The following is a 144,179-nucleotide window of genomic DNA, read 5'->3' as shown; positions in this document are numbered from 1 at the left end:
GGGCAGCTCACGTCCAGCTGTCTGTATGCCAAGAGCAGGGTGGACAGCTGGGACAGCAGTTCTGTCAGCCCCCCGAGCTCCCACGTCATGGCCCATATCCTGCAATGGGTTACACAGGGCAGCCCCTGGCTCGGCTTCTCCTGCCAGTAGGGCAGGGTAGCAAGCCAAAAGTTACAGTTTGCCATGGAAATCAGTAGTAAAGGGAGGGCAGGATCATCACCAGAAGCTTCTCCGCACATCAGTGTCTACTACAGACAGAAATAAAACCTGATCCAAATTAACCTCCAGCAACATTGTCTTGAGCAGCACTGGCCACACTCTGAACCGAAGGATGAAACTCAGGCACATGTCATGCGTATGTCAGAATAAACCTTTGATCAAGGGTCAAAAGGATAAGGAAACTTGTTATGAAAAGAGAAGCATTTCTAATATTATTTTTCTAATATTATTTTCTACATGGCTTACATTAACATAGCTTTACAATGACGTGTAACAATGGGACAATGGGTAATGGCTTTAAACTGAAAGATAGGAGACTTAGATTAGTTATAAGGAAGAATTTCTTCACCATGAGAGTGGTAGGGCACTGGAACAAGCTGCCCAGAGAAGCTGTAGGTGCCCCATCCCTGGAAATGTTCAAGGCCAGGTTGGATGGAGCTTTGAGCAACCTGGTTGAGTGGAAGATGCCCCTGCCCATGGCATGGGGGTGGGAAATGAATGATCCTTAAGATCCCTTCCAACTCTAACCATTTTATAATTCTGTGTTCAAGAAGAGAATTGCTGATCTGCTTTACCATCATCATATTTTAAAGAGGAGACTTTTTTGGAAGAGCTCTGAAGGTGAGATTTCACCTGCATAGCCAAAGACAAGAGACCTGCAGCTTTCACACTGAAGGCACATATGGTCCAAAAAGACCTTGTCCTGGCTTTCAACACATGGTAAACCTCAGCTCTTTAGGAAAGAAAAACTGTCAATGGAGGTAAACACAGTCTTACTGGCATTGAGTTTCCAGTCATTAGATTCACAAATATGTCTCTTTTTCTCATTTTTTTCTGGCCGACTCCCCAAACCCTAACATTGAATTTGGAGGAAAGAGAACTGTGCATTGCTCTTTCACCCCTCACCCCAGCACTGACAATGCCACGCTGCCCATAATGTTGCAGTACTGCATGTGCCCACCTAGCAGGGCTGCTTCTACTATATTATGTATTGAACCATGTGTTTAACATTTATAGGTCGTTTTGTCCTCATCTGCATTAAAATTTTGTTGCTCATCATAAATGCAAAATGAGTTTCACTTCTTATCCCTATGCCTTTGGTTTACTGCATTTACATAAAGCTGTCGAACATTTATGAGGATTTTTATAACTTTGTTTAATGAATTTCTTCAACCACAAAGGAGATGACATTTCCACAGTAATACTGTTCTTTCCCAAACCCTATTTTCTGCCATCTTTGGCCTCACTGAAGTGGCACATTTTTGATTAAACTTAGCAGTACATAAAGTCATGAAGGTGACAGTAGTGTGCCATTATAGCTGTTGTAGCAATGCAGGTAGTGACTTCACCCTTGGGTCATCTGAAGCAATTATTAAGTAAAGTGACAAGAGATAGTGAATGATTTAGAAAACTTAGAATTGCCTTGCCATAAGTACCTCTTCTATGCAGATGATACAGAAAGCTGACCTTCATAGATAACCTCATGTGGAAAAAGAGAGAGCTATTGAACACTGCAACTGACAAACAACAATATTTTTTTGGTTGGTTGGTTTTACTTGTTGTTGTTGTTGTTACTCCCATCAATATGTTTTTATTTTGATTTTCATCTGCTTTTGTGATTAAACTTGCCTACTAACCCTGAGGGCTCTGCTGATCTTCCTGCATGTCACAACCTGTCATCAGAGTCACAGTTGCTCTCGTCCAGTGAGGAAAATCTGGATGCGGAAGCAACAAATAACCTTAAGAATTGGGAAGCAGCCTGCTAATGACATAAAGGCTGCCCATTGCCTTCCCTGTACAGCATTTAAAACTTATTGCATGGTTCAAAACCTTCTAAAGAGACATGACTCTCATCCCTGAACGAGTGAGCTGTGATTCTGGATATTTTTCAAAGGTCCAAAACCCTTCCGCAAGTGAGGGAGAAATAATTTTAAATTCACTTCCCAAACTCCCTGAACAAGCCTGGAGCAATATAGAGCTACTGATATCTCTTAATACTGTCTGAACTGGGCACATAAATTACATTAATGGAGAACAGGCCAAATTTTCTAGCAATGTATCTGAAGGCAGACATTTCACCTTGGCTTAAAAGGACATTAATTTTTATCATATTGGGAAAATAACATTTTACAGCCACTTTATACAAGTGGCACAATCATTAAAAAAAACATAGCATGTAAAATCTACATGACGTAAGCCTGTAGTTTTGGTTATAATGAACTTTTAAAAATTGTTATGTAACTTCGGATTTTTAGGGATTGGTCTTAACATTTACAAGGGTTGATTACAGAGATTTTTTATACTGGTATTCCTGAATCATTTATTGTTTCTTATATTTCAGCATTGCAGAGGAACTCCATTTTTGGACGTTACTTACATGCTAAGAAGTCCCAAGTACTCCACTGTGACAAGTACAAAATGCAGCTGAGGCTGTAAACTCCACAGGGTAGGAATTGTGCATGCTGTACAATAAGTAAATGAGTTTAGACAGGATCTTATAATTTATCATTTTAGGTAGGGCTGATGGCAGGTTTCTGTATCCTATTATACAGATTTAAATTGAAAGCAAACCACAAACTAAACAAACAAAAACCAAGCAAACCACAACAAACAAACAAAAAAAAACCACAAAACAAAAAAAAAACCACAAACAAGCAAAAAAAATCAAACAAAAACAAAACAAAACAAATTCCTTACCAGTCTCTAAGAGTAAGGGCAGAAATATTTTAATCTGAAAGAGAAGGGAGTGGTACTACCTCCAGCTGAAATTCAGTGGAAAATTGCAGCCACATGGTTCAGCCATTTCCAAAGAGCAACATTAGGATTGGCACGTTCTTCTCTTGCCTGCTTGTATTAGCGTTCCCATAAGTTGTTTGTTTGAACAGCTGCAGCATCTCCCTGCTCTGCCACAGGGACCTGAAATGCGACCGGCCATAGAGGGGGGAGGAGATAGCCTTGTTTTGGGGGGCTAAAGCTGTGAAAACACACTCAAGTTTGGCCACATTATGAAACTCACAGGTGACTTAAGTGTATATGAATGGGGGAATAGGAAAAATATGCTACACTGATGTTCAGCACCATTACACCCATGCCAGCTCAATCACCCACTTTCCCCTCCACCCACTCTGAATTAAATGGGGCAATTGCCTGTACTACAGCTCTGGGCCACTGTTGACCTTGTTGTGGACAGGCTAGAGTAGCGTCACGTAGGGATGCACTCAGATTTGGGAGAGGAGAGGCTGCTGAGGGAAACAGCCATTTGAGTGTAAGGCATCTGGAGAAAGGGAAAAAAAATCTGCTTATTGGCTCACATGTGCTTGGCTAGAGAGAAGAAAGGCAAGGGAAGAAGGCACCTTGCCAGGTGATGCAGTGTTGGCAGCAGTAAAACATCCATGGTTACCTGTCATGACTGGAAGCACAATGAAACAATATGTGTCCTGTGAAGATGTGCACCCAGCCAAGGAGGTGCATCCAGCCACAGAAACCTGCTCCAGCGCTCCCGTGCAGGCGGGGCATGTTGAGTTATGCAAGAAGAGTCAAATACAATCTTTCCTGTGTCTGTTCCCTGAGGGGGAGTGCGATGGGAGCCTCATGGACAGCTGATTTCACCTCCTGTGCTATGGAGATGTCACCTCATGTGTAAGTCAACAGCCTGACTGCAACTTTGCCTCTTTCCCCTGTCACTTTGGGGTGCAGGAAGCCACATGTTGCTGGCACAGGGAGCCGTGGTTTTGTGACTGTGGTGAGTCATGGATCTGCACTGCCACTATGCACAATCAAAGAATTGGGTTTCCTGTTCATGGCTTTTAACAGAGACCAGACACAGCAGTCACAGCTCAGGAATGGCTGTCCTCCAAAGGTCCAGTGACATACCTGCTGTGACTAACATAAGTGCTGGCTCTTCCTGGAAGAATAAAGGGGAGACTGGAAAGACCTGTGTGTCTCTTCTGCCCTCTTCCAATCTGAGAAGTGTCAAAGTGCCAGGGGTCACTTTAGATGGATTCATGTACAGTAGTAGGCTGTGGTAGTGTGGATATGTAGAGGTGGGCTTCTCCAGGGGTGCTGCCAGGACATGGGGGCAAATGTGGTACCTGATGGTGATAATGTGGAGAAAACCTGGGCTGTTCCAAGGAGCAGCCAAAGCAGCAGACACACAACTGTGCTTAGCATATGAGTAAGCCAGAAGATTTAACTTAAACTAGCTTTTTTTTTCAACTGTAGTTTTACACCCAGCAAAAATTTCACTTCAAAACATTGAAAAACATTCAAAACCTGTGAAGATGGGATTCTTAACATAGTTGTCACTACAAATGTAAAATAAATCTTTCAGCTCTGTACTTTAAAAGTGGTGATTTCCTATCTCTCCTGTGAGCCATATTCTTAGTTGTTTCTACCCTTTGCTGAAGTTCTTGCCCTCGGTGCCTCACAGCGTGACTATGCTGCTCTTCAGACTGTTTTATCCCATGCATGCACAGCTATATGTGTGCACATCTATAAATGCTATTTATACATCTATATATAGCACACAGCTATACGTGTGCATATTTATAGATAGAGGAGGCAAGGACAGAGACTTTTGCCTTCTACAGAGCTAGCAAAGTTTATGGTGATTCTTGTGCTGCCTATCCGTTTGGACATCTTATATGTCCTAGATGTCAGCTGGTTTGCCGTCTTAACTGCCCCCTTCAGCTGGCTCAAGTAACAGATGTGTTGCTAGTGCTTGTAGTTTTTAATCAGAAGCCTCACATTTTTTATTACTTTCCTGAAACCTCAGCGCCAGAGACTAAGGATTACAGGAGAAAGTCCACTTTCTCCATTTTGGTTTTTCCTTTCCTTCTTTCTTATCTTCTAAAGTAAGCTTCAAGCCTTTTGGACAATACAAAAGACCTCAGATACCAGAAAGCAATTAAACTTCTTACTGTCTCTGTAAGATCTCATGGGTTTGAATCACCCAATTCATCATTTTTCAATGCTTCAGATAAACAAAAATAGAAGTGTCTGATTTTATTGGCAGTTCTGTGTTTAGAGAACCTTGTTTACTATCTACTAATTACTTGGTAATTTCTTCTGCATTCTTCATCAGTGATAATAAAGGCCCGTTATGCTACAGGTTTGGCTAGGTTTGTTAAACTCATTGCTTTGGAGCATTATTTTTACCAGTAACGACATGTCTGGCTTCGTATACTTTTTAATTCGAGCTTTTAATTTGGTGTATCATTATTGGTGTGGTCAGAAATTAGTAGTTTTTAAATGTGCTAATTAATCTAAGAGTCTGTCTGTCACTGTTTACTTCACCTCAGATCTTTTGCCTTACATATTTCCTGCCTTTACCAACTTTCTGTGCATATTTTAAGTGGAAATACATAGCCTCTTCCATGTGCATCAGGCTTTTTTTTTCTTTTTAAAGTGTGTTCCTTCTTTCAAAGACCAGTCACGTATTCCAATCAATAAAGTGTAATCTATCTCCTATTGCTGAGATCAGTCCAGCTAATTTATTGCTTCTTGTTTACAGTCTGAAAGAGAACAAGATGGTTTCCCATCAGTTTTCCCAGCAATCTTGAAAATATACTGGTTTTGTGCTTAGATTTCTGGTTAAATAATATTCAGTCATCTCTAAAGCAATTTCAAATGGAGAATGTTCCTGAGGACAGTTAAGAGTCAGCAATGCCTTTTCATTGTATGGGATGACATAAATGACAGATGATGAGTGAAGACACCATTAAGCTTTAAAATTTCTTTAGATGAATTTGCCTGACACCTGTTTAAATCGAAAACCAGCATTTGCAGAATGAATACCAATCGTTCTTCTCACAAGGCTTCATATGGATTTTATAGGCAGAAGAGTACTTTAATTGCACAATTAAAAAATTCCAGAAGAAAAAACGACTTAGCATTACGTATAAACTTTGAGCAGCCATTGCATGAAGCCAGCTTTAAATGCTTTGCAAATATGCAATCAGAGGAACCAAGGCAGAGTAAAAGCAGCTATGGGGAATTACAGTGCACCCTGGGCACGACCTGTGGGTCTTAGCGCATGACACGGGAAACCAGGAGATATTTCAGGTCAAAGACACGCTGACCTCAGCCATTCACAAACAAGCTGGCTCCCCTCTCGGATTAAGATGTCTTTAATGACAGCACCCTAATTACCTCTAGCTCATTAGTGTGCAGCAGAAGTGCAGGGTCAGTTAGTGGAAAGATGTCCTTTCCCAGCTCCAGCTGTGCCAGTGGAAGAGGTTACCTTTCTCAGCCTGGCCCAGGTGGTCACTGCTGTCCTCTTGCCCAAGGTCACCATTCCCTTGGTGTTACCAGTGCAACGGCTCTTAACCCAATTCAGTCAAAACAAGTTGAGTTCAAGAAACCAGCAGTTTAAACTACACATTTGAAGAATATTTGAAATTAGCAAGAGAAGCAAGAATATTTAATTTCAAATATACTTTGCAGCTGTAAATCTGCCCAGGAGTTTTGGCACTCCAGGCTTCATACAAAGCCAGAAAGAGCCACACAACCAAATCAAGCCCCTACCCAAAGGTCAAGGTCATCTGACAGATTACTATCACAACTGTATTTGATCTGATGTCTCCAATACTTATGCTAATTTTAGACACCTCTCACTTTTCTCAGATGGGCACATACTTTTAGAGAACTCCCTGATTCAACATTCCATCTCACTTAAGTTTCAATGTCTTCAATGGCAATACAGTCACAGGCATGTAGATGTGAGCATGATTTGGCCTCCACAATCCTTATTGGAAAGAACAAGTGAGAAAAGAAGAAAACAAGCAAAACCAGAGGCTGCATTTGCAGAGCAGACTTCAAAAGAAACTTGACTCTTCCCGCTGCATCATGAGTTAGCAGAACACTAGAGATACCAAATCCACATGCATTGCCCCTTTTGATCAATGCAATTAATTAAAACTTTTTCTAAAGATGTACATCTGGGTAAGTGCATACTGGTTGCCTGTGCAGTGCACAGAACAACACAACAACACAAGTCTCACATGTCTGCCATGCACGGAACTCCTGCCCTAGGTAGAAGTTTCTTGCCCAAAGAACAGTGGTTTTGAAGACATGAAATAAAACCTCAAATCCAGTGGTACTGGTTACACCTGTGACCACTGCCATCCTTGGGAGTCATGTTGGATCTAGGTCTTCATGCTTACTTAAAATATACAACTGGGTCTCTTTTGTAACAAAAGATACTTAAAGTGGGTCCACTTGTTTAAAGTATTTTCTATTAGATAGCCTTTTCTCTACTCATTTACCCATACGTGGCTTTGTTCAAACTGCTTTTAAATGGAAAGGGGTCTCATGTGAAAAGACCTCCTTTAAGAAGTTTCTGATCTCCATCGCTCCAGTGCAGCCAGCTAATTTCTCCCTGCTGGACTTTCCCACTGCAAATGTGTTCCAGATCTGTTTCTCAAGAGCCAAGATTCAACAAAAATGAGTTGCCACTTACATGAATGTTTTATATGTGTAGCAAGAAGAGTAATGGAATGAGGGTAACAGTTTATTTGTAAAGTAAAATCAAGCAGTCTAAATAAATGAAGCAACCGATAATTGTTTAGACATTTGAAAGTTTTGTAACCATTTCATCAAACTGATGGGATCTAATGCATCCTTCCAACTTTTTACAACATAAAAATTTATGTGACTAGGCCTTTGAGCACATCTCTCTTCAGCATTTTTTTCCAGGCTAGTTACGGCACTGAGACATCTAGTTCTCAATTAGCTAGCAGGTCCATGACCTCTGTGAACATCAGTTTTTAAATTCCTAGCTAGGGAATCCAGAATATCTCACAGCTATGCCAACTTACGTGCTTGTAAAACTTCTGCTGCATAGAACTGTAATAATTTATTGTTCTTCACTGGAGAGTCTAACCTAGAAGAAACCCATAAGGATCAGAAGACATTGTCAAATATTTTTTTGGTATTTGTAAGGAGATGAATCTCAACATTGTTAGCTACTATACTTAGAAATAAGAGAGTTTAGATCTGAAGCAAACCAAAGCTAAGGGTTGGAGACCCACTGCCTTCAACTGCTTTTGCATTAAAGTGCCTGGTGATCCCAAATGCTACATCTGTCACCATCATTCAGGGGAAGACCAGATCAAATGAAGTCATGCCATCTACAGAAATGCAAAGCCCACAAAAAATCAGACATTCCCCTTCCATCTCCACTTTTCTCTGATGACAACTTTTGGGGCGATTTCTTAAGACCTCTGACTGCAATGTTGGCAAAAGATTGACTACATTGGTGGTGCTGAACAGCCATCAGATAACAGCAATTAATTCTCTTTAGCAAATAAAATTAGTCCTGAATAGAGCTGTTTGGTTTATCCAGCAAAGCTGGAAGAAGAGAAAAATGCATCCTCTAATCATCTGGCTGGGGTTGCTAGCACAAGCTCAGGTGCTCAAGGCCAGTAATGTGAATTTCTATGAAAATAAAGCCAATCCTCATAAAAGGATCTGTATGTTCTTCTGCCTCTGCCTTGGTTAGGTTCATGTCCTGTGTCCTTACTGTTCACTCCAGATATGTGCACAGTTCAGAAGTGAAGCAAGTGTTGCCTGGATATGTCCCAATACGTGATAGTGCTGGATGGTTACTTGTTTTCTGTATGTTTGGTTTTCAGGGAAAGGAGCTAGATGAGCAAGACCTCACTATCCTCATCACATTCAACCTGTAGTTCAACTTTTGTGCTCTTGGAATCACCTGAGGCCTGCTCTGGTTTGTTTTATTCTTTCCTGTTCTATTTTCTGCTTGACATTTTAGAGAACAGTGGAAAAGATCAAAAATTCATTATAAAGACCATAGTTACTGTTAAAATGTGAGGTCACTGAAAGATAAAAAGATGTTTTATTTTCACATTTTTAAGATAGTACAAGCAATAAGTTGGATTGGGGGAAAAAAGTCATGAAACAAATCTAAAAGGGTACCTTTTGCCTCACCTGTTTTAAGCTAGTGAACTCAGAGCAATATTTTTCCAGAAAAACCAGTCTGCCAATAGTGATCAGTTAACATCTCAGAAGGTTCCTCTTTTGGTCACATGACAAAACAAAGGACATCATTATGATAAAGCTTCCCTGTAAGTGAAGAATGTATAAAAACACACTGACTGTATACTGCTGTAGAGTAACAAAGGCAGGCACAGAGGTGACACATGCGTTACTACCAAAGGCAGAAGACAGGGCGGAAAAGGTGTCAGGGCGTGTTTGTTGTGCTCCTCTGGAGGGGTAAAATGAAGATAATACAGGATAAAAGAGGATTCTCAGACTATAAGAGTCATATTCCTGTTAAGCAATGCTATTGAATGTTTAATTATTGAAATATGCGAGGAACAAAGCACAGTACCAAAATGGCCATTGCCAGCCTGCTCTACCAGTAAACTCATAAATCCAAAAACAAGCAAGGAGGCTGTTGCGAGAAGCTGAGGTCAATATGAGAGCTCCATCATTTGTTTAAAGAGGCATCTACAAAGTAGTACAAGGAAGTTACTAGCACGATCTATTCACTAATAAAAGATAGCAGTATTGAAAGGAAGCGAGGATTACACAGAGGATCAGGGAGTTTTATTGTTTCCCAATATGGGCTATACCTTGATGTGGTGGTAGCAGCTCAACTGCCCATCCTTGCACTAAATAAGGGCTATACCGGCCTCTCTGCTGCCCAGTCAGAAAACCATACTCTAAATGCACGCTTAAATAGAAATTTCCAGCCACTTTATGGCCAGGGTCAGCAAATTCCTTGCAGTTATACAGTATGTGCAAAGCCTCCAAAGCAAAAATTTTGCAGCAACATTTCTGTAGCTATTAGCTCTGTAGTACACACAGCACAAAACACAGGAGATTAGACTTTTAACATATGATTTCTGATAGCTGACAAATAATAATCTTTAGCTTTCAAAGCTTTGATGGGAAGTCATTTAAGAATTATAAGCTAGGCTGCAAAAGAAAAATGTATTTTGAAATGCCATCTTTATTAGTTAAGCTCTCATTATTACTATTCAATTATAGTACAAATGTGCAGCTTTCATAATGCAAAATATCGTTTCAACGTCTTTCAACAGGATTAGATGTAATGTGACTTCATTCAGGCCCAGTTCTTCAAGATAGCAAAATGCCTCAGAATCCCCCTAAAACCTACTGACAAGGCCAAGTGGAGGAGATGAGACATCTGAGAGTGCAACACCAAGGATCAGACAGGCCTTCCTTCTGATTAATAATGGCAATAATTAATACGAGTAATAATATCATCTCTGCTGGGTTGTTGCTTGGAGAAAAACACGTTGACACACAGACTCACCCTTTTACAGGAATAAGAAAGAACAACAGTTAGAAAAGAGTAATTCCTGATCAAAAATGCTGAGGAGGAGAAGAGGTGGGATGAGAGATGAGAAGGAACCCTCTGTTTCAGTAATACTGCCTTGTTGATCTTCCCTCCCTCAGCCATGTGGTTTCTATTTTCTTGTATTAATCCGTGCTTCCCCTCCCAACTTTTTTTCATGTGGTTGCCAGTCTGAGGTCAACGAGTACTAAGAATGGACTGAAAAGAATTTCCAGGATGTTTTTTAAGACTATTAATAACTTAAGCAGCTATTCAAGCAAACAGTGCTCAGTCTTCATTGTACTCTAGGGCATAAGCTCATCACTTGAACAGGCTGACTCAGAGTTCCCTTACGTTACAGATTGTACAGACAGTAAAGAATGGTATGGGGCTTTGGAAAGAAGACTCCACTTCCAGTTGGACACTGAAAAAGAAGGAGTGAGTAGTGCATCCATCAATGGGAATGCTCTTCAAAGGCAATAAAATTCCAGAGGCAGGACTCACAGGAGATTTTTAAGAGCTGTCACTTTCAGCAATGCACTTCCTAATTTCCCACATGCATCCCGCTCCACAACAGGCATCCTCAAAGCCCTAAGCCACGAGATATTCCTCAACAATGTGCAGCAAAACTGAAGTGGAATCTGCAGAAGACAGGCAATCCAGGCAGGCTGCTGAAGGCTATGGGGAGAGGTGGAACTTCTGGAGATACATGAGTAAGCTCCATTGGTGCTGTGTGGCACAAGCCTCCAGTAGCATCCCTCACCACAGTGATGCAGGAGGACTCAGCTGGGACTTGGAGGAGAAAGGCAAAGTCAAGCCCACAATACAGTGAATCATTCAAAGAAAATCAGATCTGATCAGTAAAATTCAGGAAAACACACCTCAAAATTACTCCAAAGCCTTATGTAGGTCAGACTGCCAAATGGATGATGACCTGTGCTTCAAACAGGGCAGGACACCTCAGCTTCACTTGTCCCGGTACACTGCTTTAACCGATATAATGGGCAAAGTGGTAAGACACAGCCAATCTCATTCTTAGCTGTCTTCTGTGTGAGGCCTGACCTGGAAAATATGCTCTGAGAATGCCTTAAAAAAAGAAAAAAAAAAAAGAAAAAAAATCAAGCATGGGACATGAGAGAGGCCATGGAGGAGATGATCTGAGAACCCCCTGGAGGCCCGGGTGTGAGGCAGCCTGAAGATGCCAGGTGTGGCTGCTCACACACGAACAGATGTCTCTGCTCATGTGTAATCCCCTCTGCTTCCAGAAGGATAAAGCATCTGACCTTGAAATGCCTAAATCCGGGGCCCAAACTACTTTATAGCCGGTTTTTATAAATCAGAAGATGACTTTTATAAAAGAAGATGAAACTTGCACAGGAGGAAAAGAAGCACTATGCCGAATTTCAGAGTGATGTACAAGGGCATAAATCACATGTCAGAAGGGGAATATCAGGGAGTTATAAGATCCATTAAAACCCAGAATATGTGCTCAATAAAATGTGCTATCTTGGACTCCTTCTACAGACTGCAGCTTTTGGGCAGCCAGGGCTTTCCAGCAACCTAAGAAATTATGTAACTTATTTAATATATATTTTTTTCCTCCAAAGATTTTGTCTTGTGTTTTCTTTATTAATGTTGTTTTTCAGAGACAAAGTGCAAAAAAGCAAAGGCACAGTTAGAAGATATATTAATTTTCTTTCTTGTCCCCCGCTCAAATGAGACATGTTAGCAGAATAAGATTACAGACATTTATGGATTTATTTCTGAGATTAAAAGTTAGGTCTGATTTTTCTATAAGCACTTTTAGAAGTTTTCAACACTCATTCACAAAGGTAACCAGAGACAAAGAGTGACTCAAACCTTCAGCTGATGTGGCTAAAGCTGAAGGGTGGTGAAATGTGGGTCCCACGGAGAGAAGAACAATGCTCCAATGTGTCTAAAGATACAGCTGAATTGTTACTCCTCTATAGGAACTGCAGCCCTTTCTCTTTTCCTGTTTTCCTGCCAGCTGTGGCTCTGAAGGAGCATCTCAAACCTGTATACATTACACTAACAACAGAGGAATTTGTCTGGTTGTCCAGTGCAGAAGATGGCCATACCATGACATACTGCAGTGCCATGGAGAGGCTGCTTGCTCTTTATGTACTGAGCACCACAGCTACATTTACTGCCCATTTCCTCAGCAACACACATTTGCTGGCTACTGTTAATCTCAAGAGTAATTTCTGAGCTAAGTGCTAAGTACATAAAATAAAGAAACCTGTCTCTGTCTCCTTACCCACCCCTCTGCAGTGCCAGCACTGCCTGTGCCCATGGTCACCCCAGGGCAGAGCAGCCCTGGCAGAGGCACGGACCTCACACATCCCAGCAGAATGGGAAGAGCTGTAGTGCTGAGCTGGGTTGTGGGGTTTAGTTGCTGGGCTTGCCTCCAGGCTTATTTGTTACCTTGGGTAACTTATTTAACCTATGTCCCAGGGGCGCAATCTAAAGACAAAGTGGTGGTAATCCTTCGCAGCAATGGTGTTTCTCCTGTCTTTTCTAAATGTCCCTCAGGCCAGGGACTTTTTCCCACTAAAGCTTGTTCCAGCCATGGTACAAATGGGGAGCTGAACAGCTGTGTGGCTCTTCCCCGCCATGCTGGGCAGCACACCCCCATGCAGAGAGTGCCCTGTCCCCTCTCCTGATTAATTCTCCCTTATTTCTGTCTGAATTTGTGCAATGACTACTCCAATGGGTTTGCATTTCAGCTGATCTGACGCTCCCAACCTTATTTGCTTGTGTCACTGGAAATCTGATGGCATTTTTCTAGTGCATGGAGACATTTTCATTAACTGTGGTTAAATTCCAGCTAACGCTGTTACACGATCCCTACCTTGACTGGCAATTGCAGGGAAGTTAATATTGCATTTTCACTTCCTGCCTTTAAAATGGAGACAACTGTATTGTTTCAAATTGCTCTGTGCATAGCACATTCCCTTCATAGTTTCGCAAAACCCAGGAAAGCTTATGAGATATGCTGAATGTCAACAGAAGTATATTCCCCATGGGGTATCCCTAGAACAGCGTCTCCATTGAAATATTTGTGGTGAAGCTCTGGGCTCTGGTGTGTACGTGTTCAGAGGAAGGCTGGCAAGAGGCATCAATTTTGAAATTAGGAAAGGGACAAAGCAGCACTGGTGCTGTTGAGAGTAAATCTGGGATAGGTAGAGACGTAGAAATTTTGTATCCTCTGAGCTAAAACAGTAAGAGAAGGCTTGAGGGACACTGAACACAAACTTTGCTCACCTCTAAACAGCTGGTATGCTGTTCTGATAGCTGTAGAGACATAACAACCTCTGTACCTACCCGTGGGCACAAAGTGGCTATACCTCTACACCTAGCCCTCAGCAACATCACACCCCCACTTGGAGGCACTTACTGCCCAGCTCCTCTCTCCATGCTGGATCTCTCCAAAAGCTCAGCCCGCACAGCCTCTGCCTGGAGCATACTCTAGAGGCAGAGTAGTTATGAAGGTCATTCTTTGGGAGTCTTGGTGAGCTGAAAGACCTAAGTGCGAAGTCCTCCTCCAGTGGCCCTTTATACAGCCTGTTCCTCCCCACAAGAGCCCAGATGGCATGCCATATACAGGAAATATGGGTTGCAACCCCCATCCTCTCTCCAGTAAATCCACTCCTGGTTATCACAAATGAATTTTGTGGAGGTCATAAATAACAGAACAAAGTTTGGTGAAGAGCATCACATTTTCAAATCAAAAGCATGCACTTATTACCTGAGTAGATTACATTAAGACTTGAGTGGACATGGATATGCTGTTCAGAGTGCCTTTTCCTCTTGAGTTTTCCAAACAGTTTCCAGGGCAGAAGTTGGATTCATGCAGTAGATGGTGGGTTTCCTGAAAGCATGTTATAATCTTTCCCATATAGATGATGGAGTCGAAATGCCTAACATCAGAGCCAGAGTAGTGCTTCATTTCTGTCATCCATGATGGCTAATCACTTCTGAAGCTTGTGGACTTAGATAGGTACCATACACTGAGCTGCTCTGATTTACATCTGCAGTTAATTATATTTTAGGCAGGTGATTGCTCATTCTGTTTCATTAACTTCTCGTTCCCTGATTCTGGAAGACCACAGTGGATTTTTATGCTAATTGAACTCTGTTTCCTCAGATTCTCACACAAACATTTAGCACAAAGCACAGACTGCTCTTTCCCCAGCCATCTGGCAGAGAAGCCGAAACCAACAATTTTCCAAGTCAAAAATCAGAGATCTGAAAATAATGGTAATGTATTCTAACCCCTTTATATATATTGAACAAGTGAACAGGAAAGTCAAAATGTGAAGGACAGGCTGTAGGAAGAGTATACTATTCATCTTGCCTTTCAGCATCCTCAAACTATCAGACTAAGGCTCCGAGATTAGGAACTCAAATCCACCCTCCCCTAGAAAGGCAATACTGCCTGCAGCCCAGCATCTGCTACACCAAAGATCAGGAGAGGGAACGTTTCTTCTAGTGGATTTATGCTGACAAGAAGAACTAAAAGTGTGTACTTAAATATACACATGCATACATGCACTTCTATGCGTGGGTTGTGAATCATTGTTTGCTCTAACGACATTACATCCTATTTGCTTTGGTTATAAAGCCTTTCTAGTTAAAATTGTTTCTAAGTCCCATAGTCCACACCTTTATCAATCAGGGCTGGAGAGCCTGTCTTGCTAATGTAACAGACTGCAGTTTCCTGGAAGACAGAGGGCTTAGATAAAACTGGCAAGAAGGAGAATGATAAGACAAATTACTAACTTGTGAAATGATTGCTTCTTCTGTGTGACACAGCTAACAGAGGAAACAGAGAACCTGATTTCGGCTTCCTGGAGCTCCCAGCCACCCCAATGCACAGCAGCAACGGAAGGAAGAAGCCACTGCTGTGTTTAACTGCACAAATGTCAACTGTGTGTCCATCAGGAATTCTGCTTTTGCAGGACTTTTCCAAGGAGGAATAGCCATGTAAAACTGTTAGTGAGACATTCACAGTAGTATTGAATGATGAGGCCTAAGAAACTGCCCAGGAGCAAGATAATCAATATTGGGCTGAATCTTCTTCATCCCAGACCAGTCTCTAAATGAAAGACCATTTCACACAGAGGATCACTCAAGTGGAAGAATCTGATCATCTCCCCAGCAAAGAGTTGGGTTTTTTGGTTGATTTTGTTTGTTCGTTGGTTGGTTGCTTGCTTTTGTTTGTTTGTTTGCTTGCTTTTTAAAATTTAAACAAATACCTTTTTCTTAAAAAAAAAAAATGGTTTTCCTAGATCAGCTTTTCTAAAACATCTACTGCAAGACCATTGCTTGATACTATCATCCACAATATGTGACACTTCTTCCCATGGGTCCCACTTGTCAGCAAAATTATGCAGAGTAGCAAGTACTTTACAGAAGGAAGAAAATACCTATATACTTATCCCACAGTTGCTGTATGTGGCCATTCAAAAGGCTCATGAAGAAATAGTTGCAGACACTAGCTTCTGCATTTCCAACTTCTATTCCATTCTCTGTGAGCATGTCAAACCAGCACCACAGCATGCTGGCAGGAGTACTCGATCTCCCAAGTAAATCTGAAGGGTTAAATTCCCACTAAAGATGGTGGGTGTCTCAGTGTGCTGGGGACCTACTGGTACCTCTCTGTTATCATTGTACCCCTTACTCAGTAACAATAAGACAACTATTAAAAGGAAACAACACTGTCTTTGTCAGCATGACTTTGCTGTAAGAATGGTTTTCATAGCTTAAAAAACGCTGGACAAAATTGATCTCAGAGGAGGATATCATCCCTGTCCAGCCAGGGAGGATAGATTACCATCAGCTTTCAAAAGCAGCAGTGTATCTTTTCCAGCCCTGTGAGCCAAGCAGATGGATGCCTGGATGGACGGTGTGGGGGTAGCCATAGTAACCACCATCCTGGGGAGCTCCGGCTTAACATCTCTCTTTCTATCACAGCTGGGGAGAAAAACCAACAGCTCGCTGCCGGGGTGCAGATATCCGGTCAGACCTTCTCCTCTCTGCTCCAGCTGGTGTTTCGATTCCTCTGCAGCCATTTTCTCACCTTGCTTGCCTACGCTTTGCAGATCATGAGTAAAATTCAGTCCCAGGGCACCAACCCTGGCACGAGTGGCTTCCCAGCTGCTGCAGCCCATGTCAGGGGTGGATGTGTGCCGGCAGCGTTCTCCCCCCGCCGAGAGCAGGAAGCCCCTCAGCCTCCCTCAAGACAGACAAATGCCCCCAGTTCTCTTGAACTCATGTAGAATGTGGCACAGCATATGAAAAGAGATCAGGGTTGACCCAGTTCCCAGCCTGCATGCAACCCATCAGCCAGCATTCATTGAGAAGCAGAGAGCTACAAGCAGCTTCATGCTGTGCCCATCCCCATGGGAGCTGGCTGGAGGGTGTTCTCATTCAGGTATCACCCTGGATTTTCAGATGGGGTTAACAGCCCATGGTGCTGCACCCTGAAAAGCAGCTGCTAGGCTTGGATGCTGGAGAAGGCTGCATTGCCAATGACTGATGATGTTAGCCACCCGCATCCTTCACTTAAGGTTTTATCATAATTTCCATCAAGGGAAAAAGTCTCTTCTCAAAGCAAAATTTAGTGGTGGCTCAGGCAACTGATCTAACTACCCTGGATGCACTCATAAAGGTATTTTAAATTTTAAAACATGCCTGTTGAAAAGCAAATATAATCACTTATATTAATCTGGGTGATCAAAGCCTGCACCCATTTCAGAACCACAGAACAGCTGAGACTGAGACTGGCCTCTGGAGACCATCTAGCCCTATCCCCTCATCACTGTCCTTTTATGTAGCCTGTACTTCATCAATTTGTCTGTTATGGGAGAGAGTGTTGAAAGCCCTGCTAAAGTAAAAATAAGCAACATATTCCTCTCTGCTCATCCACAAAACCAGTCAATTCACTGTAGAAGGCTACTAGGATGGTGAGGCATGATATTCCCTTTGTAAATCCATACTCACTACTCCCAGCCACCTTCTTGTCCTCCATACATTTGGAAATGATTCCCAGAAAGCTTTGCTCCATCACTTTGCAAGGGATCAGACAATGGCCTATAGTTCCCTGCACCTTCCTTCTTGCCATTCTTGAAGAAGGCAGGATATTTACTTTCTTCCAGTGCTCAGTAACCTTCCCCAATTGCTGTGACCCCTCAATGATGATTGGGAGTAACCTTGCAGTGACATTGGCAGCTCCTCTCAGCATTTACAGCTGCATCTGTCAGGTCCCGTAGACTTCTGTGTGTCTAGTTCATTTAAATGTTCCCTAACCCAACCCTCCTCTATCAATGGTAAGTCTTTCTTGCTATAGACTTACCCTTTGGTTTCGGTGACATGGAATTCCTGAAGGCAAATCTTATCTGTGAAGACAAAGTGAGTGAATGCATGAAAGCCAGCAGGTGTCTGCAGCCTTGTACTGTGACCTTGCTTGGATTGACATGTTTGCTTTGTTTCAAGAAACTCTGAAAACTAGACCTAACTCATAGTCATATTAAGCAATTGCCAGGGACTGCTGGTGACCTGATCTACCTTCAGAAGCTTAATTGGCACAGCAGTCACCTGGAGTCAGCCAGTATTGCTCTCTGCAGCTCCACCCTTCAAACAGTTCTTGGACTTCATCCAAAACAAAATTAAAACACTTCCAATTCAGTTTTGCAAACTGCAAGAACTTGTTAATCTTAAAGCTCGATAACAATAAGTAGATTAGATTAAACAGCCTGTTTTGAACAGTCTAATCCAAGTGTTCTCAGCACATAACTTCAAATACCATTGACTTTATTAGCATACACTACAAGAGCAGCCATAAATTACTGAATTTATTACAGTTGTCACCTCCTTCCTTCTCACCCTTGTGAAGATCTGGAATTGGCTCAAATGTGCCAGGTTTACAAGTGGGAAGTGAGCAGGTAAAGAGAGTTGGAAACCATTCACCACCACCACCCCATCCAAGGGGACACAGGGCTGCTCACCCATCATTGCCGCAGTCACATACATCCCTCCTGCTGCCAGCAAGTGCACCCCAGTGCATGCTGTACCTCACAGACTCACAATTAGATAAACAGCTAAATGTTTAGATATACTGGTATATTTACTTTGCAAGGCACACATCTGAAATCAAGTCCCCTCACGTTAGTGGAATGGCTTTCTTTGCCTTACTCTTTGTTTCTCCACTCCTGCCTTCACCTGACTCTTGCAAAATCACATTTCTGAAGCACAGAGGTATTAAACAAGGAGCACTGCAAAAAGAAAAGCTTACAAAGAAATGAATAATTCTGTATTCATAGCCAGGCTTCAATAATGTCTGTAGAACCACATACTGAGAAAGGAGGAGAAAACCAAATATTGAGCAGCTGCTCATTAGAAAAACACCAGCCATCCTGAGCCCTGAAAGACACAGGAGTCCTGTGGAGGGGAAACACTGTGTGACCATGTAATTAAAGGCTCTATCAGAGTGTCCCAGGGATCTGCAGTAAGGTTGCCCAGGCTTTGCAAACCTGGCACTCTTAAAATGGAACTGCCTGTCATTTTCTGGGGTCAAAAAACAGGAATCCAGCCCCTCCCCAGGCCACAGATTGTGCTGTGCATGGTTCCAGGGAGACCTTCCAAGGGGGAGTTGAGAGCTCACATGAAGGGACCTCTGTCACTTGAGCTGACAGCATTGCTGGCAGCACCGTGTTCGACATCTTCTTGCTCATACACAGAGCCAGGGCAAGACACTTTGTGCTGGCATATATCTGGGTTTCGCTGGTATTTGCCAGCAGTAAAAGGACCCTGAAGTGCCAGACACCAGTGTGGCTCCCTGAGTATGATGGTGATGCCGGCAAAGGGTCTCTGTGTGCCTCACTTTCACAAGTATACAATTCTGCCAGGATGTGTTAACACAGGCAAAATACTATGTTCCTCTCTGCCTCCATTCTTGAAAACAGTGGAACTACTTTGGCAGCAATTTAAAAATGAAAAATCAGCTTCAGACAGACACTCAACATGAAAAATTTCATGTCTGATGGGTATATCTGGCACAGCCATCAGCATTTTACAGCCAGAGGTTTGTAACAGCAGCATTGAGCAAATACATTACCACCCCTGCCCTAAGATACTGATGTTCAGATTGAGAAGTCATGATTTTACTGTTGTTTTTGTGGAATACAGTGCTTAGAGGGCATGACTGATTTCCAGATGTGCTGGAGAAGGAAGAGCAATTGCTGTTGGATTGTAATCACTCCTAAAGATTTCTGCAGAGAAACACCAGAAAAGAAGCCTTTTTGTAATCTGCTGAGGTATAAAAATACCACAAACATGGACGAGCAGAACTAACTTTCTGAGCCCGTAGTTACCCTGCAACAATTTTGACTCAGGTTAATGGAAAATTAACTTTAAAAGTTACTGAAGTGAAAATGCAAAAGGATCCACTGGAAAATTGCTAGGGATTTTAAAACCCAGGACACTTCTGCTGATATTTTCTGTGTTTACTTTTACTTGATGAAGCTCTCTGCCGCACTTTTCAATCTGTACGAACCATTGACACCTTTGTCACACCTAATCTTGTCTTCTGTGGCTTCAGTGGTAGCTTTTAGCCTATGGCCCGAGTTGGGGAAGGCGCAAAGTCACCTTTCTGCAGGGGTGAGCAGAAGGAAAGCCATTCTTTGCAAATTCTCCCTCTCCAACACGTGAGATTTATTTCCTGCTTCCCCAGGGCTGCCTGAGGAGGCACCTCAATGGGCCCCAGTGGCTCCAGGGGACTCATTTCTTTCTGTAGTGCTGCTCTCATCTTGCCTACAGAAATTTCCAGTCTGCTCCTGCCTGTCTCAGCTTGGTTATCCCCTTTGAGCCAAAGCCTTGTCTTCTCCAACTCTCCTCTGATCTGTTCTTGCAGCTCTGGTGCCTTTTGTTGAAGGCAACAAATTTAATGCAGAAATTTCTGGGTTTTTTTTTCTTCCTTTTACCTTCTCCCTTCTCTTTTGTTTCCTTCATCTCCATGAGTTATGAACCTCCAGAGATGTTCTGCACCTATGGATTTCCTATGTGACTAGCTTTAACATAAGGGAGTAAATATTGCAGGCCTATTAGTATGAATAAGTAGAAGTGTATATATATCTCTAAACAGTTCTATGATTCTATGATCTCTCTGTGCACTAATATAATCATATGTATGTATAGAGAAAGTCATATAAGTACACGTAATTACAAGTATGTAAATATAATAGAGCAGCATGAATCTAGTGGAAAATTTCTTTTTAAAAAAATATTAAGCTTGTTGATTTCACTAATGCATCAAGCATCCAGAAAAACAGCCCAAATGCTCATTTTAATACCAAAGTAAAAAAACACAGACTTCCTGTTTTGTTCAAATAACTGTGTGAAACAGAGGTTCCCAGAGATAAGGTTATTTGCTTTTGGAAACAAAAGCCCATGTTTGCCTCGAATGCAAGTGCCTCCTGGGCAGCTGATGCCGCAGGCCCGGCGGAAGCAGATGGCAGCCAGCACTTCCTGGCACTGCCTTGATCTGTGCCGACTGGTCCCACCAAAATCGCTCTGCACCCAAGGCCTTCATGTCCATGTGGACTGAGGATATTCTCAGATCCCATGAGAGACTGGGGCACATTCACAACTCTACCTGCACCTCCTGAGAGCCAGACATCTGTCTTCACCTGGGTGCAGGGGGATGCATTTGCAGACTGAAGTGGCAGGGGGGTGCGTTGCCAGGGTGAGAGCCTTGCGGAGAGATGAGTTGTTTTATAGGCACCTTGCAAATACTGGGTGCTGCCGCACATTTATCTTCTGCATCAATGCACAGTTTATCTTAGCCGTGCAACACACAGGTGAGATCCAGCTCCAGGAGGGCTAGCTAACTAGCTAGAGAGATGGGACATCTCTTCTAAGAGGACAGGCTGAGAGAGTTGGGGTTGTTTAGCCTGGAGAAGAGAAGGCTCTGGAGACACCTTATTGCTGCCTTTCAGTACTTAAAAGGGGCCTATAAGAAAGATGGGGACAGACTTTTTTGCAGGGCCTGTTGTGATAGGATAAAGGGTAACAGTTTTAACTGTGGAGTGGAGTGGAAACTCAGGCTAAATGTGAGGAAGAATTTTTTTACAGTGAGAGTGATAAAACGCTGGCCCAGGTTGCCCAGAGATGCCCCATCCCTGGAGACATTCAAAGGTGGGCTGGACCTGAGCAGCCTGATCTAGTTGAAGATGTCCCTGCTTATTGAAGGGGGTTGGACTAAATGACCTTTGGAGGTCCCTTCCAACCCAAACTCTTCTATGATGCTATAACTAATGCAACACAAGCCGTGTCAAAGAGGCAGTGTCTATCACGTTAACAGGCTTTAGTGGGACAGGTTGCCTGGTACTTTGCATGAGGTCAGCTCTAGAAGTCACCAGGCTGCTGTATTTACACCAGGTGAGAGTTAGATGCAATAATTAGCATTAAGCCTCCAACATGAAATTATCTGAGTCCAGGTCTTGAATAATTTACTTCTCAGTATATATAGCTGTGGGAAATAAACATGCTTCAGAGTTATTTTCTGAAGTCCTCAAGAAAGAGAATATCCATATTATGATATAAAAAACCACCACCACCACAAAAAAAAAAAACATTGTTACCAAACTCTAAACTTTTGGGACCCAAAATCCAATTCCTTTTAAAAGTGCAAGAGAACTCGAGCTTTCCACTGCCTCACAGGCATTTATGCCTGGATTTTTCTTTCCCTTAAAAGAGATGCATACAGAATATACAAAGGAAAGGAATATATACAGATATCAAATATAGTCTACTCTCAGAATTGCAGGTGGTGCTAGCCTCATTTTGTTGTTATTGCTGCTCTGTTCCACCAAGGCAGCTGGATGCAGAGTTATTTTGTGTATTAATTACCTTTTAAATAAAAAGAGCACTCATGTTTGACTGGAACATCTTGCTCCAATGTTGTGTTTGGGCCCCTTCAAGTTATAACATGGCTTCCAGGGAGTTGTATCTACTCATATCAGGGTTCTGTTTTGTCCTTTAGAGAACAAGCATGTGCAGTTATGAACTGTGAGTATTAAGAGGACAGAGATATTGCCAGACTCTGCCCTGGGAAGGGGCTAGGAAGAAAAATCTGACCAACCAGCAGTTGCTGATATGCTTTCTCCTCAACCCCTATGTGTATACTGACTCCTTGTGAGCACAGGTAAGATACTATTTAAGAGACTATTACCATCTCACCTCCACCACACCACACCTGCACACCCCTCATGCACTGGATAAAATGGCAAGTCCAGAATGGGGATGACTCTGTGGTAGCCCATGTTACTATCTTCTTGTCTTCGTGGGTGAAAGAGAGGTTTTCTGTGAATTGCAGCTGTATTTCACCATTCATAACTTAAATAACCTCCCTCAATTTTCCCTTTCCCACCTTTGAAAAAAACAAAACAAAACAAAACCAAAAAACAACCACATCCCAAGTTTTAACCCAGCTGCAAACATGAATGCAGCCTTTTTGTATCACCTGTTTCTCAGGTGAGAAAACAAATTCAGGTTATCTGCCTGATCCCAGCCTCGCTGAAGTTGATTGCAGTGCTTGTTAGCCCAAAACCTGGTCCTGTTGTACTCCCCAGCATAATTCCCACTGACTTCAAACAGGTCCCATGTCTGGCACAGTGACTCCCAAGGGCTTGGCAGCAGGCTTTAAATCACTGTACAAAGTCACTCGAGAAGCTGTCGGCAGTCAGAAATGAGTCATTAGTATGCTGCCAACACAGTATTCAGTGACAAAACCCAGCTGCCACTGTAGTCAAGAATGCAGTTTCTTTAGCACTACTGTAAGTCTTATTAGCATAGAAATCAAGTGTATGTATGTAATTGAATTTCTTTGTCGTATCCTAGTATGAGATTTTCCATCAATCCTGATTGTTACTAAATTTGAACTAACAGCCCATATTTGCACTTAAGCAACATCTGAAAGAGGACTACACAAAGAAAGACTTTCCTAAGTCAACACATCCTAGAAAACAGCAGCTGTGCAAAGGCAGAGGCAAGCAATATTTCATTTTCCTCCTCATAGCATTCCTATCTTTTGGCAGCTCTGCTTTAAAACTGGCTTCTGCTGGCAGCCTCACGTTCTCTCTCAAAGAAAAGAACTGCCATACAGCCCATGTGAGAGCGGGGGCTGTCCCCAGCAGGAGAGTCTGTCTGTCAGGTTGTTACAGTGCTGGTTATTGTTGATTAGGAAGTGAGATTATACTGTAGGTACAGCTCATTTTAGGCCACTGGTTAAACCGGAAAAGAAAGAATAAAGCCAAAAGGGGAATACCAGAAGTATTTAGGAGTATAATTTCAGGATTAACTTCACTGACATAGGAATGACTGTTCAGAAGAAAAATTAATCTGAGAAACAGAGATATAGGGGATGTCTTTGTGGATTTGGGATGTGCTGGGGGTGGCTAAGGACTGACCAACTTAGCCTGGGCTGAGAAGGCAGACATCATCACAATGTCTGCCTTTTCAGTGGTGATTTCTCAAGGGAATATATTAATCCAGATGAACCACATAGCCGTATTTTCCTGTATTTTCCAAGCATAACTGTGGTTAAAACCACAGACACCTGACAAGCTGGAAAAAGGTGGTGAGCGAGGAAATTACATATCCCCTCTCTGTACAGATGGTCATTGCAGACCTTGATTGGGATATGTTGCCAACAACTGTGCTGTGAAATATCCCTCCAGCTTTGCTACTAAAACAATGCTTCACCAAAGTCACTGTCTAAACAATCTACAAAATTATAAGCCCTTACCCACAAAGTCAAGGAACCAAGTCTTGTAAGCCCCAGGCAGCCCTTCACCAGAGAGGGGCAGGAGCCAGTGTACAAGACAGATCCAAGGATCCACAGTTCAGCATCACTCTGCAAATTTCACAGTTCCATCTATCGCAAGATCCTGACATGAACCCAATGGCCACAGAATTTCAGGAAGAATTACTTACTCCTACAGCACTCAGGACTTTAGCAAAGCAGGATTTTGCTCCTGTTTTGTTTGTTTGTTTGTTTGTTTGTTTAAGCAATAGCTGCAACTAAATAGAGGCAATGAGGGCAGAATAACTGCTTGTGCTGGATGCTTTGTAACTGGCAGACCATAGTCAGATTTTTCCCAGAACCTTGCAATGCCATGAAATACTATTATTATGAATCAGATATCATCACCCACTGCTGGGAATGGGCAGACACAGAGTTCACTTCAGCATCCAAAAGTTCCCACTGAATTTTTTCTTCTTCATGCAATGTCCCCAAGATTGGGACTCTTCTGAATCGTTAGGAAAGACAGACTCGTCTTCTTCCTTCCCTGCCACAATGCCACAGTACAGCAGAAATCAAGAAACATCTAGGAGCTGCTACTTCCCAACATGAACCATGGCCCCCAGCCTCGGCTTCCACTGGGCAACCCTGGGACAAGGGCAGGCTGGACTTTCCCTTTGGGAGCCAAAGGGAAGGGAGGGAGTGGTTAGGCCACGTGTGGGTAGCATCAGGTTTTCACTGGAGTTTCCATCCATATTGCTGACTAATTGCATGCCCTTGGTCAATCGTGTAACTGTGTCTCCCTTTGGACTGCTATAAAAATGACCTTTGTTTCTGACTTGATTTGTTTCACTTTTCATTTCTCCTGGGCTTTTCTTTTGCTACTTTGATTTCAGCTATTGTAAGCTCAGTGCCTTTTCAATTTTATGCAAAATCTCATGTGTATAAGGTAATAATTTAGGAAAACAAGGATTTCAGAGAAAAGAAACCCTGATCTGATGGTTACTGCAGGGGACTATCAGCCAGGGCTGGGAGACCTCCCATGTTACCCTGTGGCTTCCTTTGCCATCCTTGGCGCCACAGCACCAAGCGTCTCCCAGGCCACCCTCTGCAAAGCAGGGTGAGTCAAGCAATGCTCTTTGGAGGCACAAACTATTATAACTTCAGTTCACATTTGTAGAGTGTTTTACAACTACTCTGCAGGAAGACCTTACCAGGCAGAAAAGTAATCCCAGCTCTATCCCCGAATTGGTGGCATTGGCAGTGGTTGATGTAAACTGGGGTACCTCTGATATCAGCATTGCATTTGTCAGATCCTGTTGCAGATACTAATTGTCCCCAAGGACATATGAGTGCTTTTGCTCCAGCAAAAGACTTAGTATTAGCTGATATCACTGCCAGTCTCTCTCTCTTGGGGATTTTTTCTCTTTTGGCTAGTTTGTTAACTTAGTAAATATTTAGAAATTCATGTTCCTATAAAACTGCAACACTGGATACCATTCCCATTTGTTCAAAATTGTTTACAGACATAGACGCAATTATATTAAAATTCCTAGTTAATACTCACTTGGTTAAAGGCAAGAGGTCCTAAGTAAAAAAGAGGTGGGCAGAAGTGGGAATTTGTTAACAGCAAAGTTCAACAGAGCCTTGAAGCCCTCATAACAAGCTCTAACAGAAAACCTATTTCTAAACAGAAAACAGAACTATTTCAAAAATAAGGCAGTGAAAAAATGAATGACCAAGACGGAATATCCATTACAAACCTTCAAAAGACAACAGATAGATGTAACAAGGCTGCCTCTAGCACATGGCAGAGAAAGCCACATCATGCATGAAAAATATCTGTAGGGGCACATCTCCCAGGGACGAGAGGCCTTGTGCCCAGGGCGGTACTTCTGCTTAGCCCAGGTCCCTGGGCTGCCTGTCTGCCACTGCTCCACCCAGCATACCCTTGTGTCCTTTGGTCTTTTTCCCACCTGCAAGAGGCCAATGTCCCTGCCCGAAGTGTTGATACCCCAGGGAGTCAGCAAACCATGAGAGCAGTCACCCAGTGGCGCAGAGGTCTGTAAATCAGAGCAAATATGGTTGTCAACACCAGACATCCCAGTTGCAAAGTTCACCCTTTTTCTTAGGAGGATACTCTCAATTCCCACAACTTTTTAGCAGACCTGAAGATTAAAGAGTGGTCAGAATACAACCCAAAATGTCAGCAAGGAACTGAGGTGCCCTTGAGGAAAAAAAAGGCACCTTTTAACACCAGGCCCACTGAGCTTAGCTCTGGACTACCTAGCCCAGGGACTTGCCAGTGGCCACAGTTGCATGGCTTTTCTCTCCCCCCTCTGAGGAAGGCTTCCCACTGCCTGGTGCTGTGGCCATGCTGTGAGCAGCACATATGGTGGATGGTTAAAAACTGGCTCAGCTGTGTCCATAGGGGTCACAGCCACCTCTAGCTGCAGGGTTGAATGACCCTGGAGCCACTACACTCTCACCAACAGCAGCTTGTACCACCTTTCTTTCTTTATTAAAGAAATACATTGCCATTTAGCCAGCCAGGGGTAGGGGATGATGCAGAAACAGCCCTGCTTGGCAGGATCCAGTTAGGAAGCTTTGTCCAGTGCAGGCATAATGTAGTGGGACAGTGTGAATCTGTGCTGCCTTAGACAGCAGACAGGTTTGCACGCTTCAGTATGGAGAGGCAGCTTCAATTGTTCAGCCAGCCTGCGGGCAGGCAATTTCACCCTCAAATATCCAGGCTGAGGTCTGTAACCGTACACCCTGAAATTACTTTAATTATGGGACAATCACTTTCCAGTGTATTGAATAACAGACTATTTTACCCAGGACTAACCCCAGGGACTCAGATCCACTTTAAAAGGAAAGCTAATCAGTATGGTTTACAAAGCGCACACATGGCTTCTTTGAGCCAGCTTATCAAGATGGTTCTTTATGGGAACATAATTTGCTTCTTCACAAGGCGGGTCAAAGCATGAGGCTCTCAGTGGAGAGACTTCCTCCTGAGTGACAGGCTGGGGAGGCTGCCTTCCTTTTGACTTTGATAAGGATGCAAAGCAGAGAGAGAGGAATTCACATTACAGTGTATTAAGTCCCCTTTTCACCTGCCACTGCAACCAGACAGTGCAGAACAAAGAGCTGGTTTCAAAGGGCTAGAGGCACAGTGCTCCTTCACAGTGTTACGCTGCACCCCAACACAAGTGCTCCCACAGAACCCCCAGTACAAATCCACTGCAGGTCTCTGAAGGAATGAGATAATTACTCTCTCTTCTGTCAAGAGATGTCAGACAATCTGTGGGATTTGACACGCTGCGGATGCACTTGCGAATGCTGAAGTTATTCCTGAGCGCTGCTGAGGAATCTGCTCTTCTTCCATGGTGCAAAAACCTACCAAAAGGAAAGGAGCCTTCCTCATATGCTTCTGCCCCTTAACATTTCATATTTGGTTTCAAATCTTGCTTTCCTACCGTCTTGAAAAATGTAGCTTAGCAGGATTCAAACTCTTCCACCCAAGTAGACTTTGCAGGGGGCTGGAGGGGAGAGAGAGAGGGCACACCAGTATGCACTGCATGTCTTTAGCTTCTCTAACATGTGAAAATAAAGCATGACAGAACCTTGGCATACAACACCAGACTCCTGACCCCACACTCTATATCTGAAAGAAGCACCATGTATCCTGTAATCAACAGTGTAATTTATGTGAGCCCCAGTGTACCCTCTCAATGTACATTACCATGTGTGCATCAAAATAATGTGGAAAGTTGACATACATTAGGACAGCGTCTGTACCTGAATCTGCTGATTCAACTCTCAAAGCTGCATTAAGCAGCTGTATTCTTTGAGCCTTGCAGATGTCTATTTTAATCATCTGTCTTAAAATATCAGCTGCTTTTATGCCCTATTCTGAAGCTTACCACTCCTCACAGAGGATGAGTTGTTTTCTATAAGCACTGCCATCCAAACAAAACTGGAAACAGGCAGGAAAGAGAGAAAATAAGAACAAGTTACTTTCATTCTTATTTATTGTCACCCATTTTGCACAGCTTGTGGCTGGAACACCTTGGAAGGGTGTAGCTGCAGCACCTGAGCCTGCCGTTCAGATGACACCAGCAGGACACTTTTATTAGAGATCTGAAACTTGGCCAGCTAAAGCATCAACCCAATCAAAACCAGAGATCTGAGTTGGCAGAGATGTCCCTTCTCCAAGCCTTCCTCCTTCTCTTCTGACTTGCTGGCTAAAAGAAGCTGTTCCTTTCTGTGGTAAAACATCCTGCCACAAAACAAGATTGAGGGCCCTTCCTGAGCCACACTCACAGCATCAGCTCACTGATTTCTCCACTGCCAAAAACTAACAAAATCTGTTTGTTGGTTTGTTTTGGGTTTTGTTTTCAGTAATATCATTCCTCTCTTGAAGGCTATCCTCCCCCTCCCTGCTGTGCCACCTCACACTCTCACGGTGTGCTGTGCTCATGCAGTCTAAGTATTTTAGCTACGACCAAGGTACCTGCAATTGGTACAGACACAGAACTTAAGATCACCTGTAATCTTGTTAATGATGATAATTATGGTCGTTAGGGATGTATTATACATCCTGTATTATTCATTGTTAACAGAAGCTTCTATGGCTGCTTGTATCCAAAACAGCCAAGGCTGGGTCCCTTCATGGCTCCCAAAGGAGATGAGTGTGAAGCGTGCGATTTCATGGTCTTGCCCTGCACTCTCATCCAGGGAGCTTTGCTCATCCATGGCCCATGTCTGTTACTCATCATTACGAAGCCAAGGCTTTTAGCAGGTCTCCTTCTTGTGGGTATGATAAAAAGGCAACACCCAGCAGAGAAAATCGAAGAAAAATATTTTAAACTCTTGTTCTTGGACCTCTCCCACAGCCTAGCTAAACTAATTAAGCTAAAATATTTAAGCACCTCACACACACAATGCAGAGCTTTCTGCTTTCGACAAATGGGAGAACATGGGAGTGGTAAGACTTGTGTTTTGCACACCAGATAACTGCTCGCAGTCCCTGGTTTGAAGGAACCTGACACATCTGGCTCAGGCACGCAGCAGCACGCTCGCTTTCCCTCCAGTGACTCATTTAACAACTCCTCGAGGAAAAATTAACTCTGCTGGAACAGCACAAACAGCCTCCCAGGCACTGTTATTATCAACTATATGGAGTGGAGCTGCTGAGTGTGAAGAGGTGAAAATGAGACCTGGGACGGTATGCCAGAGCTCAGCAGCTGGAGGTGGGAGAGGTGGGAATGGTCTGTGGACTGGTGGGCTGTTCTAACAGCCTCTGCCATGAGCTGGTTTCACGCTTGCCCTGGCCAGAGGTGATGCTTATCTTTCATATTGCAAGAGTGGGCGAGGTGGCTTCAAGCCTGGTGCCAGGGTTTGCCCAAGGGAGGCTTGCTCCCCAGGGCAGCGACCGCAGGTTGAGGTCAGGTGAATAATCTGCTTGATTTATGGCAATCCTCCTTACTACGTTTCTGCCCTTCAGGCTGGGGTTTAGGCTCTTCCTCTGGTCAGCCAGGCCTTCCAGATGGCAAGCTATCCCTTTGCAAGATGCTTGTGTTTAGATGGAGGGGAGGAGGCTTGCCCTCAGGAGGCAGCAGCCTCTCCTTACAGCAAAACAGCTCGAATGAGTTATGGTTTCTCATGCAGTGGCATGCAAAATTGTCAGGCTTTTGGCATGTGTCTGTCCGTATATCTCAGAGAGACAATGTACAAGCAGATTCTGGGTGATTTTATGCTAATAAAGCTCTACTTTTGCTGCTATTAGTTTAGAAATCTTTATTTTAGCTTTTGTTTTCAATTATCGAAGCCTGCTTTGTCAGTGAAAACCCATGTCCTCTTAACTGTGGCATGGAAAACACTGCTGGTGATTATTCTGCAGTTACAACACACCACATTAGGTGGTCCTATCTCAATGCAAGAGACAGCTGAAACTGAAACTGATATAGCCTAACCATGAGGTCTCACTGCCTGCCTGGGAAATAAAGGACACTGAAATATAACTGCGTGGGAAGGACTTCCAAGAAGAATTTGTCCCAAACCATTTTTGGAAACAGATGATAACATTATTTACCCAAATACAGGAAGCTTGAGATTGCAATGAGTGACGAAAGGCAAAAACTGAGGGTGAGATGGGAGAAATATGTCCTTCTCTCTCCCCCTTCTCAAATAATAGAAAGAAAAACCCCACCAGCAAACCCTTAGTTATGAGGCTGTGCACTCACAAGCTGATACATCCCTCTGTTTTTGCATCTGCATCTCACACCCACACGCTCCTGCCCAGCCCTCTTTGGATCTTAATGCTGGGGGCTCTTTCCAAAGCAAGGCATAGTATCCTGCAGAGAAGAGTCCAGCTGCTGGGATCCTTCCCAGAATTTAAACACTGCAGCATTCAAGCCTTTCTGGCCTTTCAGTAGTTAATCAGGGGATACCCAGAAACCTGAGAGCAGCACAACCCTCTCCAGTGAGAAGGGATGGGAAGTGATTGGGTGTGCTTCAAAGCCTTGCTATTTATTTATTTATTTGTGTTCATGTTTATGTAAATTTTGCATAAATCTGGATTGAACTTTGGGAGCGCGAGCTCTCGAATACAGAATCCAGCTGTTTGAAATCCTGAGGAATGTACATTCCCACCAGTAGCGTAAATCAAAACTTAAAAAGGCAAACTGCCCAGCTAGCCAAAGGAGGGACTGAGGGGGAATTAGCTCTTGGAGAATGGCATCCCATCTTCTTGTGTATTTTTTTTTTTGTAATGTTGCTGCCTGCACTGTAGTAGAAAATAATAAAATAAAGTTAAATAAAATAAAATAAAATAAAATAAAATAAAATAAAATAAAATAAAATAAAATAAAATAAGTATATAAAAAATTTTTAAAAGGACAGTGTTTATTTTGGAATCCACAGCAAAGCATCCCTCAGCATGTGCTTACAGCAGTTCCCAGCCATGGCCTCTGCTGCGCTCAAACCAAACAAAAGCAGCACAGACCCAAGGTGTTTTATTATCGTGACAGCCCGACTGGTCTGGATACAGCAGTGTTTTCTTTATCTTGGCAGTGCCAATCAGCCCAGCCACTGTGAATCTGCTGGATGACTAAGAGGTCGCTTCTCATCACTGGCCATGGCTCATACTGAGCCCAAGGACAGTTTGGCTCTTCTGAGGCCTGGGAAAGCCACAGACTACAGTCACTCTGGTCTTGGCTTCATGGTGTGCTGCCAGCTTTCCCAGTCAAGTTGTGGGATGCCAAGCACCAAGTCAATACAAACTCACCATTTTGATTTGTCTGTCCTCGAAATGATTCAGCTTATTAACTTTGTTTAAGGAGCTTTACATTAGCTCAGGTATCAGCTGTAGTCCCCTCCACCAACATCAAGCTACATCCTCAGCATGGTCCATATCATGTGCTGTGTAAAATCCAACAGCAATGTCAGCGTACACACATGCAAAAATCAGAGCTGAACATGCTTGTATGATGGGGCACTTCACTGCTGAGCAGCTGCAGTACTGGTGAATTCTGAGGCTCAAGATGCCACCATTGGCTCTAGGGTAAGGCCCTTAGCTGCAGACATGTATATAAGATCTCTGCAGAAGACGTTAAAGTGCCAGCTGTAGAGATCAGCCCTCCCTTCCCAGCTATTGCTTTATAAAATAGTGAGAAGTTAAGCTTCCAAGCCTTTATTTCAGCCATAAATAAACTATCAGCTTTTCAACAGTGTTCTTTTAGTGAAATCTGTGAACAGTATAGCTATTATTTTAAGAAAGATTATAATAAAGATTTTGACAATCATCTGCTTTGACACCTAAACGTGGAATTTTTATTATAATGCAAAAATCTCAGCTCAAGTGGGAAAAAAAGTTAAAGCACCCTTAGGGCAAGCATATACCTAGCCTTACACTCTAAATTAACCATGCAGTAAGTGCAAATACATGGATTAGCAGGTCCCCATTTTCTACATATAGGCATTTCTATTCATCCAGAAAAATGCATTGGCAGAAAGGAATAAGAAAGGGTGAAGTTGACAATTCAAAGGTTAGTTACTATCATTGAGAAAAAAATCCCACTTCAGGCACATCATCTTTAAAGCTAATTAGAAGTGGCCTTCTAAGAGGTGGAAGCAGTGGACAGCCATAAATAGAACCTCTTCAGTCTATGATATAAGAAGTGTGATGTGATACGAAGTCTGTGATAAAATTTCAGTGTAAAAGCACAAGAAAGGGCAAATCAGTTCAATGAACTCTGAGAGCCTCTACACCCAACAGATTTTCTCACTGATGCCTAAGGTATTTTGTCCCCTGGCCTGGGGCTGTGACCAGCTTGCCTGATTTACACCAGGACTCCAGTCAGTAGTAGCAGGTGAGTCCTGGTCCCTGCAACACCAGGACCCTGACTTTACCTCTACAGAAAAGTCCCTGAAGCAGGTACAAAACCTCTGCAGCTTGAGGGGTGATGCCATCCACCTGCCTAACTCAGTGTTCCTGTTCCTGTTCCTGTTCCTAACTCAGTGTTCCTCAGTTCTCCTCCTGTTTTCCAGGCAAGAGCTGAGGGGGAATGATGCTCCCTCAAAGTTCCCAGGTGGCTCTTTGTCCTTTCAGCATTCAACACCAGTTTTCCTAGTCCTCAGCTTGATCTTTGCTAGTCCTCATTAGGTGAATAGCTGCAACTGAGCAGAGGTATGCATAGCACTTGTTGGTGGATACACTGTGGGAACAAAGTGAAGACTTCAGATGTAAATACAGTTGCCTTCTGGTGTCCCTGATGCATTTCCATGTCAGACATCACAAATTAGTGTTTAGGCGACAGCTTTTTTACAGTAACAATGCCTGCGTTGCAATGATACCCCTCCAGAGCCCACTGGTGACTGAGTGCTGGTAATTAAAATTATTCAGACCATCCTTAAGCAGACCTCGAATGCATTTATTTTACTGTGTCTTTTCCCAGTGAAACTCCCTTGATGACACTTTCCTTAAATGCTTCTGTGACACCTGCCACTGCAGAGAATCACTAATGAGTGAATTAAAGCCATGATTGACTTTGAGCTAAATAGAAAAGAAAATGCTTGAACTAAAACCTATCTCCTGTTTTGATCCAAATTAAAATCATTGGCTTTTTCAGGAAAGCAAAGCTCCAAACACTGTATGACCCTAAATTCATGCAGATGTTATTTAATCACAGCTATCTGCTGTTAGTTTTTCCTCAGCTAACAACAGTGCAGTTAGCTGAAGTCATGTGAAAGGGGCTGATGTTAGAGAATGTCATTAATGTTACGTTTCCAAAGAAAAGTGAAATTTCTTTTATATTCATTCATGGCTGCAGCTGATAATTGCTTCCTGTCTTACACCTACACAAAATCCATGAATGCAATTACAGCAGTGCAGTGCAGAGTTCAATCAGAAGGGAGTATTGATTCGTGTATAAATCAAAAGACATCTTCCTCTGGTTGTATTTACATGAAAAAATAAAATAGGACTTTTCTGAAAAATCTGCTTAACCAAGAAAGAATAGTGTATTGCAGAAACCTCACTCATAGATTATATGGCCGTAAGGGAATAATATGATTATCTAAATGTGTCTACAAATGCAAGCCACAGGATTTCCTAAATTAATTAAGCTTTGATCTATAATGTATTTTTTTTTTGAAGAAAAGAAGAAGAAAAAAAAAAGAAATAGAAAATCCACTTATTTTGGTATGTTTTAAGTACATCATTTCATTGACATGCACATAAATTATCACCATGTTCTCCTGTGCAGCAGAGCCTATTGCCTGGAAGAGAAGCAGATGCTCCTGTTCTTGGGGTGCACAGCCAGGTGACTATCACTCACCAGGAAAGATGGGACACCAATTAGCACTGGGGTTGTTAACAGGGGTGGGGAGGAGCAGCTGAATCTCTTTTTTGTTCCCTTATCTGCTTCCTCTGGTAAATCTTCTTCAAGCTGAGAGAGGCATCACAAACTTTGCAGTAAAGACAACATCTGAATGAGAGGATGATTCCTTTCTTGTTAGGTAGTGTACTTTGGGGAATCCTGTCTGTAAGACTATGAAATCAAAGGTCAGAAACCAGAGGAAAATCTGAATTGGGCATTGTGCAGCCAGATCCAGAGCCCAGAAAGGCATACCCCTTTTATAGGCTGGGATCCAGCTGGGGAGGATCCCTGTTCAATACATGATACCTCCAGAAAAACAGCAGACTGGCTTTTTACACCTGAAGCTAGCTGGCGAGGACACAAAGCCATTTTCACCTAGATCTGCCCTGTCTAGAGCTCCCTCCTACACATCAGTCTTTAGTAAAGGTTGATCTGTTCTGTGCTCCGTTCATAAGTGAATTACATCCTCCACTGCAAATGCTAACTTTGCCCCAGAGAAAAAGGTAGCATGCTCCTTCTTCCCCATCACCCAGGCTTCATAAAGATAATTTGGTCACCCGTATAATTCTCTGCAGCTTTTCTGAAAGGAGCCTTTAGGACAGAAAGCCTGAACAGAGACATTTCTGTAGCTTCCTCATTATTTGAGCTTCCAGCACAGGACTCAGGAGGGACTGAGAACCGCAAGAACCCTCTCAGTGCAATGCCTCTGTACAGGCATTGCACTTGGGTAGTAATGGAGAACTAGAAAGGAGCAGAGGCACATACTCTTAAGAAAGCATTTACACGGGTCAGGTTTTGCAAGGGAAAAGGAAAAGGGTGTGTAAGGAAAATATCGTTTGAACCCAGTACAGCTGCCACTTCTTTAGGAGGTGCAATGATATCCATAAAACCCTTTCTTTTCACTCTCTCTAGCTACACCAGCATGAAATGAGACCACATTGGTACCTCTGCTACACATCCATCACTGAGTACTCAGCTCAGATTAACTGTTTTGGAAACACTTGCAGTGTCCTGACTTTGCCTGGGGCTACTAGCAATTAAAGCTCATTTTTGTCAGCCAAGAAGGAATCGATCAAAACTGATGACTGCATTAATATTATTCATCACCTCTCAAAGATTTATTTCTAGTGAGCCACCTAAATAGTTGATATTAGAATTGATTTGGTGAAGCATTCTCGGATGTTGTAATAAATGTATACTAACAGTCTGTTTACAAGGTCCCAGTGTAGAAGGATTAAAACCTGATCAGTTATGACATGCCTTCATTTTTGAATGGGATCCTGTTTAAGAAACACAATCTATGCGGAGTGCAATTATATGTATTAAGTTACGCTACAATCTGTTCTGGCACTGACTGACTAGTGTTTGTTGATTAAAAACACGGCTAGGAAATCGCTAGCTAATTAATCAAACTGTCTCATTTCCAACATCCTTAATTTGATCAATTGTGCCTCAGACATATTTTCATAGAAACAGTCAACTGAACAGAAAAAAGTTACTGCAATCGAAAGAAAAGAGCAGTGCTTTAAGAAATCACAGCAAAGAGTACATCTACAATTTTTTCATGGCTTTAAGTGATATGAGTCAGAAATTTAAAATGAAGTGTAAATACCTTATTTCCAGGTGTCAGAGAAAGATGATAGATGAGAGAGACTGCCAAAGCACACACTATATATGTATATATACATCAGCTATCCTGCTTGCCAGGTGCCATCCTCTGCAGATAAAAAAGCAGCATGAAATTCTTTAAGTCTTCTTAAGACTTAGGAAGCAGCATTGTATTAAGCACTTGTGTCACCGAGCTCAGAGAAGATACACAAAGCTGTCCTTGTACCTGAGGAATAGCTATAGCTAGATAGTTAAGGACTTAAAGCTGTGGAAAAGCCTAGTGGGATTTTCTGTGAAGTTTCATTGTTACTAAGATTCCTGACAGACTCTCTGATACTTTAATGTTATATTCTTGTGCCTAGCAAGGAAACGCCCAGCTACACAGGGGAGTCCACAGACTAAGGTTAAGAGTAAACGCTCATACATAACCTAGGAGAAGAGCTTAGCACCTTGAAGTAGGATCCTAAGCAGACACCATGTACCTACCCAAGAAGATGCTAAAGGCAAGGGATGGCTCCTGCGGCTTTCTCAGATGTAGCAGCCCATGAGCTGCTGAGCCACAGCAACAAACCCCTTCTGAGGATGAACTTGTTCTCCCATGGGGCATGGAGGGCCACATCTCCAATTTTCTCTGTAAACAACAAACACATTATCGGTCTTGTTGAAGCCAGGGTGGTGTAATGTTAGAAAGACAAAGAGAAGGATAACTTCATAAAATTAACAATTTTTTCAGCGATGTTTCTAACACAGAGTTTCTACAACATATTTTGGCTGTTAATAAAAGAATATCTAATGAAATCAAATGTATTATCAAACAGTTAATAAAAAATGCTGCCCCAGAAAGCAACGTCAAGAGATGTGGTAACCCTTAGCTTTTGGCCTTGGAACTAGAATACTTATAGAGAGACCCTGGGGAAAACACTCTCTCCCACCCTTTTCTGTGAAGTAAGAGTGCTGGGCAGACTGGGCTGGGAAGGTGATGAGGCAAGGCAGAAACTAAAGAAGAAAATAAAGTGAAAACCGCTGTGTATAGACCATAAAGAAGACAGTGTCCTTGTGAAAATAGTCAAATCATACACGAGTTCTTTCATGAACATGTGATTTTTGTCCTACTGAATCCAAGAGGATTTAGACAGTGAGCCTACCAAGGTGCTTTGGAAACTCACTCAATAGCATATGTGCATATTGACTTGTCTACCAGCTTGAGAAATTGGACCCTGACTGTTCACAGCATGACAGCCTAACTTGCAAGAAGGTGACACCATCTTCTGCATATAGAATTAGTTAATCCCCATCTGCTGGTGTGCCTACAATTCTAGTCATCTCCTGAAAAGAGATTAAAAGCCAGACAGATAATTAAAATACAAAATGCTTTAAAGCAAAAAATGTTTCAGCTGAAATATTTTTTACTGTTATGTCTTCTTTGTCTTCTCTTCCCCAAGCTTTTGGTGAATTTTCTTTCTGACAGGGATGTTCACTAGACATTCATGTTATGCAAAACTGTTAAAGAATATTTATAAAAAGCAGATCTCAAATGCATCACCACCAATGTTTGCATTATGCAGCCTACACCTTGCCAGTGAGGATTCAACTGCTTGTCACGCATACTCACTGATGAAGTAGAACACAGCTGAAAACTCCAGGGATAAAGAGAAACATCAACCATTTAAATGGGCACAGTTAAGTTTTTCAGAAAAAGCAATCTATTCCGTAAGTTTAAGATGTCCATTTGACCAGGCAACATCATAAGACTAATCAGCAAGCAGGATCTTTAATGGATATGTAGGTGGAGAAACACCTAGGATGAACATTGTACCTCCCAGTTGATGATCCTACAATGGTATTGAAGTGATAGCTTGTTCATTTGTCTGCCTACACCCCAACTATTTGAGAAAACATTCCTGGTAAAATTAGAAGGAGTGAGCTTTATTCTTTGTGAGCTCAACACATGGCTAAATTTTGCTAACATCCCTTCAAAAATCCATAGGCCTTAAAGGTGTTGGAATCTGAACCATCATGTCAACTAATTGGTTAATATCTGCAGCCCAATTTGAAGTAATTATGGTAGTTTCACCTTCATTTACTCGAATTACAGTTTATCCAGAGTACAGGCTATGTAAAATTTGAGAGACTTCTAAGGATTAACTGGGTTACAAATGATCCCTGCATAATTAATTTTTTTTCAAATGCTTAATGAATTACACAGGTATGTCGCATAATAAATTCAATAATTTCAGAAATTTCATCTCCATAGTAAAAGTGTCCTGACATAAGGACAGTTCAGATTCCCCAAATGCATCCATTTGTTCACAGAAGAGATCTCTGGTTACAGCCTTCCTCTGACACTGTCCGCCAGCAGAGGAAAGTCAAAATCTCTCCATTCCTAGCGAGAGGGTTTTGTGGCAAGGAAATCTGGAAAACAAAAATAAAAATAATAATAATTAAAAAAAATATATAGGCTCTATATTCATGTTTTTTTCCTGTGAAATCTTATAGTGGAAGTCACTATATAGTAACTGTTGTCTGAGAACCAAGAAATGGAGATAGCGTTCTTTGGTCCCTCTTTTTTACAGGGCTGCTTTCCCACATGAGATTGATGTATGCAGTTATATGTGTCTATACAGACAACCATTCACAGTGTCCACAGGAAACCTGGTGCGTGATTAGGACATAAGGGTGCATGAGGCATGTCACCTGTTAAGACTACGATCCTACTTTAAACAGAACATCCCAAAATATGAACATAGGCTTGACTCCAGTTGTGATGAGGGCCAAGTCCCTTTACCTCTCTCTGCCTCTGTGTTTCTTCCACTCTGGCTCTCACAACATCACTAAGGTCCAGCCTTCTCCTACTAGCATCACCAGGACTCCCTCCCCATGAGAGGGGGACAAAGGTCCTTATTGATACACTCGTTCAGCCTCTGATTACCCTGTGATGAGCTACCTGAAGTACAATGGCATGCAGAGTTAGTCTCCAAATCTGGGGGATCTTGGTTCAAAGGAGCCTTCAATTCCTTCACTCCCCCTTATGTCTCTTCATCACCCATGGTCATGGGGATCTGAGTCCCCATGGGCACTGTTCTACATGAAGAGGTTCAAAATGGAGATGGAGGCAGACAAGGGGACCAGCTCTCACAAGCTCCTGGCAATACTGGTACAATCTGCAGGAACCTCAATGGACTCATGGAAGGAGGGTGGGAATCAGAAAGCTCCTTGCCTACAGGACTGGCAACCTGGAGGCCCCACGGGTGTGGGGGTAACACACAGGAGGAAATGTGGTGAGAGAATACAGATGGGTTTTATGAAACTGTGCTCATACCTACTGTTATCCAACACACATGAGGCTGTGGGGGTGTTCTGCTGTTTAACCACCACTGCCACACGGCCTGTGTTTTAAATGTCCTTAAATGGTAAGGTGTGTCTATTGACTGTGCCTGAGGGTAGCTCTCTGGTTTCCCTTGTAACACCAATTTGCTATCAAGACAAGGAAAACAAATAAACCAAACCTTGCAATTAAGCAGGTAACAGCTCCTTTGGCTTGTTGTTCAAGTGGGAAAACTAGAGAAGAGATCTGTTGGTTGGCCCAGTTGGATGCTCCAGGCTGGAGTGGCTTTTCATCTTGGTGCTGCAGGGTAGGGCTTGTGCCTGGCAGTGACAGCATGTCCCCCACAGGAGAGGGGCACATCCTGGCCTCCTGACCCATGAAGGGGTGAGCCTCCAGGGCAGCCAGGTTTCAGCATTCAGACATGTGCGGAGGAGCACAAAGAGGCCCTTTATGCCGCTGCAATTGCAACATTAGATTTCAGTTTTATTCCCAAACATGAGCCGAGCTCTCAGTCATAGACAGGCTTTTTAATCAGCCCTGGCAGAGATGAAAAGCCTGAGAAAGAGAGGCAGTGTCTGTGCAAGAAGGACTCATTTACATTAAATAATTATCCTGAAGGAGAGAAACAGCAAGAGACTGATTTTTTTTAATTATAAAGAAATAATTGCAGTCTGGAGGAGTATATGGAGTCTTAGCTTTGTTCCCTGTAAGTTACCTATTTGCAGTAAACCCCAAAAAACAGATTTGAGAGGTAAGAAATTTCTGTTATTATTTTCAAAACGGAAGTTCATATGAGAAGGAAGACAGGGAAATACTTCTGGGCTCCCAAAAGGCTGCTTTTATAACGTTGCCTCTGCACAGTGGGACATAAAATCAGTATCACAGACACAAATGCTAAGAATACAAGAGCTGACATACAAACACATTCTGTAATAGGTTAGGAATGACTCCATCGATGACAGAGAGTGTGTGTGTGCGTGTGTGTGTGAGAGAGATACAGTGCTGTTGGACAAGTGCATCTGTCGGCTATATAGCCTGCTTCTGCAACCTAGTACGTGATTTCTTTTCTTTGATATTGCTTATTTACTAAAAAATATAAAATATTTTATTCCAACATTTCCCTATAAAAATGACTTTTGAGCTGAGATGGAGAATAATGGTAGGAATTCCCCGAATTAGGATTTTTTTTAATTTTTTTTTTTAATTCTGATTAATTTTTTATAGGGGCTGCACTCTGTGCTATGCTTTTGGGATTAATTCCCTGGACAGAGATGAAGTCCTGAGCCTCCTGGCATGCAGCACAAGACACAAGAGCACAGTTTTGGGGAAGGTGAGCACTCCACTACAGGCTCTATCATTTCTGCCAAGGAAAGCATCAAAATCTGGGAAGTATAGCAGGTTCCTGCTGCAGAATCAAGACAGTGCTCAACAGCTCACAACTGATCCTCAACACAGGGCAGTGAACACCCTTCAGCTTTACATGAGTAGCTTATTGGGTGATGAATCTGGGAGATGACCAGCAGATCCTCTGCTCCCTGCTGACCTGGTAAGTCCCTCCATAGCTCATCCCTGGGCATGGCATGTGCCTCAGGAACACCCATGGGGACATAGGGGCAGAGCAACCTGCAGTACCCCATGCTCCCCCATGCATGACTTCTGTCCCTGGGGTGTAAAAGTTACAGGTGTGCCATATTTTTGCTCTGAGTTGGTCTACTTCCAGCTTTCATCCAGTGCATCTTACTGTGCCTTCTCTTCCTTCATTGAAGTCCTGTTTGGTAATTACCTCCAGCAATGCTGGCAGCTTAAAATTTTTGAAAACCATTATTTCACTTTGAAAAAAAAAAGAAAGAAGTGTCAGAGATAGGAGAATTCAGCAGAGAGAGACTAGAGAGAAAAGAAATTGATATGGTCACTGGTGTTGGGACACAGCAGGAAACAGCTCCCAGGCTCCTGAAAAGGGGCAAAAAAACAAGGCTGTATTTCCACTGCTTTGCACCCCAGATTTGCCCTGCCACCAAAACCAGCTGATGGCATGGTTTATCAGTTCATATAAGCCTAATCTATTTTTTTCACTGGTAAAAATTCTGAAATACAGGTTTCTCCCTGTAAGTGAAAGCCAGCTGAGAGCTGACAGTTATAGACCATCTCCCTGAAATTATCAAAATGGGTGCTGCCAAGTCATGGCAAATGTAATTAATACGTATCTTTTATATTGCATCTAACAGCAGAAAAATATATAGACACAGCTATACAAATGTATTGTCATATAGAATAAAATTAACTACCTTAATTCCTTCATAAACCCATTTTCAGTTTTTCTTGTTTTCTTCAGTTCCCAGTAAACCTCCTTTTCAGGCTCTGCAAACTACTGCATTTGAATACTTAAAAGCACATATATAAATCAGACTGTAGCATCTATCGATACAAATGTCACTGAAACATGACCACCAGGAACACCAATTTACATTTACAGCTCTAGAAATAGGTTTTAATGTCATGGACTGTGTCAAGTACCAAGACAGCATAGAAAAAGTTAATGTGCATAATGCATTAAGCTAATAGGATTCAGTCAAGGGTGAATATGTCTCTTAGGGCTAAGAAACACCAGGTCTGCCCACATTTTCTGAGTACTCTTCAGTCTGTCAAGTGCTTCTGCTATGGGCGTGAATACGAACCCAGAGCAGGAGAGGAAAAGAAGCAGGGTGTATCTGAGAGAACAGGGGAGAAATAACATCAGGAAACATTAAAAATAATCAGTTCTGTTCAGCTGGGAAGAACAAAAGAACAAGTTTCCTTCATTTGCCTATTTTGAACCAAATCCAGCCTTGAGAGGCTGACCCTTCTGCCTAGGTAGAACATGGTCAGAATGGCATTGTTTAAGGTGGAGTTAAAACAACAAAATTATTGTTTATAAACATGGGCAAAAAAAATACTTCCCTCAACTTTTTAATACAGATAACTTCCTCCCACCCCCACCCTGCCGTGGAAGATAATAGGGAAGAAAGATCAATGAAAAGGCTGAAAATGAAATCTGGAGAGTAAAGATTAATACCATTTATTTAATTGAGTACATTTCAACCTGAATTCATATAATTTCCATAGGTTAACATAAACAGAAGTCACCCCACTCTTTAGCCAGGGTTTCCAACAGGCTGTTCCTTGGCTTTACCCTATTCCTATAAGGAAGTGAAGGAGGAATTTACTTTTACTTAAAGACAGCAGATGAGGCAGATTCCCAAACACACAGAGCAGTCCAGAGTAGAGCCAAGAATTTCTTCTGCAAATTCCCTGCTTCCAAGGTCTGAAAACATACACACATGATTTCTTAGGTCAGCTCTTAAGACTACAGCTTTTCAGCTGTTTTGGATACTAACACAGAATTCAATTTCCTGTGTGGTTTAGCCAACAGATTTTTTTTTATGGTAATGCATTTTATTGCAAGACTTCAGCATTTTCTGTTGTTCTCAAAGAATTTAAATTTGAAAAGCCAAGGAAATTCTTCTTTGTAAGATCTGAGATAAAATACAGGCAAAAACTCCAGCAGAGTATGTTTGTACAAGTATTAGTAGGTCCCTGCATATGTCTGTCTTTATATGAAGGGGGTCTAAACTCACCATGTCTTCTGATCCAACTCCTTGCATTCTTATTCATCCTTTTGGATATCTGCTGTTTGTCTTGTTCACATCCCACCAGCGCACACAGGTGTGCCTCTGCTTTCTCCTTTTTGTCTGGCAGCCAGAGCCCAGGCACTTGTAACTCCCCTGTACCATTGTAACAGTGATGCTGAAGCATTTCAGGAAAGGTTTTGTCACACAGTGCCATCACAAAGACACGTAGGATACATGGGGCAGGAGAAGTCATATTTTCATCTTGGCTACCAGATGGCTTGAGTGTTCTCTACAGATATTCCCTGAGGGTTGTAGGCTTTTTCTCCCTTGATTGTATCAACACACTTTGGAAGCAAGGCAAGCTTAAATTTACGGATGGATGAACACAACAACGGTGATGCACTCAGTATATCAAAGTAGCTGATACCACAAAATACTGATACGCCAAGTCTTTCCAGCCTGACTGTATAAAACAGATGGGCATGTTTCTTCCATCCTTCCTTTAGCACTTTGTTCCTACAGATGGCTCAGGACTCACTGTGTTATCTGAGGGCTGAGCAAGTGGCTCAGAAACTCACATACCCATGTGTGCAGGTAAATACATGCACAATAATCAAAACCCAAAATTAGAAGTGGAGGCATTTGGAATTGCTGCCACCCTGCTCGCTCTGTGCAGGAAACACAGTCACTGGCCTTTGGGATGGTGCTGGGGCAGGAACCCCATTTCTGCTCACCATGGGCTGCACACACACACAGAGGAAGTGTGACCATGAAGAGGTTCTCTCATAGACCATGTCAAGTATTGTGACATTCTCGGCCATACCAGCTTCACTTTTAAATAAGGCTCACAATTACTCAACACCACAGAAATCTTACAGTATTTCCCATTGGATAGAGACGTTTAGTGTATTGATGGTGTTCTCCTGATTGCAAAAGGCCAGAATAAATTCAGATATGATAATTACTGTAAGCTAAACACTAACCAGTCATCAGGCTGCAATGCAGATGTAGTTATGTGCTTAAATATTGATCTAAAATGGCAGAATACTGGTTGTCTCCAGAACAGGCATCATAAATAATCAATGACCTCTTCAAGAACTCAGGAGAAAGCTTAAAAAATGATAGATCCAGATTTGCAATCTAGCAGCCAAATTCTAGCCACTTTTTATGGGAACATGGAGAGATCAGGACGGAGGCAAGCTGTGAAATATTCAGAATATTTGGAGGGTTAGAGCAATAAAGCTTCCTTGTCAGCAAAAGTTATTAAGTCATAAAGGCTTGGATTATGCTACACTGAATCTTGCCCTGGAAGTAGATCCACAAAAATAAATAAAATGAAAGTAACAGGATTATTCAAAGGCTTCATTATTGTTCACCAGAAGGACGTCAAAATCTGGTCTCAAATAAAGAAGGTTCTGTTCCTTCTCCTTTTTCATCTTATATTATTTGCAAAGCTGTGATCAGTCACACCGGCCAGTTTTCAATTAAAACCCAAGTATTGTGCTAATGATGAATACTGGTTGTGAGCTGAATGACACTGAGATAAGAAATAAGAGAAGAAATGAGCTCTGGTAAGTTAGACCATCCTCTGAATGAAACCTGGGCAGAAATACTGGTAAAGGGCAGGTGCAGGAGGAGCTCACAGGCACGTTGGCAGGGCAGGCTGAGCTCTTGCCACTGGGCACGAACTTCAGAGGATGACTACAATCCGGCATAATTCAACCCCTATTTTGTAGTCGCTATGGGTGGCTGTGCACAATTAAAACCCAGCCGAAAGACAGCAAGTAGCAGAAGAGCTTTCCTAGAAACAAGTAATGTACTATTTTAGTAGATTATTTTTGAGACTAACGCCTGATGTACAAGGAAACGAGCGTGAGATAACGTTTTCAAAATAGACCGTGACACTTTTGCTGCATCAAGTCCATGGTATTCTGATGAGTAACGTCCGTCCTTATCAATGTGCTGTGTGATTCATGCCCAGGAGCCGTGCAGCCGTTAACTAGTGGGGTCCAAATGCCAGCCAACGCTGCTGTCCCCACTCTGTTACATGTAGCAGCCATCATTAGCAGATGTAAACCTAAAATCTTGCTCACTCCAGAACAAAAAATAACTGTTTGTATTGTTTTCACAACTCTCCCTGAACAAGGTGGCCTGGGCATGAGGGTTTTGGGGTGTAAACCTCTTCCTGGGGTGCTGCCAGCCCAGCCACAGGGCCAGAGTGGCACTGGTGTCCCTTCACAGCACCCCTAGCACCAAACATGTGTCCCCTCTCTACAGGGCTCTATCTTTACTGCACAGCTACTGCTGACACCAGCACAGGATCCAGGAGGGTATGTCTGTGCTAAATTAAAATGCTCTTGCTCTGGAGACATGTCAGCTCTTCCACGTTGCCAGGTTGGCCAGCACGTGGTATGAATTGCTGAAGGGAAAGAAGTCAGAGACAAGATGCATATGGAAAAGGAGAGCACAACTGGAAGGGTGAAAGCCAAATCCAACAGGGTTTTGTTGCCCTTATCCAAATAAGCTGAATGAATGGTCTGGCACTAAATCCAGCTGGCCTTGTCTGAAATCCATTTTCATAGCCCACATCCCACACCATCAGTGGAAAGAAAATAATTCAAGATGAAAAAAAATCACAGTATCTTCTGTTTAGAAAGACACAACCCATGTTTTCAGTGCCATGGCACACGTTCTTATAGGCAATATTTACAGCAGCAACACAAAAATAATAGTTTACATCACAATAGTTATTTATTTTCCTGTTCATTTCTCTCAATATTCATTCTTATTTATTTCTCTGGATAGATAGTACATGTCAGGAAAAACATCAAAATCAAATAATTAAAAAAAAAAAAAGGCATATTTTTTTCTTCACTTGATCCTAACCTTTTCTTCCCTCATTTTCTCCTCTTTCCCCAGCTTTCATGATAAAAAATTTAATGTGGAAAGTAAGAAAGATCAGATTATGTATCGAGATGGACAACTCCTCAGACACTTTCACAGCCCAGCTGGGATTTTGGTGCATAATGAACAGAGAGGAAAGCAGCTCAGTCCAGGTTACGTATGTTGCATTATGCTCAGGAATTACTTTTTTTTTTCACTTGAAATAAGTTACTAGATAAAAGCAATTTCAGGGTATACAGACAGGCTTTCCAGCCAGATACTGTCCTTCATGAATCATTTCCTCTGAAGTTGAGATGAGGTACACAATCATATCATTGCACATGCTTGTATAAAAGGTACAAAAAGCCTTTTCTTTTAAAGTTAATAGGAGGAGAATGAAATAATCTCTTCTTTTTTACAGGAGAATAGTTTCATTGTTCTGCCCACATACTTTATTTGTTGAACTGACATCTGTAATAGTGAAATGGAAGAGGAAAGGGAAGCGGATGAGAGAAATAAGTGAATTAAAATATTTGGGATAAGCTTTTGGAGAACACTATACCACTATGTCTGAGTAAACTTGACATGATCTAAGCAATAGCACAAATAATCAAACACTGAAGGAAAAAGTCCACCCTGATCTGGTTGCAAATGTTGACCTCTCTCATACATCACTCTTCCTACAGTGTTATTCTAATTTGCTTGTAAGGCTGTTCCCCGAAGGCCCAATTCCCCTTTGTGCGTAGACAAAATTTCCACTGTGGGCTCAGAAAGCTGGTTTTCACTATACGTGTTTGTTTCCGACAGCAGCTCATTACGCTGAGTTAACTCTTTCAACTTAAATTGCATTCCTCAGTTTTAGATGCCCCGTGGTGTTCACACCATACTGCTGTGGTGAAAACATCTACTGCTCAGCTGGGCTGAGCAGCCACATCTTTATCTCCAACAGAGTCCAGGTGAGGTGGCAGCCCCATGGCCTTGCAACGTATGAACCAACACGTGGGTGAAGAGAGACTTCATATCCCATTTCTGTCAGTGATGACCAACACATGCCCAACACTAGCATCCATGAGCCACCATTACTGGGGCTGAGGTCCTTGTCAAAGGGATAACACATGCAAAACAGAGCTGTCTGGAGAGCCAGCAGACATCTACAACAAAATAACATTTCCTTTCCACATGGGGAGAGCAGTTGATGTCTTCCTGGACTTCAGCAAAGAGTTTGACCCTGTTTCCCACAGCCTTCTCCTGGACAAACTGGCGAGATACAGGTTGGAGGGATGGTCTGTGAGATGGGTGAGGAACTGGTCCACAGGCACCCACACAAGGTGGTGACCAATGGGTTTTACTCAGGCTGGCAGTCTGTCACAAGTGAGGTCCCTCAGGGATTGATCCCGGGCCCCACGCTGTTCAACACATTGCACTGGAAGAGGTTTCAGCATGGTATAATAAGGACATTTTTTTACATTGAGAACAATCAATCACTGGAACCACCTACCCAGGGATGTGGTGGGGTCCCCATCACTGGAGGTTTTCAGGATGCGGTTGGACAGGGTGCTAGATAATCTCATCTAGGTTCTCTTTCCCACAAAAGCTTGGACCAGATGATCTTTTGGGGTCCTTTCCAACCTGGGCTGTTCTATGATTCTAAGGTTCTACGATTCTGTGATCTGGCTTGGTGACTCTGCTCCTGTCACCAGGGACTGACATTTGTGGTGGAGAGGAGGAGGAGGCTAAACTGCAATAAAATACCCCAAGTTTTGCGTAATTCTGATGATGAAGGCAACAGTCCTTGCTTTCCTTCCTTGTGCCAAGGATCTTACTGAACCAACAAGTCAAAGGACAATATATAGCAAGTTAGAAGAATTTGGCACTGTGCAAGAAAACCCCCCAAATTTTGCTAGTATTCCTCAACAAAGTCCCTGCTTGTTAAATATTCTCCGGGTGTAATGCAAGGAATAGGTTAATTAGCACGTACATTTTTATGTGGACCAGCTGTCTCCTCCATCCGTTGTCAGAAATGCAAAGTCCTCTGGGAATCCCTTTGAGAAAACACACTACGTCTTCTAGGAATAGAATGGTTTTCTTTAAATATTCACTTCAACTGTAACTCATTTAGCTTATAAATCTTGACAACAGATTCTGGCCACTCCTGCATTGTTTTCTTATGCTAAGCCTTTTTTTTTTTTCTCTTCTTTCTCCTCAGATACCTTATACTCTGTGTTTAAATGTGAGACACAGCTGTCTCTGACAGCAGGAGTTCACATTATAAAAATCACCAAGATTTACGCAACAGGTGTTCTACCAGCCCACTGCGCTAACATTTTCTCCATACAATGAAACAATATACTGGGCTGGGATAAAAAATAAATCAAATTAAAAGAAGAATAAAACATTTGCTAGCTGGAGATTAGACTTGGCACAACTTCATCTTAAGAGCCAAGTCTTTATTTTTCTCTTACAGGAAATCTAAATATTTTCCATAGAAGTGCATGGCTTGGACAAGGCTTAGCAGCAGGAGGATAATCAGAATTTTCTTTTAAAATATATGTGTATCCATTGTCCTGATGCCACTTCATTGAATAATCCAGATACACTTACGAAACAGCAGAAACAAGGCCACAGACTAATACGTTTCAACCTCTTGCAATTTTCAGTCCTGTGAGACTTTTTTTCATTCCATGATGTGCAGAGCCCATGGTAGAGATTTTTAAGCCTATTGGCTTTTGGTTTTTTATTGTAGTTTCTTTTTCAAGAGATTTCAGTTACTCACAGAATACAGGTTCAAAATCATCACTCCAGTCAAACAAGCCTCATCACCAATGAGAGCTCCTCACATTCACCAAAAACTGAAAACAACTACTAATAGTTTTAAAATAACTGCTGTGTGTGTGTATAGTATATACATATATACAGAGTCTATATATAATGTAGAATGTTATTATATTTAGACATGTGATACATAATACTATAGCAAAAATGGCCCTGCTGCCAGGCAGTTGCAGACAGAGGAATGCTTAAAGTGTTTCATTCAGCGCAGTAAAGAAACATTCAAAATTGCCTACAGTATTTATATGAGACACACTGACACTTGGTACTCAAGGTTTTGACTGGATCGGATTAACTGTCATTCAGTTGGAAGGGTTGTGAGCTCAGGAAATGCTTGAGCACTTACCTGCATGGAGGCAGAAAGTGGGAACAGCAAGAAAAACATCCATTCCATGGAGGAAATGCATGGTACAGAAAATGGCACCTGAAGTCTGGGAGTGGGGTCCTGCTCTCCACACTTAAAGTCAGATTTGAAGGCTCAAAACCCTTCGCAAAGAGGATTTCCACCCTGGGCACATCTCTCCATCTCCTGTCTCTCCCCACAGCCGATGCCAAGTGCTTGAATTACCTTAATTCACACTCAGGAGTAGGACCATGCTCCTGCAAGAGCTGTGTGATTTTAAAGACAGGTGGAGCATTTCACCCTGCCTTCTCCAAAGACATTTATTACAAGAGATTTCAAGCAAAGAAAGAACACAAGCAGAAAAGGAAAGCTGAAAAAAATTCCTTGTTGCCTTACAGACAAAGTGGTTGATCCAGAGTGATCACAGAGAAAAGACAAGCTAGCGCTGTGACTATACATAAGTGTATCCTTCATGCTAGTAACATATTTAAAATACTAAGTCTTGAATACTGTGTCCAAACCAGAGTATTCACTACTAAGCTATGTAAAGAAAAGCTTCAGATCGCTGCAGCAAGGGAAAAAAATGAAAATGTGGAAGGATTTTTGAAGTACAGTCACTTCATGTTCCTGACTTGTGGGTACCCAGTAGAAAATTGAAGCATTGTTAAGAAACCAGGCACAGTTCAACCTACAAGAGCATTGTGCAACTTCAAAATTATCTTGTATCCCTTCCTCAATTATTGCTGATCGGCTCAGTAAGATAAACCTGATGCCTTTCAGTAGGCACAAAGGAAGCAAAACCTCCAGGAGTTACTGTGAACTTGAACAACAGTATCACTAAGCTCCTGAGGGAAATAAAAAGAAGTGTCTCCAGCCAAATGTTGACTGTGAGGATTTAAAACTCTGCTGAAACATGTGTTTCACATTCAAGGTTTTCCTGTGAATTACAGTTTGCTGTTCTGAGGATACTGAAGATATATGAGAACGTCCTAAACTGAATGGAGGGATTATATTCGTTAATACTGTGCCACAGAGCTCTAAATCCCTGAGGATGAATGATACCTTCCCACATATGTGACAATGGCCATTGCTATTCAGGGTGCCTCTTTGCTGGTCATGATGCTGCCATCAGCACTGAAAGCATCCAGCACAGGACATTACATTATTAACACAACCTTTGTCTTTCTGTAGTGATCAGAGGTGGCTATGGATTACTTTCAGAGGAAATGACATGGCCTTCAGATGTGTGAAATGCTGAGACTTCGTGCTGCTGGATATTTTAAAAACAAGGAAGTGTCCGTCACCATCAGCAGGGTGGCAGCGAGACCCACTCGGCTAGGGGAGCTGCTCTTGTGTCACTGGCTGCTCTCAGAGGGGGCCACAGGTGGGTAGTTTGTTTTGTGCTTTCTGTTCTTAAATAAAACCTCCTCTCCCTGCTATGCAGTCAGCCTCTCCGGTCACAACTACAGGCAAGATCACACCACCAGCTGCCTGCCAGCAGCCAAGCTCCCCCCACATCCAGACTGCATCAATGAGCACCATCCCTGCACAAGGAAATGCCCCAGAAGATGCTCCTTCTTTGAGCCCAGCAAAGCCCTGATGCAGTGGGAAGGCCACAATGCACAAGCACCACACTTTTCTGGGCAGCCCCAAGCATCGCTGGCTGCCAAGGCAGGTGGGATCCCCAGGCAGGCTCAGCTGGTGGCACCATGTCAGTAGCAATACAAACCCTCTGCTGCCAGGGTCCTCTTCCTGGTTGGCAGCCTCAGGATCACTGTAAATGGAGCCACTTTGGCCAAAGATAAATTATTCCCACAGGAACTTTATTCCTACACAGTGCAAGGGCAACAGGGGTGCATTTTGCCGGTGGCAGAGCATGGTTCATTCTATCACTGCCTCTGCCATGGGGAGAGGTCTGCCAGTCAGCCCCATGCTCGCTGCAGCAAGCACAGCACACTTAGAAGCAGCTTCGGCAAGAGGTCTGAGCCTCCCAGCCCTCCTGTGCCTTGGAGCGAGCCCCAGGAGCAAACCCTCCCCTTGCCTGCCTCTTCTGCCTGCTGAAAGTGAACCCGCCATATGTTATTCCCTTGTAGCTCATCTCCTTTTTAATTAGATTTCCTGTCTTACACTGACAATTACTGCCATAGGGCCATGGCCTCATGGTAGCTGTGCGAAAGGCCAAGCAGAAAGCCCCATGCGGCTCCAGGGTGATGCTCAGATGCATGCCCTGTCAGAGAAACAGCTGGGAACACTATTTGGAAGTGGCTTACCCAGGAACTGCCATCAGCTGACACGCTCCCCTTCTACTTTTAGCCCCTCAAAACTCTGTCCTCTGTCTCGACAAGCAGTACAATATATGACTCCAGTTTCAGCAGGAGCGCTCCCACGCCGAGGAGGGGACAGGATGGGCATGTTTCCCTCTCAGACATCCAATAGCTGAGAGGGAACAGGCATCCACAGCACGGGCAACGCCAAGGATGGCCAGGATTTGCTCTGCCAAATGTGGCTGGTCCCTGCTGAGCACCCCAGAGACCCCAGCCCTGGCTCTCTCCACCTGTCCCAGCGCTGCCAGCCACACACGTGTCAGGAGAAAGGGGTGTGATGGAAACCTTGGGGGGATCTGGTGATGAAAGAGCCTGACTCACCACCACAACTCCTAATGGCAGCAATTAAAAGCACGGGGTAAACAGAGCAATGAAAATAAATAGCCCTGCTCTGGAGGAAGTTTTGAAAAATGTAGAGCTTGCAGCTGGGCAGCAATTCTTGAAAACATTTTAATACAGGGAATTAAATATTTTCCCTGAAAACCTGCACTGAAACTGGATCTCTTGAGTGAGAAGATGCATCCTTTGGTTGGTAATTAGCTGATGCTATTTCAAAAGTGTTGAGGTGGATCACGTACAACCTCTCTCAGCATCTCAGTCCTTTTAGTTTTTATGCTTTGTGTATTGTGGAGATGGGCTTATTCTGTGTTTGTGTGGCTCATAACACAGCAGTACCATATTGGCTGCTTGATGTTAATACATAGGACAAAACTCTGTGGCAGCATCACTTCTACACTCACATGGAAATTTCATTCCAAGTGGTAATCAGTCCAGACGCAACTACTCTGTTTTATAAGGTTACTGCCCTAGGGAAAATCTTTTCCCTTCCATAACAAACAGGCATTTCAAACATAAACCTATCTTCCTAACAGAGGAAGGTGTGCTAGGCTTCCCTCCATCTTTTCACTATGCAATACTTGGTTTACCATCCAGGCAGTCAGACACGTGAGTCCTTGCAATACTTCCAGAAGAAGAATGGGGTCTCACATATGTGGTATACGATACTTCCGGAACCTATAGTTTTAAGTGAACAGTGTTTTTTGTGACCAGGGATGTGAAACGATCCTGGTAACTTGACTAGAGTGTCCAAGGGTCATTTAGGACCTGAAGGTCTCTTTTCCTTGGAGATCATTGACGTTCCAGGCTGCTCTTCCATGACTCACTCCACAAACCAACCTCATTGCCACAGCCAGGAAGAAATGATTCATAAATACTAACCTTTCCCCTTGCCACCCCTGCAAAATAAGGTCTGTGTATAAGCACTCGCAGCGCTGGAGCCATGGGAATTACAACTAGATAAACCATCCACTGACAACAACATCACGCAAACGCTTCACTGCTTGTGCTAACGATGGAGATGTTTGCGGTGAGCTGGGCACACTCACAGAGGAACAGATTTGGGGCAAAACAGAACAGTTAGACAAGGAGAAGGTGAGTCAGAATAGGGGAGGCCAAGAGGGAAGGGTCGGGGCTGGATGAAATCCCCTGGTCTCCTCTTTGCATATACCATGAAGTCAATGTCATGTAGAAAAATAGACAAACATAGAGCTAATAACACAAATATCGTTCATGCCACACTCAGTCCATAAGAATCACAGTGGCAAATCAGCATTCATTAAAGAACTACATTGTTTTGCAATTATTTGCAACATCCTTGAGACACAGGATGCCCAGTCCTGTGTGACCAGCATACCACTGATGTGCTGCACAAACACAATGTGATAAAGGACTGCCCCAAAGCAGCAGATGGGAGGCAAATGCAGGGAGGAAGGACAGATTCCTCTTTGTCTCCCTTGTGAACCACTCTCACAACCTAGGAGGTCCTTACCACTTCCAGCCAGACTTCTGATCAAAACTCCACAGTTTAAATGTCCAAGAATTTATTTCAGTCCAAATACAAAGGCAATCAAAATGAACTAGGCTTTCTATTTCTTTATCATGCCCTGTTGGTCTTGACCCCTGTGCAGCGGAATTATATTCCCAGGGCTTGCAGTACTCTTCCTACAGCTATAATCAGAAATGGTTAATTAAACTGTCAGGAATGTCACCAGGACCTGGCAAACAAGACTTACTCCTTAGTTTTAAGTCTGTACACCTACAAGGAGCTGCCACAGAGGAAGACAGTAATGGCAAACCATTCAATCTCCTTTAGTGAGAGTTGCCTCTAATGACTAGGTGTCCAGGTATAAGTCGCTCTTCATGTGCTGAATATAATGGACCCTCCACCTTTGGACATGATGATTATGGATGGAGGGTATTGCAGCCGATATGAGCATGTAGGGAAAGCATCAGTCTTGAGAGGTGTCAATTTTCTTCAAGCCGAAATGTTAGGGCCAGATGCAGCTCCTGCACATAGCTGTGGCTGGCCTGTGGTGGGGCAGGCAGCCAGCCCCCAGGCTTCTGCAGGCACTGCTGCACTGGGGTTTGGGGTGGCAGCCCCCCCCCCCCAACATCATCCTGGTGTGCCCCAAGCCAGCAGGCTCCCTGACTGACCAGGCTTGACACCACTGGCATTGGGACAGGAACATGCGGCAAGAGCAAGGGATGTAGGACCACGGGGAAACCTCACCTGTGTAAAGGCTCCTGCTCCCAGTGCCCTACAGTGAATTTGCACTCTCACTTGTTTCCCCCAGTGTTGGCAATGTCTTTGCAAAGGAGGAGGCAGCTGTGAAACCAACCTAAGTGTGGGGTGTGTGGGGTGTTGTCTGCCCAGGTGCAGGCAGTTGCCTGGCAGAGCATCCCCAGGACAGGCATGTGGGGGGTTCACTGCCACCTCCTCCATGGCCCCGCTCTCTGGGAAGCAGGGGAAGCAGCCGCCCCATGCCGCCCTCCTCGCAGGCTGCGTGGGACAGCGTGTCAGGGCTTGCGGGCAGCCTCGGGGAAAGACGGCATAAACATGGCCCTGGCAGCAGGGGCTGGTTCAAAGGCAGGGTGAGCATCAGAGGAGAAGACAGCTCAGTAATTATTTATACTACACAGAGAAAAGATTTATTAGGCAGCTGCTGGCAAGCAAGAGGAGCTACCAAGATGAGCCAGGCTCTGTGGTTTGAGAGCAGCTCTGGGGAACAAGAGACCCAGAGCAGCGTTTCAGGCAGCTGCTGCCGTACAGCACCAGGCTCTGCTGGCATGACAGAGCTTTACCTTCCTCTCTGCTGTGCTCAAGAAGCACATTCCCGGCTGCAGCATCCTGCTGGTGAAGCGATGCCCTGGCTCCATCGATGCTTGCCAGGTGAGGGAGGCCAGCGGGGCTGGGGCTGGGGTGCCAGCAGCCTGGGAAGCCCACGTGGGGACAAAGTGGCCCCCTCAGGCATGGCCTGGGGGCAGCTATGAGTGCCTTCCCCTGAGGGGCTGGCAAGGGCAGCCCTGGGCTTCACTCCTGCATGCTAGAACAGGTTGCCCAGAGAGGTGTTAGATGCCCCATCCCTGTAAATGTTCAAGGCCAGGCTGGATGGGGCTCTGAGCAACATGATCTAGTTGAAGATGTCCCTGTTCATTGCAGAGGGTTGGACTAGATGACCTTTGAAGGTCCTTTCAAACCCAAACTATTCTGTGATTCTATGCATGCTGCTGTGCGGATGCACAGCAGCTTTGCAACATAGAAACATCAGGCTGGAGCAGGGATTACGTTGCAGTCAGGAGGCTGGGGAGATGATTCCCACCCTTGGGACAAATTCTGAGCAGGTGTTGGCACATCAGGAATTGCACAGGTTTCACCTGAGCAGGAGCAGCCTGGGTCTGTTGTTGCAGACTGCTTTTTCTCTCTGGTACAGGCCCTCTCCTAGGATGCTACCTAATGCTGCCATGCTTGTATTTCTCACATTTCTATTGTCAGTATAATGAGAAACAACTCATAAAACTCTGTCTGTATCATTGTTGAGAAGAGGCCAATAGCTCTTCCTTCTGCAGAGGAATGTAAACCATGAGAAAGATGGCAGAGTTGAATCATTAATGAGCAACACCTATTTCATTACTACTGACTGATGTCACTTCAAGTGTACACATGTGGAGATTATGTGTCAAAGAAGCTTTCTTCAACACCTTACCAAGTGCTGGAGCTTCTTCTGGGGCCTACAAGACTCAATAGTCAGATAACAGTCTATCAGAAGTTGAATACCTGAATATTTGATGCTTTTCTTTTCCAGTGTCAGTCTCTCCTTTTTCCAATAACCAAGCAGCTAATATAAATTACGACAAATGCAACTGAATTATTTTTAAATGTCTTTTTCATATTGGCAATTGAATAAAATTACAAACTTCCTATTTTGATCCCAGACTTTCTAAAGGGACAAATCCTTAATTGAAGTAAATGAAATTTTGCCATAGATTTCAGCAGTACCATAATTTCACCTCTGAAGCTCTACTCTGTATTTTCTTGAATGCCCCATTCACTTTAGCTGTTCCTTCTAAATTTTGGGAAGGTTTAATCAGTGCTCTCACCACAGTGAAGGTGGCTGCACCAGAAGCCCCAGGAGCGTGTTTGCTCCAGGTGGAAGAAGTCTCCGTGAGGCTGGGTGGTGCTCAGCCAAGGAAAGCCAGGTCTGGTCTTTGCTAAAGCTTCCACCAGCATGTTTGGAAGTGTATTAGAAAGACTCCCTCAAATATGGGCATGATATTTGATTACCAGGCTGGGGAGGGGCAGGGAGAGGCCTTGGTGTCCCATATCCTCAAGAACTTACCCTGGAGTTGCTGGTTTTGAGGTCAGTGTGCTGCTTAAGCCATTTCACCAATGTGTCACTCCCACCAAAGGACTGAGGCTCTCCATATGACACTGGGTAATGCTCAGGCTGAGGGCAAACATTAAGGTATGGTGTGCCCTTCCCTCTGGGGAAGCCCACATGATTAGGAGATCATATTGCTGAGGAAGCCATGCAGTTAATCAGAGGAAGAAGTGTGAATTATGTAGCCTCCTCCACTGTTTGCTTTCCATTGACATGCTTAATGACCATCAGCAGAAAATCCATCCTCTGCAGAAAGCCTTGCAGAGTGCCAGGGGACCATTAAGGAGAAATCTGAGCTATATTCTTGGTGTCTCCACCAGGGACTCACCTTCTTCCTAGGCACCTGAGCACTGGTACCTGCCACAGAGCCTTCAATGCCCCACCACTCCCATGACCCACCCTGGAGGTGCACACATGGATGGAGGAATATGACAGCTTCTCGAAGCTGGGCAGTTATTGACCATCTCTGGTTGCTCAGCAGACTCATTTTTCCTCGCTCCACTTCACTTGTGTACATGCCTGAGGACATGAAGGATTTGAACACCCTGAGGAGGCAGCGTGTAACCTGGGGGCTGGAGATCTCTTTGAAGCTGCTGACAAACTTAAGAGCGAGGTTTCTTGGAGGAGGGAGAGGAAGTATACAAAAATTGAGCTTTCCTCTTCAAAAAGCCATTAAAGGATGCAAAGGGAGAACAGCGACAGGGTTTGTAAAAGCTGAAGATTTTTATGGCCTGGGAGTGGGCAGAAATTAAAATAGCTGATTGCAGTTCTGAGCTATTTAGGCCACTGATACTGTACCATCTATAGCAACACTGTTAAATAGACCAAGAGCAGTTAATTGCAGATACAGCTTTCTGATGTCACGTAGTCAACATCTGGGAGCTGAAAACAGCTGTATCCTGGTCGCTTCATGCGCGGGAACAGGGGTGTGACAGAGGAGGATGCCCAAATCTGGGCTAACCCTGCCATCTCTGGAGAAAACCACGATTTTAGGAGTTTGGCACCTGCATAAGTATCATGCTGAGCAAGGTCCCGGGCCTCTGATATGCATTTCTCCAAAAACTGAGAATTCTTCAGGTTATAAAAGCATTTTTCTTTTCTGAGTGGTATATACAAACCTTGCCACCCTAACCCTGCCTCTCCCAGGCTGCAGGTCAGGGAGCTACTGGATTTTACAGCAGCTCTGTGAAGTCAAGGTTAAGGAAAGGCCACAAGGCATAAGATTGGAAGGCCCCTTAGGAGTACCACATGAATAAACTGTGCTTTTAGATCCATCTTTGCTTTCAGTGCACCTTAACTCACTCCTGCCTGCAGCAGAAAGACAGCGATGTCAGTGGCAAAGGCAATCCAGATTTTACCTTAATTAATCACATATGGGAAGCAACGTTAGCAACTGTGAGAGGGGAAGCACAATCTCATCTCCTTATTGTGTGTGAATGCTTTTCAATGACTGCAACATTAAAATAAAATAAAATAAAATAAAATAAAATAAAATAAAATAAAATAAAATAAAATAAAATAAAATAAAATAAAATAAAATAAAATAAAATAAAATAAAATAAAATAGACCCCCCCTGAAGGACATTTGTGCAGGATTGCCATTGTAGGGCTTTGCCTATCCACTACCCCTGGGCCAGTTTCGGGCAGGCTGTGACAGCTGAATTAAAAGTAAGCCCCAGCTGTGCTGGAGTTTCATTTTACAAGGGCAAACCTGATAGATGACGGCTGTGTACAGACCGAGCAGAGGACATACCTGAGGCTGCTCAAGGGTTACCATAACTTTACAAGGCACCAGCCTCATCTATAAGGCACACAAAATGGATGGTGGAACAGCTGCTGGCATCGTGGTTTGCAAACCTCTCCCACTAAATGCTGCATGCTAAACTCAGAGATGAGAAAGGGAAAAGAGGGCTGGAGAAAGACTAAGTATATCCAGAGCTCAGCAAAACTAAATTACTTCTCCCAAATTCAGCTTGATTTAAGGTTTTGACTTCATTTTGAGTGGAGGCACTGAATTAAGAGAATGCTCTGAAAATTAGCCATTAAATCCTCTCAGATTCAGTTAAATTAAAATATTAGGAAATCAAAGCCAACAAATTGATCTTTGTAGCCATGCTAGCTTTGCAGATAGATAAAATCTTTCCTTTTATGCAAGCTCTGCATTGTGTTAGAGCCCTGCCATTGCCCAGAACAACAATTAAATACTACATCACGGCTATCCGTGTAAGCACTTATCCTTGCTCACTGAGCTTCAGCAGCAAAAAAGATTGCTGCAGATTTTCAGCTGACAGGAAAATGACCAAATTGTTTAGAACTACCTTTAGGAAAATAAAATACCTTTTGGCAGGTCGCTCTGTGGATGAAACACGCAGAATTAGGGAAAACCTAGGTAGAAAATAAGACCCCCAACCCTGCAAATAAATGTGTCAAGTATGGGTGTTACATTCCCAGGCCAGCTAGCAGGGTGCTGGGCAAGAGGACCTCTGTTCTTGAGATACGGCTAAAGCATCTGTCTCACACGTTCAACTCCGAGCACCTTCCCCAAACCCCACTTTAAGACAGGTCAGTAGAGCTGTTTCTGAGGTTGTTAACAGCAGAACTGCAGAGTTGAATACATTGTGGAAACCCCTGGTAAGCTTTATGAATAGTTCCTCATTCAGCTGCTTGTCCTCAGTGTTCACGCTCTCACAACTGTGGTGAGGAACGGCAGTGCTGGTAAAGCCACCAGTGACGCAGTGGCATGACGCATCCCCAGAGGGCTGATGAGCGCCTTCGAGATCATTTACAAGAAGACCTGTTCCTCTTCCACCTGCACAGAGGCCTTTGGAGCAGGAGTTGTGCGGGAAGGCTTCTCTCATGAGACATTGTAGGTGTCAAGAGGATGGGACCAGACTCTCTTCAGCAGTGCCCAGGTAAGATGAGGGGCCACAGGCACGGACCGATGCATAGAAGGTTCCAGGTGAATATGAGGAGAAACTTCTTTACCTTGAGGGTGCCAGAGTACTGGAACAGGCTGCCCAGTGAGGTTGTGGAGTCTCCTTCTCTGGAGACATTGAAAATCCCCCTGGACGCATTCCTGTGTGATCTGCTCTGGGTGAACCTGCTTTAGCAGATGAGTTGGACTGGATGACCTCCAGAGGTCCCTTCCAACCACAGCCATTCTGTGATTCCGTAACTTACCCCAGCAGGACAGAGGTGAGCCCCAGCCCTCCTGGCTGCCGGCCCCAAGTCACCCCAGGAGGCACCTCCTGCCTGACAGAGCCTCTCCTTGGCCTCCCTCCCAGACAGCTAAGGATGGGAGGGGGATGGCAGGCAGCTGATCGACCCATGGCTGCAGTTTCACAACACCAGACCTCTGCGGGCCATGACTTTGAGCTGCTTAAACCCTCAGGAAAACACAGAGGAACAGTTTCCAAATGTTTTGGGAGTGCTTGTAGCAGATTCCCTGGGGCAGCAGCTAAATGTTCCTTTGCAGCTGCTGCTCTTAACTGTCTCTTGGCTAATTCTTAAATACAGGAGTGGGCCCACAGATTGGCTGCAGAAATTATCTCTGTTTCATTCCAGACACATCCATCCAGTGAGCTGTCATCCTGTGCAAGCTGTCTTTTCTCTAACAATGAGAATGGGGGGATAAGATAGCTTATTGTTTATAATTATCACCATTTTATGATGTCTTACTGCCCTCTCAGCCATCAGATACTCTTGTCTCTTCACACTCGACCACTCAGCTTGTGCCTGCAGAATTGTACCTGTCGCTTTGGGCACTGTAGCTTCACATGTCAAATTCCACCTCTGCTCAGAAAGAGATCGGCCGACCATCACTCTCCATCTTCCTTCGCTCTGGAAGGACAGGCGGCCTATTTTAGAGGCCCCCCCGTGCCAAACAGCAGCCTTTTCCCAGGCCAGCTGGGTGCCCCGGTGAGGAATGCTGACAATTCGCTGCCCAGGAGCAGAGCTGTCAGCATTACTTCCCTACTGGTGAGCCGTCAGTCATCACTCGCACAAGGGATAAGTATGCAGCCCGCTGCCTTGTGACAAGAGCTGTGACTTTGTTTAGGAGCCAAGCACTAAGAATGAGTACCAGGGAAACGTGGCTTAGTGGAACAGGAAATATTAACAATCCATGATAAAAAATGAAAAAAGCAGCCAGTACACATCTAACCCAGTTGGAGGCACCACTCCATGACTGGCTAAGGGTCGTGGCAGCTGCCAAAAAAAGCCAATGAAGAAATAGCTTTTCCACTTCAAGTCTGACTTTTAAAACAATGGAGTAATTTTTCTCATCTTCATCTGTGTACAAGAAAAGCCAGTAGTAGCCAAGGCCACCTGCATATTGTAGTTACCGCTGGCACAGGAAAGGGCATGGAGGAGTCTTCAGCTTCACAGACAGTTTAGCGGGCTGCTGTGAAACTCACATAGACTCACACAGCTCCATCACCCCCCAGCAGCAGGTTAGGAGAAGTTGGTTGTCTGTGAGCTACTACAGCCATGTGCATCAATCAGCTTTTTTTTCTGATATTAGAAAAACACGTGACTGGGATAAGTGTTTCTGGCCAAAAGGATTTCTCTCAAAACTCGTTATTTCTGAGTGAAATGGTCAAGTGACAGCATAATGGTAGAGAAAAGAAAATGATCCTTTTTTTTTTTTTTTTTTTTCTCTCCGTGTGTTTTATTTAAAGCAGTTAGCAGGCTGGAAAAGCTGCATTAATGCGGGGTTCATATCTATACAGTCCTTTCAAGTTATTAGTGGGCTGATAACCTCTCTTTGTCCTTGTAATCCGCAGTAAATAGAGGATCTTAATGGCTCCGGAAATGGGCAATAACTCGCAGATCCCTTCACTCCTAGTATGCTGTTTGCACAATGCCTAGTAATAACCTGAAGTCATCCAAAGACTCAGCTAAATCTCATGTGAAACCTCAGTACTTTGTCTTGCTCTTATCTCCGCTGGACAAATAACTGCCTCACGATGATTTTTTAAGGCTGGAACTTACCTGGCAGGGTATAGTCACTCATTTGGGTCTCCATCCAAGGACCTGTGGCACTGACTTGGACACTGCATTTGCAGTTGGCTCTAAGGAACGTCCCCTACGAAGCACAGAAAACGACACAGCCTCTGCTGTGACAGGCAGCATTTCTCACGCAGGGATGGGGACCCTGCTTACGGGCGATGCTGCTCTCCAGCTCCCAAGGCACGACCTTGGGCAGGCGACACAGGCTCTCCGGTCCCGAGTTTCCTCTTCTCCAAAACAGAGATATGATATCCAAGTGGGCTGAGAGCCTTGCAGAGAGGTGCTATCGCCGGTACAGGGAGTTATCGTCCCCAGGCCCGGGTCCAAAGCACACAGCAACATGAAGGAGAGCTGTTCCCTCAAAAGACCCTGGCTCTGGCACCCAAGCCAAGAACAGGCTGGATTTGTTCTCCGTGGAAGTCGCAGGTTCAGTGCTGTTACTACACCCTGTACTTTCACCTTTGTAAATGGCAGTGGGTGCAAAATATCCCAAAGCTAAGCGACAAAACCTAACAAAAATAACAGTTAGTGGAACAATCCTCTCTTAAACAGTATATGACCCAATTCTTGAGCCTCCTGCAAGTTATAATCAAAGCCATATGTATGGTCATAAATATCAGAAATATTTACGAAACACTGACAAGATCTTAAAAACAAAAGCAGTGATTTCCTCATCTTGCTGGAAGCCTTACAAAACGTGGGGTAAATTGTCTCATTTAAAATACTCTGCTGACCACAGGGCTCTGTATGCTTCATTGTAATGGTTAGTCATTCTATATGTATTTACTGGTTTGTTTCACCTACTACGGCTATATTCACAAACTATTGCAAGAGACAGATTATGAAGTAGGGTCAATAAAAATTTTGTTTATGTGAAATCCACTGTTGTCATAGTACAATTTTACACAAAATGTAGTTCAAACTCCCATCCAAACAAACATTTCCCTGCAGTGGTGACTGGCAATATCTAGCAGAATGACTTAGAAGGGAGGTAAAATGGGCCCATTTAAAGTGTCTATGACAAGTCTATACTGGGGTAAATGTGTCTGTTTTGATGTTTTCCTAGAAAAAAAAAAAAATCCCAAGGACTTCAGCACGGAAGTCTCACCTCTAGCTTTCCCTACAAGTCTCCTAAGGAAAGCTTGTAGGTGTTGCAATCAAACCAGGTTGCTGATGCAGAGTAGAAGCTTCAGGTGGGTGCCAGCCAGCAATTCAACCTCATTTCCCAGTGCCTCACCCAGGACCTGATGCCCCTTTCCTTGTAAATTCAGTGTGCAGCATTAGGCCAAGACCCCGTAAATGATTGAGCCCCATTGTGAGGTCCCAAGCAGCTCCCAGGTCCTTTGGGTGTCAGGACAACTTCAGGGTGTTCAGCTCTTAGCAGGACCAAAGTCACCATCTTCTGTCCTGCCCATCTTCAGAGCAGAAGGCATGAAGCAATACTGCGAGCAGCATGTAACTGCTGTGCGGTGTTTCCAAGGTCCTTAACTCACACATCAAAAATGCCTCAGTGGAAAGACAAAAAACATTATCACAAACACCCATAATACTCTTTATAAATTTGAAATAAGCTTTTTTTTAAAAAAAAATTATGTCCGTGGTCTTCACAATAGTTGATTTAAAAAAGAAGTATGGTTAGGTGAGGGAAGTCATTTAGACACTTTCTAGGAAGGACTGAGATGTTTCTGCTTAGAAACAGGCAGCTTTGATTTAGTTCTGATTTGGGTTCAATTACAAAGAAAATCGCTCCGTTTCAGCTGTGCTATGAATTTAATGAAATTGCAAGAGACAGTTGTGGTCTAGATTTCATTTCAGATAGGAGAGAAGACACTTAGATCGGCCTCATTTCCTATTTTATTTTTCTCAGAAAACATAGGCTTTATTCCATCTTCTTCCTATCCCCCTCATGTCACTGGACAAGATCAAAGGCCAGAATGTCAGTGTTATCCCAATCACACACCATCACTGCTGGCACAGATTATGGGCAGAGGTCCAGATTCTGGGGTTTTGTTCCTGGGTTTTCTAAACAGAAGAAGAAAAATAGCCACTGTTTTTGCAAAAGGTCAAAATCTGTCTTAAGTCTGGAAAAACTCCTCTTGATTTCAATGGACTCTGATTCAGGTCCAGATTTTATTTCTGTACCTTGTGCATAGATCCTTGAGTTTCAGCGTTCTTACTATCCTACTTTAGATGAGAAATAGCTTTTAAGAAAACCCTATTGAGGCAATACTCCCCACTAGGAAAATAATAGCCCAGTTTCTAGGACCATTTCATACGTACCATGAATATGTGAGCAGCCTTATTTTATATCCTCTTAATTAGGACTTAAAGTGGAGAAAACTGTTTTCAATGCACCTTTATAAAGAGATCACCGTCAATGCAGAAGCAGAAACAATGACAAACTATTAAATTCTCGTTCTACTATATTTATGCCCTCAGAAAGATAGTTATTCATCACTGTTATTGAAAGCTCATACAGGACATCTCTAAAATCTGTAATCAACAGTGGACCCTTGAATAGACAATGAATCTACAGATGCTTAATTGGCTTTCCAAAGCACTTGTGAGAGGTCAGGTCTTTAAGCCATGGTTTGTGTATCAAATATTAGGTTCAAATGCCTGTATTTTGGATGTTTACTATTGCAAAGAGAACTTGTACTTGTTATAGCAACAGCCTGCTTATGGAAGAGGTTACTGATATCTCTCCAGTGAAGGCAAACAGCACTAGTAAGTCCATGTTAATGTACATAATGCGACTAAAGTTAATACGCTTTTGGAAGGTGCTCAAAAATAAGGACCTAGTGCAGTACAAATACACCTCAGGGCATTTCAAGGCATCTGAACGGCTGAAGTTCTGTAGAGAGCCCAAAGCAGCAGAAGTCATCACACACTCTTCTTGTCGTACCTCATTTGTTTTCCCATAAAGCTAAGAAAATGGGTTGGAGGATACACCGAAGGGTGGGGGTGTTCTTTCTGGACTACTTACAGTTTACTTGAAATTCAATCACAGTGCTTCAAATACATAAAAAAAAAAAAAAAAAAAAGAGAAACAAGGCACATTTAATGCTTCATTTTCGATTCCTAATGTCACACCATTCACAGGTAAAGATTATGAGCCTGAAATCTGTGTCCCAAAGATATGTTGTATGTGTACTGTGAGACAAGTCTGAGTATTACTGAAATTTGTAGGACTCTGTGTGGTTGCTCACACATCACACACAGCAAGAAGCAAAACTGAGGACTCCGAGCCCCATAATTGTACTACATATAAAGATTACTCAGAGCATCTAAGGGAGTCTTTCCTTTAGAAGGGATCTACATGTTCCTCTTAGGCCCTTAAACTGAGCTTCAGACATTGCAAAAGCTTTGTTCAGGCTTTAATCATAACAGATAGCCCACCAAACAACCATTCCTCCAACATACCGAGAGCTCTTTCAATAGATACCTCTTTATTTGAAATGGAATGCATCTTGAAAAATATGAAAAATAAATCACATCTCTCAGAAATCATTTATGAGTCATATTTACACACATTTTTTTTGTGATGACACTGATACTTCTGCTCACAACAGGATATGCTAGAAAACATTTGGTACATCACTGCAGCTATAATTTAGAAGCTGGCATTTGCATATCATGAACCTTAAAAAAGAGGAATTACTTCAGGATGTCACAGAGACAACATCCACTTCCTTTTCCTCCATTTTTTTCAGTCACCACAGCTTGAATTTTCTTGCTGAGTCTGCCCCTTGATCACTTTTTTTTTTTTTTAATTAAGATATGTATTTTTGACCTCTTTAGGAAATGACTGTCCACAATTTTCTTAACTATACCAAGCATTTGCCTGTGTGTGTCTTATTGGAATTTTTCTTATTCTCTAATTAATTTACTTCAGCCATATGCTGTCACGGTTTTGGCTTTTTAATATATATATATTTTTTTTTTATTTTAATTTTTGTAAGGGGAAAGACAACACAACTTCTTTTCCTGCAAAGCTCCAAGAAGATGGAGCACAATCTGCTGGACCTACTTTCATAGCCATTGCTTACCAGACAGTGACAGACAGTATTTAACTAAGTAGCTCCAGTAAAGATTATACAGTAGCAGAGGAACAAACCAAAAAAAGCCCAGAACTGCCTCATTTATAACATCAAACAATTTCTTGGTCTAAAATTACTATTGGTAAAAATAAAATTAAAAAAAATTTCATGGAATTCAGAGCGTGAGAAAGTTGTTGGATTGTCCACATCGGACAATTTAGCCTTATTTATACTGACATGGCATGAGCCACACGGTCTGACTGTCCCCAGGGGACCCCAGCCAATTTGTTCCCATTCGGTTTCCAGGAGACCATCCTAGAGGCAACCGGGGGAGGTTTGATCCTTACACCCACCCCACCAACTCAGGCTGCAGGCACAGGGACAGCTCAAGGTGGATTTTGTGATGTGACCATCTCTCACGCTAAGAGTTTGGCTGACACCAATGTTTCTAAAAAGGTGACGCAGCAGGCAATGACAACCGGCAAAAGTTTGTTTAACTATATCAGTCCAAACCGTTTCGAGAGCATCCTTCAGGCCAACTTAAAACAAGAAACATGAGGTGAAAGTGGGACATTGACCTTGAACTGGTGAAGAAGAGCAGCAAATTCAAGTGAATGCTGTTTCTTCAAACCTTAATGTCAATTATATTACTAAATTTGTCATATTTCATTTCAAAGCACAAATACTTCCAGAAGAGCAGTAAAATTTTAGCTTCAGACTAGATCCATAGACTTTTGTGGCATTCAGGGGCTTGCATCCACTGAGGACAGGAATATCTGCCTCTCCTAGAGAAATATGTGTGTCTCTGATCACACAGGAATTAATTTTCATCAATTCCATTTATCTTTCAGTAGGCTAAAACGTATTTTAGTAGGTGAGATATCAGGGATACATCTGTATATCTGAAAAGGTGGATTAGTTACTCAGTAAACTGTAATTAATGACTCTAAAGAGAGGAGCCAAATTACAAATTACAGTCTATTTTGTGAGTCTTTGACTAGCTCATTAGAGAATCCCCTTGCAGCTCTAACTTCCAAGCATTAGTGGAATGATAATGGCAGATGTACAGAGATGTGGAAATTGGCTATTATGATTGCCAAGACAGCAAATCTAATCCTAGAAGATGCAGGGCACCTTCGCTTTTGATTAGTCTCAAAGTAATAACTTCGTTAGGACAGCTGTAGTCTACCATTCCAAGCTTGTCATGCAACCTTGTCAAGGGCCAGATTGGAAAGAAAAGCTTGGGAGCACAGAGGACCAGTGAGGTCCCCCTTTAATTCTGCACCATAATATGTTTTGCATGTCTAGTATGTGATCCCAAGACCTGGAGGCAAAGATCAAAAGAGAAGGAATAAGTCGAGATCTCTTTTATGCCTCACAGGACTAAGCTTAACTTAGGGTGAAGAAGAAGAGACCATCATATGCGGTAGCCAATTCTGAGATCTTCCTTTGTGTGTCACTTCAGTCTTTCACTTTAAACACTTACAGAAACAGCTTGAATCAAGAATGAGGGGGCTTTCACAGTCAAGCTACACCTCAGTTATGCAAACAGCAAAGTCTTGGATGTGTGGCTAAAAAGATTTTGTTTACATTCATGTCACTTGTAAAGGGGCCAAAAGCAGTTTTCCTCATCATGCTAGTTAAAATAAATAGCTCCTCAGCTGCAACTTTTCACCTTGAACCAGAGAAAATGGGCCACATCGCTCAGTCCTGCTTACAACCACCCCACTTACTTCACACCAGAGAACCAGAGCTGTAGCGGCACACAACCCAAAATGGTCCATCACCTGGAGAGCCCTGTCCTAGAAAGCACACCGGCCTGGCTCCTTCCTCTGCCGTGGGGCAACAGCTCCATCCTGCTCTCACCAGCATCCACGGCCAAACTCCCACTGACTTTTAAGAGGCAGAGGAAGACACACCAGCTGTGCAATTAGCCCTTTGTTTTCCAACTTCATGGCTTCGTCAACGTTTTTCGAGGCGAGATTGCACGTCTTTCACAACATCTGACACTGCTAAACACCGAAATTAATCTAGTTTGTCTCAGCTAGAGAGCAACTTTCAGCTTATGAAAACTGTGATCCGTTTGCACACTAAGACGTAGATAAGATGGTTTTTAAACTAGGGGCTACTTTAATACAAGACATTTAAAAACCTCCAACAAAATTTCAACAAACGCCAAGAGCCCAGACCATGTAAAAAACAACCGTGAAGATGGAGCCCTGAACTCAGACACTAAGAAACATTCCTAAGCGCAGCTCAGCTCCGGCTCTTCAGCCTAGGAGCAAGCACATCAAACGGGTAAGTGGAGTCCAACTGCGGCTCCTACATCACAAAATAAGTTGGTCAGATTCCCTTCCACTCATACCTTAAAACAATGGCTTTTGATCTCAGAATAACAATCAGCATTGCTTTTTGAATCACCAAGATTGCATAAGATTTTATCATCTTCCACCATGCGTACATTTTAAAAGCTAATAATTTAAAACCCAGAATGTATTTGATATTCTCGCTAAAGGGAAGAGTTTTCGTATGCAGTATGGGCTTCAGGCAAATTCCAAACCACACATCACACTTTCCATATTAGCGTTATACAGTGTATTTCAGGTAAAAATGAAAAACTCCGTTGTCAACTCGCACATGGCTGAACTAACCAGATTTTTTTAGTTTCTTTAGGGGCTAATGTACACGCTGTTTTTTCTTTTGCTTGTTGTATACGGCCTACATTCAGAAATGTCTTGCAAACAAGCCTTTAAAAAACAAAACAAAACCTGAACAACCAACCCTAATAAATAAAATAAAATAAAATACATTAAAATAAAGTTACAGTACATCATGTCTCCTCGAAGTCTCATCACACCAAAGAATCCTTTCCAAGGTTCATAAATAATAGATTTGAAATGCTTCTCGGCACCGAGGGCGGCAAAGCAGCAGCTAGCTGGGGTTCAGGTCGTTGCGCCGCTTGTCTCCAGTCTACCTGCATCTCCGGCGTTTGCCCAGTTTTTGACCAAACTGAAGTACGTCCGCAACGAACGCTCTCAGTCCCGCTTCCCCGAAGCGCTTCGTTAACTTAACCTGCAATAAGACAGCACAGCACAAAGGGCACCCGGTGAGTTGAAGCAGCGGTGCCCGGAGCGGGTTCTTCCCGCCGCTGCGGGGCCAGGGCCGGGTCCAGCCCGGGACACCCGCGGGGCCGGCGCCGGGCGGGGGGTGCGGCCCCGGGACAGGGGCGGAACGGGCACCGGGGGCAGGAGCGGATCCCGGGGGCAGGAGCGGAGGGGGCCCCGGGAGCAGGGGCTGAGCCAGTGCCGGGGGCAAGAGCGGAGCGGCGGCCCTACCTGTGCTAGGCGGAGCTGGAGGCGCTGCGGAGGCGCGGGCCGTGGGGCTGCGCCAGGTGCTGCTGCTTCTGGCGGGTGGAGCGGACGGCGAGGATGGCTTGGCGGTTCTTGTACTGCACCATCTGCAGCGTGATCGCCGCGTTCCAGCCGTGCTCCTGCGCGCACCGAAAGTCGATCTCCTTCCCCTCGGCCATCACTACCGTGAAGTACACGTACTTGCCCTTCCGCTCCACGCAGTCCACCGTCTTCATGTTGGAGAAGTGAAGCTCCTTGATCTTGGCCGCCGGCTCGGCCGGCAGCGACGACGGCTGCTGCTGCTGCGGTGGCGGCGGCTGCTGCTTGGGGGGGATGAGGAGCAGCCCCTCTTCGGTGAGGATGCAGCGCTTCTTCTTCCAGAGCTGCAGGAGCCCGTCGCTCCTCTTCTCCAGCACCCCCTCCTTCACCGCCTTGCAGCCGCTCTCTAGCATCCTTCTCGCATGGGCCGGCGGGGCCGGGAGCCGCCGCCCGCAGGGGCTGGGGTCGGGGGGCAGCCGGCACCAGCCGATGACTCTCCGCCCCGCGCCGGCTCCGAGGCGGAGGGCCGGGAGCGTCCCGGCCCGCAGGAAGCGGAGCGGCTGCCGCCCGTACCGCGGCGTGGCGGGCTGCGGCGGGCGCGCTGCCGGCGGATCGGCTGGGGCGGCGGATCCTTCCCTCCCCTCGGCTTTTGAAGGCGCCTCTCCCACCCCCGAGTGACACCCAGCGGAACGAACGGGCGGCTCCTCCCGCCGGCAGCGGGGAAGCCCGACGGCGCGCCCGCGGTGCGCAGCGGAGGGGAGCGGCTGCCCCTCCCGGCCCGGCCCGCCCCGCCGAGCTGGGGGCTGCGCTCCCGGGGGCAGCTCCTCCTGCCCGGCCTGGCCCGGCCGCCCCTCCGCTCAGCGGCGGGCAGCACCGCCGGCCGCCGGCATCCCGCCCCTCCGCCTAAAGCGCGGTGGCAAAGACGGAGCAGGACGGTGCCGCGGAAAGGGTTTCCCCGCTGTAGGTAACGACGAAAGGCGAATACAGGGGTTAACGTGACGATTCAGACGCTTGATAGCGCTCATTTGCTCTCAGCAGGGTATTCCAGCAGTATTGATCGGAGCAAATTTCCTTAACCTCCCCCACGCGGGGAAAAACGGCAAAGAAGCCCCTTCTGTGTGTTTTTGATATAAGGCCAGTAAAACCGGTGCCAATTTTCAGCAAGACCTCGATACTTAAACGATCATCGCTCCATAAAATTAAGGAAAGAGACTGACACACAGCTTAGTAGGGCAGCTTTATCCCTACACTTCTGCATTGCTCTTGGCTGTGCTTCTGTATATACAAAACACATCTTTACTCTGTGCAGCAGTTTGAGTAATGTGTAAGAAAGCAAGTATCCATATGGCTTCCAAAGGGAAACACTAGAGCCTTACTGCTTGGAAATTTTAAAAGTAGACTAGGAAAAAAACCAAACCAATATCCCCAACCCACAAACAAAACCAAACTGGCAAAGACCTAGGACTATTTTTCTTGTTATTGGGCTTTGTTGTCACGCATTTGCTTATTGTTTGGATTCTCCCCTGAGGTTAGCTTTTGAATTAATTTACTTGAGTAGAAAACTAAAGTGACCAAAGGTTAATATTAAACTAGTTAAGTCCTTTGATGTATTAGACCTAAATCAAAAGCCCACATAACTGAGTTGTCTGACAATGCCCATGTGAGGTGAATGGTGGAAGGTTCATACTGTGGGTGAGAGCACTATTTTTTTAGTATGCATTTAACACGGCCATTAAAAAAAACCCACACACTCCCCCCCCCTAAAAAAACCCACACATCTCACTGTAATCTTGACAGCTGGGAAGCAGATCGCACTGTAGCACAGGTCAGTGAGAGCACATTAAAAGAAAAAGAAAAAAAATAATCAATGAATCAATGATAGCTTTTATGGAGTCTGTCTCTGATAACATTTTAAAGAGTTTTTCCTGTTACATTATTTTCCTCTAGAAGTTCAGAGTTAATTTTGATTAATGATCGAGAGGTAAAAAATTATGGTAATGATGGCAATTAAAATTATTTAGCTGTTTTACCTTTCCTGACATAACTGGAAGACATTCAAATCAGTGGAGGCAACTTGCTAGCCATAAACTGAACAAAAAAAGAGATTTAATATCTTAAACATCTATTTATCTAAAGACTAATCCCTTCTGTGAAGTTAATATATATGCTATTAAGATACAGTTCATTCTTGCAACCATCTCACACCTATTTATCAGCCATACATGCTAGTTTCCAAAACATCTGAACACCATTTGCCATTGTCCATTTGAGCCTAAATTCCCCAGCACAAATATCGACATCTTCAGCTGCTGGTGCACATCCAAGGAGCCTCACACAGGGCTTGAGGACTTAAGAGAGTCTCCTGCTTCATCACCCGATGTGTTTTGCATCTACATCTTTACTCCTGATTGTGTCACATGAAAAGAGACTTGATTTTGAAATTGTCAAACTAAAACAAATGGGTTAAAACGTATTCATGTATATCAAACAATTAAAATATTGAATTTATGTAAGCCATAGGACATCGAACTAAACCTACACAAGACTAATTTCTAGTCATTCACCTGTACAATTGTGGTTGCTGCTCCATCGGTGTCAGTGAATAACTATTTGATTCCAAGTAAATGCACTAACCAGTAGCATGGAAACCAGCCTGAGAGCCTAGAGTCACACACATTATTCTGTAACAGGCATTTGAGAACTTTTTTCCTCCTGAACACTGTACTGTAACAATTAAGAACATTAACACAAAATCTATATATCATTTAATGTGAAATTTTTCACTTGTTCTCAATGCTAATAGTAATTAATAATTGATTGAAGGAAAAAAAAAAGTGAGACTAGTCTGGAAGGGCAAATATTTTCATCAAATATATAGGAGAACGGGACGAAATTCTAAATTTATTCTACTTCACCATTCCATGGCATAAGTTCTGTGAAGTGTTGAATATCAGATTTTTAATCCAATTTTAAACATCAATAGACACACTCTGCTAATGCTTTATTCCTGGTGAAATTCATCTCAGCATGTGATGACAAGTAAACACGCAAAGCATCCATTTAAACTTGTACTCTGTAAAGTCAACAAATATTAACAGCTGTTTAAAATACACTACATTTGACCAAAACCACCAGAACAGGGAAAGGCTAGACTAGGGTAAGATGAAATACTTAGGGTTTCATGGTAAAAGAATAAGACATTCTAATTTAGTTGTGCAGAATTTGCCAATAAAGGATAACAAACTTCATTCTCTTAGACTGGAAGTCAAAACTGAACTGCCAGAAATGTTTCCTCCATTAGCATTTTGAGAACACACATTCAGCACCATTAAGCACACTACATACCCCACTGAGATTTTACTTCACTTCTCTTTAAATATGTATTTAAGCAACTACATTTATATTAAGTGTTCCATATCTGCTGCCTTTATTAAGGTTTCACTAAATACTGTGCAGGTTCTGCATCTGTTCCTCCAGAAATATCTGATGTGCAGATGCCTCCTACTGTCGAACCTGAAATACTACAACCTGGAAAAAACAACTCTGATGAAGTCTCTACATCTTAAGTCCATTTATTCCTTACTGATTGTTTTCCTTTTCCATATTCAAAGCTGATACGGCTAACAGAAACGTATGGTTGTTAAATACACTGGTCTCCTGTATCATGAGCTCCCTAACTTGAAGTTGTCAAAATTTTGTATGTGTAAGCTTAATTAAAAAGTAATTATAGTAATGGTAATTAAAGTATTCATTTTAAACCCTGAAATATTGTTTTGGGAAACCACCATGAAAGACTAAAAGGCCCATAATTTTACTAGTGTTCTCCTGGGTAATGAACCTGCAGACAGCAGCCTGACACCAGCTATCAACTATGAGTTTGAAAGGGATGCTAAACATATCTTGAGTGACAACCCTTAAACATCATCATTTCTTCCATTACTGAGAAGTGGCTAAAACAAAAGGTTAAAAGGGAAACTTAAAGAACATATAAAATGGTCATTGCTGGACTGAAGGAAAAAGAAAAAAAATAGCCAAGGACTGAGAAATGTGTGACAGAGATAGGTTACAATATGTTATGTTAGTCATTAGACAGTAAGTGGCTCCTTCTTAAAGCATTTTGTTGATCTTTACCATCTCCCAGGAGTTTCATTGGAGCTTGCTGCTGACAGAACATTGAAGCCCTGAGCACTGGGAGGCAGACTTTCACTTTTAAGAATCCATCTCACTAATACGTGTATATACTCCAGAGTAAATCAGGCATAAATAAATGGAAGATTTACAATAACTAAATCAAAAGGATGGTCCCTTGCCTTCGCATTCTCTATAACCTACAGCAGTACTAAATGAACTTTTATCAAAGATCTGGATGAGGGGGTTGAGTGCACCCTCAGTAACTTTGCAGATGACACCAAGTTGTGTGAGAATGTTGATCTGCTGGAGTGTAAGAAGGCCATAGAGAGGGATCCAGACCAGCTAGATTGTTGGGCTGCAGCCAGTTGTATGAGGTTTAACAAGGCCAAGTGCTGGGTCCTGCACTTGTGTCACAACCCCACGCAGCGCTACAAGCTCAAAGAAGAGTGGCTGCAAAGCTGCCTGGAGGAAAAGGACCTGTGGGTGTTGGTCAACAGCCAGGTGAACATGAACCAGCAGTGTGCCCAGGTGGCCAAAAAGGCCAACAGCATCCTGGCTTGTATCAGGAATAGTGTGGCCAGCAGGACTACAGAAGTGATCATCCTCCTGTACTCAGCACTGGTGAGGCCCCACCTCAAAACCTGTGTTCAGTTTTGGGCCCCTCACTATAAGAAAGACATTGAGGTGCTGGAGAGTTCAGAGAAGGGCAACAAAGCTGGTGAGGGGTCTGGAGCACAAATCTGATGAGGAGTGGCTCAGGAAACTGGGGCTGTTTAGCCTGGAGAAAAAGAGGCTGAGGGGAGACCTTATGGCTCTCTACACCTACCTGAAAGGAGGTTGTAGCATGGATGGTGTGGGTCTCTTCTGCCAAGTAGCAAGTGATAGGACAAGGGGAACTGGCCTCAAGTTGCACCAGGGGAGGTTTAGATTGGGTATTAGGAAAAATTTCTTTGTGGAAAGGGTTGTCAGGCATTGGAACAGGCTGCCCAGGGATATGGTGGAGTCACCATCCCTGGGGGTATTTAAAGACATGTAGATAAGGTGCTTGGGGACGTGGTTTAGTTCCAGTGTTAGGTTAACAGTTGGACCTGATGATCTTGAGGGCCTCTTCCAACCAAAATGATTCTATGATTCTACAAAGAAACTCAGACTATTGGCATTGCAGCTGCTCCTGCCTGTCCGTTGCACATCAGAGATAGATGCTTTCCAAAACATTGAAGAGCACTGTCAATATTGCTGAAAGTGTAGAATTACGAAGATGCATCCCCCTCCATCAAGCTCAAGCTCCAAGGCACCCCTCCCTCTCCATCTAAAGTGTCAGTTAATTCTCCGGCCTCTTTCCTCACCAACCCCCCCATTTTTCCTTAAGATAATTCTCCCTTCAGTACAGAGACCAAAACTAGACAGAAGGCACCATTTACACCAACCTTAAACTCTGGTGCAGTACTTCAACATATGACCAAGAAATCTTATTTCAGTGACACATTTTCCTAGACTTGAACTTGTTAACAACAAGGTAACTTGTCTAATACTAAATGAGGAGTTTCTCTATGGCTGGTATAAATCTGTAAGAAGTGAAAAGAATGAGTCACAAAACTCCAATCAATGTTGAACGTTTAATGTTCCTGCTACATACTGCCTTTCAGAATTGCTAAACAAGAGTGTTGATCACAAAACTACATTGAGCACCAAAACAGTTTTTATTTAACTGATCTCATAAGAAATGGCACCTCCATTTATATGATTATGTCCTTCCTTTTGCTGCAGTCTGGAGAGCACAAGAACTAGCAAGCCAACCTAGAGAGAAGCTCAGTAAAATCCACTGATGGAGACGGATTCATGGCTCTGGATCTTGCAGACTGCAGGTGAGCTTTGACATCTACCAACTCCTCTTTTCAAATATGGTACCCCATTGTAGGGTATGAAGTTATTAATGAGAAAGCAATCAAAACACAAACAACTTCTTTAGAATAACAACTTCTGAAATTCATTGGACAACTTTTAATGGAGCTTTCTCTTTTTAAGATACAGTTGCCAGATGCTGTTAGTAAAAGTGGGCTAGATCTAAGTAAGGACTTCAGATACTTTTCATGTCCTAAAGTATGAACCCCAAAGCCCCCAACTGACTGCTCAAGCTCATAACATGTCACCAGTTTTATTTCTGCATGCCCTGAAGTTTAAACTTCATCCTGGGAAACATTCATAAAAGAGACAGAGTGATATGCAAACACCTGGCAAGGTCAGTGCTTCAAAGGATAAGCATTTTATGTCAGGATATATGTCAGCACAAGAACACAACTATATCTACTTTAAGACACAGGTACCAGACAATGTGATGTTAACCTTTCATTACTATACTTTTTTATGCTATGATGTATGGGTTACCTAAGAGCACAGCTTTGACTGTACTGTTTTATATACAGCTATAGATAAGAGCTCCTTGCTCTCAAATCCATAAATATCTGGAGAGAAAGATGAAGCCTGGAAGGGATTCTGAAATGAAGTGTGGTATTTAAGTGTTCAAGGAATAAGAATAAAAACAAACACAAACAAAACAGAGTTTAGTCAGAGCACACTAAGCCACTTCTTCTCAGGGGGCATGAGGATTCCGAAGGGCACTTGCGATAAGCCATATTTTCTATTACTTACCCTCCAAGCAAGAGACATGCTAGAGATTCTTCCACCAGCTCCATCCTCACATGGCTGTTGCCTCCTGCTTGCCCTACTCTTTTCAAACCTTTAACCCTCTATGGCTAAGTCAGTATATCAGTGGAAAAAAAAAAAGTAGCTACTGTAGAAATAGATCCATGGCTAGGCTGGACCTTTTCATACTTCAAAAAGTTATCTGGGTACTTGCTTAAAAGACCAGAACTTCTACAGTTATGTGAAGGACAAGACCGCATAGAGTATAGCAGTACCTTAGTGACTGGGAAAACTCCAGTGGAAGACTTCAAGTTCATAGTTTCAAGCTGAGCACATTCAGTCCACAACTCAGGAGCATAAGAAAGATCTACCTCATATGTGTCAACTGACAATGAACATCCAATATGGAAGAAGTATGAACCAGAACATACAAGCATAAGCACAGTGAAAAGAACATTAGGTGAGGAGAGACAAATTCCTTGGGGTTTCTTTCCTCCTCTGCAGATGTTTGATACAGTGAGTACAAACTAGAATACAGCCAAGTTTTCTAGCACTCCCTTATGCTGCTGCAGGGCAAATTTTGTTCAGGACAACCAAGCCCTATCTACACAGACTGGAAATTCAAGGCACCTTTCCTGGCTCCAGATTTTACACTAATAACCAGTGCTTCAGAGTCAGGTGCAGCAATATTGAAGTCCTTTACCAGATCTAGCCCCACTTCTAAAAACTTGTCTTCTCCAAAATGGCAGCATTGACCAATCACCAAAATTCTAGCTCAGATTCACACTGCCAGTGGAAAGTATGGATCAAACTTCACAAACTATTTTGTTTGTTTCAAAATGCTGCACAATTTACTTTTCAGTAACTCAACTTTTATTTCCAGTAAAAAGTGAACTGCAGCATGAAAGATATGCTTTACCAGTTCACACATGCAGATACACATATCATAATAAAACAAGACTAGCTTTTGAAAATACTAGGTTTTATTCACACCCCAGTGGTAAACAATAACCTTAATATGATGACTAGGTTTCTTTTGTAGATCACTATGTCACATAAAATACAAAACCCATAGCATAAACAAGCTGACAGTTATGAATGTTTAATGTGGTCTCGTTGGAAATTAAACAAGTTATACTAGTCTTCTCAAGTAGTCAAATTCAAAATGCATCATCATCTCCTAGTTAGTACAAGTCACTGCCATTTCTATAACAAGATAATGAAGGCACAGCTAGTGCAAGCAGACTTAAACCCGTTCAGACTACTGGGCTGAAAAATACTTTGGTTGGTTCTTCAGGAGAGAGTTTTCTCTAAAGAAATATTGGTCTCAGTTAACAGTTCTGATAATCTTCACAGCTGCAGTCTAATAGCTACATGACAAAGACTTCACAAGAACCAAACTATGTAGCAATGAATTAACATTCATGCTTTAGGGGATTTACTGCATTCTACATATTGGCAGAAAATTATACTGTTAAAATGCTAGGTAGATTGAACCTACATTTTAAACTGGTTCTTATGTGTTCGATTTTTTTTTTTTTAACAAATTGGTTACTTATTTCTACCAAGATACAAAACATAAGGCTGTAAGTAACTAATAGTTGTGTTTAGGCTATTACAGTGCAGGTAATCCTCAAGGCCACATACACACTGCTTCACTGCTGCTTGCATTCTGCTGGGTTTTGATCCTTCTGTTGAGAAAAGAGGAAATATCAGTTTAAAGATAGTGTTTTAAAAGAACTATTAATATTGCTAAGCATACTTTCTCAAGTTCCAGTATTCATGTTCTTCCATCATCTTTTCCCTTAAAGTAATTGGTTCATATTAGTAACACTGCTGCCTCTGGATGTGGCAACAGCCACACTGCATTTATTTTGTGCATGGCTATTACCCAGAACAAAAATCAGTTTATAATTAAGTGTTGTGGGATACTCTGAAAGACACTAAAACTGGAAAAAGAAGAAGGAAAGTTACACGCAGTAAAAAACAACCCAGCTCAGAAGTATCCATGCTTTCTGCAGTTTGAGGCAAAAGAAACTTCATGTGGTCAGCAGCAAGGGCACAACCTTACTCCAGAAGCCCCTGTAGAGCAATGGAATGAAACACCAAATCATGGTACATTCCTACCACTCTACGAATGTCTTTTGCAATAAAGTCCAGTTGTTAGAAAATCCTAACGTGGAAAATTTCTTCTGTTATACTGAAACAGACAAGCAACAATATCTCACAGTAATAGGCAAATTTAAGGAAAAGAATTTTTGGGGACAGAGTTCAGTTGCAAGTTTTACTCCACTATCTTGGTCTGGATAGCTGTTCTAGGAGCGCAGTACTTTGATAAATTCAGCTGGCTTTCAGTCTGTGATCAGCTTACAACTATTTATTCTTGTGTCAATACACTATAGTACCACTACTGTCTCTAGCCCTTTGGCAGTTCTCTCCAAAACTGAGTGTACAGTCTTACTCTTTCTCAGTTCTGTTTAGCCCCAAAAAGCAACCTGAAACAGTGGAACTAAGAAGCCCATCTTGGAGATTTTTAATTTTGATTCCAAAACGTTATTGATAGGAAGCAATTTGAATACACTATAGTAGAGGAAACCTCACCAACAGGTTGTACATTTTGAAAAACAGTTCTGTACCCTACACATCTTTCTAAATACAATGCTAAGATTATGTAATTCTTTCAATAGTACTCTGATTGTAGCTCAAACCATTCCTACTGAAAAATAATACTGCCTACTCTGAAATTACAATAATATTTTGCAGCAGACATCTTTAGTTCACACCGACTTCCTTTTCATGACTGCAACTTTCACATACCACCATCAGATGCTTTCAGCCAGCCAAAGGTGCCTTTCCCTCAGCCAGGAAAAAAAGCTATGAATCGAGTGGCTTGCAATCAATCACCTTTCCCACAAACTGAACCTGACTAGTCATGTGTCCTTCTCATGCAGTAAGAAAGCTGCCAGTTGTTCTTGGCTGTTCACATTTTAGTACTTGGCTGTAGATGCATTCCTGAACCTTGACTCCTGCTACCTCAAGCAATAAAAGGCTTGCTGTTATCTTCCCTGAAACAGCCTCTGTTTTGTACTGTGCTGGGAAAATCTGAGCCAGTCAGCTTGTGACATGTTCCTAAAAACTGAACCTGGATTACTCAGTTCTCTGTATGTCCTTAGAACAATTATACAACATTTAAATCATTAGCAGCAACTTGCTGCATAACAAGTTTATAGAAAAGCAAGCCTGACTAAATTCAGTACTCAAAGCCAAGTTACTTTCACAAGATGATTCCTGGAGAAGGAACTCTAAAAAAGTTGCTCTACCAATTCTAGTCTGTCAGAACTGCGACTAAAACAGCCTCAGCCAAAACATACTCATCATATGAACTATTGAGTAAATACTTAAATTAAAAAAAAAAAAAAAAAAAAAATCAAGATTTATATTTTAAGTGTGTATATGCATACACAAACTTCAAACATGCTTTTTTAATTCCTTACTTTTGGGTCATATTCAGGATCATGTTCTTCATCTGCCTCCTCTTCCCCCTCCTGAAAGAAAACATTTGTTCAAATATCTCTAGCTTATCCACATGCAGCTTCCTGAGACATTTTCAAGAAAACTAAGATTATATTATATTCCTTAATACATTAATTACCACTTTAGTTTGCCCTCCATAAAGGACATCGTCTTTTGACATCAGTTGCAACTTAATTTGTAAGATACTTTAGGGTTGTCTTAATCTGCTATGTGGTGGTTAGTTTGTGTTTTGTGGGGTTTTTTTTGTTTGCTTGCCTTTTTGTTGATTTTTTTTTAATATTCACCTTAGATCCACAAAATAATGTGTTGTATGTTACATTCATAAGTCATACTTAAATTTGTGTCCAGAGCATTCAAAAACTAAAGGAATTCTTACTCTTATTCCACATAAACTACAGAAGGGAAACCATTTAAGTTAAAGCCTTATGTTAACTTACCTCGTCATCTGCCTCTTCACCTTCCTCATCATACTAGGAAAGAAAATAAATTGTTTTGACAGTGTCATAAATGCAGTCATTTATGGCTCAAGTACAGCAAGATAAATCAGAGACCACATTGTATTATACTCTAAGAGAACTTCCTATACCTGACAGATTTAAAAATGCTTTATGCATCAGCATGAACAACAGTCAGTCTCTCAGGCTATGCTCTGGTAAACTGCCTACCTTAAGAGTTCCTTACATGCAACACTGGAAGAACTTATTAGACTCTGGTAACATTTCTGGGCAGTAGGGTGTCTCAAAGTCTAAGGCAATCTGTACAGTCAGTCACTTCCTTCCTCTTCCTCGAGCCACAGCTTTGGATTGAGGGCTAACATTTCACATTTTAAAAATTAATTTTAAGGCTGGACTTATCTTAGCCAAATCAAACTGTCCTTCTTTGCGTGGAGGCAGAGGAGAGAAAATATTTTACCCATATAAAGTTCTGGGGTTTTGTGGTTTGTTTTTTGAGCTTAGCTCCTTTAAAGTGCTTAATTCAAGCTTTTGCAGAGCTTGCCTTGAATATTTTGGCATACTTTGTGCTTAGCTAACATTTTTTATGATAAGTGCCCTCCTGAAAGAATCAGGCTTGAATCTCAAAGGAACTTGGTAGCCCAGTATCACTTGTAAGCACAAATAGTAGGTTGAGCAGCTAGACAGACTGATTTTTTTCTCTGGCAGTTCATTATGGTTCTACCAAAATATTGGGTACACCACCCTAGGAATGCCTTACACAGAAAATTCTACTCAGACATACTCTAAATGTTCAGCTTCTGCCACAAAACTCTGAAGTCACTACTTCAAAAATGAAGTACTTTTGTGCTGCTCTTTACTGAACACTCTAGGAAGCTCAGCTGAAACTAACGTTGATACATCCCATTGTAAGGATACCAACAATGTCGGTCAGAAATTACCCAAAGTCTTAAAGCAGTATTATTTCAAAGTTTTTAGTGTTTTGAAAGAACATTATACTTACATCTTCATCATCATCTTCAATAGCTTCTCCTGTGAAGTACAATACTGATCGGGGAACTATACGTTCACGCAAGAAATGGCCTATTTCAAAGTCTGCAGCAAGGATTGCCTCAGCATCATCATCCTGCATTAGAAAAACCCCACATAAATAAAACAACATTATTTCCCTAACCATAAGCTGGTAACTACTTTTGACACAAGTTGCACAGACTTTGATGTGGTCAGATTTTTACAAATCCCATGTGCTGACTTATTTGGTTCAGGACTTACTTTATAGAGTTGAAACTGTGAAGCCAAGTTGTACACTTTAAACAGCCTACCTGCTTTATGCAGTGGGGAGATCACTTCTTCAGTAAGCTTAATTACACAAAATTCTGGAGTTTAAGTTTTATTCTTTCCCCACTCCCAACTTGCTTTTGTTCTAAATAGAAAAACTGCTTAATACCTCCCATAGATTTTCAATTCATACACACAATACTCTTAAGAACTAAATACTAGCCAGGTGAGCCTACCTAAAGATTTTACAAGCTACTTTTAATTTCTACAGTGCATGTCCTCCATGATTCTCGTTAGGCAAGCCATTGTGAAGCACCTGAACACCTAAAAATACTGTGATCCAGGCCAAGGTTTTCACTCCTTTTGCTTACACACCAAGTGTTCTGCTGTTCCTCATCTGAGAAGTTATTTTCAATTGAAAATGTGCTTTTTAAAAAAAAAAAAAAAAAAAAAAAAAGATGAGCACACAGCTCTTGGTGTCCCTGCCAACTGGAGTTTTAACAACATGCTTCCAGAGGCTTTAATCAGGTTTCTTACTAAAGCTGCATAATAAAGCACTTAAGTGTTTTCGGTAGTTTTTCTCCTTAGAAAAACATCGCTTATTGCCACAGTTTTCTACTAGTGAGCACACAAAAGTGGGCTCTTGCAGTTTTCCGTTCTTGTTTTATTACTTTGTCCAAGAGTTAATAATCTTGGGAAATTTTTAACAGCATAAAACATAAACCAGATACATGCAGCCATTAGAGAAGATCATCCAAACAATACCCAAAGGGAGAGACTTACATCACCCATTAGACCAAAGGCTAGTAACAAACATTACTATTTTTGTACAACTGTTAACAATTCGCAAGGTAGCTTTCAGGAAGGATAAGCTGTTACGGTTTACTAAACTGAACTCTACCATCCAATTCAACAAATACTCCTTCTAATACAGAAAACTCAAATACCTACTATTCATCACAAGTATTCTCAGCTAAATATAGAAACAGTTAAAACTGGAGCTGTTTAAGAAATTCCCAAACAATTTCAACAAACACTTTGTATATAAAGCATGAATTCTTTTACTGGTGTTTCCCCTCTACCCCCTTATTTTAAAAAAGACAACTTACCAGGTCTCCACTTTCAGGAACTGTACAAAAAAAAAAAAAAAGAAAAAGAAACAAGTGAGTGAAGTACATAATACATCTAAAGTTAAGGCAGATAAACTAATACTGAGTTTACCTTCAGGAGGACTAAAGAAGTTGAAGAAAGAATCATTAGAAACAGTTTTTGTCACGGTTCTAACTGTTCCACGACCCTTATGTTTCTGCTTCTTCTTAATGGTTTTCAAAGTAACATTCTTCCCTTTCTTCCAGTCTATTTGGCAACTAGAGAGGAAAGAACACACACAACAGCTGCCACTTAATACCATTCCACTTGTTACAGATACCTACTGAAACTATAACAACTGCAAAGGATACAGTGAATATAAATGTTAAGGTAGTGTTTATACAGTGCTACCTTTTAATGAGTTTATACTTGAGAACAAAAGTAACAGGTTCATTTTTAGGATTGAAGTTTTTTCATCTGAAAGTTTCTCTTTCCCCACTCAATCTCTGAAATAGTAATTTTAATTTGCTACCAAGTTCTACCCAGTACTATCACAGCCTGGTGTCATGTAATTTTTAGCACTACCTATCCATTATAAGGTAATGTCATATTTGGTCATGCTAGTTGTGCCAAAGTTTCCCACACCTATAATTATAATCAATAAGCCCTTGAAATAATGCATCAAGGAAGAACATCATTTTTGGTTGTTCTTTAGTTGTTAGTTTATGGGATTTTTGCCTCTTATTTTTCACAACTCTGTCCTGCTAAATCATGCCCACAGGCTTGTCTGACACACATAATTCTGGGGACATGTAAATGAAGAAGTCCTATCAGTAAGACCATTCACATGTGTGGAAGTTTCTGATTAGATACCTTTAAAGACTCAAAGGAAGGAGATGAGTTATTTGGGGATAAGAGGCAGCTGTCCCAGCTAACACACAAAACAAGGACTAGGAATAAATCATTTTCACTGAAGCAGAGAATCATCTTACAGCAACCTCTGTCAGGATTTATGCTTTTCAAAACCAGTCCAAACTGGAGAAGACAAAACAGTTTGATCAAAGCTACTCAAGCACTTAAGACTAAATCTTACAGGACATTTGCAGAAATATATTACACTAAGTGACTGGAAAATGAAGAAGTAAACAAAAGTCAGTATCAGTAACGGCACAGTAAGGTATGGGTAAAACCAACCCTGACTATGTAGTGATAGGCTCTAAATTAGTTATCACTCAGATCAGTCAAAACATGAGACATTAAGATGAAAATAACTGAAAAGGTCAGAAAGCACAGAACCCTGATGTACCCATAAGGCTAATTATGTACAACTCAGGTTTCTTTTGTCCTTCTGTCCACAAGAAAAAGGATACATGCAGAATAAAGAGATTTAGTCTGAGGAATAACAGCTAATTTAGAACAAAAGACATCACAGAGAAAGGAATGTGACAGATCTTTAAAATCATGAGGAATCTGGAGTTAATAGGACATGACTGTTCTCCATTTCTCAAATAGATCACTTCAAAGACACTCAGAGGCACATTCAACAGCTATAAAGCAAACTGGACAACAACACAGAAAGTAAAACTGTAACAGACTTCCCCAAATGCTGCATGTCAAAAATACAAAAGGATTAAAAGAAGTGATCGAACAAATTTTGAAAAAAGCTATCAAAGTGTAGAAAAAGTTAACACCATCCATGTCTTTCAATTCCACCATAGTGAATGCAGAACAGTATTTCTAGAGAAATACCGATTAAATTTTGTATTTATACATATTTATGCACACACTATGTTCTTCAGGTATGCTTTCCAAACAGCACAAGAGTTCTCAATCCCCATGTGTAAAAAATCAGAAATGGCAAAAAGACTAGTACTGCTGAGTAAAGAGCTGCTGGTCAAACCAAAGGGCAAGAAGGAAATGCAGGGGCAACAAGCAGAGACAGGTAGCCTGGGAAGCGTACAGGGACATTGTCTGGTTGGGTAGGGATGGGGTCAGGAAAGCCAAGGTGCAGATGGAGATAAACATAACTCGTAACAACTTAAGGAGAAAGCTGGCGTTCTCAACCACCTTTTTGCCTCAGTCTTTAATGTCAATCTCTCTAAATAGGAGAGGTATAGATTTGACGGATGGACTATTCGGTGGATAAGGAATTGGCTGGACTGTCACATCCAGAGACTAGTAGTCAATTGCTCATTGTCTAGATGGAGATCAGTGATGAATGGTGTCCCTCAGGGGTCTGTACTGGGACCAGTACTGTTTAATATCTTCATCAGTGACAGTGGGATCAAGTGCACCCTCAGCAAGTCTGCAGACAACACTATGCTGATAGGAGTGGTTGACATGCCTGAGGGACAGGATGCCATCCACAGGGACTTGTACAAGCATGGGCTCATGTGAATCTCATGAGGTTCAACAAGGCCAAGTGCAAGGTCCTGCACCTGGATCAGGGCAACCGCCAGGATCAATACAGGCTAGGGGACGACAGAATTGAGAGCAGCCCTGTGGAGGAAGACTGAGCGGTACTGGTGGATAAAAAGCTGGACATAAGCCAGCAAGGTGTGCTTGCAGCCCAGAAAGCAAATAATGTCTTGGGCTCCATCAAAAGGAGTGTGGTCAGCAGGTCAAAGCTGGTCATTCTGCACCTCTACTCTGCTCTGCACAGGAAAGACATGAACCTGTTGGAGTCCAGATGAGGCCACCAAGATGATCAGAGGGATGAAACACCTCTAAGAGGCCAGGCTGAGAGAGTTGAGGTTGCTTAGCCTGGAGAAGAGAAGGCTCCAGGGAGACCTTATTGCAGCCTTTCAGTACTTGAAAGTGGCCTATAAGAAAGATGGGGACAGACTTTTTAGCAGAGCCTGTTGTGATAGGGCAAGAGGTGATGCTTTTAAACTAAAACAGGGGATATTCAGGCGAGATACAAGGAATAAACTTTTTATGATGAGTGGTGACCAGAGAGGTGGTAGGTGTCCCATCCCTGGAAGCATTCAAGGCCAGGCTGGACAGGGCTCTAAGCAACCTGATCTAGTTGAAGATGTTCCTACTCATGGCAGGGAACTTGGACTAGATGAGCTTTGAAGGTCCCTTCCAGCTCAAACCATTCTACAATAAAATATATAGTTTTATATATTGTATTGAAAAACACTAAAAATCTCAAGTTGATCCCAGCCCGTTACAAGTTACTATGTAGCGATATCTTTTTTAGCACCTTCCCAAGATGCTGGACGTCTAGAGTTGGATAATGCTAAGGAAGAAACTGTTACATGGTCTTAAAATTACTTATTAGCACTTACCCTGTACAACCCATGATTTCTGGTCCATCAAAGGAGAAGGGATCAGAATCATCTGGCTCTGACCTCATTCTATACGTCTTTGTCAACACTTCATTTGTGAAGTAGTCGTTTGGTTCAAAATGAAATTCTAATGTGAAACTCTTAAAAAGAATTGTAGAGCGACGAATTCAGCCATTTAGTAATATATACATTTAACTTCTAAGTAACTAAAATCCAAAACCAAAACCACAACATGCAACAGAACATAACCGTGCCTACCAATACTGAAGCAGCGTGTATACATAACTTATTCTGCAATTTGGTGCCCAAGTTGTACAGTAAATATTCAAATGTTTTCATTGAACATGTTGATATTTCACTTACTACTTAATATATTGCTTGTAGTAATGACACAAGATCTCTTAGTGAACAGTTTTCCAGGTGCTAAGGCAGAGATAGCTTGCTAAGTTTTAATATTTTAAATTGAGAAGTTATCTGCTTTCTGACAAGGAAATTATACCTGATTATAACACATACACAGAAGGTTCCTGAAGGTATCAAAATGTAAAGGTGAAAATTAGTCATCTGATATTAAGGCCAAGTAACTAGCTCATCAGAATTTGAAGGTTAATATAAGTATAAATTCATTCATATGATACTACAAGACTAGTACTGGTCTTTGTACTATTTTTCAGAAGACAAGAAGCAGCTGCATATTTTTGATGATCACCATAAGACAACTGGCTATCACAGACCACACTACTAATATACAAATAAAAGTCTTAAGATAACACAAAAGTAATCTTGTTTAAGAAGTTCAACTAACCATAGGCTGTCCAACTTCTGAAAATTTCACTTTGATATCTTTTAAGTGTTTCAGGATAGGTTCATCATGTTCCTGTAAAGAAGACAGAGTTTATTCAATTTTCATAACATTAAATCGCACACAGATTTAAGACCCTGCAGTGATCAAGAGCCATATTTAGATTCAGTCTCAGACAGGACAAGAACCTGGATACAGCACTGAAAGATTTCCACGAATGTGACCAGCAGGTGGTGGTAGGGAAGTAGAGATGGCAACAGTGGCTGTATAGTTTCCACTGCAGTACACAACCTAAATCTGTGGAAACGCCCAGTACAGTTTTTACCAACATTTAACATATATCTCACACACTCCTACGGGCACAAAAGGTGCATTAGTAAGGTAAAATAAGTTCAACAAATAGCACAGTAAGAAGGTATTTCAGAATTCTGTGTGGTGACAGTTGAATAAAGTACAATATGACATCCAAGTCACTTGTTCCATTTTTGCTCTCCAACAGACACACAAAGCGATGCATTGTTTCTACTCCTTTCTTAAAGACACTTGGATTAAGTACTAATGCAACTTCCAACAACTCTGGAGCACCACCTACCTGAACCATATCACTGAGCAAGTCCACATTCTTGAATACTGTCAGCCAAAACTCAGGAATTCCTTTAGGGTCTTCTTTTTCTTCATCTTTTTTTTCCTCTTCAAGCTTGGCTTTATCTTTCATTTCCTCCTTCATAGAATAAAAATGTTAGTTTTTCTTAATTTTAAAAGAGTGCCCACAAGGTTCATTAAGAGTTTTATGCTGATACCAGTACAGATTAGATTTCATATGCAAATCATTAAGAATTTTTACCAATAATATAAGCAAGCAATCATCATGCACCTGATTTTTTTAAACTTTAGTTACTGTATTGAATCTTGTTTCATGCTAAAGCATGAGATATTGATGAGAACTAATTAAGATACTCACTGAAATGTCTTCTTCAGCATCTGCTTTCCATTCACATTCTTCCTCTGTAGGTTCATAAATTGCATTGATGATTTCACTTCGCTAGAAAATTAAACCAAGAATATTTTTGTATTTCCTCATCACTGACATCAGCAATGCTCTAACCAGTAAACTCCTACTCCTAAACTTACACAATTAGTAATACATTAACTATTTATCAAAACATTTTCTTCTGGCACTATAAGATGACTCTGTAGCTATGAGCTTTTCAACACACTAAAATAAGCACTGAAGTTCCAGAAAGGTTACCATACCATCTGACATCTGCTCAATTTAAAAGATGAGGCCTGGTATATTGAAGTGATTTTGGTAATCATGGAACAGACTGAACCTTTCTCCCCCTTCATTCATCTTAGCTGGTATTCACATGGACAGTCAAGTGGTGTCAACTGAATTGAATTGGCACATATGAGACCAAAGTAATTCAGAACATGAATAAGCTTTCAGTTTATGTTCCCTTGTGTTTTAGCTAAAGCTTTTAGGTACAAATCAGATTAGCATTAAAATACCTTGTCAAATAATGGCTGATAGAGAGCAGCATACTTTCTTTCCAGCTCGTGAACTTCCTCATAGAATTTTGCTTCTATCTGTGCACATTGAACTTGAAGGTTCTTGAGAGCATTCACACGTCTTTTAACAACTTTTGGCAAGCTGAAAAATTCAGCAACAGAACTGTTACTAACACAGCATTCTAAGCACATATTGACCCCTCCTTATCCAGTCCCCTTGCAAGTTATCCAACTTACATCAAAACTGATTTTACACTCTAAGTTTTAGAAAGCTGTACAAATCAAAACTATGACCCACTGGACCATGCAGATTGAAACTGTTAGTGCAGGCCCTTAAACTAAGACTTAACCTCAGTTTGAAACAGAGCATTTCAAAGACCTGGGTCAATCATGAGACAAACTTGTGCAATTAAATTTCATACTAAAAACAAGTTTACAGTATCAATGAGTAGCATATTAAATTCATATGACTGAGTATAATTAAAAAGGTCATCATTAATTGGCTTAGTTTTATGAAAGTAAGTTTAGGACAATTGAGTTAGTCTTTGCTTAAGGAAGTTAATCTTCAAAATTCACATTTGTTTCACCAAGGAAAGCAGCTGGTACTACTGTCTAACACATTAACTGTCACTCCCAAAGTGAACCAGAGCTGTTTTGCTAAATAAGCCTCCATATTATACATGTGTAAAAGGAAAGCAATTAATGCTTTAACTTTAGTAAAATATGCTAACACAGACTTACTGTTAGGACAGAAAGTTACCTACATCAAGGCTACTGATGAGATTCACAGGGTAGATTGCTGACAGCCTCCCTTGCCTGTGAGATGGGCCAAACCCCAGCACATGGCTAGAGAGTTTACCATGTTAACTTCCCATATTTATTTTAAGCAGTTGTGTCATGTTATTTAGAACACAGTATTAAAGAACTGCTTTTGTTAGGACCAGCTCCAGGATAGAGGAAGTAACCAAGAATATATTAGCTTAAACACTGTACTACTCAAGCCTGCTTACCTCTATCAGGTAGGACAAGGACATGTTCTAGCATCCTTGTCCAATTTTAAAATGCAAAAACCTCTTCCCAAACAGCTTTACGCTCAACATGAATATACTATTTGTGGTTACTAAGGCAATGCATATCGCCATTACACCCAGATTTCCCTTAACCTTCCAATTCAGGCAAAAGCATATCTGCTACACAGACTACCAAAACCATTTAAGTTTAGTCATGTATACTCATAAAGGGTTGATAACATACTTGCTACTCTGACATTTTTCCAGCAGTTGGTCAAGTTAATCACTTGCTGTAATTTTATCTTCAAGTACAAGATCAAAACTAACAGCAGCTTAAGTAGCAAGTTCAGTTAGTTCAAGGGGAAAAAAAAACTGTTAAGGAAGAAAACTAACATAACCACACAGATAAGTCACAGAACAATTGACTACTTAATGCCACATGCATATATCAAGCCTAAGAATACTGGTCCTAGGAACTGAATAAAAAGCACTATGAAATTTCTTAGAGGTAGCACCATACATGTAGCATGTCCAATTCTGGTATGTCAGGCTAGAGATTTTAACCCCTTTATTAAGGAATCTAGTATCTTTTTCATGTGTCAAAGCTGCATTTCATCACAGTCCATGCCAACCAGTTGAAATTTCACAATTTGTATATCCAATACCTTTATCATCTCTGTCCTTTTCAAAAAGAAGAAAGGCAGTTTCATGAAAGAGACAGCTTTTACAAAGTAAACCCAAAACAGAGAAGCAGACCAAGAAATCCAACCTGGACTGCACAAGTACAACAATGGCAAGTAAAACCTGTTACTCTGAATACAAGCCACTAGCAAGTATTATGATTACACAAGAATACAACCTCCTGTGAGCAGCTGAGTGAAATTCTAGTCTACGGGAGTAAGTTTCATTAAAATTATTGTGGCCAGGCACAGGTAAAGAGGTAAGTTATTGGACAGTGCCAAGCAACTAGCAGATTCTAAGCCTGAGCAGACAGATGTTTTCTCAGAACCCGTTTAGTTTCCTACCAGCTTATGCTGTTAGCTTATGTTCCTTAACAGCCCACATAACAAGCTTTTAGGATCCCCAGTTCCCAAGGACTTCTGTGCCATCTCAATGTCTAGACTCTGCAGTTAAATAAGATCAAAACAACACTTGCAAAGGCACATAAGAGGCACCTGTAAAGCATGGTTAAGTCAGCATGCATGTGTTGAGAAAGTGCACGCTCAAGTTTACACACATTTTCAAGTTATTTTTGCAATGCAAGTTAGGTAAGCATTTGGCACATGGGCAGAGTTGCAATGCTTTTGTGATAAAGAATGCACTACTGTACTTGGAACTGATGAAGAAATGGTACAGTATCTTAGAGAGCAGCTGACTAGAAGAATGCCATGTAAATCAATGTTACCACTTTTGTTGACTCTTAGATCAAGGACCTGGAAGATTAGTAGAGGTTAATTAATATCTGTTGAAAAACAGAAGAAAAATATTTGACATAGAAAGCCTGTAGTGTACAGCATCTAAACAAGAAAGAACATGGGTACCCTTTGACTCCATGCTCTTTCTTGGACCAGTATTTATTAGTGATGGCTGCTGGTTTAATGGGCTTTTCTTCCGTGCTATGGTCTATAACAGGAACGTGGTATGAGTAGGAGTAGCAGCAGCAGAATGCCTGTTACTCAGTAGCTGCCCCAGTTCAAGTCAATAGCAATGCAGGAGCCCATCACAGCAAGACAGTTGTATTTTTTATTATTCCTGTGGATGTGGTGAAGTGTTCATACACAATCAGAAATTACATAAGAGCCAGAAAATTCTACCTGCTAAGACAGATGAAGAAAATCTTAGCGAGAGACTGTTTCAAGTTTTGCTACATAAGGAGACCACATGAAACGCAGATACACCATCCATAATTTTATTAGCTCCTAGTAACACTCTAACAAAAAAAATGACTATTAGAAACACTGGGTCTCAAAGTATTTTACCATACTTCTGATGTTTCATGATAAAGACACAGCTACAAAAGACATTCGAAGCAGCAGGAAAGTATCTTTTAAGTGTGCCATGTTGCCACTGTGGGAGAGAAGGTCAGCCCCTGTAAATATTTTAGGGTTTTTTTTCATAAAAGCCTAAGTAAAAACTCTTCAATTCTGAGGTGCACTACAGGCAGACTATATTAATTTTCCTGCTATCTGGGCAGCACAGTAGTTTATTACTATTAATGTTACAGACAATACTGCTCATAAGGCAAAAAAAAAATTTACACCACTCTGCTCACACTGAACAAATACTGTACCTTTCTATATATCCCGTAGATGTTCCTACCAGACCATCAAGTCTTTCCTGAAGGGCTGCAAGAATCTGAGGATTTTGCATCATCTGCACAGTCAACTGCCGAGCTGAATTAAAGAAAAATATGTAAGTGCAAAGGGCATCTTTTGGACTAATCTTGAAATAAAAACTACTCAAATGCTACAAAAGAGCAGTAAGTTTACTATATATCAACTTGTAAAAGAAACATAGGCAAAGTACTTCAAACACCTCTCTGTTTTGGAAGCATGGATCAAACTCCATCCTATTCTGAAAACGGAAACAGCACCTGAATTAAAATAGCTACTACTCAGCAAACTGAGCTTTTCTGTTAAAATGGAAGGTTTTATATCTTGCCCCTAAAAACATGTTTTGCCTTGACTGCTTTAATTTTGAATTCATTAAGGAATGGGAAGGTAGAAGAATGTTCTTTTATTTTAAGGGAATAAAAACTGGAATTGGGATTTTCCTTCCATCCCAGGTAAACAGAGAGAAACAAGACAGTTTCAGACTTGCATTTAAAATTGCTTTACAAACCTATGTTTACCTAACTTTTCCTGCAAAAGAATTATTCAATAGAATAGTCTGACACATTATTCACTGCAGAGTATCAGTACTAGGGTCCCTGAAGTCTATCATTTACATCACCTTTAGAAAGACTGTCCCAATGGAAAACCTGTTTGAAACTACAAGACAGGTTTACTATAAGGTGGAAGTACATTTAAAAAACACAAACTCCTAGCCTAAGTGTTCTCATCTTCCAAATTAACATTAACCCTTTTACTTCTCCTCAAAATCTGTGCCTCAACTCACAGAAATGAATTTCACTGCTAGATATTTTTTAGTAAGAGTTTACAGTCAGTTTTTATCATGCTGGTTTTGCCTTCTTCCCCCTATCCTCAACATCTACAGATAGGCAAACATGTACTTTGCATTCCTTATAAGATATCAGGTTTATATAGCATTCTTCTGACACCTTCAAATTGCAGTGAAGCTTTGGAATCTTTTCTGATATGCAAAGCTTTTGGAAACAGCATACCATTTTCCTTTTCTATGCCCTTCAGTAGGGTAACCATATGTTAATATTCTCTTCCAGTTTTATGTCCTAGCACTGAAATTACATGCTGAAAAGTTATTTTTCAAGCAACATCCAAAAAAGTCCTGTTTTTTCCATAACAATTGCAATCAGTTTATATTTTTGCAGTACAAGCTGTAATTACTTCTTAAAGGTATCACCTCACATTTGTCAACACTACTCTTCTTGCCAATTTATCTAGTTATCTCTGGTCTTACTATTCACTTTACTTTCCTATACACTTGAAAACCTACCTAATTGTGCCATTTGAGTATGTTGTCAGTTATTCTTTAATCCCGAGTCAGTATACACACAGTATACCAATGCCAACAGCCACATTCCCTGTAACTGAAATCTGACCACATAGTCTGTTTTGCAAATTTGTGGATCCCTGTACACTATGTCTTTGAAGAGGTTTTTCCTAAAAGCCTGACTGCTACACTTCCTGTCCACAGAAAGACCTTTGACAATTTAAAAATGAAAATAGATTTCAAAAAATAAATCAGTAAAATATAAGCAAAATTGTGCATAAAAAATTCTAGAAAACTAGACAAGCAAGAATTATGGATGCAAAAGAACTGCTTAACAGTGTCAGGTTTCCCTACTACTGAAAAATGTTTCTGATTTATAAAATTCAATTTCCCTGCAAGATTCCTATAGCATAATTTGCCCTTACATCCTTGTCTACAATAGCTGGGATTAATCACTAAAAATACACATTATTCACCTCTAGGTTGCTTTGGGACACCTGGAAATCTACCATTTAATTATTATAAGCTGTTCTTCAGCTGACCAGTGTGCTCCCCACAATTTTGCAGTCCAGCTTTGAAAACACTTTTTTCAATAGATACAGCAAAGCCTCTAACGTCATCTTGAGCAAAATGAGGCTACTTTAGTGTTATTATTCTGTTCAAGCAGTCATATAATGTGGCACTATTGGTAGTTGAAATAATTTTATTATTTATTATTAGTTATTTCTCTTTCAGCTACTTGCCCTTCAGATTCTAACTGTGCCTTCAATGTTTAGCTACAAAGTATGAGTAAGACAGTTCAGCACAGACAAAACAAGTATTCTGACACATGTTAAGGTTTTTTTTGTTGCGGGGGGGGAAAAAAAAAGTATTTATTGATTTTAGGTGTGGCAACACTAAGCATGACTTCTCTTCTGTTCACAATCTTAACAATTCAGCAGCAAATTACTAAGCAACTGATCAAAAAATAAGAGACACACACACATATAAGCACCTGATTTTCTTCTACCCAGAGCTTCACTTTTTAAAACCTTCTAACTGCTGTTAGTTTTGAAAGTATCTAGTCACATACCCACAATAATCCTTTCTTTTTCCAATTATTTATCCTTACAGGTGGCCAGTGCTACCTGAACTGGTACTAACCATGACTAAAATAAAGGACTGCAGACAACTAATAAAAATCATACAACTGGCAAAAGAGTCCTTCAAAATTTAAACACAGTTATGCATCAGTAGTTATGTTTTACCATTTCTTATTATTTTAAGCAGTAAGAGCCTTGTAACACATTAATTAGAAAACACGTATGCAGCTGTTTAGAAACCTTGTTTCAACATTACCTTTGTTGTTGGCATCTTCACCAGTTTCATCATCTTCTACTTCTTCAACATCTTCCATATCCTGTTGATCAAGTTCAGACTGTTCTTTGCTATTAGGAATATTCAATAACAGGATCAAGAAGTTAATTTTACAAAATACTATAAGGAGACTAAAGAACTCAAGTTAGAGATCATGTGGGTAGAAGCAAACTGTTGCATTAGTTTTGATCTATGACAAACTAGGAATTTTAATAGCCAAAGTCAAATTTGTCTTCACAGATTCAAGTTTCACATTCAACAATCTCACAACAGTTTAAAGAGCTGGCAGCTTTCCAGAATTTTGAAGACTTCTTTTTATAAAATAATTCCTTCAGCACCTGTTTATATCAACTAGTCAAAAGCCTCCTTCTGCTCTATACATTCTCTTTGTTAAGATGCACAGGCCTTGAGTATTGAGGGTAGGTTCACCTAATCTTTACATAAATACCACACAACATGAGCATTCAAAGTATAGAAAAACCTATGCACAGTGAAACAATAGTAATGGGCAGTACTACCGGTTTTTCCCCTCCAGAATTCTAACCAACATAGTAAGTTCACTGGTGCCTTGTCCCAGTTTTAGATTTACTTACAATTAAGACCCCAAACCCATTGAGTATGAGCAACTCAAGCTTTTCTCCCACAGGATATAAACCTCACATCTTGCCACCATGCCAAGATCACTACCTAGACCATGTCTACCAAGTATAGTGGAGATCACAGCCATCTGAAGTCCAGTGTATGACACAGTCAGAGCCTCAATAATGCACAGATTTTACTTACTTGTCTATGTTTGCCATTCTTCTAGATTTCAAACCCTATGGAAAATAAAAACAAAAGTCAGCATTAGACTTCACTTAAAAGGTCTACAGGCAAGTGCTATAATGCTAAAAAAGAAAGGAATACAAACCATGTTGGCTTTAATAAATAGGACAAATACATATTATAGTCTGAACAGTGGCATATCTCCCATGCACTTTTTAAGGCCTCACTCTAAAGCATACAGAAATACTAAAAAACTTTGTTCTGGTTTAGAACCAATAGATTTATTCACATAAATTGAAGTACCAGAAAAATACCATGTTGCATTTTGTATTATAGGACTGTACTAATACCACAGATTGAAAACTAGTCCTGTGCAAGTATGAAGTTGAAATATAACTTGAGAAAAACAGAAGCAAAAAAGGTGCTAGAACTCTTTTGGTAACCATTTACTCATTTCCAGTATGTAATTGCAGGTAGAGGATACTTATAGCTAAATCTTTTTCTTTTAATACTAGAGACACTTTTTTGTGGATTTAGTTTTAATTCCAACTTTACAAAACAAATCCAAGTAGTTCCTCAGAATACCCATAGAACTGCAGCATTAAAAAAAAAATATTTGATGCCAGGTGCCGAGCTATTTAACTCAACTAATTTCCATGTCCTAACTGATCAGGATTTTCTTAAGTATCTCAGTATCATCACAAACACATTCCAGTAACTAGAAATATTTTATGTTGAAACTCTTGAAAATCTTCTATGCCATGAAACACCTATGTTCTCAAACATACAACAAGATGAATGACATTTTTCCACCCGCAAAATGGTACTTAGGAGTCTAATGTCCAAAAAGATGTCCCTGACTTCAAGCTACCCAAAGCAATACCACACAAAAGAAAACACTGTCCCGTTACTGCCATCTTAGGTCCAATGGTTCCAGGAGACACAAAGTACCAAGAATAATCCACTAGTCCAAGAAGCATGGAAACCACTGCTTTAGAGCCCCCATTTTAACTGCTGTCCAGTAAACTAGACAAATTCAAGTTTCTTTCAGAAAGTTCAACTCCTTAATATGTGTTCCAATGTGAATCTTAGTAAAAGCATTGGAGGCACGTGTTCCAGAAAATATGAAAACTGCATTTCATCTATCCAAAGTGTGAAACACAAGAGCACAATCCTAGTAAGGTCAGGACATTAACAGTCAATATAAAGAGACATGTTAGAATCTAAACTTTATAATTTAACAGCCACACTCTATGTAGATATAATCAAAATATATTTTTCCAGTGTCATAACTACTTCTCAACAATTACATGGGAAGGAAGTATCCAATGTGTTAATATAGGACCACAACTTCACAGTGTCAATGAAGTATTTAGGAGACTGCACATGATTAAAAAAAAGGTTCAATTCCCTACTATGTAGAAAAACTAAATAACCAACTACTTGTCAATCTATTTCAGAAAAACAGCACAGTATTTGGCATCAAATAGAATGGTAGTGCTACTATAGATGAAAGGACAGCTAACAATTTGACAAGAAATCCAAGAATTCCAGTAAAATTTGACTCATTTGAAGTTTACAAAATTCAGATCAAGTTTGGATCACTTCAGGTTTACATATGGATGCAAGATGTCTATAAAACTATTCCAAAGACTCTACTTTGGATATCATTCTCAAAAGACAGCATGGACTGAAGACCTATAGAAACTGAAAACGTACTACAATTACCACTCACATTTAGATGTCTCCTTATTTCTTGAGAAACCTAACAATTAGCATTATTTCTGATTTGCAAAAGATTTTATCCATGCAAAATATGCAACTTTATCCTTACACATTTCCTCTTAACTTCATGTTCATGCAGGACCTCTTCTATGAGACTAGTAGTATCACTGTGCAAAAAAAATATGAGATGCACAGTATACCTGCCTTGTATGATCATACATTTCTACGCAAATGTGACAATGTTCACAAACTGTTATTGCTCCTTGCAGAGATTAACATTTCCTCTCTCCATTCTCCCATCAAATAGAGCTTGACTTTTCACAAAACTTGAGGAAAGTCTTTCAAAGGTGTAGCCAGTGACAACACAACCCCTGTTGTCTCACCAAGCCAGTGGGCTAGATGAAAGAGCAGCTGAAACACCTCAGATACAGGTTTGCTGAAACAGACCAACATCTGCAGTTCATTTAAACACTTTTTCTAAATGAGGACACAAGATTGGCTATGGCCAAGTCATGCCTAAAAACTTTCAGAAGTATCCATCCCATCTCCAACAGCAGCAAATAACTAGAAAAAAACAAACACACACAAAAAAAAAACCCCACACAAAAACAATGACATGGCAATAATTCCTCCAGAAACTCTTCTAGCTTTCAATCACATTGAAAACATACCATTAAAACATCACCAAAACAAAATCTAAAAAATAAAAATTTAAAAAAGGGGAAAAGAAAACCCACACAAACAAAAATATTACTGCAAACACCACACTGACTCAGGAAGTGCAAGTATTTGACAATCTCATAATAAATATTTATTTCATAAACTAGTCCTCCTCTTCCCTGCAATTGTGCAGGTAAACTGATGTTATATTGTGCAAGTATCAAAGCACTAAAATTCTGTTTCTGAGTTCCAACATCGAGCTCAGAGATCATAAGTCAAATTTTTCTATGCTGGGCAACACTGTAGCAGAGAAAGTTTAACCAGCAGTCTCCATGTTCTTGAATTCCTAGGCAGGCCCTTGTTTTCACCAGTCTGAACAACTGTCTTTCACCACCAACTTTCATCTTTTCAGTGTTCTCCCCTCTTTTAAGATCACTTTGACAATTTTGAAGGCATCCATCTCATTACAGAACCCCTTGTTGCAAGGGGCTTTTATACATACCATGCAATCTATGCCAACAATATATGTTTTCCAACTATAGCCCAGTTTACTCAGTCTTTGGATAACATTCTTTAAAGACTTTTTGGAAATTAAACCAGACTTTATCAAGCAGCTATCAACTTCAGTGCCTTCCTCCACTGTGTTCCTATCTGCCTTAACCCATTTTTCCTGTCCTCCTTGCGTGAATCTTTTCATGTCTCATCCTTTAATCTTCCCTCCACTTTTTACACAACTCAATATCAGAACATTTGTAGTCAAAACAGTTCTTCTGCAAACTGAGGAGATACTACTGTTTGTCATGACTCTGTCATCTGCCAGCTCTGAACAGTTCTTGTGTGAGGAGGCTATGAGACACAATGCCAAGAGAACTACATTGGCAGACATTTAGACTAATCTCTGCAGCCCACTAGCATGGATATATAGTTACATCACATTTAGTTTATTGTCATATAACTAAGCAACCATAAGCTTCTCCGCAAACACAATTTAACTGGTAAAAACAAAACAAAACAAACACCACAAAAAAAAAAAAACACCACCTGTAGAGGCAGAAAAGTACTGAGAAAATGCATTAAGAGCAAACAGCTTCCACTGTTATTGCACACCACCTAATACAAGGTCCCAACCTGTTAGTGAGAGCTTCAGATATGATCTATACCACAATCAGCAATACTAAAACACATCACTGCACTGTTTTGCAGTATCTCCCCAAAACTAAATATTTGGATGCAGTACTATATCACTCAGCTTTCCACAAGAAAGACAGAGACATCCTTCCCAGTTTGTTTCATAGGTGCACTTAAGATTGTGAACAGCAGCTGCACCTTGGCATGTGAGCAGCCAGAAGCATTCACTGGTGTTGATCCTTGAAGTAGTCCCTGGGAGATACCAGTTCACCGCTACCAGTGCAGGATTATAACAAACCTGGCTACAGCTGATGTGTTGGTGTTACTTCAAGCCTCAGTGTCCCGGTGACTGCTTTGTGCTGAGATGCTACTTGAATATTTTCTTGCTGTCAGGGGGCCTAGATTTTATGATTACCAGTAAAGTGTAGCCTCTTTCCCTGTCCAAAAGCCAGCAGGCAAATAACCTCCTTATTTGTAAAATACTTTGTTTCCCTGTTATTTAACCAGCTACAATCAGTAGCACTGCATTATGGTCAAACATAGAGGCACCCAGAGGCTTCACTTACAGTTTTGCTGCTCAATGGAAAAATATACAGAGGAAAAGAAATAGTTACCTTATCTTTGCAGGGCTTTAAAGATAACATATAGGAAGTTCATGCTATAAAAAGGAAACAAAAGCACAGAAAAGCAAACTGCAGTGCAAGTTTTCCAAAGACTAAAGTTTTAAACATCTTTCATACAGGTAGCTGAAACTTGCTCACAAGCCTACCTGCCATCACAAGAAATGAGTCCTTTTTTAAAACTGAAAGGAGACTGTTAATCCAGTAGAAGCTTAGCCAGTTTTGAGTGCTTCCTGCAGAATCACAAAAAACTGGCAGAACTCTTACAAACCTAAATCTTACTAAGAAGTATGAAAATCTGCTATTTTTATGATGTTTAAAGGACATCACCTCTTTAACCTGTCATGTTTTTGAAGAAATGTAGTTCGATACATGAAGAAACAAATGATATTGCCATGTGTTCATACTCAAGTCACCCACTAGTAAGCTTTCACAGTTTTCAGGGGCTATCGTTCCTTAAATAATTTTACTCAAGTGAAAACACAAACACAAACTGTAAATATTCAGCCCTTCCCAGTCTGCCTTTATCCACACAGAAACCAGTCTGAATTTGCACAGCAGCACTGGCCACATTACAGCTAGGACACAAACACTCTGGTGAGAAGCTTTTTCTTTTTGAAGGTCAGCTTTAAGTGTCCCAAGTAAGCATGCCAGTATGAGATTACCCCGACATCCGCTAAGCCTTGGGAAGACAGGTCACAGCGAGGTGAATCAGGAGTCAGCTGAGGAGGCAAGACATTCCTAAGACAGTTTCTGCAGCAAAACAACAGCTTTTTTTTCACAAGCCCTATGGCTGGCAGGCCGCCAACAGATCTCAGCTGTTCAGCATCTCTCTGGCTACCATACCACACACAGGACCCACTCCTTCCCTTTCAGGAAACATCATTTAGCCTTCTCTAGAGGAATTGCTCCCACAATTAGCTTGCAATAGCAACTAGAAGAAATTTCTGAAGTAATTCAAGGGATACAAATGAGGCTTTTTGAAGATATTTGACCTAAGTTACAGACAAGCCTTGTTTACTCACATCTTTAAAAGGAATCTACCCTTTTGCCCAAACTAATTTCCTCAGTAGTCAATAATTCAGAGCAGTGCAAATAAGTCAGCCTGTCCATAGAAGAGCACATCAGTCTCTTTCTGTCTCTGGCATGCCTTGGGCAACTGAAAGCAACACATTAACCGAAAACACCTAAAACAAATTAATCCTATCTGGGATTAAAAATCTGCAACATAAAATAATTAAGTGGACTAAATCAGAAGTCAGTGAAGAAAAGAGAGGTCCAGCTGGAGGACAACTAGTTGTACATCAGGATTAAGTCTTGCAAACTATTTGCAATGCATGCAGAAACCAAAAGTGCCAGACAAATGACATCATACCAGCCAAGTTCAACTCTTACTACAGACTAGGAAACTCGAGAACAATATATTAACTGAAAGTTAATTAATGTTCTTGCCTAGCATTCCAGGAGGGCAACTTGTAACATTTTGCTTTACATACTCAGCATCAGAAAACAAAAATTAAAGTAATGTAGAGATCCATCAAAATCAGCCACATCAGGTGCCCAATTTAAATGCCTCTATACAAATGCACATTTCATAGAGAATAAACAATAGACATGCACACATCTTGTAAGACTGATCTTATTGCCATCATGGAGATGTGGTGAGATGGCTCCTATGACTGGAGTTTTGGAATAGAAGAATACAGGCTCTTCAGGAAGGACAGGCAGGGGAGACAAGCAGCAAGGGGGTGTCACCCTCTTTGTCAATGACCAGCTGGAGTGCAAGGAACTCCATCTGGGGGCAGATGAGGTGCAGATTGAGAGCAGATTGGGTCAGGATTAAAGAGAGGGTAGGGATGGATGACATTATAGTGGGGGTCTGCTACAGGTTACTTGACCAGGAAGACCAAGTGGAAGAGGACCTCTAAGACAGACAAGAGCAGCCTCACATTCACAAGCCCAAGTCCTCACGGGTGACTTCAACCCCAAGATCTGTTAGACAGAGAACACAGCAGGGGGCAAGCAATCCAAAAGTTCCTTGGAATGCACTGCTTCCTTCTCCAAGTGACAGAGGAATCAACAAGAGAGATGCTGGACCTTGTTCTCACCAACAAGGAGGGGCTGGTTAGGAACATGAAGCTCAAGTGCAGCCTTGGCTGCAGTGACCATGAAATTGTGGCGTTCAAGATCCTTAGGCCACACAGCAAGCTCACTCCCCTGAACTTCAGGAGAGCAGACTTTGGCCTTTTCAGGGATCTGCTTGGCAGAGTACCCTGGGACAAAGCCCTGGAGGGAGAGGGGCTCAAGAGAGCTGGTTAATATTCAAGGATCACCTCCTCCAAGCTCAGAAGCAATGTATCCCAACAAAGAGGAAGTCAGGCAAGAATGCCAGGAGGCCTGCATGGATGCATAAGGAGCTCCTGGACAAACTCAAACACAAAAATGAAGCCTACAGAGAGCGGAAGCAAGGACAGGTAGCCTGGGAGGGATACAGAGAAAACTGACCAAGCAGCCAGGGATCAGGTTAGGAAAGCTAAAGACCCTTATAAAATTAAATCTGGTCAGGGATGTCAAGGGCAACAAGAAAATCTGCTATAGGTATGTCAGTGATAAAAGGAAGATTAGGGAAAATGCTGGCTCTCTCCAGAAGGAAACAGGAGACCTGGTTACCCAGGATATGGAGAAAGCTGAGGTACTCAATGACTTTTTTTGCCTCAGTCTTCACTGGCAAGTGCTCCAGCCACACTGTTCCAGTCACGGAAGACAAAGGCAGGGACTGGGAAAAGGAAGAACCACCTACTGTAGAAGATCAAGTTTGAGATCATCTAAGGAACCTGAAGGTGCATAAACCCATGGGACCTGCTGAAATGCCTCCACAAGACCTGAGGAACATGGCAGCTGAAGTTGCTAAACCACTATCCATCATATTTGATAAGACATGGCAGTTCAGTGAAGTTCCCACTGACTGGAAAAGGGGAATTGTAATCCCCATTTTTAAAATAGGGAAAAAAGGAAAACCCAGGGAACTACAGGCCAGTCAGTCTCACCTCTGTGCCCAGCAAGATCATGGAGGAGATCCTCCTGGAAACTCCACTGAGGCACATGGAAAATAGGGAGGTAATTGATGGCAGCCAACATGGCTTACATAAGGGCAAATCATGACTGACAAATTTCGTTGCTTTCTACAACAGGGTTACAGCACTGGTGGATAAGGGAAGAGCAACTGATGACATCTAACTAGACTTGTGCAAAACATCCTCATCTCTAAATTGAAGAGACATGGATTTGACAGATGGACCACTCCATGGATAAGGAACTGACTAGATGGTCGCACTCAGAGAGCTGCAGTCAACAGCTTGATGTCCAAGTGGAGACCTGTGACAAGCGACACTTCTTGGGGCCAGTATTGGGACCCGCACTATTTAACATCTTCGTCAGTGACATAGATAGTGGGACTGAGTGCACCCTCAGCAAGTTTGCCAATGACACCAAGCCATGTGATGCTGTCAACACACTGGAGGGAAGGGATGCCATCCAGCGGGAACTTGACAGGCTTCAGAGGTGGGCCTGTGGAAACCTCATGAAGTTCAACAAGGTCAAGTGCAAAGTCCTTCACCTGGTTCAGGGCAATCCCAAGCACAAATACAGGTTGGGAGGAAAACAGATTGAAAGCAGACTGGAGAAGGACTTGGGGGAGTTGGCTGATGAGAAGCTCAACATAAGCAAGCAATGTGCGCTTGCAGCCCAGAAAACCAACCATATCCTGGGCTGCATCACAAGAGGCATGGTTGAGGGAGCTGATTGTCCCCCCTACTTAACTCTTGTGATACCTCACCTGGATTACTGTGTTCATCTCTGGGTCCCCAAACACAAAGAGGACGTGGACCCGTTGAAGCAAGTCCAGAGGAGGGCCACAAAGATGATCAGAGGGCTGGAGTACCTCTCCTGTGAAGACAGGCTGAGAGAGTTGGGGTTGTTCAGCCTGGAGGAGAGAAGGTTCCAGGGAGACCTTATAACAGCTTTCAAGTACCTGAAGGAGACATATGAAAAAGCTGGAAAAGGACATTTTACAACGGCATGTAGTGATAGGACAAGCAGTAATGGTTTTAAACTGAAAGAGGGTAGATTTAGATTAGGTATAAGGAAGAAATTCTTCACCATGAGGGTGGTGAGGCACTGGAATAGGCTGCCCAGAGAAGTTGTGAATTCCCCAGTCCCTGGAAATATTCAAGGCCAGGTTGGACAGGGCTTTGAGCAACCTGGTCTGGCAAACAGTGTTGCTGCCCATGGAAGTGGGGTTGTAACTTTATGATCTTTAAGGTCCCTTCTCACCAAAACTATTCCATGATTCTATGATCAAAAGATGTTCTTTGATTGTAAATGTTCAAAACAATTGTTTGGAGTAGTTTGCTTAAACCTCTAAGAGAGGTTTTTAACTTTAAAGAGCTCAGATGCTCTGCATAGTGCAGTTTCATTCACATCAATGTTAGAACCGGGTGAACTCCATAAAAAGCACACAGTACATGGCATATACACACTTCAAAATTTTTGGTACTAAGACCTAAAAAAACACATATAAATAATTTCACAACTGTTAGTAGAAGCTATGGTAACAAAAATTGATAGATGAGAAAGAATCACTCAGTTGAGTAGTAACTAAGAGAGCATTTAGCTCCTCTTTGAAAAGAAGCAATTGAATAATGTATCAGATTAAAAAAATGCCATTTCAAAAGGTGATCAAGCAGAAGACCAAGTGTTTCTTTTTTATTGTTGTGATCAAATTCATGAAATAATTATTAGCATGGAAACTAGTCATGTAACAAGGGGATATTGTGCCTATCATTAACATAGTAGACAAGCAACATGTTACAAAGGGGTTATAGCATCCATATTATTGAAAACCACACCTTCTTAGGAAAGCTAAAGGTAAAAAGAAAAACAACAACAAAAAAACACATCAACACAAAAAAAAAGTCAGTTTAAAGTGAGCAGAGTAGTCCTATGCTAGAACATCAAGAGACCACATCTATTTGATGAAAGACATTATCAGCCACTGAACTCTTCAGAGACAATTTCCTTTTAAAAGCGCCTCAAAGTTCTTCTGTTAACAAAATATTTATGACTGTTAATGTAGGAGAGCAAAAATTGACAAAATTAATTTTTCAAATCTAGAGTAGGTAATTAAGATCATCTGTCAAAATACAAGCACACAAATCAAGAGCATGAGATAATAAACAAGATAGTACTATTATAAAGGCTATCAAGGTCTGGTAGAGAGATTAAGGAGCTAATGGTCAATGGAAGCAAGTAATCCAGGTTCCTCAATACAGTAACAAGAACATGCCAGTGGACACTGTAACTGGACACAGTAATTCAAACCCTTTGTTTTGCTGCAATTTTATTATGCAAGTACCAACTCATCCAGTAGGTCCAAAAGACACACAGTCAACAGCAGAAATGCTAACTGGAATGGCAATATATGGGAATCTTTAGCAGATTGAGTAAGGTACTCCGGACCAAGCAGAGTATGATAAGAAATTCAGAGGAGCAGTGGTGTCTCACAAAACATACTCAGAACATTTAGCTATATGGAAGTGCTAAACTGACCAAGATGGGAAGCACTCACATCACCACGAGGGTGATACACCCCCTTTGTAAAGGGAACACCAAGTTTCTCTGCTGAACCACCTTTTCAGTCAGCTAAAGCCAACATAACCAGAAAATGCTGCTGGGAAAGCTTATCACAGTTCTTCCTTAGCTATGCATACCCCTCCTTTCATCAGCAATGTCTGAACAGCTGTAAAGTTAAAAAAATGTACTGGGTATTTCTTCTGTACAGGGCTAGACCTGCAATTGCATAAGTAACAGTAGGGCCAAGTGAATGAGGCCACTACCGGTAAGTACCTTTTAGAATAACTCACAAACAGGGTTAGACAAGTTTGAAGTTACTGCGAAACAGTACGCTACAACATCTTACCTTGTGATAACATGGCAAAATTCAGAATTTGGTTGGTGAAAATAGAAACACTAAATCATTATAAGGCTGAACCTACTAACACAACACAATTAATTGAAACTGTCTGCTCTCTCCCCTTCAAGTGGCAATTTTCACTTCTCATAGTAACTCCTGAGGTAAAGGCACCAACTTCAGCCATTTGCCAATGCAACTATCTCACTAACGCTTGCAGGTCTCTGCACAATATACGTTATGGCATGAAAACACGTTTTCCACATTTCAAGTTTAAAGTGCTCTACAACTTGCAAGAGAATGCCAGAAAAAACTCAGATTCTTCAAAACAGGACTGAGTGATCATTTATATATAACTAAGTTACTTACTCACTAGTAACTGCAGGGCTTCCTTTCATTCATGTGGAAACATGTTTTAGAGCTTTCCTCTTAATTTTAAATCAGGAAATGAAGATTCAGTCAAATACTGAACTCTAGTTTTGTAGCATTTTTATTGAATTCTAGGTAGTGCCTTACTCTTTACTCTCGCAGCAAAACAAGTGTCTCCATAATGAGAAGGAACTACAGCATTACAATTTAAAATCAGGGCTGAATTATATCCACATGCTTGTTTCTACTACTGATCTGAGCTCCCTGATCATGTTCTAAAAATAGGACAATTAACACACAATGTGGCCTTTGTTCTGGATGCCAAGATTCTGTAGCAGAATACCTACCAATTTCTATTTAGGGTGATCTTTCATGATTAGAAAAGTGATCCAGAAGTTTCAATTCAAATCTGAAAAACCCAAATAAGATTTTTTCTTTTCAACAAATTAATCAGAATAGTTTGTTGCAGTTTCTCCTTTCCATCACTGATAACAGAAAAACAACAGCCACGCTGAAGGGCTGAAATCAGAATCTTCATTTATAAAAAAAAAAAAAAGTAAAGCTTCCTAAGTGATTATTTCTCTATACAGTTCATGTTGGTACAAGTATTCAGCTTGTTAGTGTCAAAGTAATAGAAAAAATAGTGTTTTAACAAAGTAATTCAGGTAGCAGGGTGGATTTTAACAGTTCAAAAGATCAACTTGTGCATGCCACATCAAATGAAGGAAAGTGTCAGTTGACTACTGAGATTGACACATAATCAAACACAACCGTACTGGCAGTTACACTGCTATCTACAAGGCTCACACACTGCACCACTGAAGTTTTTACACAGTTTGACTTTAAAAAAAACATTTAAACATCCTTATCTGAAAAGAAAGTAAAAACACAAACCGGAAAATGTACATAGGTTTCAAAAGGGTGTTTTTTGCTGGAACATCTGATTAATGCAATACTGTAAATTCATTAACTTCCCATGAAGCCACTAAAATTCCTAAGACAGGTTTAGCAACTTCCTTGTTATCTTCACTTAAATTTTTTTCCATCAAAACAAAGCTATTACCAAACAGCAAACCTTAAAATGTCTGGTTTTCAACTAAGAAGCTAGCATTCACTAAAAAAACCCCCACACAACATCAATCTAACTTTGACACATTTTTGGTGGCTGTTAGGAGTGAGATGTTACAATTGGTAGTAAGACCCAGCAGAAGTATACACGTTTATGGTTTCAGTGACTCACTTTCAAATGAATACAGGTGCAGAGTTTAAAAAGCACTTGTAACATATACTACACCTGTAGAGAGCCAAAGAACTTGAGCCTTATTTACAAAGCAATCTTCAGAAGCATCTTCTTCTGAATTTCATTCAATTGTGCTTTTAGTACCAGCAGTACCACCTGATACCTCCATAACAGTGAAGGTGAAAGAAGAATCAAAAGGCCATTTCATTAAGATATCCCCAGTTCAAAAATAGCAAGCAGGTTTCTGATGATGTTACTTTGCACACACAAGGAATAAAGCTCTTATACCAGCTCATATTCAACAATCCAAAGTCAAGATGAGTAATCTCCAAAACTGAAGTAGCACAGAACTAAGATCTGCTTAAAAGGGTGATCCAAGCAAGGCAAAATACATAGTAGTAAAAGCTAAACTAACATATATTAAAAGAAACAATTCAAACTAATTTAGAATTCAAAAGGCAAAAAAATTGCTGTGCAAAGGCACAGGCATAATTGTGCACAGCCTACTGAAGACTTCCACTCAACATGCAGAAGTAGGCAAGATCTGAAATGACTGCATGATGACTAAATCAGACAATGCAAAATATCATTATACACTTCAGTGTCATATCCTTAAAAAATACTGTATTCATTGCTGAACATTCTGGAAGAGAGGAAATAAACCAGTTCAGGGTCTAGTCACAGGAAAACCTGCGGAACAGAAGCAACTTAAATCTGAGATTAATAGTATTTGAAAGTTGAACAATGATAAATGACACTAAAATATTTAAGTTAAAGGAAGCTCAAAAATAACTGATTAAAAATTTGTGTGGATGTAAACCATTGTTTTATTTTATGTCCTCTTGTGTCCCCCCCATCTTAACCTTTCAATGCTTAAACCAGGTTTTTAACCAGAGCCAGAATAAAAAGAAGCTTCCCATCAACGGCCAGTCATCCTACAAGAAACATGAAAGAACTGCCCTTCCTTTGAAACACCGTATATTAAACAACATCTAGATAAAGTACTGGAGTTAACTAATATTACTGAAGACAGTGAGAAAAGATGACAAGCATTTATGGTTCTATCCTGGGTCTTCAAAGCCTGGAGTTTTGCTCTACTCCATTTTCAGACTCATCTGCTTAGTCGAACCTCTGAACCAGAACTTCCAACACTTAAAAATGAGAGCATTTCTAGCATCTCTCAGGTTTTGGGTGAGAGTTTGGTAGTGGTGTGGGGTTTTTTGTTTGTTTGTTTTCTTGTTGTTGCGGTTTTTGTTGTTTGGTTTTGTTGTTGTTGTTTGGTTTTGTTTGTTTGTTTTAAGAATAAATGTCAAATCAGCAACTGAAGGCTTCACAGCTGCAGGAACATCCAGAAACTGAAGTTTTCATATCTAAAAAGTTTCTTTCACTTTTGGGTCCTAAAAAGCTACTAAGGATAAACTGGTAGTATTTTGGTCTAAAGTCTACAAAGACCAGGTGAAACAGCTGATGTGCAACTGCCTAGTCATTACTGCAAGTTAAGCTTTAAACTCAGACATCACCACTGTAAATTATGTCTGTGCAGATGTACATTTAAGCATATATTCAGCCCCCAAATGTACCCCCTGATTTCCAATATTAAAATATAAACAGCTTTCCATCTAGGAAAGATCTCCAGTCTAGACTTTGACAGTAGTTAAGATGCAGATTATGTTCTAGTGATATGTAAATTCATTAAAAATATTAATCTTTGGGGAGAATTTAAATTACTTCAAATCTTGAATTTATATTTTAAAACTAAATACAAAGTATCAAAAGTAAATTAGCAGAGTCTCATTTTCTTTTCTGAATGCAACTGAAGTTTTATTGTGCAACATATGTAATCTTCCTGAAAATTTAAGGTCAAAGTTATCACTAAATACGTGAAGCCATATTTATAATTGTTTTTCTCTTTTGCATTATCTTTGTTGAGTGTAGGAAGTCCTCAAAAACCTCATGCATTGTTTCTAAACAGCTTAATTTTTCAGAAGGTCATCACAGGAATCCTCAAGCAACTTCTGTGATGCCTGCCAGGCACGTCTGGCTTTCCAGACAAATACATTATGACACCAGATCTGCTCTCCAGATTAACAAAGTTAGGTGATGAGGAACTGCACAAACCTCTGTGCTGAGTAATGATCAGATAGATTGAATTAACTTCAATTACAATCACTTTCGAGCTCGAAGTAATTTACAAATGAAAACTGCCCTATAAGCTTTAAACCCATCATCACAACCATTCCTCAGATTAAACACCACTTGTACAATACCATTCTGCTCTATTATTTACTAGCTAGTTTCCTAATGAGAAGTTAGCTTCTGGTCTGTGTGAACACATTCCATCTAACTCAGAAGACTCCTCAGCTTCAGCAAAATACAACCAGCATTTAGAAGTCTTGTTTCTGTCTGCACAGTACTATCTTTTGTGTAAATGCCTACAAGTACCACACTAATACCAAAGCACTATCAGTTCATGGAAAAGTCCAGAGCTGAAGTTCCATTGAATGTACATACAAAAGCAGAAAAACAGGCATTTTAAGAACATCTGCATCTCCATTTTCTGCGCTCTGTCCAATTCCCAAAGTTCATTAAAGAAATAAGAATCAGACTTTCAGTTTGAGATACAGCGTGTTTGCAATGATGCCACAAGAATCTGAAGATGAACCAGGTTACAATGATATTAACAAACAGGCATAGATACCATAGACATGTTCATTATACCCACCGGCCTACTGAAACAACCTGTCTTTCACCAAAGGATTTGATCAAGAATTCAAAACAGAAGATGCTTGTCTTTCCTCCCCTGAGATTCTTCATTACTGAAATTCAAATCCTCAAGCTATTTTATTTCCTGAAGGAATATAATCTCTGCCACAGTGAGTTAAATTCTTCATGTTACAATTACTTCAACTTTTAGGAGCTAAGTGAAGGAACAGACTTAGAACAAAGCAACTGACAGTACAGTAAGCCAAAGTTTACTTGAAGATCTGGAGTTCTGTATTAATGAACACTGTCTCAGCCTGGAAAACTCAGGTCTCATTCAAGGTTATGAAAAGTCTGTTTAAAAGCTTCATAACATACAAGTCCGCAATGCCTTGCTTTCAGTTTCACTTGTGCACACATGTTCATTGTCAGCTATGCAAGAGGAAAAAAAAAAAAAAAAAGACCACCCATTTCCAGGGTGCTCAGTAAGCAGATCACCATAACAAGTCCCCTGACAGCTCCCAGGAACAGTTTTTGACCGAGGCAGGGGCTCAATGAAACGTCAGGATGGCAAGAGCATTACTGTGCTGTACACACAGAGCACTACAGCAGACCCACTGCTTATGGCACTTCCTGTAGCACCAGGCCAGCTGCACAGATGCAGCACACTACTGCGCACTGCCAGCAGCCCCGGCCCTTGCTTCCTAGTCCTGTGAATGCCAAAGAAGGACAAGGGGCCCCGAAAAACACCAGATCATATCACCTGTGTGCAAGACCCTGATTCCACATACACTCAAATAAACAAACCTGTCCTCAGAAACCTGACCACATGATATGCAAGGCCTGTCACAAAATACAGGAAAAGTGAAGGGAAGGAAGATTGTTAGTATATACTGCTCCTATAGGAGTGAGCCACACAAACAGGAAATACAGGTATCAGTAGCCTATTCCAAGCACTTACATCAATGTCTCAGGAACCTGAAAACCTGAGTGACCCAAAATTTCAGCTGGTATACAGGCAATAAAGTCATTCAAGCTTATGTAGATTTCAAGTTTTATTTTGCCCTAAGAATTAAGGTAATTTCTGCATTTCCAAGAGACTGGAAGCCATTTAGCTCACTTCAATACAAGCAGTGTCTTTCTTGTTCTTTAAGGAGTTTCCCATTGTAAAATGGGTACAGTAGTAAAATTACTAACAAGCTACTAACAAGCTACTAACAAGCTACTAACAAGCTACTAACAAGCTACTAACAAGCTACTAACAAGCTACTAACAAGCTACTAACAAGCTACTAACAAGCTACTAACAAGCTACTAACAAGCTACTAACAAGCTACTAACAAGCTACTAACAAGCTACTAACAAGCTACTAACAAGCTACTAACAAGCTACTAACAAGCTACTAACAAGCTACTAACAAGCTACTAACAAGCTACTAACAAGCTACTAACAAGCTACTAACAAGCTACTAACAAGCTACTAACAAGCTACTAACAAGCTACTAACAAGCTACTAACAAGCTACTAACAAGCTACTAACAAGCTACTAACAAGCTACTAACAAGCTACTAACAAGCTACTAACAAGCTACTAACAAGCTACTAACAAGCTACTAACAAGCTACTAACAAGCTACTAACAAGCTCATCAGAAACTACCTACGACTGTATGCAGCCTTAGGCCTCAGTTCTTCTCTAGTTTTATTTCATGATCAAAATGAAAATAATCAGGCACTATCTCCTGCCTGATTAATGTAACTTCTAAGAGCAGACACTGAAACTCCAACAGAGGAGGTGAGCAGAGAAAAGTATTTGTCATACCTTGCACACCCAGTGCCCACTTCTCTTACCTTCCTCAAAGGAGTTAAAACATGAAATTTAAGTGTATCTCAATAGGGCTTCAAACACAAATGGACATGCACAACATCGCAATGTGCTTGGAGACAAACTCTGGAAGATGCTGTATATTATTACTATACCACAGTCATTTGAAAAAAACGTTTGTGTTTTCTTCTGCAATCAAATGGGAAACGTTTTGTATTAAATACTGAAAGTCTCACAAATATTGGCTGTGTAAGTCCCTTAAACATCCAATGTGGAGTTGATAGAATACACTTTATATGCAGATAGATAAATATATATGAATACTAAACACAAGACAATACTTCCAGTTGTAGTTACTAGATCTTTCAGGCTGTTTCTTAGTTTTCCTTGATAACAGTCGTCATTCACCTCCTGTACCTCCTATCTCTATCATTTACACGGGACATATCTACAAGGAGGAGGGAAGCAAGGGCCTCATTTTGGGTGATACCAGCTAGCAGGCACCGAGAGAAGCGACATGTTGAACTCCAGAAACCCGAAAAACGCTGTTTCCTGAGGCAGGAAGCAAGAGTTGCCGGTCCCCTGGTTGAATCTCTGGGTCCCCCTGCCAGCGGCCAGCAGCACAGCACGCCCCAGCCGCCGCTCCGCGCCCGGGAGCCAGCACAAGGCCACTGCGCTGCCATCCGCCGTCCCCCCGCCATGTGCGCAGCCACCGCCCGCTCGGCACCCACCGCCCCGCACCCCGCGTCCCTCACAGCGGCCGGACACACACACAGGCACACCCCGCTCTCCCCTGAGCGGCTTTCCGGCCTCGCCGCCGTCTCCTTCCCCGGCAGCGCCCCGCCGGCCCCGCTCCGTCCCCACGTGTTGCCGGGCAGACCCGCCTCCCCTCAGCGCCGGCCCGAGCCGAGCGGCCCGGCCTAGCCCGGCCCGGCCCCTCGGCGGGGAGACGCGCGGGAGAGGGGCTGCGGGCAGCGCTCCCCGCCCAGGGGCCGGATGAGCAGCGGCGCTGCCGCCCCGCGGGCCGCGAGGGAGAGGCTGGAGCGGTGCGGGCACCGCCGGCCCCCCGCGCCCCGGCGGCCGAAGGACCCCGTTAGGCCGGGCCGGCACCCGCGGCCTCCCCGCGCGGGAGCGGGGGCCAGGGGCTCCCCGGCCGCTGTCCCCCACCCGCGCCCCCCAGCCCCGGGGCGGCCGGCGGCGCCCCGCCCGGTACCTGCGCGGGCCGGGGCTGGCGGTGACTCAGGAGCGAGGAGGAGGCGCCGCGCGGCTGGCGGTAAAAAGACCCGAGCTCCCGCCGCTCGCGCTCATATAGAATTAACGTCACCACGTAACCCCCCCTCCCTCCTCTCCCTCCGCTCCCTCCCCTCCCCCGCGCGCCCTGGGTCTCCTGGCAACGCGCGCGCGCCCTCCCGCTCGCGCCGGCCGACCCGCCTCGGGCGCGCGCCGGCCGTTGGCCGAGGCGGTTGGGGCTTGTCCGGCGGGCGCCCTTCCCCCGCGCGCCCGCTGCCGCGCGCCGGGCGGGCCGGGCCGGGCCGCGCGCAGGGAGGCCCGGGCGTGTCGTCCCCCGGGACGTGAGTTCTCTCACGTACCTCGGGCCGGCTCCTCGTCCCCGCCGCGGGCCCGAGGGGAACGGTGCCCCGCGCCTGGGCGGCACCTCGCCCGCAAACCCACCAGGAGCTGGGGGCCGCCCGGCCTGGGATGTTCTGTGGCACCCAGAGCTGTGCCCCAGTCAGTTGGTCACTGTGTCCGCTCCTGCCCGGCGGGAGGGTGGCCGAGGTGGACCTGCCAGGGAGCCGGGATGTAATGCTACCCTGACCACCTCAGTGCTGCTTTAAACATGAACTGGGAGGGTCTCTGAAGGCACCAGAGCAAAAATAGCAGCAGCCTGTCAAGTAGGTACAGATTTACTCAAAGAGGTAAACCCTATTCACAAAGGCTACAGGTACCATAAAACCACAGTCAGCACTAGCTTACCGTAAAAGACCAGGCTCAAAACCATGGTGGTTCAAGCGCTGTTTCATCAGTTTCGATTGCTCCTGCCTTGGCCCGGGACAGCCAGCCAGCAGCAACAGCTTCAGCCCTCCCATTTCAACTTGCCGTGCTTGCCTGCCAGAGACCTAAGCAGCCTGGTTTCTGCAAGCGCCTCTCAAGCCTGACGGCAAGCTCCAAATGAAGCCTTTCCCAAAACCGATTACTTCCCAGGGCTTCTCACCCGTGCACATGGTCCTGAGTAATAGCATGGAGCACACTTGGGGAAGACATCTGTGATCTACACTGAACTTATAGAAACATAAATGTCTTTGGGACTTTTAGCTTCTCTTGGCTGATGATTTCAAACATTATTAAAGCAGGAGGGATGGACAGACATACGGTACAATGGCATAAGAGCTGTTTACTGAGCATAAATCACCAGATATTTGTGTGTTCTCTGCATTTTACTAAATTCTTGCATCTGCTTGTCTAAAGCAATCTGCAGTCTAAATGTAGCTATTTAAATAATAGAAATGACAACAGAAAGCAAAAAATTTGCCTAGCATCTGCAACAAAATCTATGTTAAGAACAAGCAAAAGATAAAGCATTCTATTCTTCACTGTACAGGGCCAGACCAGCTCCAGTGTACAGCAGTAAAGTCTCAGCCCCCATAAGCAGATGTCTTTCTGGTAAAGAAATCCCACCTGCAAGACAGAGGTTTATGCAGGGAACTTAAGGATGTCCTGTTCCCCAGTACATTGAATTTTGGGATGCAGGCTTTTTCATAACGTGCAATTTAAAACAGCTGGAAACTGCAGTAGTGTAAGGAGGCAAAAGGATCCAGGCAAAGGTTGCACAGCATAGTCCAAGTGACAAGAATTAGGGAGAGAGATGGTGACATTATGTGATTTTAAAATCTGTAGCCCTCTTGCAACCCTCAGATTTTAAAATTGTACTAGATGCTAGTTATTTATTTGAGATGTGCCATGCTTGGGCATATGAACAGAGCTGTGCAGATAAAAATGAGCAATCGATTGGTATTTCTTGCAACACCAATTATATGCTATTGCAGACATTCCCTTTATTCAATCAGCTAAAGTGGCAATCATTTGTAAACAAGTGATTCACAAGGCGGTGGCTCGCCTGGCGTGTCCTTCTGCAGCCTGCCACCTCGTGACATGCAGAACCCAGAGGTGAGACCCAGTGACCCCTACAGAGGAGTGATGAGATGTGCAGAAGCCAGCAGTGTCGAGTAGAGAGTAAGCTAGCTGACAGCAGGAGCTGGGGAGTGGGGATGGATCTACGCAGGTCTAAACTGGAAACTTAGTTCTAGACTGGAGGGAAATGCCTTTTCATCCAAAATTCACAGATGTCTTTAGGGGTTTTACCATTAGTCAGGTAGGTCAACCCCTTCTCATGAGGCAAAATAAAGTTCTTGTATCAGGGCTCTTCAGCAGTTTTTGAAGAACAACAGTTACAGAAACATTTTTTGAGAAGCAGCAGTTGCTGTGAACAGCTAAGTAGGAAGGAACAAGGTGGAGGACATACACACACCACCTTGCTTCCACATGGCACCTGCCATCACACATTTATGGAAAGAAAAAGACAAGCCTATTTTTTACAATACCTGACTTGTATGCACATCCAATCTTTCTATTTTGGGTTGTTTTGCAGTCAAAGTGGTTTGACTTATCCCAACCTTTGTGCGGCCATGACAACAAGAAACTTTAAAGCTTGACTTGGGTTGAAATTAAACTTGTATTTGAGCTCTAATGGCCTGTATATTCTTCTCTGCTTTGAATTGTCATCTTCCTGTGTGTTTCCCATGCTTCACAGCATGCTCTGCAACTTTTAGTTTCAATCTGCCTGGATAGTGTCTCACTCACTAAGCTATTAAACATGAGGGAATCTGACCTCTCCCTGGAGTGCACAGGCCTTATCAGCTGTGTTCACTTCTGAGTCCTTCCCCCCACCTTCTGCATCACTGACTTGCAGGCTGGCCACAGAGGGAGGCTCAGGCAGGGGCCATCTCCAGGCAGAGGCCATGGGGACACTCAGGGCTGGAACACAAGCCTGGGTTTGTACCTTGAGGGGACTGAAGGTCAAGCACTGAAGCTGTTGCAGAAGGCCAAGCCTGTTGCAATGAATGAGTTTGACACATCCAGGCTCAGTCTGCCTAAGCACAGCATGCGTCCTGTGTGCTTGAGCTGCATTCAGGCTGCAGCTAAGCTAGCGTGACAGTGCTTTGGCTTAGGAAAATGTGTAGGTCATGTAGCTTGGTATGCTTACTTCGGATCAAAAACTCCTCTGTAGCAAGCAATTCAGTGAACATTTAAGCTGCTTTCAGCCCCTTTTGAACTAACAGAAAAATGCAAAAGGTCCTTAGTATGGACACGGATTTGATTACAGGCACACGTAGACAGGCTTTCAGAATACCAAGCACACTTGGCACCCACCAAAGGCTCACTTTTACAGGACGCGGATCCTGCTCGGTGCCATAAACCTGTGATGTATGAAAAGCTGTGACCACACAGAATCAAATAGTTTGGGTTGGAAGTGACCTTCAAAGTTCATCTAGTCCAACCCTCCCGCAGTGAGCAAGGACATCTTCAACTAGATCAGGTTGCTCAGAGCCCCATCCAGCCTGGTCTTGAATGTTTTCAAGGATGGGACATCTACCACCTCTCTGGGCAACCTGTGCCAGTGTTTCACCACCCTCATTGTAAAAAATTTCTTCCTCCTGTCTGGCCTGAATCTCCCCTCTTTTAGTTTAAAACCACTACCCCTTGTCCTGTTGCAACAGACCCCGCTAAAAAACCTGTCCCCGTCTTTCTCATAGACCCCTTTAAGTACTGAAAGGCCACAATAAGGTCTCCCCAGAGCCTTCTCTTCTCCAGGCTGAACAACCCCAGCTCTCTGAGCCTGGCCTCATGTTGTGTTCTGATCGTAGCTGATTTCAGGTCAGTTCACCCCCGAATGTTTTCCAAAGTAGTGGTTGCCCAAGGTTACCCTCTCCTGAAATCTGTTGGACGCGGTCCTCATGTGAGCACCGAGTTACAACAAGGGATGATATGATTGCTTCTCATCTGCTTCTGTCTGTGGTGGCTGGCTGAGTTACAGTCACCATGGAAGTTATCATCAGTCACTGAAAATGAGAACACCCTCACTGAACTATTTACAGAATAAAAATCCCAAGGTTCCCTAAGTACCACAAAGAGCTGCCTTTTCCTCAGTACAGTTTAAAATTGCGATGAAATCCTCTGCGGAAGTACTAGGTTTACCAGTACACAATTAAAACAGTGAATCCAGAGTATTCCTTTTAAAAGACTGAATTGCTTTCTTGTGGCAAAAAGCGATTCTTTTCAGCTCTTACTGAGTGATTATTCCAAATTACATGGGTAGCCAATGAATGATACAGCACAGAGCTGTTGCTAGTTCTTCCACGTATTGTTTACTTTTTGAGGAACTACTTGTTTTCTAAAGGAAAGTACATCGTTCCAGAAAGCAAGTCGTAGCTTATAAACAGTGCCACAGACAGCATGGAGAGTTCTGCTGAACTATCACATGGCAAATCATGCAAATCCCCGTGTAGAGCTGAATGAACACCTCTCACAGATTTCTGTTTTGCACTTGCTTCTGCTTTGTGAAACAAGAGCAGATTTTCCCTCAGGGCACACGTTTGCAGACAGCGGTAGCAACGAACTAAAGAAATACAGAGAGTGCAACCTTTGAGATACTGTCATAAAAGACAAAGAAAAATTACATGGTTTGGAAAAAGTGAAATGCGATTATACACTTTTTAACATAATAAACCTTCAGCATCTTTCATATCTGAATAGTTTTAACTCTCCAGGGACTAGATTATGACTCGTCTTATATTACAGGGACTGCTCATAGATACAGAAGATATAAACCAAAAGTAACAGGGGAAAAAGAAAACAAACACACAAACAAACAAAAAGAAAACAAACAACAACGACTAGGGGAGAGGTGAAGAAAATAAGGATACAATGTGGAGTGATAAACTGAGGAAAATGTAAATTATACGGGTGTATTGAAATCAATGAAGGAATGGATGTACAAATACTTTAGAGTTAGTACAGAAGTTAGAATCTTAAGTACGGTGGACTTGGTGTTTTTTAGAGTTATTGCTGGGGGCTAGAACTCACTGCAGGTTGGGGTTATTTAAAAAATACTGCATTTACAGTGAAATAATTCTATCAGAAAAGCAGCTGTGCTAACTGAAATATCACTACAGAATAGGTGTTTTAAAGAAGCTGCATGTGGAAACTGATAAATTATTAAATTATTACATTAGAACAAATCTTTTTATAATGCATATAAATTAGTTAAGCCATAAGAAAAAAAAAAAAAAACATTAAATAGAAAAAGCTGTATCTCTTGCAGTGCTTGTGGTTGGTCTTAATGGATCTAACTCTAACATTACAGTAAAACTATATCCAGAGGGGTCCCTGTTTCTAGTATTATTGGTTACTTCACATGATAAAACAAAATGCCATGAAATTTTATAGTTTTAGTCAAGGGCTTTGCTGGGGTCTCCTAAGCATGTACGTAATATATTGCCTAAAGGCTGCCCAACTTTGTCACAGTTACCTTATACACGAAAGGAGCAAGCTCACTCCCTTAAACTTCCAAGGCACTTGGAAATTGGAGTTTGGTCTGATTTCATTTCTTTTCTCACTGCAGGAGGGAATACTACCTACTACCAGAACTCTCTGTTACTGCTAAAAACACCCACAGTAGCACCCCCAGCAGGGACAGGATATATATTAAGCCCTTTTCCCCACTAAAAATCACAGATAGAGCAAATCCAAACATTCCATTTGTATCATCTTCAATTGTTTTGTTTTATTTTTACCATTTCACTCTGTCCTTACTAGCATTAATTCCAATTTTTGCAATTAAAAATCATGATAAAGCTCAAATCTTGTATTTTATTATTAAAAAATGCCAAAATGAAACCTGACAATTTTAGAACTTTTTGTCCCGTACACCTCCTGAGTTCAAACATTTGCTAAGACTGACCCTTTTGGATGAGCAGTTTAGTTTTCAATGACTTGGCAATTACCAGTTTAATCTCTGACCTTGCCCTTTAAAAAAAAAGTCCTCAAAAGCTCTAGTCAGAATATGACCTGGCACAGGAGAGCTAGTTCCTTCCTCCCTTGCAGCCTGATTTCTCAGAAGATGGTGAACCTTAAAGAAGCACAGACACAGATACTTGCTATTCTTAATAAATTGTTTTAAACTTTGATTTTTTTTTTCAGCAACATGGGCAACAGTTTTGCCTGAAGGCAGGTGCTTTGGCATCATATAGCAGTGCAGAATACAGCTGGGAAGAATTGCAGCTACCTAACTTCAGTCAGCAAAAAAAAACTAAGGTTTTATATAACTTAGTGTCTCAAAATAAATTATTGTTCAAAACACAACCCTTTGAGTGGCTGGCATTCAAGGGCTGATCAGCTGCATAGCAAAAGCTGTCTGAAGAATGTCAAGATAGTGATACAAACAAACTCTGTTAAGTAAATTTGGAAGAAAAGGTACATATTTAAAACTTTTTTTTGTAATGATAATTTTTTCTTTTTAATCCTGTACTGCTTCTTCTGTGGCTTTGGCTTAGGGTTAGAGCTGAGAGGGGGAAGGGGGAAAGGGATGTTCACCTGAAGACCTTTGCGTTTAGGTCAATGGCTACAGTATCTCACGTTATCTCTCCAAGTACCCAGATACAGTTTCTCAGGACAGTGTGTCAGGGACTGACACCCGTTCTGTCACAGAGGGCGTCTGGAAGAGTTTGTACTGATGGGATTCTCAAATCCTGTTTACTGCAATAACCAAAGCAAACTTTTGATCAGAAGGTAATGCTGGATATTAATATTGCTGCAATATTGGGCATGAAGTCCCCCATCTACTGACCTGAACTGCTGTCTAAGGAGGTTTGCTACTTCCTTGAGGCTCAGATCTGCGATACTGTGGAGAGATTGATGTGACTTGTTCGGCCCTCAGATTGTTAACCCCTGCTGCTCTTCCAGGTGGACACCAATGCTACTACCAGGGGACTGCATTGAGCATGACTCCGTAACTCTGGGCAAGGGCATGGAGGCACAAATGGTTTTGTCCTTTATCCTGTCAGTGAGGGGGAAGGGACTGACAGTGGAAGGTTCTTCTGCATCAACATCTGACTGCACAGCTGGTGTCAATGACAGGGATATGGGTTTTATGACCTGGCATCCTTTGTGAGGATCAAAGGCTGTTGGGAAGAGACGGGATCCCAACTGACTAAGCAGGACAAACCCATCTTTGCCAACAGACTGGTGAACCTGATAAAGAGAGATTGAAACTGGGAGTGATGGGGGATGGAAATGGCAACCCACAGTCAAGTGAGGAAGTGGTGGATGGACTGGCAAGCGAAACAGGCAGGGTACACAAGAGAGACCTTAAAATCAGCAATACAGGACTGGCGGAGGCTTCAAGCATCTATACTCAAATAAGGAAGTGCCAAGAGGACAACATTACGAGGGAAGCCCTCACACTTTTTTTGGGAAATCAGGACAACTGTGTGCCTCTCTGAAATGCATGTACACTAACACATGCAGCACAGGGAGCAAAAAGGAGGAATTTGAGCTCTATGTGCTGTTTCTGCAATCTCACTGGCGTTGCAGACATAATGGGAGAGCTCACATGGCTGGAGTGTTGCCATGGAGAGATACAGATGTATTGGGTGTCCTTTGAGGAGAGTGAGGAGAAGGAATTGCCCTTTATGTGAGAGCAGCAGGAATGTGTGGGGCTCTCCCTATACATGGATGATGAGCCAGTGAGGCCTTTACCAGTTAGGATCTGAGGGCAGACCAGCAAGGGCAACATTATGGGTGTTTGCTGTATACCACCGAATTAGGACAAAGTAGATGAGGTACCCTCTTCAAACAACTAGTAGAAACATCGTGTTCACAGGCCCTTGTCCTCATGGGGAATTTAAACCACCCCGATATCTGCTGAAGGGACAACACAGCAAGGCACAAGCAACATAGGAGGTTTCTGGAGTGCAGTGATGGTTACTTCCTGACACAGATGATCAAGGAGCCAATGATGGGAGGCATTCCGCTGGACCTCATACTTATAAACAAGGAAGAACTGTTCAGGGGTGTGAAGCAACCTTTGGAGCAACATATGTGGAGTGCTGGGTCCAGTCCTAGGCTCCTCAGTAAAGGAGAGAGATGGACATAAATATATGTCAAGTCTGGAACAGAGCCATGAATATGGTCAGGGACTGACACATATTTCATATGAGGAGAGAGTGAGAGAGCCAGGACTGTTTAGTCTCTAGAAGAGAAGGCTCATGGGGATCTTATCAATGTTTATGAACAGCTGATGGAGTAGTGAAAAAGACAGAGGCAGACTCTTCCCGGCAGTGCTCAGCGAAAAGACAAGCGGCAATAGGCACAAATAGAAATATGGGAAATTCCATTTAAACATCTCAAAAAAAAAATCTTCACTCTGAGGTTGATGAAGTACTGCCACAGGTTACCCAGAGGAGCTGCAGAATCTCCATCCTTGGAGATATTCAAACCACAGTTGGACACAGCACTCAGCAACCGACTCTAGCTATTCCTGCTTTGAGCAGGGCTTGGTGATCTCCAGAGGTCCCTTCCAGCCTCAACTATGACATGATTCTGTGATATTTACATAAAAGCCTTGTTGACATTTGGTGTTTGGGGATGTGGGATTGAAAAGCTGTGAAAAAAGTCTCAGTTAAATTTTTCATAGTGAAAAATGTAGTGTAATACTATTAATTTTTAATCACTGGAAGAGTAGCACAGCATGTCTAACATACACAGTCCTCACATGGTCTGTCTGATTGATTCCAAAATGTCCATGTAGAAGACAAATCAAAATTGTTCTCCATCATTTGCATGACAGATTTGCATGGGGAAATAAAACCTTCATACTTGGGGAACTGAAAATTTGCTATATACTCTGCTGTTTGTTCGGTCTTTTTCTATAATGCCATGCCGGGTCCTAGTTATAAATATAGCATTTTAGTGTTCTGCAGAAGAGCAGACTCCTTCTGCATCATTTAGTCTTATAATCTCTATGCATCTCAAATCATTCTGTAGCCTAATTTAGGCAGTTTTTAAACAGTATTTAAAGGCTGAGGGTACTGATAAAACTGCTTGAGAGATTTTTGCTTGTCATTTTATTTTGTTGCTTTATTTTGATGCTTTTCCTTTTAATCTTTCTCTGTCTCCCACTGCAATAAGCAGACCTGCCATTCTTAAGAACTCTGTGGTATTGCTACGTTATCTGAAAAAGTGTGAAGGGCAGAAACTAGGCAGAAAAATAAAGGGAAGTTGCAAAGGATGGGAGAAAAATAGAAGAGAGGAAATTTGTTGAAAGCTGTGGGATTTGCTACGTGAAGTAACCAAAGCCTTTAAAAGTAAGGGGTGGAATGAATTCCACCTGACTTCAGTTGTTCTCAGCTTCAATATCTCAACTTTCCTGGGTTGCCTTAAGAGTGTAGAAATATAAGCTTTTGTACAGTGTAATTCACCTGGGCTGTTTTAATTGTCTGCTTGGAGGTGGAATGACTTGTGCCCTAGAAATGCCTTTTTCTGTCTACTGACAATACAAGGCCTAGAGCAGGGGTGTCAAACTCATTTTCACCAGGGGCCACACCAGCCTCACAGTTGCTTTCAAAGGGCCAAATGTAGTTTTAGGACTGTATAAATATCCTAAAGGATGAACTCAAATGTACGTGTGTGCATTTACTGAATCAACCTAAATCCTCTAGCACTATTTTTAACGTCTAAAGTGAAGAAAAGGAAGCTGAACAGCAGAAGTAGTCTGGGCAGCTCCTACCTGCCAAAGCTGGTGGTGCCCCAGAGCACCTGGAACACCTGGAACACAAGTCATCCAGTATACTTATTTTGCACATTTAATGCTGTTTTTCCTTTCTGTTTTCAACAGTGGTGTCTGGGTCCGAAATGCAGAGAGTGTGTGTAGAGTCTGTTTTTTTGGCTTGGGCTTTGGGCTGTAAGGGTGATCTTTCCTGCTAAGGTCACCTATCTGCCATCAGTGACCACCTGTGTCACTTCTTCCTCAGATGCTCTGGAATTACTTGCTGGGACTTGATGGTAGCTGCAAAACTCCAGATGTGGGCAGATGTGTAAGTCTTATCAGATGTGTTGCTCCTTTCCATCAGGACAGCCTTACTGTTTTGGGGCAGATGTGGTCTTTGTCCTTAGCATACTTTTTCTCAGTAATATGTTGTACCAGGAAGCCACAATCCTCAGTATTATTGCAAATGCTAGAAGAACAAGAGAGATGGTCAAGATTCCTGAAAGGTTCAGATGGTAGTCTAGAGCTTCTATAATGAGTATGTTGCCTTTGGGAGATCAAATCTGCAGTGAGCTAAAAATACCTGGTTATATAGCAGCATATAAGCATGGAGGATTCATCCAAGTAAGGCTCCATACAGGTAAAGAGGTAATCTGATGTGCAAAACTACACAGAGAGAAAAGACAGAAAGCAGACTTCTTAATCCAAATGTGCATGTGTTACTGTTGTGGTTTAACCTCAGCCAGCACCTAAAGACCACGCAACTGCTCACTCACTCCCCCCAGGTGGGATGGGGGAGAAAATCAGAGGACTAAAAGTGAGAAACCTTGTCAGCTGAGACAGACAGTTTAACAGGTAAAGCAAAAGCCACATCCGCAAGCAAGGCAAAACAAGGAGTTCATTCACTGCTCCCCATCAGCAGGCAGGTGTTCAGCCATCTTCAGGAAAGCCGGGCTGCATCACAGGTAACAGTTACTTGGAAAGACAAACTCCATCTCTCTGAACGTCCCCCCTTCCTTCTCTTCCCCCCGAGATATACACTGAGCATGACGTCATATGGCATGGAATATTCCTTTGGCCAATTTGGGTCAGCTGTCCTGGCTGTTCCCCCTCCCAGCTTCTTATGAAAAGCTGAAAAGTCCTTGACTACTTAGCAACAACTAAAACATCAGTGTGTTATCGACATTATTATAGTTTGAAATCAAAACCACAGCACTATACCAGCTACTAAGATGAAAATTAACTCTATCCCAGCCAAAATCAGGACATAAACAACTTCTTGAAAAAAGCATTGCTGTTTGTTTTTTTTTTTCCCCCCAGCTCCAGGGGAATAATTAATAGTGGGTAAAATAACAAGGAATTCAGCAGAAGTGGTGAAAAGTGGCTTTCTGCAAAATCCCTGAAGGGATTCTGAAAGAAACTTTCCCTTTGTGTCAAAGGCCCAAGGGCCGATTCTCTGTTTACTTCTTAGCGGCCGATCAGCCAGTCATGAATTCACTGCTAATGCACAATGAAAATTAATATGATTTCAACATAAGCAATTTCTAAGCATCAGCCATCACTGGAAATACATGTGTAGTTAAAAATTTGTACTACCTTCAATTTAATTCTGTAAAAGTGAGATGACCTATGTAAATTCAGGATTGTATACATGAATTTTAGGATAAGTCTTCAGTAAATTTCAGAATTCATAAAGTTCTAGAGAGGTTTTGTCTGTTTATGAAATTGTACCCTGGAGCTCTTGTAATTTATCTACCTAACCAGTGTTACATTTAGTCTAACCTATTATTTTTAAATTATCTGTGTCTACCCAAGTAGTAGCATTTCATATATCAATACATTAGGTACTATAAAATACTAATATAAACATTTACTACTATAAACTGCTACAATTTACCATGTGATCTAATACTAAAGCTTTTTTTTTAATATTGTTCCCTATTAGATATTCAGACATAAATATCTGCATTAGAATATCATGGTATTTAGACTACCTTATGCATTACAGAGCAGTTTATAACATGAAAGTGGAATTATTTATATTAGAGGGATAGTGATACAATAATTAAGTCATTTGTAAATGGGATATAAATTCATAGGCAAGCACTGCTCCAAATATTCATGAATGTCTAGCATGCTCAAAGCTCTGTTTTTTTTTTTTAAATGACAAAATGTGAGCTGATGAAATACTGCTTTGCAAATATATGCTCTTGACATTCAATGGACTGGAGGAATCCTGCTTCATTAAATTGAGTCTCTGATTGCTTACTCCAAAAATACTAAGTATATGGCTATTTCTGCCAAATCCCATGAGGCAGATGGTGGTAGCCAGCCACCTGGATGCTTTTCAGTCTCGTAGGATCTCATTAGCTGCTGAGTATACCCACCACAATTCTGCTCCTTTTGCCCACATTCCTGCTCCTAAATAACCAGTCTGACCCCAGCCCTGCTGGCTCCTTATCCCGAGACAAAACGAGCAACACTGTCATGTTGCCCTTCTGAGCTTGGCCCCTGGCTGTGGGTTTAGCCTTCAGTTCCTGTAATCAGTAACCATGACTGATAATTGTTATTTAAGGTCAGACTACCCCACTAGTTTTCATTTTCCTACCGATGAACTTAAAACATCTGCGAGGTGGTGGCTGGGAAGGCAGGTACGACAAAGTGCATCTGGCAAGGACTTGAGGGTCCTGTAAGGAAAGATGTAAGGTTTTACAAATCATTAAAATAATTACTATATTCTGTTTGAACTTTGGTACCTTAATAAAAACCTCCTTAGACATAACTAAGACGAGAGACCAGCTTCTCAGGAAATAAAAATGTGTATGGCCTCCTGAATTTTAATTCACTGGCTGCAGCTAATTAACTGCTCGCATTGTCTATATGTATGTTCTTTACTCTCAGTAGTATACTTATCAATGTCTATCTTTTTTTCTTTTTTCTTCTGGAAAAATATTTTGAAGCAGAGGCAGTGATAGGTGATTGTGGGCCTAATCTTCCTGCTGCATTATTCAGCAAGAAAAATAATGAAGCTGGCTTGTAGACTGTAAAATGTCATTAACTTTGAGCTTGGAGGGACATGGTCAAGACTGGCTGAAGTGTTAGGTTAGGTGACCATACATTCCAGTGAATCTATGGAAAAAGCAGGTATTGAATGTCCCTCATAGCTACTTGAAGAGGATTAAAAATCACCCAGGATTAAGGCTCCTCCAGGGGTTTGGGATCTCAGGGTGGCACTCTCCCACTTAGACAACAGACTCCCACTGACACTGGTACACCCATGTGACACAGGTGACAGAAGACCAATAACTTTAAAAGGGAGCTCTGTATTTGTTTGATCAGAGGTTCAGGGCAAGCAGGAGGCAAAGTATGCATCAGCAATGGATGGAGTTACACATCTTTGTGCTGGTCCCTAGAAGCATAGATCCTGAACTGAACAGCTCGGCAGCTTTCAGTGATACCTAGATTTGCTCCCCACTTTGATTTTTCATCCTTTGATTTTTTTATCCTGTATCCAGCCTTTGTTTAATGAGGTTATTGCCCTGGAACAGTATAATTGAAGTTCTTTTCTTCCTTAGAACAAGCATGTGCATTTCATCTGCCTCCTCTGCATTAGTTATGTTTGATGGGAGTGTGCAACCATTAAGTGGGTCACTTGGAGCAGGAATGCACTGTACCTTACCAAGTAATGGCATGTCATCAGCCACACTTATCGTCCTTCCCAGCTCTCTCCCAAATCGGCTGTTTCGATGCATTTGCCCCCTTGGGTAGGCTGTAGGACTTACTACTCTGCTCTAATGTTCCTGTCTACCAAGCAACATTATATATTGTTCTGTATTATTTCTTAACAGATTGGTTTTTTCCTGTTGGAAACAGACATTTCTGCTTGCAGTCCTGTGAACTGCAGCTTGACACTGCCTCTGTTCTCCTTTCCACTGGTGCCTGGGGTGCTTCAGAAGTTCCTCAGGACAACAAGTGGCTACCTACGGCCACTGTGTAATTTTAGGGGGAAAGTTTAGGTTTGCAGTCTGTGTATCCCATTCTTAACTCTATGATCATGACATGCTTTTATAACACTTTTCAGGGCTCTAGACCTTGCATTTAATTTGGCCTTTGCATTCAGAATAGTCCATGTCAAGCACAAGTGGCATTTTGCAGGTGCCGTAAGTGAGATGTATGGCAGTGAAAAACAAACAAGGCAAACTCTAATTTAAGAAATCTCCAGTAAACCCCCAAAGACATTTTGGGTAAGAAGGATATAGTGTTAGAAGGGTTTTCTAAAGGGAAAGGATGAGGCAGCTGTGAAATTGAAACTACCTACTTGTTCTTGCTCCTCCTTTGCTCTGTCATTCCTTATCCTGCATTTAACCAACACACCACTCTCAGTTCAGGTTTTTTCTGTTCCTGCAGAGTCAGCCTGGGAGGTAGGAGCTCCCCTATGCAGCACAGTAATTTCATTAAGACAGCGTCCAGCCCAGAGCCCTCAGCAGAGGAAGACAACAAAGAGCATCAGCTTGAGCATCTAGCAAGTATTTCCTGGATTACAGCTCAAACTGAGGTTATGATGAAGACATCAGATGAACCTAGAGAATAAGATTTTTTCTGCTCATAGTGGATCTTACTCACAGCCCTGCAAACATTATGGGTCTAACCAGGCAGGATTGCTCAGCCTGAGAGAAGAAGAAAGCCATGTACAGGGAATGTGTAGTCACTCCTCTTTGATGACTTGATGTACAGAATACAGATGCTCCCACGTCCCAAAGTGTAATGAACTTTGTGGAACTTCAAAGGAGAAGCACAGGTTGCAGGAAGACTGGGGAAACTCAGGATTTTAGTGGCCAGGCACCTACTTGCAGTCATAGTATCATCAAATGTAATTCCATTTATTAACGGGTGGTCAGGCCTTACAAACAGAAACCCTCAATTTTTACTCAACATGTGGTGTAAAAAGGATCAAAAAGAGACAAAAATATTACCGATAAGAAATTTCTGACTCTTGCTGACTTCATCAACGTGCTCATTAGCACCTTTTCATTTATTAATTGCTCTGGCTGCTGCAGTTATTACTGATCCATATTAATCCTCCAAGGGACAGAATATGACAACACTGAGTCATGGTGACCTTGTCTTTCCATATGCTACAGCTGTTCAGGAATTTTACAGTGAAACAGCTGTTCATTGGAAAGTGTGAATTCTCAAAAATATTTGCTTTTATTGGAAATATACATATTCCATTGATTTTTGTTGGGAAAGTCCTTTTGGATCTGACATGGCCTTCCTGTAGCTAATATTCATGAGGAGAGTTTTCTCGGAGGATATTAAATAGGTCCTCTTTCTCCTTGGTAATTCATATAAAGTGAAAGAGGAAACTGAGGCACATTTAGACTCAGCTTCAAGATCGATTTTGCCAATGCTTGCCTCATACAATGAGAAGAGAAAGATCCCATCTTCATGAGAATTTAAAAATTAATGGGATAAAGAAGACATTTATTGTTTTTCTGCAATGAGGGCTAAAAAAGTGTGGGACATCAAGACAATAACCCTGAACCTTAACAAAACAATGGAGAAGTGGTATCAGCTTTTATCTTATTTTTCTCATGAGTGTAAGATAAACAGCTGTATGAGAAGGAACTTTCAGTGATCAACCTTCAGACACTGTCAGTTCAACCAAATATTGAATTCAGTCTATTTTATTCTGAAAGCAACAGATTCTTCTTCTCAAGATATTTTAAAATGTGTCTTTTCCATCTGGTTCAACACCTTTTTCCCAAAGTCCCACCAAGCTCTAGTACACCTGGGACAAACATGTAGTTCTCCTATGTACATTGAAAAGCTTTATAGCATTTTCACATAGTTAAGGAATTTTAATCTTTCCTTTTCTTTTTCCTTACTCCTGCCTAAGTAGTGCTGTTCCTACATATCCAGCAGGGCAATGGTTCTTTGCAACAGAGAATTATGTGATTAGTGCTTATATTGAAATGTACATATTATCCAGCTAGGAAAGTCTGCTAGAAGGTGATGTACCCTAACTCAGGCTTTGTTAGAGCAGTGGTCTTTGGTAGGTTCCAGAGGAACAGAAGAGTTGTTCTTTCTGTTTTGTGAAGATCAGGAACTAAATGGCCAATGTATGAGGTTAAAGCGGAATGAGGCAAGAAAGTGCTAGGAAAGGACTGTGAGTGGGATATTAGACTGGTTAATGAGGAGAAAACAGAAGAAAAGTCAGAACAGAAGAATGAGTGAAAATAAAAAGAGAACATGGAAATCTAGTTTTCTAGACTGAACGGTGTCAGATGTAGCAATCACAATAAGTATTAATTATCATTATTATTATTGCTGTTGTTTCTTTTTCCTTAGCAATAACAGTACTAACAACAGTGTGAGGAGCTACAACAAAAATCTCATAAAAATTTGGAGAATCCTCAAGGAGGATGCTTGTATCCCAAAGCCCTCCCCCTGCTCCCCAAAGTAACATGGATCTTTGGGAGAGGGTGTTTGTGGCCTGAAAAATCTCTCAGTCCAAAGCCACAGAGAAATCTGAGGATCAGTCTGGAATTAATCCCCTCCCAGGCACATCAAGGAGACAGTGAAAGGATTGAGCTCACAGCAAAAACATAACTTGCATTTTGGTTTTTGGGAGCAGGAGTAGACAAGTTGCCCTCATTTTGAATTCAGATACCATTCAGAATGTGGTTTTAATTTTATTTGATTTAAGCAGGGTTTAGAAAACCAAGCTTCTAAATCCCTTAAATAACTTAGATGTGAATTAAATAGTTGATGACAAGAAGAAGGGAGGTAGGAAAGAAACATGATACCTACTTCTGCTCAGAGAAGTCAGAATCCCCCTAAGAATACTGTTGAAGTCAGGGCAGCTTAGGAGATTTTACAAAAGAAAAAAAAGGATTTGCAATAGAGCTATGTAAGAACAAAATCTGGAGTGGATGAAATAAAATGGGTGCTTAGTCCTTAAAGTCAGGATATCATCACACTGAGCAGGTCCTTCCTTTTAACTCTCAGAGGACAGCTTTTGCTATTCACTTATTTTTCTTCAATTCTCTTTTATTCCCAGTCAACTGAATTGAATAAAGCTCTATTGCACGTTTGGTCAGAACTCTGTTTTCTGAACTTTATGTACAGGGAAATTTCCTGGACTTCCAGGGTTTTGGTGTTTTTTGTTCCTTTTTTCCATAGCTGCATATCCACATGGGCAAGCTCTTCCAGTGCTGGGATCCACATTGCAAATGTCCTGTACAAGAGATCCTTCCATATAAGAGAAAACTTCAGCAAGGTGAGTTAGTTTAGTAATAATTCTCTGAAGAAGCAACAAATAACCCTAAGCAATAAATATTTTTGCCTTTAATTCCTTTCTCCCTCATAGTTTCTAATGTTTTAGTCAGAAGGAAGGAAGGAAAAGGAAGGAAGGAAAAGGAAGGAAGGAAAAGGAAGGAAGGAAGGAAGGAAGGAAGGAAGGAAGGAAGGAAGGAAGGAAGGAAGGAAGGAAGGAAGGAAGGAAGGAAGGAAGGAAGGAAGGAAGGAAGGAAGGAAGGAAGGAAGGAAGGAAGGAAAAGGAAGGAAGGAAGGAAAAGGAAGGAAGGAAAAGGAAGGAAGGAAGGAAGGAAGGAAAAGGAAGGAAGGAAGGAAGGAAGGAAGGAAGGAAGGAAGGAAGGAAGGAAGGAAGGAAGGAAGGAAGGAAGGAAGGAAGGAAGGAAGGAAGGAAGGAAGGAAGGAAGGAAGGAAGGAAGGAAGGAAGGAAGGAAGGAAGGAAGGAAGGAAGATGTGGTTTTCCCCGTTTCATGGAGTTTCAGATCACACTGAATTTTTCCCAGAGATGATGTGTGCATGGAATGGATTTTTAGCAGTCAAGCAACTTGCCTGGATAAGGTTTTTTCTCCTTAGAGCCATTTAGCACCACTGTTTTCAGGTGAGAGATGCTAAGGAGGGAAAAAATGGGCTATGTGAAAATGTGCTATGCCATTCCTTAGATGCAATATTTACGTGAATTATTTTAAATCTTCATTTGCAGGATCTCAAACATTAGGGAAATAATCCAGATAATCTTAGCTTCTTTTCTGCAGGAAATTGTAATTACGAATTTACTCATTTTGCCTGCCTGCCTACCAGTCTGTCTCTTGCCTGTGCCATTCTTCCCACTCTACATCGTAAGCTGTTGGTGGATTTTGGCTAAGTCGAGGAAGAAGTGGAGAACACAGGAGTAACACAGTTCCTGCCAGCTCTCTAAACCAGGCATGGGCACACAAGCAAGACCACAGAAAGAGCCACCTCTCTCTTATCAGTCAACAAAACACTCCAGATAGAAGGGAGAGCTTATCAATGGCTCAGTTTTGAGATAACCTTCAGTGAATGCTCCCAGTTACAATGAGTCAACAAGAAACCAAGGTCCTTGAGCTCACTGCTCAACAGCACTTGTTTATATATCCTCCTTAAATTGCCTTACCACAAGAAAAAAGCAATGCACAGTGCTGCTACTGTAACTCTGTGCTATTGATGACAGTGACAGGTATCAGTATTTTATTCTGAATTCCTGCTCTGTCTCATACTCGTTTCTTTTTCTCGCTTCCTCTTCTCTCTGCTCAATGTCACAGGTGTGTTTACCCACACAGATGCCCCAAAAAAGGTTTTGGGAGCATTTAGTCATGGGATCCTCAAGTTGAGAGTAACAGCCAGAGCTTTTGCAGAGAGAAAGGCTGGGCAGATATTTCAGCAATGGACCAGGACTCAACAGACTGAGATTTAATAGTGTGTGCTCTGCATTTCTAGGCTTTTATTCTTTGTCTCTATAAAGGGAATAATGAAATTTCTTTGCTTCTAGCTTTTTGCCATGCAGATTGTCATGGCTGAGGTCCTTCAGCAGACCCAGCAAAGGTCTGATCCTGTGTGAAAATTGGGAAAAACCTTCTCTGGCAGAGAGAAGTAGGAAGGTGAATCGCTTCATGTCAGCCAAGGACTCCAAAGCAGATGCAAGCTTGATTCTTCAGTCGTTGTCCAGACAAGGCTCAGACTCAGTGGAAGCACCAGCAGAATGAGGACAACCAGGTAAAAGCCCATCTTTCACCATGATCAAGCACCATATGCCTCTTCTTTTGCTAGTATGCTATCACACATTGCATGCTGTTGCTATGAATTATTAATTATTTTTAAGTAAGAAACTGTCTTCCCTTTTTGCTTCGCTTCATTCATTGAGTGACCAAGGTCAGATGATGCATAAAAATCCCATAATTCCAACTTTAAGCAGGCAGTCCTTGCAGCAACTGCATAGATCATTCTGTCCTTGTTCCCTTTTAGATTGTCGTTTCTATATACACCCTTGAAGAAGAGAAAAAAATTTGCAATACCTTGATCTGTTTATTGATAACTTGCCAGACCTTTGGCTGGAAGCATCCCAAGCACAAGAAAACAAACAAACAAAAAACCAATCAACCAAACAAACACTTATATGGAGTGCTATATTTAAATTAAACGGTTTTATATTATCCTAGAATTTCTTTGCCAGTTTCTTTTTTGTCTTGATTAAAAAAAAAATATATATATTCTGTTAGTAGCAATGTACTTGTCTCTCATAGTTGAAATTACTCTCGAATGGAAGTTCCTACTAAAAAGGATCTAATTTTAGCATTTTGATGGGAAGCAAAGATACCAATTTTGCATTTATCTCTCCTTCTCACCATCCCCATTTACCTTTTCAAGAGAATTTAGAGCTCAGAAAAGGTGCCAGACTGACAGCACTGGAAACTCAGCATCTCTGTTTATCTGCAGGCAGCTGCATTTTGCACCACTACTGTACGTCAACGTGATGGGAAAGTTCACAGCTGAGAGGGTACTTTGTGCTTTAAACGTTTTCTTGATCTATCAACATTGCCAACAACAGCAAGTTGAGTCTGAGGCATCTGTAGGTGAGAATGAAAAAAATGCTATTTTCAATGTAAAACTTGTAGAGGAGCACAATGAGGGGCACAGGAATATCAGCCTGCACATATCTGGCTGGAATATTTGATGCTGTCCTAATATTTCTGCAAAGAAAGAGACAGTTCAGTTTTTAGAAATAGTCTATTTTTTTTTTTAATTGTTTCTTTTCAATGTAGCATACTGTATACAGAATCTGTGTTGCAGCTTACTGTAATCCTTGCTGTGTTAAAGATGCATCTTGTTCCATTACACATCTGCAGTTTATGATGTGAAACGCAGTCACACAGCTGGGAGGATGTCACCAGTGAAACACATGTGAGTGTCTCAGATGCTTGTTCTGATAGTAAATTTCTGGTATAAATCTGTGGCAATGAGTGCAAACAAATTTAAGACAGGCAAGATGATAAACACCATGGTTCAGATTTTTTTAGTGAAATTTTGTCAAGTCTCCTGACGCACTCTCACTGAAAAACAGATTGCAGAGCTTGGGGTGATAAGGGTGGGGGGGGTGGGGTTGTCTATTTTTTGTGTGTGATGGCTTTTCAGATGGCTAAAATGAGGTGATATGAATGACCATCATGTTTGTCTTGCCTAACTGTTTAATCCCACTTTTAGAAGCTGGATGGACTTCAAAGTTTGGCTGGCCAGAATGCTAGAACATAATTTTTTAGGAACAATCCTTCAGAAGATGGTCTAAAAGATTCCTCCATGTCTAATGAATTTCTATGAAAATCAAATGCAAACTGCCCTTAAGAGCAAATAATGGTCACATTGCTGTCTTTAACTACTGTTATCTCCATTTGATATTTTTGGGCTGTGCCTATGGATGCTACATGCAAAAATACAAAGTGCAAAAATGAAGATAAAAGTAGGAATAGGAGACTGCAGTATGGTTTGATCAACATGATGAAAATGCTCATTATAGCTGGGTATTTAGATGTCTGTTTTTCAGAAATTACTTGTATTCCATAGGAGAAAAATACATTTTGGCATTTCAGGAACGGGCAAGAGTATTGCCATTTTGGGCAGCAGCATAGTGTGCACAGAAAGCCATAGAGGCAAGATCTTTTTAACAGCTAATACAACCTGGCAAGAAAGCAAATATGAAAGGCAAAGTGCAGTAATCCGGGCTGCTCAGAAATGAGCACAGCTTAGGAACTAAAAACCTTTTTATGAAAATATTTGTATGTGGAACCGGTTACACACAGACCTGAATTCTGAAAATCTCCTTTTCCCTGCTATTGTCGTCTTCTGGAAGGTGAACTCTTACCTTTCTCACACTGTTGTGTTTGTTCAGTGCTGCAGCCCCCAGCTTACACAGGGGAAGATGCTGAGCCCATTCAGATCAGTAAATCTGCAGATAACTCTGGTTTTACCAACATTTGTATTCCCCTTAGGGAAAAAAGGAAAAAGCTATTTATCCTTCTGGATAAACAAGCATTTTATCTTTCATTCATTCCATGCATAAATGAGTCAGCCAGGTGTCACAGCACTGTCTCAGGTCCTTTGCCTTTCTTTCCAAGAGCTGGACCTCACCTGCAAAATCCAGATCCCAATTAATATAAACTCACCTGTTTGTTACCCCTCAGACCACCATCCTCATGCAGCACTGTCTTGGCCCCCTTTTTTCTGTTTGTTTCTATTTTGAAGTGCCCAGTTCCAATGCAGCTTCATTGTACCCCAAGCTCATTATTTCTTTCTTTGTGTCATTATATGATTAAAGATGTAGACCTTTTATAGCAGCAAACTAAGATTTAGTTTGCGTTGTGCTCTCTTGTCCTGGAATTTCCTCTTCTCTCTTTGTTTCTGTGCCTGTCAGAATACAAAAACATGAGGTATACAGGTCTTCCTACAGTGTCTCAGAGGGCGTTGCAGCAGCTTGGATGGTAAACACAGCCTCCCTCTTCATATTGACAAAATAAAATAGGCCAACGCTCTCTCAGAAGCTGCATAATCTGTGAAAGCTGCTGACTCTGGGTAGCAGACGCTTGTGATTATCCTGGATACAAAGGAAACAGGACCTGGGAGGGCAGGCCAGAAGTAAAGAGGAGCCGCAGGAACCAGGCGTGCAAACACAGCATTCAAGATGACAGTACTTGGGTGAAGCACGACTCACCAGTTAAAGGAACTGGGGAGGAAGTTTGTAACACCACCTTAATTTTTACTAACAGGAAAAAACCTCAGAGAAGTACAGTTAGAGGCCCAGGGCTACCTGGTAAAGTGTTGGCAGTGCTGGAAAAGTACTCGGTCTCTGCATACCCTTCTCTTGCTGTCTTCTGTTCTTTTGTAGCGCTCTGTAGGTCAGAACCCTTGTGTCCCAGCAGGACAGACTGCAGGACAAGGAGCTTTGGCCTTTGCAGGGCCTGTGTGCTCTGCTGCGGACAGAGTGAGAGCTTCTCCTGGCTGCATATTGTGCCTCATTTTTACAAGTGCGTTCTGAAAAAAAAACCACTAGCGTTCTGCCTGCTAAAGTGCTTTTCCTTTGAACCTGACCCAGATCTTTCCAAAGCATCTAGGCTACAGAGCTAAGTGGAATGTAGCGAAATCCCGCGGGCTGGCCCTGGCGCAGAGAGCACAGCTCCTGCTGCACAACTGCAGTGAAAGCTCAGAGGTGACAAAGGTGCGAGCTGTGGGCTGCACCCAGGTGACAGAGGTACTGGCACCCATGGATGGACATCTGTCTTGTTCCACTGTTGGCAGCGTGTTGCTGTATATTTACAGGGGCTGACTGTGAAAAGTGGCTTCAAAAAAATTGCTGTATTCTTTAATATATAACCTTGCATTTATATATTACTTCGATGTGGGATTGTGCTGTGTACAGTGTCCTCACTAAGATGCAGTGATACACTCTAGGTCAAGGATTCACTGCAGGATACTGGTTGAAGACCAAAGGTTGTCTTTTTACTCCAGCGTGTTGTAAGAATATGATTTCAGGAACACAAGAAACACAGTAAAATAGGTGGGTTGGAATCTGCCAGTGACCTTCCCCAAGGACTGACCTTCCCAGCAGTGTGTGAGGCAAGGATCCAGTACTGAAAGATGGATTTCAAAGAGACAGCCAGCTGAAATCCTAGCCCGGTTGAAGTACATGGAAGTTTTGATCAGCAGATTTGCACTTGGTTTGTGTAATAGCAAAGCTGAGGTGGAGCTAACATTTCGATTTCAAACATTGTAGCCAAACAGTGAGCAAAGTCTAATAAAAAAAGCAGGACCTTGAGGACAGCACAATAAAGTTCTGTGTCTGGTTGTACTCCAAACTGATTGGACAACCTTGACAAAAACTTGGCATCGAGACTTTCCGAGGCTGCACCGGAGAGAGAGAAATGCAGAGATGGAGCTTGCAAGAGGCAGCTGCTTGAGGAGCGTTTGTGTGAGACCAGGTGATGGATGGTGGAAGGAGGGCATTCAGGGAAAGCAAATCAAGCACACGACTGTTTGCAGAGCTCAGGTAAAGACAGACAGGTAGGAGGAAGTGAGGCATACTTTTCACCCCTAACCCAGTAAAATCAGTGCCTACTTCTAGCTGCAAAGCCCTGCTGAATATGTAGAGCCCCACCCAGGCCTGTAACAAATAGATGGGCATATAGATAGGATTATCCTCTTATTATTTTGCAACATTCACAGGAGTAAGATCAAAGGAAGGATCCCATGCTCTGCTGCATATACAAGGTCACTTTCCTTCTTGAATAAGCAGAATGATTTTATACTTCTTTTTTATTTTTTCCTTTCCAATTACCAAGAGCTGTGCAGTAGAAATCATTCCCATATATGTGTCTACAGGGTAAGGCTGGAAGTGCTGAAGTGAAACCCTAAATTTTTAGAAAAACAGTAAAATCATATTCCCCATCTGGTCACAAAAGGGTGAAGGGAAAGGATAGGCATAGGTCTGTCCTAACCGAACACCAGAGAATCAAGACATACTTGCTTACTTGCTGAAATAGCTTTTCCTAGTGGCTACTGTGCTCTTAGAATGAGGGGGGGCGGAAAGCAAAGAAAAAAATATTAAAAGAGGCTGAATAGAAATGTCGCTATTTCCATTTCACTAACCGTGATGAATTTTGAAAAGATGTTTCATCTTCCGAGCAAGACTAAATTACAGACAGGATGACAGATGGGTTTTGGGCTGAGTACAAGGCTGCAAATCACTTAAATGGCTCTGCTAACATCAGACTGCAGGGATGCTACCAGTTTATTAATTTAGAAACTTTACCTTTCAAACACCATTTATTGATTAGTTTGCATAAAAGCATAGTTCGATAAAATGCCTTTTCTCCATAGATGAACTATGTGTGATTTCCTCATCAATGCTGAAAAGTGATTAAGCAAGTAAAATTATCCAAACCTCGCTTTAGCGATGTGGCTACTCTGACCTCATCTCCAGGTTCCCTGCCATGCTGGTGTCTTCTTTCTGCCTGGGGAGACAACACTGTGCTGGGCCATGTGATGAACACATGGGCCATGCAAAGAACATATGCAAAGAACACATCACACCTAATGTGTAACACATTAAGCTCATGAGAGAGGCCACAGCACAAGAAAGGACCCTTCTTGTCAAGCTGCTTTGAGCGTGGAGACACCCACTTGGAGCTGATCACAGGTCCCACAGGCAGCTGGGTCTGGCCTGTGAAGCTGTGGGTTGGGAGATGAAACCCGAGGACACCACATGCTTCTGCTTGCACAGGACTGTGAGTCAAGAAACAATTATGGGTGGCCAAGACTGGACAGTTTGGTGTTCCTCACCCCAGACTATTTTTGGAAAGGTGCTGTGCTGAAGAGGTCCTGTTGTCGTGTTGTCCTATCACTCCCAGCAGCAGCATGTTTCTCTCTGCCCCTTTTCCTACTGGCTTTTTCTTTCTCATTACAAGGTCTGCAAATTATCTTGTATTGTTATTTATTCTAATGCTCCCACTACTGTAATACCTGGTTTTCACAAAGACCTACCCATGTAGCATTTCTGAGAGGCTGAAAATGTCGTGTTGCCAGTGCAGCAAGGCAAGACAAGAAGGATGTCCCTGGCATACAGCAGAACATGACTCAGAAAGTACTGGGTTCCCCTTGACCCTGCTCCAGAATCGGGAACTTCTCATCTGTGCCCAGCAGGATGCTGAGAAGGCTACAGGCACCTCGCTGGCACAGTCACCTCCCCGGTGACATGAGGCTGCACGTGGTGACATGGCAGCCCAGCCTGGCACTAGCCCTCCACATCTGGGCCTTGTTCCACTGCTTGCAGTGGACTTGCCCAGTAATGCCCTAAACCTCTGTGGTCCAGCCCAAGCAATGCTGTAGAAAACCACCCAGGTTGTCTTCTGTGGGTTTCTATCCCTCTGAAACATGAGAAACAATCTGAATTTCTTCTCTGTACCAAGAGGACATGGTGATATTGCCCCCAGAAAACACGGAGGGAAGGAAGGTCCCTGTGTCCCATCCCTGAAAGTATGGATAGGACGAGACTTGGGGTTCTTCCCTGCCGCCCATAACAGGGAGGCTTCCACACACAGGCAAATAGACTTGAGGAGGTGCAGGAAGCTGTTTCTCAAAGGGGAATGAAATTACAGCCCCTAGTTATATTTGGATAAACAAGTACCTTCTTCATGTTTATCAAAAGCCTGCAGTAATTTGCTTTCTCATCCGTCTGTCAGTTGTTATAATAGAAACAGTAATGTAGGACAGTGACACACAGCATGTATCTGAGATAGTACTTTAATCATATTAGATGGAGATTGATCAGTGGGCTGCAGACCTCCAACTCTGTCATCATTCACCTTCGGGGTTTTTTTTAAATGATGGCAATTCCAGAGGAGTTCATGGGGACAAATAACAAAGTTGAGTGAGCATAGAAACGCTCTGGTTTTGAAGCATCGGTTTAAGAAAAACAGCCGGGTGATGAAAGTGCTATTTTAGGAAATCAATTCAGCACCATTTTCAGGTTCATAGATATTCCAGATGAAAAAGACCTATTAGGTCATTTGTCCATCCTTCCTGCCAAGAAAGGATTATGGGAGCTATTGATATCTGAATTTGTGTCAGTCTTTCCAGGTGCCCTCTTTGCAGCAGCATAAATACGTTGGCTGCAGATTGTTCCTTGCTTGCAGCTTCTGAATCGCACAGACCACTGCTAACAGTGCTTAGCGGGGAGCAGCCGGGTGCAGCATTCCAAAGGACAGGGCAAATCTGTGCGCAATAATTTTCATTCTACCTAATCAAGCTCATCTATTCACAGAAGAGAATGAGAAAAGAGAATGGCCTTCATGCTTCATTACCTTCATAGCGTCTGCAAGACAAAGCGGTTTTCCTGATGTTGGGACTGGATACGTTAGGCTTCATTCCCAATTTTGTTAGTTGAGACAAATATCCGGAACTTTTAACTGCATCCTTGCAATTTGATGAGGAAGCAACTATCTTGCCTTTACATGCTTAAATATCATTGCCTCCTGGGGACTGGCAGAGCCTGCTTGATGATTCTTAAATTTGGTTCTTAAATTGCTTTTAGGAAGTACACAGGTACAGCTCAAATTGCAGAACCAAGAATTTGCTTTGTAATGCAAATACTCGGATTAGAAGAGACAGAAGCAAGAACCTACTTGCGAGCTCCTTTATACCCTTATGCACCGGGAGTGACTCATCTGGGACTGCAAGGGTCAACATGGCACAGAACTGCTTGGAAGAAAAGGGGCCGCAGTAGCATACATTTGTTCTCTCTCATTGCTGAGTCTCATTTTCTTATGCCAATTTTGTCTTGCTAACAGCTAATTTCTCCTCTGGCTTCCTCTAATGTTTCCCTGGTGCAAGAAACTACTGGCTCCTGACAGAGGTTACAGGGAAACTTCTTAAAAGTACGGTCTCCTGTCACCTTCATGGAGGAACCAAAAATCACATAACGCTGGTGGGCCGGAAAGTTTTATCAAACAGCTTAATGTGATAGTGCTGCTAGTTAAACACCATGGGCAGAATACATAAACTAAGCAAGTGCAAGCCCATCTCTCCATGCTGGACCTATAGGTATATTTGGATATGTATTTGCTCCCAGTGCTCCCAGCACTTCCCACCTCCCATGCTGATTCAGCATTTCTGCAGGGCTGCCTTGGCTGCTGTGAGGAGCTGATGGTGAGCGCTGGCAGTGCCCGGCACCGCAGGGTGGTGGCTGTGGCATTGCAGGGGATGCCCCGGACAGAAATCCATCAGGAGGCAACTGACATTGGCAATTAATACACTCGGACAGAGAAGCAATTGCAGGGAAAACAGAGAGATCGATGTCATTATCCTGCCCAGCAGCAGCTCCAAATGGACTAGAAGAGTACAAGAAGTTGACCAATAATATGGAGTTTTTTCAAAGAATAAAATCCATTTTCTTTAACGACATATTCCTTTAAATTGATGTTTATTTTTTTCAGCCAACTGAACAAACACAATAGCAGATGGAGTCCCTGTTTCTTCTCTCAGTATGTTCACAGCTGGAATGTGCAAAGCCTTAATCTCCCTTTATAAAAATGTTAGTAAATATATTTACATTCAGCGTTTCTATGGAGTCTGAACGGTAAATAATGATGATATCAATATATTAGGATGGTTGTCACAGTATTAGTAATCTGGGCTACAATACTTTTCTGTCATGTTGCCATACAGTAGGATTTCTTTAGGTCAATACCTGTTTCATGCATTAATATGTACAACAAAATATAGAATTTACCAATATAGTCCTTCTTTGTAATCCTGAGTTCTTTTATATGGATTTGGTTTAAACAAAAAATAAAAAAAAAAAATTTACTGTGATAAGGCATAATTTATCGGTGACTATCTCAGAACCAGAATACTTTTAAGCTACAGTTTGGGAAAATAAACCAACAACTTGGGTGCCCTTTTTATTATCTCTGAGGTAAAGAAAACATCTTTTCAGTCATGACCTGGCACAGTATGGGAGGCTGCCAATTAAATTTGGTGTTGACACAAACTTGTAAGGTTCTGTTGGTCCAGGGGGAGATAGGTAGGGTAGTAATTGAGTGACCCAAAGGACTGAAGTAGCTGGAATCAAATTGCATTCAGCAGCACAAGGTGGAGTACCAGGTACCAGGGGACTAATAAGAGGATAAACTCAGAACTTATCAGCTGGGAACTGCAGAGGTAGAAAACTTGAGTACAGCAGCCAAATTCAGGGTGACTAAGTGCTGGCAGTATGATGCCTTCAAATGGTCCCAGGGGATGTATTTTCAGAGGCAGGGAAATAAGAGACAGTGGATCTTTTAAGATACCACAGTAGTTTGATACTGTGAATTATTAATATCATAAGTATTACAGATATTATCAATACATTCAGACTGAACATAAAATGGAGTAGTGGCGCAAACCTCCCACCTGCTGTCAGGGTGGAGTTTGGCAAGCTCTTTGCTGGGGAAAGAGCAGGAGGAGATCCAGCTGGGCCCAAAGAGGTGTGATGAATTGAGTCAAATCCAGTTGGCAGCTGGTCACAAGTGGTGTTCCCCAAGGCTTAGTATTGGGGCCAGTTTTGTTTAATCTCTTTATCAGGGGTTGAGTGCACCCTCAATGAGTTTGCAAATGATACAAAATTGGGTGGGAGTGTTGATCTGCAGGAGGGTAAGAAGGCCATAGAAAGGGATCTGGACCAGCTAGATTGTTGGGCAGAGGCCAGTTGTATGAGGTTCAACAAGGCCAAATGCCGAGTCCTGCCCTTGGGCCACAACAACCCCAGGCAGCGCTACAGGCTCGGGGAAGAGCGGCTGGAAAGTGCCTGCTGGAAAAGGATCTGGGGGTGCTGATTGACAGCAGCTGAACATGAGCAGCAGTGTGCCCCGGTGGCCAAAAAGGCCAACAGCATCCTGGCTTGTATCAGCAACAGTGTGGCCAGCAGGACAAGGGAAGTGATCATCCTCCTCTACTCGGCACTGGTGAGGCCCCACCTCGAATCCTGTGTTCAGTTTTGGGCCCCTCACTATAAGAAAGACATTGAGGTGCTGGAGAGAGTTCAGAGAAGGTCAACAAAGCTGGTGAGGGGTCTGGAGCACAAGTCTGATGAGGAGCAGCTGAGGGAACTGGGGCTGTTTAGCCTGGAGAAAAGGAGGCTGAGGGGAGACCTTATCACTGTCTACAACTACCTGAAAGGAGGTTGTAGCATGGAGGGTGTTGGTCTCTTCTCCCAAGTAGCAAGTGCTAGGATGCGAGGAAATGGCCTCAAGTTGTGCCAGGGGAGGTTTAGATTGGGTATTAGGAAAAATTTCTTTGTGGAAAGGGTTGTCAGGCATTGGAACAGGCTGCCCAAGGATGTGGTGGAGTCACCATCCCTGGAGGTGTTTAAAAGGTATATAGATGAGGTTCTTAGGGACATGGTTTAGTGCCAGTGTTAACAGTTGGACTTGATGATCTTGAGGATGTCTTCCAACCAAAATGATTTATGATTCTTTGATTATTTATTATATCTGAGCCTTGCCGCTATTTTGAGGATTCAGCATTAATTTTGTTGGACTCCATGAGACCTGAGGTGTTTCAAGGCAGTTCAGGCATACACAGCAATCTCCAGGCAGTGCAGACCTGCCCTCCTGTCCTTCCTCATCAGAGGACGCAATGCTTCAGATCCATATTCACACAGGCAATTCCCACTCACTGAAGAAGACCCAATGAAGTAAATGGCAGTACCAGCACAAGTACAGATTTGTATAACCAGACAGATCACTGCAAAATTTTGCCATCAAAAGAAAGACGGCTCTCTAAATTTCTGCTTCTCATATTTGTGAAAGATGGCAGAACCACAGAAAAATGAAAGTAAAAACCATGCATAATTTAACAAATATTCACCTCAGAAATATTTTTAAGATTACCTGCAGAAGTCCCAGAAGAATGTAAATAATTAATGTTGTGTGGTGTGGAAAACAACAACAAAGCCCTCATGCAGTTTGCCATGCTGCCTGCTGATGGTACTACTGATGGTCCTCCTCTGATGCAGCTGCAACAGTCACTGGTAGAGACTTTATTGTGTTTTCAGTGCCACGCTCAGGCTCATGAGCTCACCTGCAGCCCCGTTTCCAGTGGAGGGCATCAGTTGTCTCCCTGTCCTGAGAGCCTGGCCGTGTGTTCAACAGAGTCGGATTTAGGCTGCGTTTCCCTGGCACCTGCCTCAGTGATATTTCCAGCCAGTTGTTGCTTGCTGTGGCATAGAGTAAATGTTGCTGAACACAACTTTTTGATGGGTTGGGATTTGGGGTGAAGGATGGATAGGAAAGGGTGGAAGTCTTGTCAGGATGCTGTGTCTGCCCACATACACCTGCTTTGAAATAAAAGGGAAAAATACAGAAGGCAGAATATAAAACACCAGATATTATCAAGAAGCAGAGGACTGGCAATACTGGTTGGGACTGGCATTCCTTCAAGAGTTGTATCCTCTGGCTAAATGCAGCCTACACCAGCTGCTGCCAAGAAAAAACAAGAAACCTGGACACTGCTATTACTGGGTAGTTTCCTTCCATGAAACTTCTTTTGTACCTGTGTTAAATGAAGGGGGTGTTATGCCCTGAGAAATGAGTGTTTACACTCATCTCAAAACTTACGTCTTTTAAGCCTTAGCAAAAAATCACTTCCAGTAACATGAATAGAAATGGAAAGCTTTCCTTAAGCAGCTGCATTCCAGTCTGGGTATATGGTTTGATGCTCTTCCATTTTCAAGTCAGCAATAATAAGGACCTGGAGTGAAATAAAGGCAATGAAAAGCAAGCAAAACTAGGTCAGAAAAAGCCAAAAATCTTCAATAATTTAATTTCAGGCTCCAAAGTGGGAAGGCACTGTTGTATGTTGCATAGTGCAGGAGAGAGGCCGTTGTTCCAGGCTGGGTTAAAGCAAAGCCGTGGAGCCCTGGGAAGATGGTTTGTTTTTGTTCCTATCTCTATGCCATGTAGATTTGGCCTTTGAGTAACCCGGGCATATAGCAGAAGAAATGCCAAGAGATCAAACCGAGATTGTTTTTCTGGGAATACCCATCAAGACACAAGAAAGAAAAGGTCACTACCTTTTTGACAGGGTTTAAAAATGTCCCTCAGATGCTACAGCCGGTACAAATGCAAAGCTTGTGCAATTCTGGGAAAGCTGCAGCAGTGCTTCTCACTCCGTTCTCTGAAGAGAGAAGCCAATTAGAAAAATTAGCTACATTTTTAAAACCCTAACTGCAACAAGCATAGGCTATTCCTATTCTATTTGCTTTATTACATTGCAGGCACTCCAGTTGGTAGAAGAATGGCAATCACTGTGGGATTTGTAGGAAATTTGATCTTACAAGGCACCTCTTTCAGGGATGGCTGCAGGTAAGTCCTCCAGAGCACCATTTAATCATACGGTTGTAGCCATTAAGTATTTTTCACTAGAAGTCAGGTATATTTAAAAGAGCAAGATGCTGAATCCTGAACACTCCAAAAAAACGGTGAACAAAAACTCCCTGGTTACTTGAAAATTGCCTTGAGTTACACAGATGTAATTAAAATTTCATTTTCATTTAAAAAAAATAGTGAATCATTATTCTATTACAAAGAGCTAATTTTTAATTAGAGAAGCCAGTTTCTGCTTAGCACATTTAAGACTTCAGCTGTGTTGGATGAAGTGTTACGGATTCATATACAGCATCCCTCCCCTCAGCATTTCAAGGCTGTACGGGCACTGGGTGACGTAGAGAACAACACATCTCAGTGAGGTCTTCCAGGCAGGCATTTCTGAGCCCTTTGCAAATATGACTCAACATCTGGAGGTGAGGTCATTAGGTATTATTAGTGCCATTGGTTTGTAGATGACACAGAGAGACTAAGGGATTAAGGATTGCATCTCAAGCCCCGTCCATGCTGTGCTTTGGGGTGAGGCAGTGGCCAAGCAGTCCATCTCTGTGTGTTTGCACAGCCCTCAGATGCATCTGTTGCCCCCAACTTCTTCTCCACCCTGGGTCATGCTCTCCCCAAAGGGACAAGTGTCAGAGCCGTGCCCTTCCCTCCAGCCAAGGGTCTCAGAGGAACATGTGGCGTTGGGCAGCGGGGGATGAGCAGCAGCTCCATGAGGGTGGGTTTGTGCACATGGAGGAAGATGGAGGGACCCCCAGCACCTCACTGGGCTGAGGGTGGGGCAGGAGCCAAACCTGGTGTGTGAGGAGATGCTCAGCAGCTGAGTCAGAGCCCAGATGCAGTGGATCACCCCAACCACATGATTTTTGCAGCACTTCTTGTCTTCATGAGGAGCACAGCTGGTCCAAAAATTTTCCACCCGTGTTTTATACTGCAGAAGGGGCCTGTTTTTTAAAATATGTTTGGTTTCTTCAGGTTTTGTCAATGAGCTCAGCACAGACTGATGATTTTCTTTGTGAGTAAGGTCCCCAATTCCTGCTGCCACAGGAGTCACCAGTCTCCCTGCGTCCCGGGTGTGTGGTCAGGCTAAGGGCACAGAAACCTGGGCTGGCAGTGGAGATGCAGGCAAGTATCTTGACTCCAAATGCCAAAAAAGTGCTCTTTCTCCAGAAATGTTCAGCTCCAAAGAAACCAGTCCTGCTGCAAGCCCCTGACAGGGAGGTGCAAGTGAGCTTTGGAGTGCGAAGAGCAGAGCTCCCCTGGGAAAATACTTTTTCTGTAATTCCCACTTCACTTTCTTTCAGCGTCTATTCACTGTTAATTATTGTTTCAGACTCTACCCATTTCTCCTGCCTTTTTTCCCCAGGCAATTGCTGCGAGGCACTTGAAGGTTAATGGGCCATGTGTTTATTTTTAGCTCTGCATCTCTTTAACATAGGAGAACCTGGCTGATGGCAAAGTAAACGCCTCTAGCCAGCGTGAACAATTTCTGCCTCCAGTGCCCTTCCAGGTATTGTCTCCTAATTTTTTTCAGTGAAATGACAGCAAATACCTGGTGACCTGCTGCATAAGATGCAACACGTGGACTCCCGCATCTCTATGACAGGCACCTGCAGGCAGGCACAGCCTGGAAGGGAAGAAATGCTTCCAGCAAATTGTGGTGCACCAGCTTCGCCTCTGCTGTGGGTCTACAGAAGTGGCAGAAAATGGAAGAACAATCAAAAAAAGACATCACTCCTCTGTACAAATCACAGACTCCCTCCTCCACCCCAGCTGGAAGTGCTGAAGCACCCCCAAAAATGTGAAACTGTTCTGAAGGTCTAACCAGTGGTGATGGAGGGCTGGAACAAAATGCTTGTGAAGATGTAGAGACAGCCCTGAATAAGCTTGTGGCCTTCTGAGTAGAATTTGCCAGACAAAAGCATCCTCCTGGCCCAGGCTGTAGTGTCTGAAACAGCTCATATGCTGGCACTGAGGGTTGTGCAGAGCCCTCAGCACTAGGGAGAGACCTAGAGATAGAGCTTGAAGGCAACAACGCACACATGCCACAAACCTCCCAAAAAAGGG

At 42.2% G+C, this 144,179-nt stretch overlaps 2 protein-coding genes across 4 annotated transcripts; both read right to left on the bottom strand.

The window, feature by feature from the left end:
• Positions 1-64,329: 64,329 nt before the first annotated feature.
• PHLDA1 (pleckstrin homology like domain family A member 1) lies at positions 64,330-69,220 on the bottom strand. Its single transcript, XM_082060040.1, has 2 exons — positions 68,276-69,220; positions 64,330-68,012 (listed from the first exon to the last, which is right to left on the bottom strand). Exon 1 carries the CDS (start codon positions 68,740-68,742, stop codon positions 68,281-68,283), a length of 462 nt encoding a protein of 153 aa, XP_081916166.1. The 5' UTR covers positions 68,743-69,220; the 3' UTR covers positions 64,330-68,012; positions 68,276-68,280.
• Positions 69,221-76,064: 6,844 nt separating this feature from the next.
• NAP1L1 (nucleosome assembly protein 1 like 1) lies at positions 76,065-112,044 on the bottom strand. 3 transcript variants are annotated; one of them, XM_082043561.1, is made up of 15 exons: positions 112,026-112,044; positions 93,840-93,874; positions 93,039-93,127; positions 90,361-90,463; positions 87,061-87,202; positions 86,513-86,593; positions 86,144-86,272; positions 85,555-85,626; positions 84,750-84,889; positions 81,589-81,734; positions 81,477-81,496; positions 80,093-80,215; positions 79,075-79,107; positions 78,598-78,648; positions 76,065-76,794 (listed from the first exon to the last, which is right to left on the bottom strand). In XM_082043561.1, exons 2-15 carry the CDS (start codon positions 93,854-93,856, stop codon positions 76,759-76,761), a joined length of 1,182 nt encoding a protein of 393 aa, XP_081899687.1. In that variant the 5' UTR covers positions 93,857-93,874; positions 112,026-112,044; the 3' UTR covers positions 76,065-76,758. The 3 variants fall into 3 exon arrangements, with proteins under 3 accessions (XP_081899687.1, XP_081899688.1, XP_081899686.1); XM_082043562.1 differs by lacking the exon at positions 112,026-112,044 and adding an exon at positions 111,265-111,390 and having other exon boundaries at positions 86,144-86,269; XM_082043560.1 differs by lacking the exon at positions 112,026-112,044 and adding an exon at positions 111,265-111,384.
• Between the last annotated feature and the right edge of the window lie 32,135 nt (positions 112,045-144,179).

This window comes from Streptopelia decaocto (genome assembly GCF_964273445.1).
Source record: "Streptopelia decaocto genome assembly, chromosome: 1".
Taxonomy (NCBI): domain Eukaryota; kingdom Metazoa; phylum Chordata; class Aves; order Columbiformes; family Columbidae; genus Streptopelia; species Streptopelia decaocto.
The sequence above is the reverse complement of the archived record's forward strand: the minus strand, read 5'-3'. Positions and strand labels throughout refer to the sequence as shown.

What these genes read in the sequence shown, in the direction of transcription:
- PHLDA1 (XM_082060040.1), bottom strand. Translation starts at nt 68,742, where the DNA reads ATGCTAGAGAGCGGCTGCAAGGCGGTGAAGGAGGGGGTGCTGGAGAAG.
- NAP1L1 (XM_082043561.1), bottom strand. An exon ending in CTTCTTTAGTCCTCCTGAAG is followed by an intron (nt 81,497 to 81,588) that starts GTAAACTCAGTA and finishes TTTTTTGTACAG; the next exon opens with TTCCTGAAAGTGGAGACCTG. An exon ending in ATCCTGAATATGACCCAAAA is followed by an intron (nt 76,795 to 78,597) that starts GTAAGGAATTAA and finishes TTTTCTCAACAG; the next exon opens with AAGGATCAAAACCCAGCAGA.